At 40.9% G+C, this 144,179-nt stretch overlaps 2 protein-coding genes and 1 long non-coding RNA gene across 3 annotated transcripts; 1 reads left to right on the top strand and 2 right to left on the bottom strand.

Annotated features, from left to right (window-relative positions):
• Nucleotides 1–47,406: 47,406 nt before the first annotated feature.
• Nucleotides 47,407–88,488, bottom strand: LOC309845586. The gene is made up of 3 exons (XR_014301356.1): nt 88,405–88,488; nt 70,548–70,642; nt 47,407–47,547 (listed from the first exon to the last, which is right to left on the bottom strand). It is a non-coding gene; the product is annotated as an uncharacterized lncRNA (long non-coding RNA).
• On the top strand, nt 57,777–63,377 carry IL6 (interleukin 6). Its single transcript, XM_082693769.1, has 5 exons — nt 57,777–59,067; nt 59,233–59,423; nt 60,498–60,611; nt 61,552–61,698; nt 62,937–63,377. Exons 1-5 carry the CDS (start codon nt 59,049–59,051, stop codon nt 63,096–63,098), a joined length of 633 nt encoding a protein of 210 aa, XP_082549895.1. The 5' UTR covers nt 57,777–59,048; the 3' UTR covers nt 63,099–63,377.
• A 19,109-nt stretch (nt 88,489–107,597) lies between the features above and the next one.
• TOMM7 (translocase of outer mitochondrial membrane 7) lies at nt 107,598–117,391 on the bottom strand. The gene is made up of 3 exons (XM_082693786.1): nt 117,171–117,391; nt 113,869–113,917; nt 107,598–107,817 (listed from the first exon to the last, which is right to left on the bottom strand). The coding sequence occupies exons 1-3, from the start codon at nt 117,271–117,273 to the stop codon at nt 107,802–107,804; spliced, it is 168 nt and encodes a 55-aa protein (XP_082549912.1). The 5' UTR covers nt 117,274–117,391; the 3' UTR covers nt 107,598–107,801.
• Between the last annotated feature and the right edge of the window lie 26,788 nt (nt 117,392–144,179).

Below are 144,179 nucleotides of genomic sequence, written 5' to 3'. Positions count from 1 at the left end.
AACACAGATAAGTAAAACACTGAAAATGAATTCTGTAATTGTCATTGCCACACCCAAAAATATCCACTGAACATTTACAAAGTTAATAACAAGGCATAGCATGCTAGCAGATAATCATGGGGGTGAAACTACACTGGTTTCTTAGGAACTGTTATAAAAACTCCACATCCCACCTACACAACTTCGGGTCACAAGTGTTCTACTCCCAGCTGAAAACCGTTCTCTCAGCACATGTTTTTAATACACCCCAGGCCAGGACAAATTGGCATTCCCTTCACAGCCCTGTGCATATAGACAAACAGACACATGAAAGAGGCGGGGCAGAGAACTGAGGACTCCAAGCCAACTCTCCCCAGATCACAATCCCCATCCCACTCCACAACACCCCAGCTTGGTCCTGACATCAAACCAGCTTCCTGGGCTCTGGGTGAGAGCAGAAAACAAATTTCCTCATGCTCCATTAAAACATCCACTAGTTATTCAAAAGAAAACCCTAGAATCTGCTTGATAATATGGATCATTTTGAACTAACCAGATGATCATGGCCAGTCTGAACTAGCAAAAGCCTCCTTTATGCTTTAATGTAATGTAGAGGACAATTTTTGAAGACTTTTATTTATTTGTCAGAGAGACAGAAAGAGTGAGAGAGCACAAGCAAGGGGAGCAGCAGGCAGAGGGTAAAGACTCTGCCCCTGAGCAGGGAGCCTAATGCAGGACTCAATCCCAGGACCCTGGGATCATGACCTGAGCTGAAGGCAGCTGCTTAAGTGACTGAGCCATCCAGGCGTCCCTAGAGGACAATTTTTAAAAGTAGTTTTATTACATTGATAATCTTGGTGTAGGCTAACATGTAAGGTAGGCTAACAAAGGACTGTTTTATAGGCATCTCTTGCTTGGCGACTCAGTAAGAAAGACTTTCAATGCAGTCATTTCTTAAATTCTAAGATGTCCAGATAGCGCTCAGTAACCGTGTGGGGTTTTTTTAAGCTTTTTGTTTGTCTGTTTTTAAGCTTTCTTTTTTGTTTTGTTTTTGTTGTTGTTGTTGTTTTTAAGCTTTCTTAAAAAATTCTACTCTTATTCCAGTGTAATACCAATGCCTTTTGCTCAGTTTACCTTCTCATATCTATTATTTGTCTACTTTATCTTAGCTGGGTTATGACCTCTTCTTAAATCATTAGTTGAATGCGAGATTTTAAGAAGAAAAAGCTGCAAAACCAGGTCTTCTTAAGAATCCTTGCTCCCAGACAAAGGGGCAACAAGCAATCTGCAAGACCAAATAGAGAGAAGGGCATCCACACAGCTTCCCAAAGGTGCACGAGCAGTGCCAGGGCCCCAGGCTGAAGATGAGCGTGTGCTGTGTGACTCTGGGACGGACATCCATGGTGCCTGCACACACACAGTGTGTAGGCTTATTCTAGACGTCAGTCTCCTTCCTCTTACCCACAGCTATCCTGTAGAAATTGGTACACTAACCCCTATTCCAGAATCCTCTGGGAACCTCACCCCACACCTAAGTACTCTCACTTATATTAAAGGGCAGATTCAAAATCCCAATATTCTCTTTCAGTTTAAACAAGACTTCGGAGAGTAAGCTTCCATGTAAACAATAATACAAGGCCAGGGAAAAGATGTGACTTAGCCAGAGGAGGTAAGAATTAATATACAGGCAGAGCTTCTAGGTCCACTTAAAGAATTTAAAGTTTGCATTCATTTATCCCAAACCCATCAAAATGGCATTGCAAAAAAAAAAAAAAAAAAAAAAAAAAAGCTGTTAAGGAGAAAAAAACTAAGCAGCCAAGCAATTCTGTGTATGGGACTTCAGCCACAGGTGTGGGTAGAGTGAAATACCAACAGAAATAGAGTGAAATACCAACCAACCCCAGTGGTTGAAAGAGTGAAATACCAATAGAGTGAAATGCCAACAGAAAACAGGGAGATTAACTAAAAGATTCACAATGGATAAAGAGACACACAGGTGCACATGCACACAGCCACCAACATCACCCCTTTTACTAACCTTTGTGAGACAGAGCTATCAGAATACTTGCAAGGCAAGTTTACACCCTCCCAAAAAGAGACTAGACAACTCTTCTCTGGGGCAACTGAATATTCCAGGAGAAACCAGCCCCCACCTTCTGCATATACTAATATTTAAATCTTCCTATGGAAAAATCAAGAGCCCTTCCAGATCTCTCTTCAGAAAAGCCCACCAACTAATAAGCCCTACCTACATCAAACTTCCAATCCCCATTTTAGTATATCTCCCTTACAAATAAGTAACCAAGACATTTGGAAAAAACCACACCCTTCTTCTGAAAGAAAGAGACCAAACACAAAGAAAAACTCAGGAGAAATACAAAAAATAAGAATTAGAAGAAAAATGTTTTAAGGCAATGCTAATTTCCTCAGAAAGCTAAAAGCAGATATATTCATGGCACAATAATAGACATATAGATCAATGGAACAGAACAGAGAACTCAGAAATGGACACTCAACTCTACGGTCAACTACTCTTCAACAAAACAGGAAAGAATATCTACTGGAAAAAAGACAGTCTCTTCAACAAATGGTGTTGGAAAACTGGACAGCAAACATGCAGAACAATGAAACTGGACCATTTCCTTACACCACACACAAAAACAGACTCAAAATGGATGAAAGACCTAAATGTGACACAGGAATCCATCAAAATCCTAGAGGAGAACACAGTCAGCAACCTCTATGACCTGGCTCCAAAAGCAAGGGAACCAAAGGCAAAAATTCAACTATTAGGCCTTCATCAAGATGAAAAGCTTTTTCACAGCAAAGGAAATTAGTCAACAAAACCAAAAGACAACTGACAGAATGGGAGAAGATATTTGCAAAAGTCTTATCAGATAAAGGACTAGTATCTAAAATCTATAAAGAACCTATCAAACTCAACACCCAAACAACAAATAATCCAATCAAGAAATGAGCACAATACATCCCAATGGCCAAAAGACACATGAAAAAAACACTCGACATCACTTGGCATCAGGGAAATACAAATCAAAACCACAATGAGATCCCACCTCACACCAGTCAGAATGGCTCAAATGAACAAGTCAGGAAACAACAGATGTTGGTGAGGATGTGCAGAAAGGGGAACCCTCTTACACTGTTGGTGGGACTGCAACTGGTGCAGCTACTCTGGAAAACAGTATGGAGGTTCCTCAGAAAGTTGAAAATAGAGCTACCCTATGATCTAGCAATTGCACTACTAGGGATTTACCCCAAAGATACAAGTGGAGTGATCCAAAAGGGCAACTGCACCTCAATGTTTATAGTAGCAATGTCCACAATAGCCGAACTATGGAAAGAGACCAGATGTCCATTGATAGATGAATGTATAAAGAAAATGTGATGTACATATATTCAATGGAATACTACCCAACCATCAAAAAAAGGTGAAATCTTGCCTTTTACAATGACAGAGATGAAACTAGAGAATATTGGGCTCAGCGAAATAAGTCAGTCAGAAAGATAATTACCATATGACCTCACTCATATGTGGAATTTAAGAAACAAAACAGAGGATCATAGGAGAAAAGAGTTAAAAATAAAATAAAATAAAATCACAAAAAGAGACAAACCATGAGAGACTCGTAATCATAGCAAACAAACTGAGGATTGCTGGAGGGGAGTGCGTAGAGGGATGCAGTAACTGGGTGATGGACATTAAGGAGGGCACATGATGTAATGGGCACTGGATATTATATAAGACTGAAGAGGGATGCTTTTTTGACTCAGTCAATTGAGCACCTTCTTTTGGCTCAGGTCATGATCCCAGGGTCCTGGGCCTGAGTCCCTCATGGGGCTCCCTACTCAGTGGGGAGCCTGCTTCTCCTTCTCCCTCTGCTTGCCACTCTGCCTACTTGTGCTCTTTATCTGTCAAATAAATAAATAAAATCTTAAAAAAAAAAGACTGATGAATCACTGACCTCTACCTCTGAAATTAATAATACATCCTATGTTAGTAATTAACTAACAATTAGAATTTAAATTTTAAAAAAATTTTTAAATGAACTCTCATTTTCCCAAGTTAAAAAAAAAAAAAAAGATATATCCATGAAATAAGACACTATTTTTAAAAAGAGAACTCTTGGGAATTCTAAATATGACAGCAAAGATGAAAAGTTCAATGCACTAAATAATAAAATGAGGATAATAATAATAAATAAGCTAATAATAATAAATAATAAGTAATAAGCTAAATAAATAATGAGCAAATTCCCAGAAAGAATAGGAAAAAGAGAAAGAAATAGAAAAGAGAAAAAGGGTTTTATTTGGTTATTTTTGTTTTTTAGATAGAAGATTAATCCAGAAAGGCCAATATCTAGAAAAAGAGTAGTGAAAACAGAAAAAGAGAGGGAGGGAGGGAAAACAGAAATAGGAAGGAAGAAAGAAATGTAATCTTTATGAATGATGCAGCACATATGTAGTTGGGGTTCAAGCAATTTAGCACACCATAGAACATTAAGCCAACAACGGCAAAAATGGAGAACCATCAAAATTTACAGTAATCCTCAAGACTCAGGAACTTGCAGTCCCAGATACTTGAGAGTTAAGGCAAAGAAAACCAAAGAAAGGCTATGTGAAGGCGGTTTGAAAAGCAATCGGAGCTTCTATTGCCTCCCAGCTCTGTATCATTGAGTCTGCACCCTGCTCTTCCCCACACCTGTTAGAAAATGGTAGGTTTATTCTTTGAAGAAATTCTTTGTGGATTGGTGGTCAAACCGCCCAGCCATTGGTTTTGGGAACAGAACCACAAACTAGGGCATAGAGTGACCATAAAATGCTGAGACTCCCAGCCCTATTTCCCCAGGTGGCTACCAGAACACTGGCAGCATAACCCTATGAACTTGACAAAAGAAAAGAAAAGTTTTTTTCTGGAGAATGCGACCAGCCCAAGAAAAAAGACCAGAAAATGGGGACCTGGGTGTCTCAGCTGGTTAAGTGTCTGCCTTCAGCTCTGACTCAGGGTCCTGGGATCCAGCCCTGGTCGGGCTCTCTATTCAACAGGGAATCTGCTTCTCCCTCTCCCTGTGGGATCTCTCTCACCCTTGCTTTCTCTCAAATATGGAAATAAAATCTTTTTTTAAAAAAAGACAAACTAAATCCTTTAATTTTAGAAAAATCTAAATCATGTTTCCTACAATAATCAGTGCTTCATGCTACGGTGAAGCTCAGTCAACAAGCCCCAAGTACAAGCCCAGAGATTCCAATTAGTTAATCTTCTACTCTAATACAAAGCAGACATCCAAGGATTACCAGATTCCTAAGGAAAGCTGAAAACAAGAAAACTAGATAATAAAACAAGTAGATAAAAACAACTTGAAGAAGAAAAAAAAACAACTTGAAGGAAGCAAAATAAATAAGGATTAAAGAAATTAAACAGTGCAATTAAGGGGAGCCTAGGTGACTCAGTCAGTTGAGTGTACAACTCTTGGTTTCAGCTCAGGCCATGATCTCCTGGTTCTGGGACTGTGCTCACATCTGGCTCCATGCTCAGTGGGAAGTCTACTTGAGATTCTCTCTCTCTCTCTCTCCCACCTGCCCCTCCTCCACAAGCATGTTTTTTCTCTCTCTCTAAAATTAAAAAAAAAAGTCATTAGTACTCTCAGTAAAATAAGATACAGTATTATACCCTTCAAACAATGATAGGAAAGTATGAAAAAGAACATCCAGGTTACGAAAAAGAACATCCAGGTTACGAAAAAGAGAAATATTAATGTAAGGGCCTGGTTAGCCAGAGGAATTAAGTTGCAAATCCCAGATACAGGGGTGGGCCAGGCCAGATGGAGACATCCAATCAGTGGGGTGTGCATATATTTACTGTGGTAAATTGAAATCCCATTGGCGACCTGTGTATGGGTTGGGCTTAACCACCTATATAAAGGTTAGTCTGTGAGGCTAGGGAGTAGTAGGAGGAGTTAAAATAGCCATTGCAGGGCGCCTGGGTGTCTCAGTGGGTTAAAGCCTCTGCCTTCCACTCGGGTCATGGTCCCAGGGTCCTGGGATCGAGCCCCACATCGGGCTTCTCTGCTCGGCGGGGACCTGCTTCCCCCTCTCTTTCTGCCTGCCTCTCTGTCTACTTGTGATCTCTATCTGTCAAATAAAACATAAAAAATCTTTAAAAAAAAAAAAAAAGATTAGCCATTGGGATAGCCGTTAGGGTAGTCTTCGTGAGAGTCTGAGCATCATGGTCATCATGGTCGTCAGGAGCATGGTGGCTGTCCTGGTCATCCTAGTTGTAGGCAGCGGCGCCAAGGCGAACAGCCTCGCCATGGAGCAGCCATGGAGCAGCCTCGCTGTGGAACCACCACGAGCTGCGGAGCCGCCACAGCCTTGCCAGAGTGGAATCATTCTGGGGAGTGGCCCTGTCCAGGGAGCGACCTCAGCAGCAGCGGCCTTGTCCTGGGAGCAGCCTCGTCCAGAGTGGCCTCTTCTTGGGAGCAGCCCCGTCAGGGGAGCAGCCTCATTCCGGGGAGCGGCCTCCTCCAGGCAGCGGCCTCATCTGGAGTGGCCTCATCCTGGGAGCAGCCTCCTCCAGAGCGGCCTCATTGGAAGCAGCGTCATGGGGAGCAGAGTCTGCGTCATCAGGGTTGTCGTCCTCGTCATCATCGCCTCTTCATCGTCAGGAGCGGCTTCGTCCACAGCAGCCTCGTTGGCAAGCAGCCTCATCCAGAGTGGCCTTGTTGGGGTCATCGTCGCCTCCTCGAGTGGCCTCGTCTGCGGAGCGGCCTCGTCCAGAGCGGCCTTCTTGGGAGTGACCTTGTCAGGGTCATCGTCGTCATCTCTTAGTAAGAGATGGCCCCTACCAGTCTGATTTTCAATGCTTGGCACGAAATAAAGCTTTGTTTGATTTTTGCTTTGTTTTAGTCTCATTCCTTTGATCACGGACCCTAACAATTAGAAATTAATAAACATTAAAGCTTTGTTTGATTTTTGCTTTGTTTTAGTCTCATTCCTTTGATCACGGACCCTAACAATTAGAAATTAATAAACATTATGGTAATAATGAGAAACTGAAAAGAAGGATCAGAAAAAAAAGTGGAGGTATTCTCCTAAAAAGGAGAGTAAGACACAGAGGGAACAATAGAAAAGAAAAAATAAAGACATTAGAGGACCAACTGCAGGATTTCCAATATCTAACTAACAAGAGTTTCAGAAACAGGGAACAGAAAACCAAGGGGAGGAAATCATCAATAAAGTAATTCAAACAAATTTCTCAGAAGTGAAAGATGGGAGTTTCCGGATTTCCTGAAAGGGCCCTGAGGGCCCAGCATAATAAGTGAAAATAGGCCCATGCCCAGGAACATTTACTGTGTTTCAGAACACTGGAGACAAAGGGAAGATCCTTTCTGTCTTGACTACTACAGGATATTCTCCACCAAAACAAGAGAGTAAACCAAGAAAGAGGAAGAGATAAGGAATCCAACTCGGAAGAAAAACAGGAAATTCCAAGGTTGCTAAGGAAAGGAATGTCCTAAAATGACAGCTCTGCAACAGCACGGAGAGCACTCAACCCAGACAAAATTGGATTGGGGTGGGGATGGGGAGGCTCTATTTAAGAGAAAGAGACTGGTAGATTACCAAATTTTGGTTGATCTGTGTCAATCTGAAGGTAGATACAAAGAACATTATGTAAATAGAGTGGGAGTAGGAGTAAAGGGGCAACAGTTAATTTCAGGAAAAAACAAAAAGAAAAGAAACAACCACAGTCTACAATGTTCAACTGTAAATTGTAATTGCCTAGACAAGTTATGTAAGTACAGAAGTTGATTTAATCAACACGTGTATTATCATGGGAGCATGTGACACAGGAACAGAGAAGAAGATGATGTAAGAAAATTGGATGCTTATTTACCATAACAGGTGATAGAAAATGTCTAGAAGTCACAAATCAAAGCAGTCTAATCTAGGCATATTATTTGGAAGTGACAAGATATACACTCCAGAAGAAATGGCTGAGAGAATCAAAAGTGGTTGTCTCTATGAAGGGGTACTGGAAGTAGTGTAAAGAACAATGCAGGAGACCACTGTATTTTGTTATAAACTTTTTAATACTATTTAACTTTCTAAATGATGTACATGTATACTTTTAATAAAGCAATTGATATTTAAAAATATGTTCTATTTTTTCAAAATGAGAAAATAAAACAAGTGTAAAGGATTTTAGTTCATAATTAGATCAATGAGTCAACAGGGGGATGGACTACTGACTCCTCCAGATAAGAACTGGTCTTACTCCCCTCTTTTCCAGCACCAGCATGAAGTAGGAACTCAGTAAATTACTTCTTTAATTGATCATTCTATGGATAAGTATTTTAGGCTACATCAAGAGAATGATAGGGGAAAAGTTAATAGATAACACTCACTGAACACTCACTATGTATCAGTCTTTGGTCTAAGTCCTGGGCATATATTGCATCATTTAACTTTTACAATCCCGTGAGAAAAATGCTGACATTGTCCCATTTTAGTGACAAGGGAACTGAAGGACAGAGTATGTCATATAGTTCATTCTAAGTTACACAGCTACAAAGTATCAAAGCTGAATCTACACCTCCTCTGGCTGGCTCTGGAGTCTCCACTCTTTGCTAAACTTCACAGCCAAGGAGGAGTTGTCCTAGGGGCATACCACAGTTGGAATAATCTGTTCTGTTTTGAACACACTCTCTCTCCCTTTCTTTAGTAGTGGACTGTAATAGGATGTGAGAAGACCAAAAACCACCCAAGCGGGTGTGGGAATAGAAATAGTTTGTCAATGATGAAAATCATGTCTAATGTCTAATCATCTTTCAAGGAGGCTGATAAAGAAGAGGCAATAACTTATTCCTTGTGCCCCAAGCAGTAATGTTAGAACCAATGACAGAGATTATCTGAAGCTATATTTCAGTTTCAGGAAGAACTTATCCACTGCTCAATGGGAAGTCAATTGCTTTAGAAACTAGATGGTTCCATTACTGAAAATCATTAGCTCATCACACTCCAGGCTTAGAAGAAAATCTAGACATTTCATCAATCAACCTCAGAATGCTTAAATCACCTTTACATTATCCTCAAAGGTATTCTTAAACATTTCAGAGATAAAGAACACAGAAAGGGAAGTACACTCTTAAAAAATATTTAAATCAAAGTTTAAACATGCACACAATTTAAGGAGTTTAATAGTTCTACAATATTTTTTAATTAATTTATTTTTTTCAGCGTAACAGTATTCATTGTTTTTGCACCACACCCAGTGCTCCATGCAATCCGTGCCCTCTCTAATACCCACCACCTGGTTCCCCCAACCTCCCACCCCCCGCCCCTTCAAAACCCTTAGATTGTTTTTCAGAGTCCATAGTCTCTCATGGTTCACCTCCCCTTCCAATTTCCCTCAACTCCCTTCTCCTTCTACAAGATTTGTTACAAAAAGTTCCTCACTGGAGGCAACCACTTTCAATTTTTTTTTTAGGCAATTTTTCTGGAAATTTTTATCTCTATATTTCTAAATATCTCCTTATATTGCCACTTCTTGATTTTTCAGGATTAGGCATTCTCCAATTACTTTCCACAATGTTATGATTTTATTCTCTTTCACTCCCCACCCACAATATACCCTCTCCATCTCTTTACTATTTAAACATAGTTTATGTAATTTTGGTTATTCACTTTGGTTATTTAGTGTTTATATTATTATAACTAAACACTACTCAGAATCGAATCATGATGCAAACCATGACTATTTTCCTTTCCTAAACATCTTCGTGATGCCTCTGAAATTAATAAACATCTCCCTTTTTTGCCTTTGCTTATTTTTTTAGTGTACTTAGTAATACAAATCCTCCATTTTCTATTCAATATATGAATTTCTTCTTGAGACAGTCATACACATCAGGTTTCTAGCCATTTTACCCCTAAAGAAGCCTGTCTCAGAGCCTCCCAGCTTTTCCTAATGTGGACTGGCTACTCTCCATGCTTAGTGCACAGTTGCTATCTGGGAACTGCCCTTACCATCACCTGGAGATTCCCATCACCTTTCTCCTGTTTCCTGTATCTCTTGTATCACTCTTAATTTGGTTTTCTCCATTGTTTTAGTGGTGTTCATCCCACAGCAGCTTCTTAAGAAAGGTTGTGTGGGAGGTAAAAGAATTTTAATATTTCAAGACTAAATATATCTTTATTCTACCTCACACTTGATTCTAAATTGCATTCTAGCTTCTACTATTACTATTGAAATGTCATTCTGATAGCTGTTCTTTGCATGACCAGTTTTGTCTCCCTTGAAGTTTTTAAGATTGTCCCCTTGTCTTGAGTGTCCTGAAATTTCACAATACTGTGCCCTGGGTGTGGGTCTATTTTCTTGCATTGTGCTGGGCACTCAATAGGCAATTTCAGACAGGAAACTCATGTCTTCCAGTTCTGGGAAATGTACTTGAATTACTTTGTTGATGACTTCCTCCCCTTGGTTTGTTCTGTTCCCTCTTTTGGACACTTTTATTCAGAAACTGCACTTCCCAGGCTGATCCTCTTATTATTCTATCTTTAATTTATCACCGATGTTTCTATCTTATTTCTTTCTAATTTCTGGGGTAGTTCCTCAACAGCATCTTCCAAACCTTCTGTTGAAATATTCACTTTTTGTGCCATTTTGTTAATTTCTGAGAGCATTTTTTGTTCTATTGATTGCCTTTTCTAAAAGCATCTTATTTTCATTTTATGATTAAAATATTTTTTATATTTCTAAAGACATTAATAGTAGCTTTTTTCCTTGAAGTGTTTTTCTCTTTCCATAAATCTCCTTTTTTCTCTCTCTTTGCATTGGCTTTTCTAGTTGTTTATTTCATTATTTTGGTCTCTTTCATTTGAGGCTGTTCTTGGGGGTCTTGTATTCCTTGGTTATCTGCTCATATTAAATAGGGACTTAAAAACTGGCTGGAAGCTCTGGCCTTTCAATGGAGTTTGGCCAATTTTGGTTTCCCTATAGTGGAACCTAGCTGGGTTGTTTGGTGGGGAACCTCCAACATCAGAAACATCAGGTATTTCTTCTTGGATTGGTCAGATACACCAGAGTACACTCTTCTGTTCTGTTTGGAAGTTGGAGTCCCAGCTCACAGAATTCTAAGAGCCCATGGGTGTGTTTGGATAATATTTCTGCCATGGTCCTCAACTATGCTGTAGAAGCAAACAAGTAGAGTGAGTAAAAGCATGAGCTCTGAAGCCAGGATTGATATACAGCTTTGCCACTGCATGACCTCAGGCAAATTATTTAGCTCCTCTGTGCCTCTGTTACCTTATCTGTAAAATAGGGTTGGACTAGTTTTCTAGGCTCTATAACAAATCACTACAATATAGAAACTTAAGACAATATGCATTTATTATCTCACAACTTCCATGGAGTCAAGACATGACTTAGGTGGGGATTCTGCTCAGAAACCCATACAGCTGCAATCCCGGTATTAGCTGGGCTTCACGTGATCTTATCTGGAAGCTTACTGCTTTTAATTTCATTCAAGTTGTTTGTAGAATTCATTTTCTTGTGTCTGTAAGACTGAGAACCCTGATTCTTACTGGTTGTCAGCTGAAGGCCACCCTCAGATCCTAGAGGTTTTCCTCAGCTACTAAAAGTAGCTTCAGGTCCATGCAACATAGCTGCTTACTCCATCAAGCCAGCAAAGAGAGTGACCAAAGCTAGTCTGCTACCAAAATGGAACTTTATATAATATTACATAATCATGAGAGTGACATCTATCATCTTTACCATATTCTAGTTAGAAGCAAGTCCCAGATCCCATTCACACTCAAGGGAAAGCAATTATACAAGGGATGTGAACACCAATTATATATATATATTTTTATATAAGTCTATGCATGTAATTATATACAAATATATAAATTTTATATATAAAATAAATTCTATTTATATTATAATATATAATTATATAAACTTATTTATATAAGTTTTTATAAAATAAATTATATATAAAAATAAATTATCTATAAACATATATTTATATATTTGTATATAATATACAATAACTTATTCTTTTATAATTATATATTTATGATAAATACATAATTATATAATGTATATTTGTATATGTATATATTATATGTTTATTATAATTATATAGTATATATTTATATCTTACATATTGTGATTATATATTGATATTAATATAACAAATATATAATTATAAAAGAATATGTTATTTTTATATGATATATATTTATGTATAATATATAATATATATAAGATACTTTTATACTTAAGTATAAGTATTTAAGTATGTAATTATAATTACATATAAGTATATACTTCTTTGAGGTAAAATGGCTAGAAACCTGATGTGTATGAATGCCTCAAGAAGAAATTCAGATATTGAACAGAAAATGGAGGATTTGTGTATATACACATATATATAATTTATATATTATTATATAATTGTCATAATTATATAATAAGTATAAAAAATTTCAATCAGTCAATGCCTGGTTTATTGTTAGCATTGAATAAATATTAGCAGTTTTTTTCATTATTATTCTATTGGAAGATATTTGATGATATAGAAATATATCAAAGAAATACTATAAAGTAAAAAACCAAGTTGCTGAGTGAGGGACAATATATTACCTTTTTTTAAAAAAATTTAAAACATACAAATATATATACTCATACATAGATAGGGAATTTTTAAATTAACCGTTAATATTTGGGGGTGTGAGTTAAGGCTACTGCAGCACAGGTGAGAATGTTGGGAGTCACATGATCTTTAAGGACCCTTTGAACCCTAGAGTCTAAGAAATTATTGATCTAGTCCAACTATACCTTAGCTGACCTCAGACTAGCAGTGCCAGTAAAAACTTGAAACTTTCTTCTAAATCCATACTTCTGGCTAGATATTTTTTAAGATTTTATTTATTTATTTGAGAGAGAGAGACAGTGTGAGAGAGAGAAGAGTGAGCGGCAGCTGGAGGTGGGGAGGGCAGAGGGAGAGGGAAAAGCAGGTTCCCCACTGAGCAGGGACCCCCCCCTCCCCAATGCAGGGCTTGACCCCAGGACCCTCAGAACATGACCTGAGCTGAAGGCAGATGGTTAACCAACTGAGCAACCCATTCAGTCCTAGGCTAGATCTTAGTCCCCAAACAATACAATTGAACTCAGCAACAATTGACTGAGAATACTTTATACATAAAGCATTGACTTTGATGCTATAAGAAATAAAAGAGTATTGAAAGAGGTGGTCTTGGAGTGAATCAGATGAAACCACAAGAAACAGTAGGAAAAAATACAAGGCAGGTATGATTAAAAGCTAAACCTCTACCATCAATAACACCACTTGTTAATGTTTCTATATATCTGTTCTTCTGGCTCCTTCACAGTTTTTCATCTTGGAAGGCAATCCCTTAAGTGTACATCCATCTCATTGTGGCCAAGGGGAAGGCTCATCCTGATTGACTCTAACCCATCAGAATTCTGTCTATGGTCAGGAGTGGGTCTATCCCACTAAATGTCAGTAGTGTCTCCTTCTAGTCATAATGATCAAGAATATCCCCCCACACATTTTCAACTACATTTGGGAATAACTACTCAAAGCTGACAACCACACCTCTCTCTTCTCCTTTTTTTTTTTTTTTTTTCAAGTAGTCTCCATGTTCAAGCTCTCCAACATAGAGCTTAAACTCACAACAACACTGAGATCAAGACCTGAGCAGTGATCAAGAGTTGGATATTTGGACACTTAAAGACTGAGCCACCCAGGGGACCCTACGCTCTCTTTTTAAAAAGGTAACTGCTTGCCACACAATGGAGGAGCAGCAGAATGGAATTTGGGGCAATAACTACGATAGTACAGTATCATCATCCCCATTATAGAATTAAGAAAACTCAGGCTCAGAAAGTTGTAACATGTCCAAAGTTACTCTGTGATCAAAGGCAAGCCACTTAACTTCTCCGATACCTAATTACTTCTTCTATTATAGGAAGCTAATAATGCCATCAGAAAGTTTGCAAACTTGGTGCTTACACAAGTTGAACACACATACACGCAAACATGTGGTACAATGACACATTAACCTGCCTCCACTCCAGAAGAGAACAATGAAAATCTTAGAGATGACATCAAATGGCCTCTCCCAAAACTGTCTCAAATAGTATGATCTCACATTCTTTCTCAGTTGAAATACTGTGAGTTTGTAAAGGGGAACTCACTCTTGTGTGTATGTGTACATATGTGGGTGGGAAAATAGGCAGAGTAAGCTTTTTCTGACTTAATTTCTGTCCTCAGCAGCCCTGCGGAAAAAACACTACTCAGTTGGCAACTATGATAGATCAGCCCTTAAGACTGACAATTCTCAGAGGAATTTTATGTGATCCCCAGGGGTGGGCTATCTGAGCACACTTGAAAGGAACAAGACCCAAGCAATTAGGATCCAGGGTCTTAGCGTGCCCTGAGTTAGTTCACCATCCCATTGTTTATCTCACTCCTGCGCTGCAGACCCTGTTACTACTCAGACACAACTGCTCTAAGTGCCTTCCTAGCAACATCCTACTCATGCACAGGAGCCTCTTCCAAAAACACACCCAGTGCCTGGAAAATCCTTCCCTGCCCTCTGAACAGCCTTCTTCATTCCCACCCCAGTCTCAGGTCCTGAAGTCCCAGCCTCCCCAGTTGTCAAGGCTCCACTGATTAACCAGAAAAAGAAGGTAATTTCCTAGAGTCTCTACCATTACACACTCACCTAAAAGGCCTTTCACCTGTTGTTCAAAAACCCAAGATAAGTATTTCCCAAAGAATAGCTGTTTATTGGTTGGTCTTTTACCTCACCAGTCTTCCTCATTCTTTCCACAGATAAGTCTGAAGAGGGTAGAAATGGTGTCCAACTTATTTGCAAAGTATCTAACACAATGCTATGCTACTCATTCATTCATTCATTCATTCATTCATTCAACAGGTGATAGCATCATCTCTGTACGAGGCTGAATAAGACTCTGCCCTCTTATAGATGAACAGGAGATAGAGAATATAGACATTTACAATACAGAACGATGCTTGCCCCCATGGGGCTGCTTTCAAAGCCCCCTCAAGTTGTATGCAGAATTCATCCCCTTGTGTCTGTAGAACTCATGACCCTATGATTAAGAAATAGGGAATTAAGGAAGACTACACAAACAGGGTAGCATGAGGTTGCCCTATTCTTCCCAGGTAGAGAGTAGAAAGACGGCATTTCAGAAAAAGTGAACAGTAGATTTGGGGGGAACATCATCAAGAAGACATGACCACCAGATGACCTGTGAGCTGGACACTGGGCATTCGGAGACTCCTCATCCTTTCCCCATTCCTTAGCATGTAGATTCTGCTTGCCTTTGCTGCGCTCAGAGGCTGCTCCAAGGGCCTACTCTTGAGATAGTAATGTGATGTTAAGAATGCCTGTACAGGGGTATTTGGGTGGCTGGTTAAGCCTCTGCCTTCAGCTCAGGTCGTGGTCTCAGGGTCCTGGGATGGAGCCCCGTATTGGGCTCCCTGCTCAATGGGGAGCCTGCTTTCCCCCTCTCTGCCTGCCTGTCTGCCTACTTGTGATATCTCTCTCTGTGTCAAATAAATAAGTAAAATATTAAAAAAAAATGCCTGCACAGCATATGTGACTAAACCCTGTTAAGGTCTCTGTAAACTTTTAAGGCTTGGCAGGTAAGTATGGGGATCAATTCACCTTGCTGCCACCCAAAACAAACCTCCCTTTGCTTATTAAAACTACCACCTACCGACCTGGAGTGGCCTGTCTCTTCAGGCTCTCTCTGAGCTGTGAGTACAGGGGCCAGTTTCAAGTTACACTAAGAAAGCTCTTGAGAGTGTTATTAACCAACAGCAGCACAAAAGCATAGCATAAAGTCTATTCAAACAATAGTCAAAGTTTGAAGGGAGAGTAGCAAGGTGATAAGTTTGGGCAAGTAGGCAGGGGCTTTATTAAGAAAGGCTTGCATGCCTAATGAAGAGGTTGAAATGTGAAGTCACTGAAGCATTTTGAATCAGAGAACGATAAGATCAGTTACTGTGTCAGAAAGAAGCCCCTGCCCCCGGCACCCGGCAGAAGGAGCAGAACAGGTGAAGGGAACAGAACAGAGAGGCTTTAGGAAAGATCTGGCAGGAGATGATGGCCCTGAACTAGGGTAATGATGGTACAAGTAGAAAGAAAGGGACAGATCAAGGAGAAGTTGATGAGGTATAACTCACAAGAGAGAGTATGGGGAGACTCACCTCATCAATACCAAGACTGCGGGAGGGTGAGCAGATATGGAGAAGAGCCTAGTTCGGGACCTATTGGCTTAGAGATGCCTGTGGGACTTGCATGTGAAGATATTCAGGAAGGGTGGAAGGGTCAAGGGCTCAGTCCAAGGTTGGGTTGAGATGAACATATGTGAGAGTCACACCCATAGAGATGGTGGCTGAGGCCATGGCAGGTGATGAGGAAATTCCCCAAGGAGAGGATATGGAGGGAGGAGAAAAGAGGATCCAAAGTGGACTTCTAGGAACACATACAAAGTCATCTAGAGACCACACAGAAACTGAGACAAACTAATTGTGGTTGATTCCTTTGGATCCTGACACCGTATCTTCTCTTTCATACAACACAGGTCCTGGACAAATTAGATCAATAATACCTTGCACAATATTATATTGGAAGGCTTAAAGGGATATGTACAGTCAAAATTATAACAAATTGTGTCTCCTTCCCTGCTCAAATCAAGGCATAACATGCTTGCCCTACAGCTATGTGGCCCTATTTGCATAGGAGCATGACTCCCCAAAAGCATCTTTTGTTCCCATGCAAAGTCGTCTTTGCTTGAGCCCAACTGCATTCCTCTATAAGTAAAGGTAGAATTAGAGGAAGAAAGACAGCCTGGAGCTGTATTTGTATTTCCTGAGCATTAAGACACTAAGTTAAATGACACAAGATATCCAGATTGATAGAGGTGGGTCTCCAACGACCAACACTCTGAGGAATGGATAAAAATTTCAATAACATATGAGATAAAAGATTTTTTTCCTCTTTATTGTAATAGCTGTGTGTGTGTGTGTGTGTGCGCGTGCACGCACACGTGAAGCTAATGGAACACATATTAAACTCCAATTTCCACCATGTGATGACCAGTAACAATTTATTTAAATCTTGATTTCCATGAAGCAGAGACTTTTCCACTTATAGAAAACTCAAGAATAGGCAAAACTGCTCTTTGCTGATTAGCAGTCATGATAGTGGGTATATCTAGAGGGTGGTTATTAACTGGAAGGGAATTGTACAGAATTCTATGGGGTAATGGAAATATTCTATATCTTGATCTGGGTGGTAGTTACATAGGTGATACATACATAAAAATTCTTCATGTCCTGCAACTAAGACCTTTGTATCTTACTACATGTAAATTCTATATCAGTAAAAATAGATAATCTGAAACAAAATAGATATAGCATACATTCCTACACACACACACAACAGACACCCAACAAGGTCTATGTTGTCCAGGAAAGAAAACAAATTAAAAGCAGACTGACATGATCTGATGAGCACTGGGTGTTACACGCAACTGATGAAACATTGAACACTACATCAAAAACTAATGATGTACTGTATGTCGAATTAATTGAACTTAATTTAAAAAAAGAAAGAAAGAAAAAAAGACTGGTCCACTTGAAGTGGAATGAACTGAAGGCCCTGGTGAGATCCAAGAGCTGACATAATGAGAAAGGGAGTGACAGAGCAGGGAGGTCAGGAACCATGATCAGGGTGGGCTGCTGGCCTCTAGGACCACATGGGTGAAGCAACCCCACTAGACAGCAAAATCCAAGATGAGGCTATATTGTGAAAAGCTACAATGGAAAAGAAGTGATGATCTTTGGAACAGAGGAGATCTCCAAGAGAAGGAACATCAGAGGGATCAGCTATGTGGTCACTAATGCTCACCAAAAAGCATGGCTGGAGTAGGAATTCCAAGTGTCAAAGATCTCAAAGCATTTGAGGAAGTAGCCAAGGAGACAGGAGATGATAGCTTGAGATAACAGCAAATCACTCAAGTGACTCATGAATGGTTTTGATTATGAGAGTAAAGAGGGAAAAAACTGGTTTAGGGTAAGGAACTCTGAAAAATTAGGTTTTTAAGCGAGAATGAAGTTAAAGGTCAGTGTTAAATCCCTGGAGGGAGGAAAAAACTGATGCTAGGTCACCTTCTCTTTGCTTCAACAGCCGTCTGTGCCATGCAACTGTAACAAAGCATCCCAGGTCAGAGTTCCTTAAGGACAGTACCTTCACAATGCCTGGGGGTCAATGAGTGTTGCAATATAAAAAGAGAAAGGAAAGAAGGGAGGGATGAAAGGAAGGATCTATTATAAAGAAAACCTCAGTTGTAATTTTTTTTTAATCTTTAATTTTTAAATTTCTTTTCAGTGTACCAAAATTCATTGTTTATGCACCACACCCAGTGCTCCATGCAATATGTGCCCTCCTTAATACCCACCACCAGGCTCACCCAACTTCCCAGCCCTCTCCCTTCCAAAACCCTCAGTTTGTTTCTCAGAGTCCATAGTCTCTCATAGTTCATCTCCCCAATTTCCCCCAACTCCATTCTCCTCTCCATCTCCCCATGTCCTCCATGTTATTTCTTATGATGCACAAATAAGTGAAACCATGTGATAATTGACTCTCTCTGCTTGACTTATTTCACTCAGCATAGTCTCTTCCAGTCCCGTTCATGTTGATACAAAAGTCAGGTTGTAATTTTTTAAAGTGCGTTAACTACAGCATGGTGGGATAAGCAGGGTTTAAAGTTTTACAGGCTGTGAATTACAGAGTTCTGATACTAAAAGGTTACAGAAAAATGATATTTTAAAATGTAAAAATATTTTAAACATTTAAAAACATTTGCATTTATTTGATGTATAGATGACTGGCTAATTAATGAATAGACCAAGTGTCAAATGATCAGGAGGCTGTCACTTGCTATAGTACTTACCTTCCCAAAAGGTAAGTACTATAATGAGCCCATTCCCCAAGAAGCAGGGTGGAAAGAAGGGAGGGAGCTGATTGGCAATTCCTTTATACACCAGTCATGTTACAAGGGGTGGACTACCCTCGAGTTACTGTAACAGAGTATGATCCAAAAAGCAGCAGCAACAGTATCATCATTGTGCTCACTCCCCTGCAAAGAATAATCCTCAAAGTTTCCTAAGGCAACCCTCCTAAGGTTTCCTCAAGGTAAGCCTAGATGGAATCAAAGTCCTCACACACCCAAGAAGGAAACAGAAGTTTAAGGATTTCTTCTAGGACTTCAGAGGACCTCTCAGAAGTGACCATCTGGTTCAAGGGACACACAATGGCTGAGTCAAGTCAAGAAAGCAGAGGAGGCAGCAGTTCCCAAGAGACTGGCTGGCAGGAATGAGCTGGGCTGCCTCAGAGTCTTGTCATACTTTCCCCAGGCTCTGTCCCCTCTTCAGCTCTTCATCTTTCCCTGCCTTTCTTCCTGGTGGTCTCATCAGAACAAAAATCATTCTGAGGGGGGCACCTGGGTGGCTCAGTGGGTTAAAGCCTCTGCCTTCGGCTCAGGTCATGGTCCCAAGGTCCTGGGATCAAGCCCCACATCAGGCTCTGCTCAGTGGGAAGCCTGCTTCCTCCTCTCTCTCTTCCTGTCTCTCTGCCTGCTTGTGATTTCTGTCAAATAAATAAATAAAATCTTAAAAAAAAAAAGATTAAAAAAGTCATTCTGAGAAATCAAAGAATTAGAGCCTAATTAAACCATCTCACCAGGGCATTGTGAAAAGAGGACTATCTAAGCAGGAAAAGTAATCTACAGTGGTGAATTTCTTTGGGAACCTGGAATTGCACCGTCCAGGCACCTACACGTTCAAGTACCTGGGTCAATTCATTAGTATCTGAGAGGCTTGCAGAAAAGCTCAGTCACTGTTGTTCTGGCCCTTGGACGGCTGGCAACTGTGCTAGGGCTTGATTTCACAGTTTCCTTTTCTAGCAGGTGCATTCTGTTTTCCAACTCCTGTACATCAAGATACATTGTATCTGGAGATTTTTCTTTTATATGTAAGATATCCTCTGAAGTAAATGAAAACACCCTTTCATGAAGCCCCACCAGGTGAAAAATTGTTGCTGTCAGCATCTCTTCAGGCTGCTTTCCCAAAACTATAATAAAATCAGTTCTCACCCCTAAACTTAGAAATTGTCAGAGCTTTTATTTAATGTTTGAAAATATGGGATATGTATGGGGAAGATAAACCTGACCTAACACTTAATGAAAGATCTATTCTCTAATAGGAAACTTAAAGTCCAAAATAGCACAAGTAGGATCAAGTAATTAATTAAGATCAAGTAGTTAATAACTTTCACATGCCTGTCTGTGTCTTTTTAATGCCACCAGAGTAAATGTGTCCTAGATATAAATGCAAAGAATTTCCTCCTGGTTAAACTGAAGATGTAGTGGCTAATCTTTTTTTTTTTTTTATTAAAGATTTTATTTATTTTTCTTGACAGACAGAAATCACAAGTAGGCAGAGAGGCAGGCAGAGAGAGAGGGGGAAGCAGGCTCCCACTGAGCAGAGAGCCCGATGCGGGGCTCGATCCCAGGACCCTGGGATCATGACCTGAGCCGAAGGCAGAGGCTTTAACCCACTGAGCCACCCAGGCGCCCCTGTAGTGGCTAATCTTGATAATATAATCCAATGATAAAAAATTACTTAATTTCTTTTAAAGTCTCCCAAATTTATAGGCTTAGGCCATGTGTGAAAGAATTTCAGACATGAACTCAGTCAAAGTGGCAATAGACAAAGAACAAATAAATTGGAGAAACTCCCTAATTACTTTTGGGGAAAATGAGAGCCCTCACAACAGATTTTCTTTTTTTAAGATTTTATTCATCTATCTGACAGAGATCACAAGTAGGCAGAACATCAGGCAGAGAGAGAGAGAGAGAGGAGGAAGTAGGCTCCCCACCGAGCAGAGAGCCCCATGCAGCACTCGATCCCAGGACCCCAACACCATGACCTGAGCCAAAGGCAGAGGCTTAACCCACTGAGCCACCCCACTGCCCTGACAACAGATTTTTAAAAAATCATTCTCAACAAGGGCCATCTGGGTGGTTTAGTCAGTTAAGCCAGGGACTCTTGATTTTGATGCAGGTCATGATCTCTGGGTCCTGAGATCAAGCCCACCTCTGCCTCTGGGTGGGCATGGAGTCTGCTTGGGGTTCTCTTTCTCCCTCTCCCTCTTGGTGCCCTCCCCTCCCCCCCAATCATGTACTCTCTAAGATACATGGAAGGAAGGCAGGAAGGCAGGAAGGACGGGAGATGATAGATAAATATCATTCTCAATAAGGTAGATGCTATCAGAAAAATCTTAATCAATAAAATATTTACTTAACAATAGGCTTGGTGATTGATCTAGGAGAACTGCACTGTGTAAGAATACCGCCTTAGAAGAGCTAGCAGGGAGTGCCAGGTTGTATTAACTCTGGGCAGAATTTCTATATCCAACTAGTTACACGATGTCATTGACTAATGTAATACCCCAAGGTAGACAGTTAAAATGTTGTTTCTTAAAGTGGGGGAGGAGGTTGTGGACTTCCTCTTTCAAAGCTACTGATCCCTGGTCCCCAGCCCAGCCCAGCCTACTTGCTAGGATTGGGATTCCTGAAAGTAGGACCCAGAATCTATACTGTAAACATTCCCCAGGTGATTCTGATACACATTAAAAATTGAGAGCTACTAAGTTAAGACTGTATATATTTCTTTATATTCTTTTTGGGTTTCCCAGAACAGTGGAATTTGTAACTTCCACTATTCCCATCACTTTATAACCCGCCAGGGAAAAAAACCAAGCAGGATTAGCTCAATTGTCTCTGTTGTCATATGGTGGCTGTGTGACTAGGGATTAGGCAACTCACATATTCTTCTGAATTTTGGCTTCCTCATCTGAAAATAGGGATAGCAGTATCTACTTTTTAGGGCTGTTAGGAAAATTAAATCGTATAATACATGCAGATTAAGTCATGCTGAACACAAGACGGTAAATGGTTCCACCCTTGTGCAATTGCAATCACAAGGGATATGAAATGATTTTACCACGGACGTGACAAGGCCTTCGTAACTTTGCTCAGTGAAAAATCTGTTCTTAGTTATGACACCAACATGGAATATCTACTTCCAACAAGTTACCTCCAACAAGTAAAAACTGAAACCAGACGAGGAATATTCAGAAGCTTTGCAAGCTTTTAACATTTTAGAAATTTGAGTAGTAATGAGACAAGAAAAAAAATAGGTATAAATCTCACAAAAGATGACACAAAATTATTATTTGAGGTATATGATTACTAGTAAAAACCCTATCAGGTAACAATATCTACTAGTATAAATAGGCCAGTTTGGATAGAGAACCAGTTACAAAAAACACAAAAAGAGAAAATTTTCTCCCGTACATGATGTAAACTTTAATAACAGCAAGTTTATATGTGATGGAAAAATTTTCTATTCCTAAAGAACAATAAAAACCAAAATACATAGGAATTAATCAAATGAAATACATAGGACCGATATACTTAAAAAAATTTTTTTATGTGTTTTTACCATGATTTTTTTGAGAAAATCAGCCTTGATGGAAAAAAAAAACAAAATTTTATTGAAATATGTTAAATATTTTAAGAATAGACATAAACTAGCTTATTAAATGAGAAAAGCCAGCAATGTAATGATATCAATTCATTTCACAGTAATTTATACACAATTCAATTTCAATAAAAAAGATTATTTGGAATTTAAAAATTAAATTTAATTTACTATAATTAATTTAATTTAAATTTTGGAATTAAAAAAATTAAATTCTGAAGTTAACAAAATGTGATAGCTAAGAAAATAATAAGAGTAATAACAAAGGAGGCACCTTCACTGCCAGAAAGTAGGATATATTTTAAAGCTAAAATAATTTGAGTAATGTGGCATCAGTGATAGAAGGATAGTGAACCCTGTGAAATGGAATAGGAAGTCTGGAAACTTTAAGAAGTATATATAATTATTCACCATACAATAAACATGAGAGATTATTCAATAAATAGTACTGAGATTTCAAAAAGCAATAATATTAATATCTTATCTCATTCTGTTTACCAAAATTAATCCCATATAAGCTAAGTAATTAAAATTTTTTAATGAACAAATGAGAAAGCAAACAAAACCTTGGATGAAAATATGGTGACTGTTTACATAAGCCTAGAATAAGAAAGGAGTTTATATGCATTACACCATGGTAGAAGCTACAAAAAATATAATAAATGTGATTTTGTAGTAAAAGGCAATATACAAAATTGAGAAAATAGGGGAAAGTATTTGCAACTTATATAATAAAGGGTCCCTGTCCTTACTATAATAGAGAGTAGCTTAAGTATTTATAATAATCACATTTATTTAGCAATTGCTATATGCCCAACAATGTTTCAAATGTTTTACGTATACTGACTTATTTACTTCTCACAATACTCTTAGATAGGCATGATTGTTCGTTCTATAGATGATGAAACTGAGGCACAAAGAGGCTAAGTAATTCACCCAGGATTACACAGCCAGTAAGAGAGTGGGATTTGGGTTTAGGCAGTTGGGCTCCATATTAATCACCCCTCTACTATTAATACAAAGAAATAAGATATCTCATTGGTGATTGATCTAGGAGAATTATCAACACAAAGCTATCAACACAAAGAAATAAGAAAAAGATGACCCAGACAAAGGACCAATGACCTAAAGAAGCAAATCACACAAAAAAGTTTATCTGAACATGAAACACATGTAAATATATTCAGACTCATAATCAAAGAAATGCCATATTAAATACCGAGATACCATTTTATACCTATCAAAATGAAAAAGATTAAAAAGTCAGTGCCCACTATTAACCACAGTCCTGAAATTCCCATACACTGCTGGTGTAAGCAAACTGGTATCACCTTTCATTATAAAGGGTAACATGACAACATTTACCAGAACACTTAAAATGTATATGCCTTTGACTTTACAGTTTCACTTCAAGGATCTTATTCTGAAAAAAATGTCAAATGAGTGCAGAGACATCTGTGCAACAATGTGCCCTGCAATATTATATATGATAGAAAAATGGAAATGATTCATCTATCCCCATAAAATTGAACTAATAAAATCTATTCAGAAAAATGTTGCAAAATACATTTTTATATGAATACTATGGGAAAATGAATATAACATATTGCCAAATTTTAAAATATTATAACACAGGAAGCACAATATGATAGTTCTTTTGTAATATAAATTAAAATGCATGTGTGTTTGTGTATACATATATATATGCACACTAAAATATTAATAGTGATGACTTCTGGGTAGTAGAATCATAAATAGTTTTTCCCTTGTGCTTTTTGGTGTTTTCCACATTTCTCTATTGATCATGTTCTGTAAATAGGGTTGGTAACACTCATTCTTAAGGAGGGGAAAAGCAGGAAATAATTTTTCCAGCCAAGGGGAATGGACAAAACACAGTGTGAGATCACTAGAGGAAAAGAGAACAGAGGAGAACAAGAGAAGAGAGTAGAGGAAGGGTAGTAGAGGAAGGGTAGAAAGACAAGCTATTTCTTAGTAATACGTGACAAGAAACAGGCTTACCACATATCCTTTTGATGGGAGGATAAGCCTCCTTAGCCATGAAGTTTGCAAAAACTCCAGAAATAACTGAAAAACCACAAAAACAGAAGATGAGAATAAGATTCATTCAAGAATTTAACCGCCCCCACTCTTGACTAGCTTAGCACAGGAACACAAATGAGAGATCTAAGCCAGAATGGAAGGAAGGCAATCCTTAAATAAGGACTTGATTCACCAATGCCTTAGGTAGGAGGCTCTGAAGTTAGTAATCAGTACCCTACTGCAAATCAGTGATAAAGTATTGAACATAATTATGCTGGAGTTAATTGCATAGTAAATTACATCAAGCTCCAATTCCATGGTCTATGCTTCTTCATTCCCAAGTGACTTCTCTCGTTTGTCTTCAGAAGTTAGAGATGGAGGTTCCTCCCTGTGTCTGGATGAGCTCTCCCAGACATCACATCACAACTTTGGTGCCTGTTATTGGCAGACCTACACAGACTGCTGTTGTAACAATGGATTATTCTATATTGGACTGTTCTTTAAGGAAGAAAACCTCTGGTACTGCCAGCAGTTTATGTTCTGTTTAATTTATACAGTGAGCCCTGGAAACAGGTTGTTGCTACTAGTAGCTGGAGCTGCAATTGGAGGTTGGAGGTTGGAAGCATGAAAGAAAATGGTGAAATCTTTCAGAAATGACAAAACCAGACAATCATTTTTAATTTCTGCCACCATTTACATCAAAATAATTAAATGCTCAGGTGCAAGTTTCAACTCTAAGGAAGAATTGTTTCAATGTCATATGGAAAGACAAGTCAGAAAGGAGCTTTGAAATTATTCAAGTACATGATGTAGAGCGGGGGAAAATGTATCATTGAGGAGAATCTTTTAACTTGAGAAGCCAGAATAGAAATGTTACAAGAAGATCATGGAAGATTATTAAGTTTTGAATAGTGGCCTGGTCTCTTTCCATGAAGGATAGAAGAGGAAATGATCTCAATTAAGTAAAGCAAGACCCTCTGACTTACAGAAGGGTTTGAGGCACAATATTTTGTGGATAGTCTTGGAGCCCTCCCTCCTCCAGAGATGTTTAAAGAGCAGAAGGATGCAAACCCACTGTCCGGGGGCTGAGGGAAACCTCCCTAGGGATAAAAACACAGACTCTCTGACATTGTATGGTGCTTTCCAGTCCTGGGTTTCTATGAGCAATGAAAAGATGCTTATTTTTAGATTCTAAGCTATTACTTCTCCATGCTGACCTTCGTCTTACACACCTCCATCACATACTTCTCTCCCACCCTGACGTATTTTTCTTCTTTATTTTCATGCAGACATTTGCTATTAAAAAAATTAGAGGGGGGCGCCTGAGTGGCTCAGTGGGTTAAGCTGCTGCCTTCGGCTCGGGTCATGATCTCAGGGTCCTGGGATCGAGTCCCACATCGGGCTCTCTGCTCAGCAGGGAGCCTGCTTCTCTCTCTCTCTGCCTGCCTCTCCGTCTACTTGTGATTTCTCTCTGTCAAATAAATAAATAAAATCTTTAATTAATAAAAAAAATTAGAGGAAAGAGAAGTTATTTAGGTAAGTTATCCCTGGCAGCTGCTATATCAAAAACAACTATTTCTTCTGACAGAATGAGAATACTAACAACCTGCAGGTGTCCTTTACTTTAAGTCAACAGACCATCATATTGTCAAGTGTTCCAACCCTATTTTCACAGTAGCTCCTGCTAGGGAGTAAAGGGAAAGATGAGTGTTGAGGATGTGAACTCTTTCATAGCTTTTTATAAAAGCAACAGTATGTGGGTGTGTAAATATTCATACTAGATAAGACAGTATTTTTATAAGGTTAGGGATGAAGACAAATTATAAAAATTATAATGAAAAAAAAAAAACCCAAACTGGTCAGGAAGGGGGTGACACAGATCTAAGAACTAAAAATCAATCTTTTTTCTTGCCTCACAATTACTTTCCCCCCAAGACAATCTTTTATTACCCTAATAATTAGTCACTGTTTTAAAAGGATTGATTGACTGTTTTATTTCTGGGACAGATGTTGTTATATTTATTTAAATGACTTTTTTTGGCCAATTACAAACTGTCACCCACACAAACATTCTCACCTGTTCCCTCATCAGGCACTTCTGGATTGGTCCTCTTTTAGGAGGATAAACGTCCGTCCCATCTATCACAGCTCCCAGAATCCATCAAAAAAGTACCCACTCTTATAAATCATGTAAAAAAATAAACACAGCAACCCAAAATAAAAGTAAGCAAAAGATATGAATAGAGTGAGGATACAAGCCAATAAAACATACATGATGCTCAACATCATGAATAATAACAAAAGAGTGAGGGCTAAAAAAAATAAAACAGATAATTTCTGTTTTGATCAAAATGTAGAGAAGCTGGTATTGTTGGTCAAAGTGTAAACTAGTGTAATTTCTCAAAAGAGAAATTTTACAGGCCAATGAAAACTTCAAATGCACATACCCTTTGTCCCGGAAGACTACTTCTGAATATTTGACTTACAGATAAAATATGGCAAAGATCTATGTTCAGAGGTATTAGCAAAAAAAAAAAAAAAAAAAAAAAAAAAAAAAAAAAATTTTGGAAACAATTTCAGTATCCACGAAAAAGAGGAACTAATTATAGCAATTATGGTAATTTCATATAGTAGAGTATTATACAGTTCCTAAAAGATCAGGTAAATCTAAAGGGACTAAGGAAGAAACTGTCCAAATAAATATATTCTAAATTGTATTTAACAGTCACATATGCACTCATCTTAAAAATCAAATGATCAAATGGCTTAAAACAAAATACAGTAATTCCCTATTCTACCCCTTCCCAATCCTGCAATTCTTTCCTCAGAGACAACCACTTCTTACTATTTTCCCTCTTTCCTTTGGCATTTATACATCACCTTATTTCTAAATCAGTACTGTCCAACAGAAATATAATGCAAGCCACATACAAAATTTTAAGCTCTCTGGTGGCCACATTTTTACAAAAGGTAAGAGAAACAAGTGAAATGAATTTAATATCTCTTACTTAACCCAATATATTCAAATATTATCTTTGCAATATATAATCTATATCAAATTCCTAATGAGATACTTTACATTCTCTTTTTGTTCTAAGTCTTCAAAATTCAGTGTGTAGCTCACACTAACAGCATATCTCAATATGGACCAGTCACATTTTCAGTGCTAAATAGCTACTCACTATCATGTTGGATAGCATGGCACTAAACAAACTATTTGCTATCTTGGTACATGCAAAAGAATGAAACTGAACCACTCTCTTACACCATGTACAAAAGTAAACTCAAAATTGATGAAAGAACCTAACTATGAGATCTGAAACCATGAAACTGTTTAAAATGCCTCAGCAACATTTTTCAAAATACCTCAAGCAAAGAAAACAAAAGCAAAAATAAACTATTGAGACTATACCAAAAGAAAAAGCTTTTGCACAGTGAAGGAAACTCTCAGCAAAATGGAAAGGCAACCTACTGAATGGGAAAAGATATTTACAAATGACATATCTGTTAAGGGTTTAGTATCTAAAATCTAAAGAGAACTTATACAACTCAACACCCAAATAATAATAATAATCTGACTAAAAGTGAGTAGAGGACCCAAATAAACATTTTTCCAAAGACATAGAGATGGCCAATGGACACATGAAAAGATGCTCAACATCACTTATCATCAGGGAAATGCAAATCAACACAATAAGATATCACCTTACACCTATCAGGTTGGCTAATATCAAAAGGACAAGAAATAACAAGTGTTGACAAGGATGTGGAGAAAAGGGAACCTTAATGCACTATTGGGGAGCAATGGAAATTGGTGAAACCACTATGGGAAACAATATGGAGTTTCTTCAAAAAAATAAAAAATAAAAATATTGTACAATCCACTAATTCCACTACTGGATATTTACCCAAAGAAAATGAAAACACTAATTCAAGAAGCTACATGCACCCCTATGTTTATTACAGCAAAATTTATAATAACCAATATATGGAAAAAACCTAAGTTCCATCAATAGAGGTATGAATGGATGAAGGAGATGTGTTGTACATATATAATGGAATATTACTCAGACATAATCAAGAATGAAATCTCACCCTTTGTGATAACATGGATAGACCTAGAGGGTATTATGCTAGGTGAAATTCTCTCAGACAGAGAGAAACAAATACCACAAGATTTCACTTATATGTAGAACCAAAAAAAAAACAAAACAAAACAAAACAAATGAACAAACAAACAAAAAACAGCAAGAGAATCACAAATACAGAGAAAAAAATGGGGGTTGCCTGAGGAGAAAAGTGGAGGGATGAGTAAAATAGGTGAAGGGGATTAAGAGTGCAAACTCCTACTTATAAAACAAGGAAATCATAGGGGTGCAAAGTACAGCATGGGGAATATAATCAACAATATTGTAATAACATTGTATGGTGACAGACAGTAACTACATCACTCTATGTTCACCGTGACTGGTGAACATAGAGTAATGTACAGAACTGTTGAGTCACTATGCTGTATGCCTGAAACTAAAATAGCACTGTATGCTAACTATGCTTCAAAAAGTTTTTTTGATTAAAAAAATAGAATACTGGGTGGGCACCTGGATGGTTCAGTGGGTTAAGCATCTGCCTTTTGCTCAGGTCATGATCCCAGGATCCTGGGATCAAATCCCACATCAGGCTCCCTGTTCAGTGGGGGGCCTGCTTCTCCCTCTCCCTCTTCTCCTCCCCCTGCTCGTGTTCTCCCTCTCTCTCTCACCCTTGTTCTCTCTTAAATAAGTAAGTAAATAATAAATAAATAAATACTATCTTAAAAAATAGAATACTGCTTTTCATTCATTAATGAATTCCTATTATGAGCAAACAAAGGTCTAGCTCTACTTACACTTTTTTGCTTTCTTTCTCACAACTTTATATACATTATACTTTTTGGTTAACTATTCAATATTTACATTATATACCCATGCAAATGTTAATGACAACCAAGCACTATAATGTGCTATAATAGTGTTTCCCTTCCTCTTTTGTTTTTCCTTAATTTAATAATCACCTTGTTTTTTATTAACTTGAATATAATAGGTATACTATTATAGTAAGTCTTCCACATTGTCCAATGGTCTTTCCACTGGTCAATCCCATCAGGGAACGTATCAGTTCTCAGTAGTCTCTCATATTCTTTCTTCCTTTATATACATACTTTTATCAAACTCATATTCTAGTAGTTCTACACAGTTAAGAAGACTAGTTCTATGTTCCAACTACCAAAGGAAATCTACAGATTCCATGCAATCCCTATCATATCCCAGCAGCATTTTTTGGAGAAATAGAAAAATTCATCCTAAAATTCATGGAATCTCAAGGGACCCGTAATAGCCAAAACAATTTTAAATAAAAAATTTGGAGAACTCACACTTCCTGATTTCAAAACATATTGTGAAGCTACAGTAATCCAAGAAATATGATGCTGGCATAAAGACAGACATGTAGATCAATGAAATAGAATGGACAGCCCAGAAGTAAACTCACATTATTGTCAAACAATCTTCAACAAGGCACCAAGACCACTCAATGAAAAAGGGACAGTCTCTTCCACAAATGGTGCTAGGTAAACCAAATATCCACCTGCAAAACAGTGGCTGGACCTTTATATATATATACACACTGTGTACATGGGCAAAGGACATGAATAAAGGTTTTCCAAAGATGATCTACAAACGGCCAAGAAGCATATAAAAAAAAGTTCAATGTCACTAGTTGTCAGAGAAATGCAAATCAAAACTACAACGAAATATCACCTCCCACCTATTAGGATGGGTACTATAAAAAACAAAAACAAAATCAACAACAACAACAACAACAAAAACAGAAAATAACAAGCATTAGCAAAGATGTGGAGAAATTAGGACACTTGTGCACTGTTGATGAGATTGTAAACTGCAACTGCTGTGAAAATAGTATAGCAGTTTCTCAAAAAATTAAAAATACAGCTACCATATGATCCAGCAACCCCACTTCTGAGTATATATCCAAAAGAATTGAAAGCAGGGTCTTGAAGAGATTATTTGTACACCCATCCTTATAGCAACACTATTCATAATAGCCAAGAGGTGTTACCAACCCAAATGTCCATCAACGGATCAATGAATAAACCAGATGTGGTATATACATACAATGGAATATTATTCGGCCTTAAAAAGGAAGGAAATCCTGTTGCATACTACAACATGGATGAAACTTGTGGACATTGTGCTAAGTGACCTAAGTCAGAGACAAAACACAAATACTGTGTGATTCCACTTATATGAGGTATCTAAAGTAGTTGACTTCACTGGAACAGAAAGTAGAATAGTAGGGAAATGGGAGGGGGAGTTGGTATTTAATGGCTGTAGAATCTCACTCTCAGTTTTGTAAGATGGAAAGGTTCTAGAGATCTATTTCACAACAATGTGAAATACTAACACTACTAAACTGTATACTTAAAATGGTCAAGGGGCACCTGGGTGGCTCAGTGGGTTAAAGCCTCTGCCTTCAGCTCAGGTCATGATCCCAGGGTCCTGGGATCAAGTCCCACATCTGGCTCTTTGAAGGGAGCCTGCTTCCCCCCTTCTCTCTCTGCCTGCCTCTCCACCTACTTGTGATCTCTGTCTGTCAAATAAATAAATAGAATCTTTAGAAAAAAATAAATAAGATGGTCAATTTTATGTTATGTGTTTTTATTACAATATATTTTTTTGAAAGACTGATACAGTGGCAAAAGACTTAGTGATGCCAGCTTTCAACCAAATTCCTGAATCATGCTATTCCAATCAGTACTGCTTGCCCTCTACATTTGATGGGCAACTGTTGTCCTGGGATCTCCTTCCACCGCTCTCTGGGAGATTCCCTTCCCTGAACTATATTCCATACTTTCCTCTTTCTTGGCTTCTTCACTCATCTATATGGAGTGTATCCTCCCGGAGCTTCCTGAAAAGGGGGACTTTCTGCAAGATTTTTAGATTTGCCTGTCTGAAAGTATCTCCTTTTCACCTGATTTGACTCAAGGTTCTGCTCATTATAGACATCCACGTTGGAAATAAACATCCTTCATGGTTTTGGAAGTATTGCCCAAGGCCTTCTAGCTTCCAGTGCTGCTGTTGAGAAGTTCAGAGACCTTTTAATTGATGATCACTTATATGTGACCTGTTTTTATATCTGGGATCTTGTGAAATCTTCCTTATCCTGAAGGTAATGAAATTTCACAATTATGGTGGAGCCATCTTTTCCTTCACTGTTTTCGGCAATCACTGAGCCTCTTGAACCTCAAAATTCATGTCCTCGCAGTTCTGAAAAATGTTCTCCCCTCCATGTTCTCTGCACTCTATTTCTGAACCTTGTACTGTTGGATCGTTGGGTTTCCTGGACTTATCCTCTAATTTTCTTCTCTTTATTCCATTTTCAACTCTTTCCTTTTTGCTCTACTTTTAAGGGATTTCCTCACCTTTTCATGTAACCCTTCTTTTGGGTTTTTCCTCTGGTGATATGTTTCCATTATCCAAGGATTATTTCTGTTTCCAAGCACTACTTTTTACAGCACCTCATTCTTCTTTCATGGAAGAAATATTTTCTCTGAGGATATTAATGTCAGTTTTTTTTCTAACTGTACAATCTGTTTCTTCTGTTGCTTTTCTGTTTATTTTGGACTTTCTCATGTAAGATGCTATCCTCACACAGCTGGTTGTCTACTCACATTCAAAAGAAGGTGAAGAAAGGACTAATTGGAAGCTTTAAGCTTGAGGATAGGGCTTAGTGACTTGGAGCTTCACTATAGAGTGATCTAGCTAATATGGTGTCCATATCGTTATGTCTTTTTGCTTGCACGGGTCAAATTTCCTATAGTGTACTCTTCTGGTCCTTACCTGGAAGATGAAGAAGGCCTGACAGCTGAGCTTAGGGAGCCAAATGGGAAATAATCTTCAGTATGTGCGGTATCATGCACACAATCCCTCCATTTTCAGCATAGAATCCATGCCATGCCTTCACCTGTGTCTTGCATTCCAAGCCCAGACACCCTGATCCCCACATCCCTTACTCCCCCCTCCTCACCACTTTAATACTCCTGTTCCAGCTGTCAGCTGCTGAGTTCGAGCAGAAGGCTCTCAGCTTTCTCTGGGGCCAGATTAGGGTTCAGTTTTCCTGGGTCTATATCATTTGCTACTCTTCCACCTACCTTTCTGCTTCCAAAATGTTAACAACTTCTGGCTCTTCTTTTATTTATCCCATCTTTATAAGTTTTCATCTTAAAAGAAATCCTCTTTCTATTGTTGTAGTGGTTTTGGAAGGCAGAGAAAATATATGTTCAAGCTACCATATTAACCCAGAAGTTGCCAAAATAAATCTATTTTTAAAAAGAAAAAAATTTGGAACACATAATACGTATATTCCCATTTATATATATAAAAAAAAAAACTTTGTACTGCTGATGAGATAAAAAAAAGATGAGAGATAAAAAAAAGATGAGACTCTAGGTAGGCTGATAAATGCATGAAAGACTTCTGGATAAGGATACACTCACTTTTCACTTTGTGCCCCTCTAGACTGGTTAGTTTCTTTAAAAAAAAAAAAAATGAGTATAATTAGTGAAGAACTTATTTAAGATTACATTTTAAAGACCTAGCTCTATGAAACAAATTATCCTAACCAAAGAGAGCATGCCATAGGCCAGCATGAACCTCCCTGAACCCATTACCTGCTCTAGCTTGTCAATGGTCTCAGAGAGGGTTAAAACAGGTTGTGTGTCTAGAAAGCCACAAGTGCAATGTTTGGCCTCAGGAACCTTAGAATATACAATAGGCCATTCTGATTCCAAGTAGAGAAACAACCCAGATCTTGACTTCCAATCCAGAAAAAGAGCAGTGTTATGAAACAGACCAGGCCAGACCACCGTAGGTCCTGGAGTATTCTGCCAGACTTGCCTACCCCACCTACCGTACCCTCATCTGTCCCCTTGAGCACACACTGTAGTTCCCAATTAACTGCATCCTCAACATGTCTGTCTGAGTGATTCATATATCACATATGCAAAGCTGCTCTAAGTCTATTCCCAGGGAGCTTTCATTCTTTAAAAACAAAACAAAATAAAACAAAACATTTATCTGTGGCAGCAGATCATAACGATTAACTCATCCAAACTGATTTAGTTCTACTACAGTTTCCACTGTCAACGAGGACATTACTCTCTGTGCCATAGCTTCCTCGCTTACAAAACGAAGATGATAAGTAGCTGCTTCTGAGGCTCCTGGGGGGCAGGGACTAAGTGAGTTGATACTGGTAAATGGTTATTGAGTACCCATCCTATACCAGAGGTGGAGACACACAGAAGTCATCAAAATAGAGATTCCTGCTCCCATGGAGCTTAAGTTCTAGTAAGAATGGCACAATTTGGTTAGAGAAAAGGAAAAAAGACGCAAATAACCAATCATAACACCTGGTGCTAGGATTTATAATGGAAGAGTAAAAATGTGGTAGAAGTTGCAACAGGGGGCCAGTTTCTCAATTAATTCTCATAGTTAGGCAGGAATTCGGTGGTTGCACAACAAAAGATATTCAGAAAAACCTTCCTCTTAGCCAACACTTGAAGCTTATTATATAGTTTCTTCTATTTAAGATTACCTTTTAAAAGAAAGGTCCTATTTTTTAAACATTGGAGTGTCTCAATAAAAAAGAAGACAGATTCCAATGTATGTGTGCCTTGGAGAAAAGGAGAGTTAGCATGTTACTTCCTCCCTCCACTAAAGCAAAAACGTGCCTATTTGTTCTCTGCAGCAGTAATAGAATTGCTGGCATTAACTAAGCGCTAAGTATAAAGGCACTGCATGTCTGGTCTTGGATAGTCCCTAGTTTCACTTTCTGGTTCTTGGGGACACTCCCAGATGCCCCAGGGAAGATCTCAGAGCCTCCCCACCCTATCACCGCCTCAAGCCAGCTCAAGCCAGTAGTTTGTTTGGCTGGTTGAACACTCACTTGATGAAGTGCCCTACACCATGGAACCCCACCATCTACCAATCTTAGATTGGCTAGGTATAAGTTATGGTTGAAAGCAATTAGGAATAATGATTTATAATAGTATAAAATCCCTGACACGATCAACTAAAAAGTCTCAGAGAGTAGCCTAACATTTTTATTCCCACAGGTAAAGGAATTCAATGGACGAGAAATAGCTATAGATTTCCATCTTTTTTCCCCCGAGTTATCTAGTGTTCAAGCCTTGATGCAAACCATTGATACTCTGTGGCCTCCAACCTAACTCTTGTCTCTTGCTTTCATGGTCAAAGGGATTTCCCCAGTAGTTCAGTAAAAAAGAGAGAGGAAGGGTAATTTACTAAGTACTTCCCTTCCTTACAGTCACAAGGCCCACGCTATTTCCTATCTGAGACACTCAACTTAGAAAGTATTGATGAAGATGGCTGAGATGGAATGTAGAAGTTATCTTATGATAAAGAGAATATAAAAGACAAACCCATATATACACATGCCCAGCTAAATGTAAATATATGAAAGATAGGCTTTGGGCGATTAGAGTTAGATGAGGTAGATCAGGGGAAGGCTTAAGAAAGAATTGACTATAAGTTTCATTCATTCATTAAACAAGTATTTACTAAGGACCTACTATATTCCAGGCACTGTGCTAGACATTAGGGGAACAGTGAGCAAAATAATTTTATCTATTCTCATGGAACATACGACGGGGTGGGAAAGACAGAAATTAATCGAGTATTTATACAAATGAGTGTACGAATTACAGACTGTGATAAACATACATACGGGGGATGGGGAATGCCTGTAATAGGAATGTGACAATCTGGAAGCAGTTAGGAAAGGTTTTTGTAGGAAGTGAAGCCTTGAGCTAAGATCTTGAAGGATGAGTAGGAGATGACTCAGCAAAGGAAGAAGGGAGAAAAAGAGTGTTCCACATCAGAGAGCAATGTGGACAAAGGCCCCATGGCAAGGAGAAGCTGTCACATTCAAGTAACTGGAAGAAGGAGTACAAAGAAGAGAAGAATGCCACAAGGTAAGACTAAAGAGCCAGACCTTGCAGGGCACTGGAGGTCACGTCATGTTGTGTCTCCAACCTAATCACCACAGGTTGTCCTTACAGGTTTTTAAACCAGATGGGAGACAGAGAGACAGCAGAATCACCTTGTGACAAGTTCAGTCTGAGACCAGACAAGAAAGTTACAGTCCAGGTGAGAGGTGTTGGAAAATTGGACTAGAGTGGTAGCTGTGAAGACAAACAGAAGTAGATAAATTTGAACATAATTTACAAGGGAAAATTGATAGGACCTCCAGACGATTACATATGGGATGAGGGAATGGAAGGTACCTGCAGTGACTCCTCTGTTTTTCCCTGAAGCTTGAAGAAGAGGGAAGTAGCACTGGGAAAACCAGGAGGAAGGAGAGGCAAGTAAGCTGGTACACCTTGGAACTGAATGGGTGGGCCTGTCTAGGGTCTGTCTTTCTACCTTGAGCTGCTTTATGTTTGGAGAACATACTAGAGGATTCTTCTACTACCTCAAACCCTGATAGGACACTACTTTTTTTTTTTTTCTTAACTTCATTCATTTTTTAAAAGATTTTATTTATTTATTCGAGAGGGAGAGAATGAGAGAGAGAGAGAGAGAACATGAGAAGGGTGAGGGTATGAGGGAGAAGCAGACTCCCTGCTGAGCAGGGAACCTGGTGAGGACTCATCCAGGGACTCCAGGAACATGACCTGAGCCAAAGGCAGTCGCTTAACCAGCTTAGCCACCAAGGTACCCTAGGCCACTGCTTTAATTGGCAAAATGCTTGAACCTGGAAGCAGGAAACTCCAGATCAATTTCGGACTTTGCCACTGATTGGTTGCATGGTCTTAAGCAAGTCACCCCACGTCTCCAGAGTTTAGTTTCCCAAAAGGTCCTCACTGCTTCCTCCCATATCAGAATCTCCTGAGGCACTTATTAAAATGCACACTTGTGGATATCTGTCTCCATTGGACTATGAGAAAGCATAAACTGAAAAGAGTTCCCTTAGGTCATACAGGTAGTAAGAGCCAGAATAAGGGCTTGACTCCAGGTCTGACTCACCCTAAAACTGTAAGAGATGAGTAATAGAGGAGAGAATGAAGAAGATCCCAAACAATGTATCCACAGCATTGCCAGTGAAGGTCATGATGTAATATGGCCAGGTTTGGGGCTGTGGCTGCTCTTCCAGCCCCTGGTTGAGCAGAGCCACAGTTAAGTTTCATCATTTCATCATTTCCTCTGTTGACCCAGGCAGGCACCACCGCACCCTTAACCAGAGAAACACATAAGACTCTGACATTTCACAAAATATTCCTAAAAAGAAGCCTAAAATTTCCCTTTGAAACCAACTGGAAGAACCAAATCTACCTCAACTCTACTCTGAAACTACTTTTCAACGCAGATACCAATAACATTTTTAAAAGAATTTCAGGATGCTGACTCTATAGAAACCATGACAAACACGTAATCAAACTTTTGAAAAATGAGGCTGACATATCAGCCTGTCATATGATTTATGAGATGCTTTCAAGAAAATCATGGGAAATTAAAGCGGACTCTTTAAAAGCATCAGACTCCCAAGAAGAAATTATCTCACTGGCATAGATTTTTTTTTTTAGTTATCCACATAAATAATCTCCAACGTAGATCTTAATTTCTAGGGCACTTAGAGCTTTTGAAGGTCTTCATTGTTTCCTAATGGTTTCTGACAGGTTTGGTGTGTTTTTCCAACTAATTTGGAATAAAGCCCAGTGCTTCCTTTTGCATTCCCTTCATTGTCTGTACACGTTAAACATCTAACATAGTATACCAGGCACATAATAGTAGCTCTGAGAATAAACATTTATCAAATACTAAATACTGCACATGTATTATCTGATTTGATTTTCACGACAACCCATATAAATGGGGAAACTGAGGTCACAGAGTTAATAAATGGCAGAGCTGGAATTCTCACCCAAGTCTGTATGAATCCATCCATGAACCTTACACTTGGTTCCACATTATAGTGGTGCTTGCCAAATGATTCATCTCTTTCCTTCTTGTTTCTTCTTCTCTTTCTTCCAAATGCATTCTCATGCTCTCTTAATCACTAACATACTTATAAAAATCCATTATCTTAAGGAAAAACTATGACTTTCTTATCAGTAGATGAGATTGAAGAATGCCACAGCTTTCTTAGATAATCTTAAATTCACAGACCAGTTGGTTCTGCAATTCCATTGCTAGAAATAGAGCCAAAAGATATACTCATACAAACATGCAAGAAAACCAAAACTATGTATAATAATAATCACTATTGTAATATTTGTATTAAAAATGACTGGAAATGACCTAACCATCCTTTAGGAGGAGATTGGCTAAATAAACTATGTTAGTTTTTATGACCTGTTATGTAGCTCTTTTTTTTTTTTTTAATTTTTTTATTTGACAGAGGGAGAGAGATCACAAGTAAGCAGAGCAGCAAGCAGAGAGAGGGAGAAGCAGGCTCTCCACTGAGCAGAGAGCCCGATGCGGAACTCAATCCCAGGACCCTGAGATCATGACCTGGGCTGAAGGCAGAGGCTTAACCCACTGAGCCACCCAGGCTGAGCCACCTGGCGCCCCCCTGTTAAGAAGCTCTTTAAAAAGAATATGATAGGTTGGTGTCTGTGTGTGAATATGAATGAAAAGATCTTCAAGAAATATTAAATTGAAAAAGAACAGAACATTATATGTAGTATGACCTCATCTTTGAGTAGTTTAAACTAAGATATGCATATGTAACAGGACCGTTTTTTTAAGAATCTCCAAATGTATGTATGTTCCCTTATCAACAAGCTTATTCCTCTCCCTGAATTCTCAGTTAGTGTTTAATCTAAGGTATAGCACTAGAGTTGGCATGCAGAGGAATATGCCATAGGAGAAGTCCCTCGTAGACACAAAGAAGACAGGAAGTAAAAGCCCAACCTTCAGGCTCAGTGGGCTCTGGGAAGGAGAGAGAGAGAGAGAGAGAGGAGAGGCAGAGGGTCAGACTTGTGTGTTATGGAAATCCTGCCTCTCAAGCCAAACCCCCAGATGGTAAGTGTTAGGTTGAAGGGAAAGTCAAAAGCAGAGGGTCTCTTGTTCCTTTTCCACTTGATAGGCCAGAAAGATACTGCTTCATTACAGTTTTCCATGTATCCCATCAGAGACAAAAATCCTTCTGATGTGATAAGGCAGAAAAAGCACCTGGATCTAGCCGCCCAGGATGCTCCTAGCCCCATGTATAGTGAGAGTGTATGCAAGTTCCTCTGTCCCCTGGAAGGGGCACAGAAGGTACCTGGTAGTGTTGGCTGACCAACTTACAAAGGAGGGCTTCGGGGAAGAGGTAAGTTGGGGAGGGTGACAGTGAGGGGCCGCCATGCTAACAGCCCCCAGATCAGTGGAGTCTGAGGCCAATGTGAGGGGCACAGGCCTCACAGCTGCCAGCTATAGGCTTCAAGAGCAGATTCTAGCAGGTGAACCACGCGGACAAAGTATGACCTACGCTCCCACCACAGAACCAGTAAGTTCCTGGATAAATTCCCCAAGGTGTCATCTTGGACAGGAGAAGGCAGGGGAATGGAGTACCAAAAGACCAAGCATTTCTTTGAAAGGAGCCATATCAAAGCAACAGGAGACTATTTAAAGCAGAAGAGACTGAGCTCCCATTATTGACAGAATTAGGCTTCTGTTCTGCCCAATGGGAAAGGACTTAGAAGGGAAAAAAGATAACCTACCAGAGCAACGCAAAGGTGTTGTCTTTTGTAAATCCAAGTGTGGGGACTAAGTTAATCTGTGACCAACCACACAAAAATTTTATATTTTGCACAAAACTTCCAGAACTCTTGGAAGAAGTTACCTCTAGGGAGTGGGTAAAGGGTCAATGGGTATACAGAGAGGGAAACTTTATTGCTTTTATAATAGAAAACTTTAAAACTTTTTAGATAGTTATCACCAGAAGCACTTCTGGTGATAGAAAATTAAATAGTCCACTTTCATTTATACTCTATTTCTAGATTAAAAGAATTAAAATAGTGCTTTGCTGGTTTCTTCTATTTCATTGGTCACTGATGAGCTCTCTAGCCCCGTATCCTAACCAAAAGCGACTATAAGACTATATCACGGGCGCCTGGGTGGCTCAGTGGGTTAAGCCGCTGCCTTCGGCTCGGGTCATGATCTCAGGATCCTGGAATCGAGTCCCGCATCGGGATCTCTGCTCAGCGGGAAGCCTGCTTCCCTCTCTCTCTCTCTGCCTGCCTATCTGTCTACTGTGAACTCTCTCTGTCAAATAAATAAATAAAATCTTTAAAAAAAAAAAAAGACTATATCACATTTAAATTTCATTGAAGGGGCACAGTTAGGTGGCTCAGTTGGTTAAGCATCTGCCTTGGGCTCAGGTCATGATCCCAGGGTCTGGGATGGAGCCCCACATGGAGTCCCTCATCAAGCCCCACATGGAGCCCACATCAGGCTCCCTGCTCAATGAGGAGCCTGCTTCTCCTTCTGCCCCTCCCCCAGCCCATGCTGGCTCTCTCTCCCTCTCAAATAAATAAATAAATAATCTTTTTAAAAATGCCATTGAAATAGCAATTATCAGATTAACTCTTATATATCAGAAATAATTCCCCAAATGGGAGGCTTATAGTTAAAAAAGTTTTGTGTGTTCATTTATTCATTCAATAAATATTTTTGAGAGCTTATTATGTACTGAATACTTTCATAGGGACTGGGATACAGTGATAAAACAAAGCCCCTGCCTTCCAGAAGCTTCCATTTTGGTGGGGGAGATGAACAATGAACATGGATGTCAATAAATAAGTATTATATCTCAACTAATGCTGTATGTTAGGATAAAAATAAACCAGGGCTGAGCTATCAACCCCTGAAAAGACATATAGGAAAAGCAACAGCATATTACTATGAAAGAAGCCAATCTGAAAAGGTCATCTCATTCTAATAATAATGACATTCTGGGAAAGACAAAGCTGGAGAAACAGTAAAAGGATCAGTAGTTGCCAGGGGATGGGGGAAGGGATGAATAGGTGGAACGAGAGAATTCTGGGGGCAGTGAAACTTCTCAGAGTATTCTAATGGTGGGTACACGTCATTATACCTTTGTCAAAAACCACAGAATGTACAAGAGTGAACCCTAATGGAAACTACTGATTTGGGATAAATAATGTATCAGTGTGGGTTTACTGGTTGTAACAAATGTACCTACTCTGGCAGATACCGCTAAGACTGGAGGCTGTGCATGTGTGAGGGTAAGGCCTCTATGGAAAACCTCTGTACCTTCCACTCAATTTTATTGTGAATCAAAAACCGCTCTAAACATGGAGGTCTACTTTTTGTTTTTAAGTTAAAAAAAAAAAGTAAATTAATCAAGGTAAGGGAAAACAGTGAAAATTGGTGGGGATTATTTTGAAGTGAATTCTCACTGGACCCTTAGTAAATAATTTTCACTTAAAATCGTTTTTAGAAGGTAAAATTACTCTACTTCTAGTGCTTTGCCTTACAATGCTTTTTAAACACAAAATAGCAACATAGAAAGAATGCAAGCATGAATCTTTACATTAACAAATAATGCAAATTATGGGACATAAGGAAGGTTAGGTGTGACAGTTAATTTTGTGTTAACTTGAGTGAGCCGTGGGATGCCCAGATATTTGATTAAATGTTATTCTCAGTGTGTCAGCGAGGGTGTCTTGGACTAAATCAATGTTTGAATATGTCAACTGAATAAAGCAAATTGTCCTCTCCAGTGTGCATAAGCCTCATCCAATCCATTGAGGGCCTGAATACAACAAAAAGGTTGGGTAAGGCAGAATTCACCCTCTCTCTGCCTGAATGCTTGAGCTGGAACACTGGTCTTCTCCTACTTTCAGATGGAGACTTACTGTCAGCCTGGGTCACAGGTCTTCAGATTCTGGAACTCCATCACTGGCTCTCTTGGGCCTCTACTTTGCTAACTGCAGATCTTGGGATCTCTAAACCTCTCCAGTGTGAGCCAATTCCAAACACACACACACACACACACACACACACACACATATATGTATGTGTGTGTGTGTATATATATGTATATATATATATATATAGAGAGAGAGAGAGAGAGAGAGAGAGATAATCTCTTGTTGGTTCTGCTTCTCCAGAGAACCATGATATAGTAGGATACTTACCTGAGGTTCTATTGGAACTTTGAGTGAATGGAGCACAAAGTTGAGGTGAGTTGTTTTTTTTTTTTTTTTTTCCTTTTTAAGACTTTATTTGAGAGAGAGAGAGAGAGAGATTGCATGTGAGAGAGTGAGCACAAGTGGGTGGGAGGCAGAAGGAGAGGGAGAAGCAGACTCCCCACTGAGAAGGCAGCCCACCATAGGCTCTATGCCAGGACCCCGGGGTCATGACCTGAGCCAAAGGCAGACACTGAGCCACCCAGGCGCCCCTGAGGTGAGAATTCTTATAGTCAGTGTTACTTAGTAAAATAAGGAAAGGGAGGCTCAGAAGTCCCACATGGGGTAAGGATGTGGCAGAACTGGGGCTCAAAGTCAATTTCAAGCCCCAATTCTACAGCACTCTGTTGCCACACACATTATAGGAAAGTGGGGGTTTTATTTAAATTCAAATATATTAAGTGAGGACAGAGGAGTATCAGGGCTGATAGTGGCTTAAATGTCCTTCAGTTTGGCTGGGGACTGGTTTTTCATACCTTGTTTTAAGTACATACCTGGGAGATCTGGGGTCATAAAGGGCTGCTTAATTTTTCAACACCAACTCCCAGAACACAAAGAGGAAGTCCCTTGGTTCGATGCATCCCAGACTTGGTACACTAAAGAAGCTATTAGGTTCTTAGGTCTCTAAAACTGAATTCATCCCCAGTAAGTGAACTGCTCAATGTCCCATAGCACGCCTGGGAATCTTAACTTCTAGGAACCTTTCCTAAAAGCACAAGTTTTGGAATCTGACAGACTTGGGTTTAAATTCAGCTTTGCTAGCTGTGTGATCATAGGGGAGTTAACTGACCTCTCTGAACTTCAGTGTCTCATCTGTAACATGCGATTGTTGATTTGTATGAATGTATTTGGTCAACACAAGTTTCTCAGCCCTTTCCTATGTGCCAGACAATGATATAAAAGTGAACAAGGTAAAATCTTCTCTACTCTCCAAAATTGCCTGCTCTGGTAGAGAAGACATAGATAAATTATTCTCATGCTACATAATAATTTCAATAGACATATAGAGGGTGACAGCATCTCATCTGTAGTAGAAGCTTCTAGTGCTCATTTATGTCCAATTCTCCTTTCCTTCCAGCCTCATGAGGGGACTACATTTCTTCCCCCTTGCACTTAAGCAGGGCAGTGTAATAGGGCTGGCCAGCAGCCCAAGAATGGGAGTTAACAGTACATTTAACTGCCAGCATGACACTCAGTATTCTCTTCATCTGCCACATGGACCAGGAGAGCCAAGGGTTCTGGATAATACGATTACAGGATGGTGAAGCTTTCGTCAGCCCCTCCATGCAGGTCTGCAAGGAGAGCTGCCAGAGAGAATGATGACCCACACCTGAAAGCAGACTTTGACCACCCAAACAATAAGTATGTGTGAGGCCACTGAGATCTGTGGGTCAGAGTCACTACAGCATGATCCAGCTTTACTAACTCCTAAACCAGCCTGCAAAAGCCATTCTGAAGGAGCCAGAGACCGAGTGCTAACTGGTGAGTGAGAACAGAGCCAGGGGATGAGGTGAGGAGGGACCATCAGAACGGAGAGGAAGGCAGAGCAAAGGCGGAGAGGGCTGCAGCGACCTGGTAAGGTGGGTAACAGCAAATAATGGGCGTGCTGGAATGTGAAGTGAGCAGGAAAGGGTCACGAGAGAGACTGAGGAGGCAGAGGAGATCAAACTGTGGAGAGCCTTGAGGGCTGTCGTAGTAGCTTGGCCTTTACCCTGGAGGGGGTGGGAACCACAGTGCTTCCAAGCTCAGGGGTGACATGCTTATCTGGGTTATGTAGAGGAGGGGCTGGGGCGCGACCACAGGCAGGAGACCAAGATGAAATTAAACAACTTATGGAAAGTACCTACAGTACTACCTGACAGACAGAATACATCACTTCCCTTTTCCCCTCCCCTGCTCATGTATGAATGTTGTTCTAGAAACCAGCCAACTCTGTAGTTTGGCAATCTTACTTTGAGAGCTGTTTAGTAATAAATGCTTCATTATATAAGAATTTATATCTAAGGATGTCTCCTGTAGCCTTGCCTGTAGAGATGGCAAACTGGAAACAACCTGGGTGTTCATCAAAAGGAAATTGGCCAAAGAAATCATGGACCATGCTATACTATGCACCATTAAAAACAGTAAAAACTACATTAGCTGACCTGGATGGTTATTCATGATATAGAGTTAAGTGAGAAAAACTCGTTGCAGAGTAATATGCATTATATGATTTCACGACTTGAAAAATAAATAATAACCCAACCCTGTAGGTGTAATTAGGGTGCCTGTTTGTATCCATTCGTGTGAGCCTGTGGCAGGGTTTGCGTGGTGATCCGGCTGTTAACAGTGGTCATCTTAAGGGGCTGGCAGTCTTGCCACAGTTAAATTAGTATGTGTTACTTTTATAATTTTTTAAAAATTAATAGAGAAATGAAAAGAAAACATCCTGGAGAACTGGAATTAGTAATGCCCTTCCTATGGTGATTATCATCAATTGCAAAAGCATAAATACCAATCTTTCTGCCAGAAGATCCCTTTTCTGGTTGAAGTTTCCTCCTCCCACTGGAAAGTTTTTGAGTCAAATACCCTACCTCCAAGTTCGCCGTGATTACTAATTCCAGTGGATTGGACCTAGACTCTCAGAGGATTTGAACGGATCCAGGCCTTCAATCTAATTATTCCATGAGAGGAAGCCTGTTCATTTTTAGGAAATGAATGGGCCTTCCCATCAGGATAAGCAAAATACTTTGGGCTGTGGGGAAAAAGCAACCAAGCTTCCAAATGGATTTATTGGCATTAAAAGACCAAGGACATGAATCATGGATCATTGAAAGCTCTTTGAGGGCTGGGACCACAGTCTTAGCAGGTGTTGATGAATTGATTTGAGCCTAACACCAAATGCAACCTGAGATACAGGATAATTAAGTTCAAGTCTCCCAGGTTCTAATTTGCCAGGCTTTACCACTGGGCACTATGAAAATAATATCCCCCATTTTTCCAGATACACCATCTTAGAGACACTGACATGCTGAATCAAAGGTGTCTGTGGGAGTTCCAAGTGGAAATGTCCACCAAACACTGAAAATATCTAGACTGTCAGTCTAAAATGTAAGAGAGATCTGAGTCACAGACGTACACTTGGCAGTCATATGTGTAGGAGAGAAAGGTTAAGTAAAGCCACACAGGGATGAGCTGGCCCATGGAAAGCATAGGAGTGCCTGCAATGGTTTAGCATGATCATAAATTATGCAGTTTAGAGGGATGATTAAGAGCAAGGAGTCCCTGGGTTCTAATCTCCACTCTACCCTAGCTGGGCACTCTTGACCTTGTTACTCGACTTTTCTAATTCTCCATTTTCTCATCTGAAAAATACAGTTGGCAATCAGCTCCGTTAGAAAACTGTGGTGAGAACTAAATGACATAATCTATGCAAAGTAGCGAGAGCACCTGGTGCCCAGGGAGCCCTTCCAAATGTTACCAAATTGAGGGGGGTCAGTTAGGACAGCAGACTGAAAAGCAGCCACAAAAAGGAGTGAGGACCAACAGGGAGGCCCAGCAGGAAGGTGTGGTGGGAGCTTCAGATCTGACACTGGAAAAGTAAGATTAGCTCTAAAATGCTCCCTATGGATTTAACAACAAAGAAGTCACTAGGACCAGGCCAAAGCTGTTCAGGGTGGAAGCCGGACAGACTGTTTCCAAAGCAAAATAGGCAGCATTACTAGCATTCCTAAAGATCCAGGAATGAAGGGCTATCTTTAAAAAAGTTTAAAGGAGGTAGAGGTACACTTTCTAAGGATCAAAGTAATACATGATCAAGGAAGAAAACCTGCAAAATCAAGTACAAAGAGAGGGGAAAGTTTATTCCCTCGTCCAGCAAGACCTGCATTTTCTCCTGGGTGTGCGCATTTATAGCAGGATGATAGACAAGACTAGTTCATCTTGTCATGTGACAATCATAGTCTGTATTTGCTCAATACTTTGAAAACCTATTATTTAAGAATACTCAAGGAAAACTTGAAAGAATATTCTCCTGATGTCAGAGTATATTAAGACTTTTCATGTGTGGGCGCCTGGGTGGCTCAGTTGGTTGAGCAACTGCCTTCGGCTCAGGTCATGATCCCAGACTTCCAGGATCGAGTTCTGCATAGGGCTCCCAGCTCCTTGGGGAGTCTGCTTCTCCCTCTCTCATGCTCTTTCTCACTCATTCTCTCTCAAATACATAAATAAAATCTTTAAAAAAAAAAAAAAGATTTTTCATGTGTATCACAAAATCCAGAAGTCATAAAAGAAAGGATACAAGTCTACTTCATCAAAATCTAAACTTTCTGCATGGGAAAAAAAAAAAGCCACTATAAACTAATAGAAACATGAATGATAAACCAAAAACACAGATGAAGAACAAAAGTTTACCCTTTGAAGTATATCAAGAGCTCCTTCAACTCAGTGTGAAAAGGATAAATACAGGGCGCCTGGGTGGCTCAATCAGTTAAGCCTCTGCCTTGGACTCAGGTCATGATCTCAGGGTCATGAGATCGAGCCCCCACTAGGCTCCCTGCTCAGCAGGGAGTCTGCTTCTCCTCTCCCTCTTCTCCTCCCCCACCCACTCATACTCTCCTTCTCTCTCTCAAATAAATAAATAAAATCTTAAAAGAAAAAAAGGATCAATAACCAATAAAAACTCAAACTCTACGACACAGAGTTCATGGAAAGTGAAATAAAAATTGTTCTCAGATAGCTGACCAGATACTCTACCTTAATTGTAATGAGAGATGCGAATTAAAACGACACAGAGATATGTTTTCTCCCTCATCAGTCAGGCAAAGATCAAAACCGATAACGGTGACGTGCTGACAAGAGTAGGAGGAACAAGAGTTCTCGCTCCTTGCCAGGAGGGCTCACTTAGTATAACCTCAGTCTGCCTGTCCTCGTTGCTGGGATCCTTTGAGTAAGCAACTCATTTCTAGAAAACTATCCCACTGATACACTCACATGTGTGAAATCACAGATGAACATATTCATTGTAGTTTTATCTGTAATAACAAAAGATTGGAAACAACCTAAAATTCCATCAGTGGGGGATGGGTTAATAAATGGAATACAAGGGCTAAAAGGAAGGAGACATTGCTGTATCTCCTGAAAAGACACGATCACTACAACACATGCAACATAGGAAGCAAGACGCAGTGTTAATCCACCACCACTTGTGTAAAAGAGTAAAACTAAATCGTGGGAAGTAGGAATATTTTGCTTATCAATGTATAGAGTATTTCTGGAAGGAATCACAAGGGGAAAAAACTTGTAGAAGTACTTGTCCCTAAAGATATCAACTGGTTGGCTCAGGCAGGGTGGAAGTAATTAATTTTCCATGGAGTATCCTTTGGTACCTTGTGAATTTTGTGCCATGGGTATGTGTCACCTATGCAAAAAGTAAAAAATAAAAATACAGTATTTTAAACAAAATGAATCTATAGACCATTTTATTTGTCTTTATTTTTTTGGTGGCTCTTGCTCTTTTTTAGTGGTCTTTCTCTGTCACACCTTCATCCTCTTCTATTTCCCTTCTTTCCCTCCTCTTGTCCCTTGCCCCACCTGTAATAAAACAACTTAAAAAATTAGCATCTGCTGACATTTTTGTCTATACCAATAACTGTTTTATGGTGATGATTTCATTCAATTTTCACAACCACCCCAGAAGGAAAGTTTTCTTTGCCATAGTTTGCAAATGAGGAAACTCAGGCACAGGGGATTGAAGACTTGCCCAAAGCCCTACCAGCAGTAAATGATGCGGCTGGCATTTAAACTAAGTCTGTCTCTGAATTCCATGCTTCTTTTAGTAAACTGTACTGCCTGCAGCACAGAGTAAATACACATACATACATATTTTTAAATTTATTAAATAAAGTGGGATACCTGGGTGGTTCAGTGGGTTAAGCCTCTGCCTTAAGCTCAGGTCATGGTCTCAGGGTCCTGGGATCCAGCCCCATATTGGGCTCTGCTCAGCAGGGAGCCTGCTTCCCCCTCCCTCTCTACTTTCCCCTCTGCCTACTTGTGATCTCTCTCTCTGTCAAATAAATAAATAAAATCTTGAAAAAAATATTAAATAAAGCATTACAGTCTTTGTAATTTGAAAACTTGAAAATCAAGAGAGCTTAATATTTTATATGACCTATAAAAACATGTACACGGAGAAAATTTTTTATATTAAACTATTTTCTATTTCTAAATTCTTGATTATTTGTGATAGGTCAATTGAAAGGATACCCCACCTTTCATTCATTCATCAGCCCCAAGCATCTGGTAAGGGTTCAAAACTGTGCTTCCTATTCATTAGCATTGGAAGATGGAGCCCTCAAGAAACTTTCAGTCCACTGCAGAGAGAGCAATATTAATGTTTATTGGGCTTCTCCTATGTGCCAGGCAGGGTGCTAAGCATTTTACATAGGTTTCAACAACTGTATGATATAAGGTATAATTGCTTCCCCTTCGTTTTACGAAGGAGAGAAATGAAGCTGGGATGTTCAGTAACTTCAAAGCTGACTATAGCCTGAAATGACAGAACAGGGATTTGAACCCAGGCAGTCCAGCTCGAGAGCCTGCGACATCACGATACTGCCTGGAAACTAATTAGTACAGTACATGATGCTACAGGAGAGCCCAGAGGGGAACCTTCACTATTCCTGGAAATGGGTCAGCGAAGGCTTCCGGGAGGATCAAGGCACGCAGTCTGCGTCTTGATGGAAGTTCAGAACCAAGAGATGTCGTGGCATCCGCAAGATGTCATTCTATCCTGTGATGAAACTGTTAGGAGAAAACTTACATCCTTTGGCAAGGGGGGGAACAAAAGCAGAGAACCTCATGTGGTCTGCCTGGGAGCTGTGCCATGTAAATGGAATCAAGTTCCTAATAGGGAGTTTTACATTTTACTCAATATTCTGAAGTTTAGCTATGACGCAGTCAAGTATGAACCAGGTTCCTGTCATCATGCGGGTGCCCTTAGAAGGAGGCAGGGGGTGGATTTAATGGCACTGTTTGTTTTCCTAATGAAATGTCCTAGAAATATGCAACAGAACTGTAACGGAGATGAATCAAAAGGAGGATGCAGTACACTAAGACACAATGCCAAGAATAACAGCAGGATAAGTCATTCCTCGTGATTTGGGTACAGTTAATTGCTAAACTTGTGATCCAAGAGGCAATCCTTTGGGGACCCTAAGAATGCTTCAGGGCTCCTCTCATTCTGTCCACTAAGGACCCCAAAGCTGGACTCCTGATTCATCAGTCTGGTTGGAATGGCACAGTGACAACACAGAAATCTACTAAGCCTGTGGGCTGCCACCTTGCCATGTCTAATTCTCTCACAGAGACAAGTCTCCTGCCCCTAATTCGCCCATGGCTCAAGAGCTGGGCCTCCCCTCTGCCCTGATCTACTATGGTATGAACCAGTATCTGGGGAAACTGGAAGGACATCCAATTCTGTAGAACAGAAATTTTCCCCTGTGCACATCCTGATTCCCCCAAAGTCAGCTGGTGGCCTGTTTATACAAACTGCAGACTTCATTCTACAATACAGCAGCGGCATGCTTTGACCAGAATAATTTCTTTCCTTAAAAAAAACCTTGTGCCCGGGGCGCCTGGGTGGCTCAGTGGTTAAAGCTTCTGCCTTCGGCTCAGGTCATGATCTCAGGGTCCTGGGATCGAGTCCCCCATCGGGCTTTCTGCTCAGCAGTGAGCCTGCTTCCTCCTCCTGTCTCTCTCTGCCTGCCTCTCTGCCTACTTGTGATCTGTCTGTCAAATAAATTAAAAAAAAAAATCTTAAAAAAAATAAAAAACCTTCCTAGGAACATCACCAAGGGCAAGGGAAGCAAGGGCAAAAATGAACTATTGGGATTTTATCAAGATCAAAAGCTTTTGCACAGCAAAGGAAACAGTTAACAAAACCAAAAGACAACTGACAGAATGGGAGAAGATACCTGCAAACAAAATATCAGATAAAGGGCTAGCATCCAAAATTTATAAATTTATAAATTTAGCAAACTCGGCACCCAAAGAACAAATAATCCAATCAAGAAATGGGCAGAAGACATGAACAGACATTTCTGCAAAGAAGACATCCAGATGGCCAACAGACACATGAAAAAGTGCTCCATATCACTCAGCATCAGGGAAATACAAATCAAAACCACAATGAGATATCACCTCACACCAGTCAGAATGGCTAAAATTAACAAGTCAGGAAATGACAGATGCTGGCAAGGATGCGGAGAAAGGGGAACTCTCCTACACTGTTGGTGGGAATGCAAGCTGGTGCAACCACTCTGGAAAACAGCATGGAGGTTCCTCAAAATGTTGAAAATAGAACTATCCTATGACCCAGCAATTGCACTACTGGGTATTTACCCTAAAGATACAAACGTAGTGATCCGAAAGGGCACATGGACCCAAATGTTTATAGCAGCCAAACTATGGAAAGAACCTAGATGTCCATCAACAGATGAATGGATAAAGAAGATGTGGTGTATATATACACAATGGAATATTATGCAGCCATCAAAAGAAATGAAATCTTGCCATTTGCGACGATGTGGATGGAACTAGAGGGTATCATGCTTAATGAAATAAGTCAATCGGAAAAAGACAAGTATCATATGATCTCCCTGATATGAGGAAGTGGAGATGCACCATGGGGGGTTAAGGGGGTAGAAGAAAAATAAATGAAACAATATGGGATTGGGAGGGAGACAAACCATAAGTGACTCTTAATCTCACAAAACAAACTGAGGGTTGCTGGGGGGAGGGGGTTTGGAAGAAGGGGGGTGGGGTTATGGACATTGGGGAGGGTATGTGTTATGGTGAGTGCTGTGAAGTGTGTAAACCTGGAGATTCACAGACCTGTACCCCTGGGGATAAAAATATATTATATGTTTATAAAAAATTAAAAAAAATTTTTAAAAAAACCTTATGCCCAACTGCCTTTGAAGTGTAAGAGCAAATAATGCCTTTGATACATGCTTTTCCTGCATTCCTTAAATAGTACCTCTATGACCACCAATCTCTGATTGCATTATTTTTGCCTCCAAAATATCCCTTTATTCCCTTGAGCCCACTGGTATCCCTTCCCCTTCATAGGAAAGCTGGTTGGTAGCATTTGCCAATTTCCATAGTGTAAACACTCCCACCTTGTCTACTGTGAAGCTACCGGTGGAAATCATTCAATGCAGAGTTGGGAAGAAATGAGCACATTGGCTCTCTTGAGCTGAACCAGCCAGCCCCACCACACCTCTGCCTGGGCTCCATCCTAGTCTTATGCTGAGACGGTTGCTCAGCAGCCATTATTTATCTCACCTCTACTCAGGGAGGTGAGCACATTTATATGCAGAAAGTAGTATCGAAAGGAAAAGCAGAAAACACACTATGTATGATATTTTTCTATTTCCCGTACTTTTAGTTATGTATAGGTACATAGAAAGGTAACAAGGATGATTACAACCTCGTGATAACAATGATTATCACTCAGTGATCAGATTATTTTGCAATTTTTTTCCTTTTTGCCTTTCTCTATTTTCTGTTTTCTACACTGAATATGCATTACTTGTGTAATTCTTTTTGAAGTTAAAAATAATTAAAATTTTGAATACTGATCTGTTCCTGCTTGTATGATGACTAATAAACCTGCTATTTCCTTGCATTGAAATGTCTGAGCTTCAACATCTTCTATATCGGTTTATTCTGCCTGTGGCGACCATGATCCCAGGCATGTCAAAATGGGAGGGTCCCCAAGCACCCACACTCAGATGTGAACTAGAAGACAACATTAGACTTTCAGATTTCCAAGAACTATTTCCCATAGAGTCCATGAAGAGTAGGCTCTGGATTATTAGGCATGGTTAGTGAAGAGCCACAGAATACTGAATACTGGAGCAGGGAGGAAATTTGGAGAGTATCTCTCTAATGGATCCCTGAGATCAGAGAGCATTTCCCCCCAAATCCTCTCGTTATTCATCATGACGGTGCTCATCTCTACCAGAAGCCGACACTGAAGAAACACAAGAAACCAAAGGTTCAGCAATGCAATGAAAAGACAAGCCTAATTCATAGAAATATTACATTCAGCCAAAAGTTCTTGCTGGTAGCAAAAAGCCCAAACCTCCTTCTGAATCCTGCAATCCAAGACAAGTCAGGAAGGCTGAAAGGGGCCTTCACAAACCTGGCCAACAGAGTGGCCACATGACATCAGATGGAAAAAGCCCAGAATCCAAATTTCTTCTCACACCTGACCTGCCCCAGACTATTTTACATACCTGCTGTCTTCAATGGCTTTACTGGGGCCTCAGTCAACAAACCTGCCACAGAGAAAGGAGTATATATTACAGCCTCTTTGCTGATTGTCCTGAAGGACAAGAGAATCTGAGGCAGTTAGCAGCAACTGCTTAGGTATGAAGGCCCCAAACAAACCTATGGAAATGCAGTCTCTCCTTTCAAAGGCTCATTGGCTCCCAAGAAAAGTATGACCAGAAGACAATTTCAAATGCCAGAGTGGAGGAAACCACTTTGTGCATCCTGTTCACTTGCCAAGCTGACTAGTGCAGCAGGCCGTGCCTTCCCTCCTGCCACTACCTGTCACCTGTAGCAAAGTAGCACAAAGCAACATGTCTTCCAAGATGGGAGACAAAGGGCCGTAATCCCACAGAGCCCTTTGGGGGATACAATACTGTTGCTCAAACCCAGACCACTGTGGAGACCCCACAACACAGTAGGAGCTACAGGTCCAACAGACCAAAGGGACAGCAGACCACCAGCCCAGCTTCCTGGGAACCCAGGCCACTAAGGCCACCCCTACACAGTGAGGGCAGCACCCCCTAGAGCCATGGCTATGGTCAAGGATTCTGCTCTGCATTGCCTACAACCACACCCATACATAGGTATACAGAACTCACTAGCTCAGCAGAAATTACTTATGATTCTTTGATCTGCTTACCTGGATCTGAATTCTTCTATAATAGTTTTAAGTAATCCAGGTGGACCCTTCTTCAGGAATAAGCCCCAACATTCAGAACACTCTGAATTACAGAGTGTTCAAAATGTCCAAAGTGTATCATGGAAATTATTCCACCATGAGAACTACAGAGACCTTCCCTACCCTCATAGATGCAGCTTGTGAAGTAGAACATATATGAGGTTTGGTTCAGAAAGACAAAGACACTCTCTTTTCAGCAAATAAGTAGCCAAAAGGGCAGGGAAAGGGGGTGAAATACGTCATAGCCAGCCCAGCAGAATCCCCTGGTCTTACCATTACATGTGATGCTTTCAAATGGGTTCTTAGTACCTTAATTTTGAGGGAAAGAGTGGAAGGAACCAGCCATTGCTTTTGCATGTTTAGTTTCTGCCTATGACACTGAACTCAAGAGAACTGAGACCTTTGGAGAAACCAAAGATGGTTCAAATGACTCGTGAGAATAAATTAACTCAGTGCTCCTTGCTGACAAGTTGACGTTTCCTTACTGTAAAGCAGAACCAGCAGCCACTGACACAGAAGGCCTGCCCCACAGATAGAGAAGAGATGAAGCACTGAAACTGAGCCTGAATGACCTCCCCTGTCCCAGGGCGCAGGGCCAGTGAGACTCCTTCAGTATCAGAAAACCAAATTCTCATCACCAAACCAGCTTCAGAGAAGCTGGCTTATTAACATCAGGAAATTCAAGCATTCTCTTCCAGGCCTAGAGACCAGAGGAAAGGGGACGTGAGGAGGGGGGGGGGCGGTCCCCAAGGCAAGGGGAGTCTACACTGTGGCCCCAAGAGAGGCCACTTCCCTCCTAAAATGCCTGGGATTTTCCACCTCAGTAGGGGAAGGTATCAAGGCAAAACACTGATAGCAAAACAATGAGGGCCTCCTCACTGACCTCCACGTATAGTGTGGGATCAGGCACCCAGCAGGCCGATATGCCCCTTTCCTGGGTTAGGGAGAGCGAGGCACAACCCCAGCACACCTTTGCCCTCAGAAAAGCTGAAGCCAAATCAAGAAGTTACCAGGAGTGACAACTGGGCATCAGAGTTCAAACTGGGCTGGCCAGGACTGGGATTGGGCCAGGCTGGGAACTGTCCAGAGCTCTGGTCTCTAGGTAGGGCTGTCCTCCAAGATCAGCCAGCCCTTTCCAAGTAGACATACCAAATATCCTTCATATTCTCTCTCTCAGTAAATACCACCGCTTTTCCCAAAGCAGACATTTTCTAGAGCCTTACTGACCTGGTGTCCGCTTAGCGGGAGCCAACCCCAGAAGGAGCTGTTAAATAACCCACTGTTTCAGTCTTTTTATGACTTAGTGACAAGTGAAACCATATTCTGACAGCAATTGCAAGTTCCCTAGTACCCAATGACTTCTCTTTTGTTCTTGGGATACTCCCTCTCACTAGATCACAGACCCACCCATCCCCAGTCCCTGGAATAAAGACAGAGACACTCTCTATCTTTATTGGATGAATGGATGGGTTCCATTCCAGGGGTACCCCAGGTGGCTCAGTCAGTTAAGTATCTGCCTTTGGCTCTGGTCATGATCACAGGGTCCTGGGATCTAGCCCCATGTCAGGCTCCCTGCTCAGTGGAAAGCTTGCTTCTTCCTCTCCCTCTGCCTGCCACTCCCCCTGCTTGTGTTCTCTCTGTCAAGTAAATTTAAAAATCTTTAGAAAAATAATAATAATAAAGACAGAGAGAACAACACCACATTCTAACCTGAGATGTGGAGAACACCTCTTCTCCTGAGAGCCTAAGGCCAAATGGAAGTTACTTTTTCTCCTTCACCTTGAATGCAGTGATGAACTCTCTGAAGTGGACCCCACAAACATGTAGGAAAGCAGTCATGGGCAGTATTCTGAGGGGCACAGACAGGACCAGCCAGCCTAGATAAGGTGGTAAAGGATGCAAAGCTACTTGGGTTCTCATCTTCCTGCCCACAGGTTCCCATCGTCCTGCCTTTCTTAGTCTCAGCTGCCCATCACTTCAAATCAGCTATGGTGCAATCCAAAAACTGAGGCTATTAATAAATAAAGTGCTGACAGCATGGCCTTTCCTGGTCATTTTTTACATATTAAAATATGATGCATGAGTTCTCCAAGTAGAAGATCCGCTGAGATCCAAAGAAAAGAAGCTACCGTGGTGGAGTTACAGATGTTATGTTAGTGCTTTGGAGCAAAAAAGAGCCCATTTTTCCCACAAGCAAATGCCAGCCCAAAGCACTGATACTAATATAAATCCTAAAGGTTTGCAATGTGCAAGGTGGCAGACAGTATCCTCCAGCCTCCCCATACACATGCATTCCCATCTCCACACCATTTGCTCTGATGCACAGAAGCATTAGGTTGCCAGAAGTATAAGGTCTGATGAAGTCATACTGCCTCACCCTAAAGGGCCACTTTCAAGACTATGAACAATGATGATGACCATGGACAGGGAAGGCTGGGGGTTTCTGTCATAAAAACACTTGGCAGAAAGCCTTGGAAATGGTGTAGGAGAAAAACACAAGCAGGCTCAATATCCAAATTGAGAGACCAGCCTTGGGGACCTTAATGTTCTCAAAAAGGGGAGAAACCACTTTTTTCCTTCATTCTTCACTTTTGCCAAAAGGCGTTTTCAACAAAACATAGAATCTCATTTCTTCAGAGGAAGAATAACTGGGAGACCCCAGCTGATCACTGGCACTGAGGCCTGGCTCATTCACAGCAGGCAGGACCGCACGGGGGACGACAGAGCTGAGCTAAAGGACCTCTCCAAGGCAGGGACCCTGTGCACAGAATGTTACGGAGATCAAATGTTTCCTCCGGCATTGCTGATGAAGGAGAGTTAGAAAACAGGCAAGCAGGGACAAGGGGCCCATCCCTAAGAGGAAACCACCCTTAAAAGGATCGTACACCACCCTGGAAGGAGCCCTCCACCCTCTCCCATGTGATAGGTAGATAAAAACCTGATTGGATGATGGGCACAGGGAGGGTTAATCAGATTAAAATAGCCCACTAACAAGTCCATAAAAACCTCTAGACTTAAAAACTTCCAGGACAACCCTCTCAGTTCCCCTCCCTCTTTGGGACTTTGTACTACCACTCCATAAACCTTGTTTTGCTGCCCATCATGCTACCTGGTCTACCTCTTCATTCTTTAAGCAGCATGACCAAGAAACAACAGGCACTGAAGGAGAAAATCCTGTAACATTACTACATACCAGGCATTTTTCACACTTCATCTTTCAGTCTTCACAACAGCGATATGGGAAGCACTGCTATTATCTCAGTTTTATTAGATGAGCAAACAAGAGCACAGATCCTTGGGGGAACTTAGCCAAGGTCATACAGTAAGTGTCATAGAGCTGGGCTTTAAATCCATGCTGTACAACTCAAAATCCTGTGCTCCATGCAGTAGAGAACTGCCTAGGTGGCATCCACACAACAGGAAATCATAGTGTGTGTATATTTACGTACAAATGTGCATGCATGTGTGTACAATATATAACAATCATGTAAATCCAGAGTGTTCCAGAGGTTTTCCAGAAGTATGTACCTAGGTTGCTAAGAAAACCTCACCCAGCTTAGGGTAACAGAGGATTTAGTTGAAAATGCTATGGGTCATGGATGCTTGGGTGGCACAGTTGGTTAGTTGGTTGTGTCTGACTCTTGATTTCGGCTCAGGTCATGATCTCAGGGTTCTGAGATGAAGCTCTATGTGGGGCTTCCCACTCAGTGGGGAGTCTGCTTAAGATTCTCTCTCTCCCTCTGCCCCTCCCCTTGCTCTCTCTCACTCACATGAGCATGCGCACACGCTCTTGCTCTCTTAAAAATCTAAAAAGAAAACATGTGGGTCAGGGGCTACCTCTGAGGAGAGGACCTGGAAAGGAAGGAGATTTACTTTTCCCTGTATGTCTTGATGTCATGTTTGAACATTTTATCATGATACATGTACTTCCTACTTTAAAACCTTGTATTTTTTAAAGATTGCATTTATATATTTATTTGAAAGAGAAAGAGCACAAACAGGGAGAGCTAGAGATGGAGAAGCAGCTCCCCACTGAGCAGTGAGCCCAGCATGGGACTCAATCCCGGGACCCTAGATCATGACCTGAGCAGAAGGCAGATGCTTAATCAACTGAGCCACCCACATGCCCCTTTAAGAACATTTAACTGAAAAGAAAAATCTGTATGTGGTTGAGTCACTAAGTATTTGAAATTTACCGAGTCATACTTTCTAAAACATAGATATCTGAGAAAAAGCAATCCCACATTACAGAGGCCTACTGCATGCATCACAGCGGGGGCCAGGAGAGATGGCTTCATTCAGTGCAGGAGAGAGGACTCGGCTGGGGGTGTCTGAGTTGCTCAAGACCCAAGAACAGTAAAAGCGAAAACATTCAACCATCCTCTCCCATTTTCATTTTCAAACAAAAAACCCCACTACCGCCACAGGACCTGTCTCTGTTTAGAAAGTCAGTGAAAGAATGGATGACCTCACTTTCCCCAACAGGCGAGTCCTAAAGTGTTGTTCACAAAACAAAACTTGAGTAAATCGGTTCATATTTTAAATACCCTAGCAGAGGTCCTTGTTTTCGCAATCCTGATGAGATCTTTGCAAAGCAAAGAAGCTGATCAGTGATAATACAATGTTTTGTAAATCTTTCTTTCTTTCTTTCTTTCTTTTTTTTTTGATGCTGTACAAGGGTCCTAGTTGCAGCTTGGAACCAATCTTGTGAGCTGCCTGGGTGTCTGAGAGACTGGTAGGGCAGCTTGGTCTAGAGCCCATTTGCATGAGACCAAGGACCCTCCTGCAAGAGACGTCATTATAAGGGCAGAGGGAACCTGTACAAGCTGTACAGGTTCAACCCAATAAGAAAACCTAGGGCAAGCGTGATTCAGAACCTTAGATCCTTGTCTGCATTAGGAAATTTCTGCCCAGCTGCCTCTGAACTCAAGACAAGTCATACAGCAGAAGAAAGTTATGAATACAAGCTCTAGAAAATGTCACAAGGTCCTTCTTTGACATCCCATCAAAGAGGTAAGTGGTATTCTCTCTACTTCTGCCTTGAACCAAGTGGGTGTCGCTAACTTGAGGGCCCCAGCAGAGACAAAAACCACCTGGGCTCCTCAGACCTCCATCTCAGGAGTAGGGCAACCCTGTTGCCAGCAGTGGGGACAGTGCCAGCAGCCCAAGGCAAACCCCTTGGCACAGAGATCCAAGTCTTCACCCGGGGCCCCAGGGAGAGAGGGCTGAGGCTGACCCGGCTCAAGTGGTCTGGAAAAGGTGAGAAAGAAACTGGTAGATGCCACATGGTGGCACAAAGGAGTCAGGTACATGAGCACGGACGGCACACTATGCCTGGAGGTACCTGTAGAGATAGTGAGATCTGGGGGCAGGCAGGCAGTCTGCAACAGCTGGTCACGGAGACAGCCAGGAAAGGGAAGTCCTACAGATGGCTCCTGGTGGCACCTTACTTGAAACCCCAGGCTAGTGGGCTGTGTCGTGGTCTGAGGAAGCTCAAGTCAAAACATCTTAGGTTTTTACAAATATGAGTTAGCTGGAATACAAAATCCTAGCCTGTTAATCTGGTAATTGAAGTATTTTTTTAATCATAGCCAGGCTTAGCTTCTCACCCTGCCCGCACCCCCCCCCACCCCGCCCCAAACTTCATGCAAGACTTCAGCTTTACTTTCCCTCTTAAGCCATGCCAAAATGCTGAGTCACTAAAAATAAATAAATAAATAAATAAATTTAAAAAAAATAAAAAAGCAGAAAAGAAAGTAAAGGAAGTGTGATCCTGCTTCTTAGTTCTAGCCTTCCTAATGACCTAAGCAGCACTTTTTCCCCGAGTTGTGATTCCTGTGATGCTAAAGGACGTCACATTGCACAATCTTAATAAGGTTTCCAATCAGCCCCACCCGCGCTGGCCCCACCCCCACCTCCAACAAAGATTTATCAAATGTGGGATTTTCCCATGAGTCTCAATATTAGAGTCTCAAGCCCCAATAAATATGAGACTGGGGATGTCTGAGGTTCATTCTGCCCTGGAGCCCACCAGGAACGAAAGAGAGAGATCCATCTGCCCTCCAGGACCTCAGCTATGAACTCCCTCTCCACAAGTAAGTGAAGGCAGTCCCTAGCCCTGGGACCGCCCGGCTGCCTGGCCAAGCGGAGGGAGGGGTGTGTGTCCGCTGGGAGGGCTGGCAGGGCGCCAGCAGCCAGAAGCACAGCTCCCCCAGCGGTGCGCTCTGCTCACTGGCTGCTCTCCCTTGCCTCCGGCACAGGCGCCTTCAGTCCAGTGGCCTTCTCTCTGGGGCTGCTCCTGGTGATGGCTACTGCTTTCCCTACCCCGGGACCCCTGGGAGGAGATTCCAAAGATGATGCCACCTCAAACAGACCACCACTCACCTCTGCAGACAAAATGGAAGACTTCATTAGGTTCATCCTTGGCAAAATCTCTGCATTGAAAAAGGAGGTGGGTAGGCTCAACTGAGGGTGATAAAGGGCCTGTGTGGGCATTCGTCTCCTGGCCCCTGGATGTGGACAAGGGCTTCTGCACTGGGAGGTCTGAGCTGGGTTCTGGGGCAGTACAGATTTCAGGCCAGAGGGGCAGACTGTCTGCTGTACTTCTTTTCTGCCGCTGGTCTGAGGGAGCTCCTTTCCCTCCTGGAAAACATACAGTGGGGCTGAAATCCATGCCCTCTGGCCCTATTCCCAGTCCCATACTTAGCAGGAGCTGGGCATCACTGTCTCCCAGGACTTCCTTATCCCTAACCAAAAAAATAAGGTCTTTCAATTTTCTTGTGTCTCTTGGACTTTGGAAGGATTAGCAAAGTGCCACCTGAAAGCAATGTTGAGCTTCTCAGGACAATCATAGGACTTTTAGGTTATGGGAGTTCAGTGGTTAGGGACTCCCTACAGTAATTCCAGCATAGAAGATGCAAGTGGCAAAATCATAGGTAGGTTAGAGCATATAAGATCCAAGTGGCAAGATCATAGGTAGGTTAAAGCAGCTCCAAAGCTTCAAAGGTAAGGGGTAATTTGGCTCTGTTTAGTGGAACGGAAAGAACTGAGGAGAGTAATGGGAGCCCTGAAATAAATCTAGTTCTGGTTCTGCTGAACCAGCTTTGTGATCTTTGGTGAATTCCCTACCACCTCTGGGCCCCCTCTGTAAAATTATGGAATTGGACTAGATGATTTCATAGGTCCTTCTAGCTGGAACGTGATACAGCTCAAATCATTTTCACCCAATTATCATCAAAATTGCTGTCACATACACACACCTTACAGGGGAGGAGTTTCATTATCCCCAGTTTGAAGAGATAGGGATGCAGAGACTCAGGATAGGTGACAGGTGTGAAGTCCTAGGTGAGCTCAGCATTGAACCCAAGCATGCCCATCTTCACTAGACCTCACTTGCCTGGAGGCTAATGGTCTATAATTTCATTTTCTTAGAGAACTTCCTGCAGTGGTAAAACATGAATCGGCCCTCTAGTGGTGTTTGTTTTAGAGGCACTTAAATGATCACAGTTCTGGTATTCCTTCCCAGATGTGTGAAAAGTATAACAAATGTGAAGACAGCAAGGAGGCACTGGCAGAGAACAACCTAAATCTTCCAAAACTGGCAGGAGAGGACAAATGCTTCCAGTCTCAATTCAATCAGGTATGAACACATCACGTTCACTTTTAGCTACTCCTTAGTCAAAAGTTCTCCCTCTTACATGCAGCGTCTGTATACATACAGTCCAGGCAGAAAACAAAGAAGGGGATCAATGTAAAGAATGTCATGTAAATTTCAGGAGGAGGCCAACTTAAATCTTCCTAAAGGCGAGTTATTTTTGAATGGCATGGTTAGAGACAGCCCTTCTGTGCTGGAATTTTCACAGCTGTCAAATGTTAGAAACCCCAGCAGGTTTAGCTAATACATTCTGGATAAGTTGGAAAGGAAAGAACTGAGGAGAGTAATGGGAGCCCTGAAATAAATCTAGTTCTGGTTCTGCTGAACCAGCTTTGTTCAGATCTGCCCTTCCTGTAGAGGTCATTCTCTACCCGCTTCTCCTTCCAGACAGTGGGATCCGCTAAAGGCTTCAGCCCATATTGACAACAGCAGGAGTAAAGCCACGAGGGAGGATATTAAGGGGAGAATCAGAGAAGGACCCCCTTGCACCTATCAGGCATTGGGTAAAACTGATAAAGTAATGTCTCTGTCCAGATATTTTAAAAGGGGCCATCTGAGGCTGTCTGATGTCTCAAAATACAATGCTCAGAAGTATTTGAAGTCCCCTGGAAGGGCAGAGGAAGAAGTTGATGACTTGTAGCAACTTAACTTTTTTTTTTTTTAAGATTTTATTTATTTATTTGACAGAGAGAAATCACAAGTAGATGGAGAGGCAGGCAGAGAGAGAGAGAGAGAGAGAGAGGGAAGCAGGCTCCCTGCCGAGCAGAGAGCCCGATGCGGGACTCGATCCCAGGACCCTGAGATCATGACCTGAGCCGAAGGCAGCGGCTTAACCCACTGAGCCACCCAGGTGCCCCACAACTTAACTTTTTAAAATTGATTATATCTTTCTAGTAATAACCAATTTTCCCATCTTTCCTCTTAGGAGACCTGTCTGACAAGAATCACTACCGGTCTTCAGGAGTTTCAGATACACCTGAAATATCTAGAGGCCAACTATGAGGGTAATAAGAACAATGCCCACTCTGTGTACATCAGCACCAAACACCTGCTCCAGAAGCTGAGGCACATGGTGAGCATTCCGTCATCCCCTTCCTTGGTGTGAGGAAGACAGGCTCAAAGAAAGGGACCTAGGCAACTTGGGAGTGCAAAGCCAATTCAAAAGAGATAGCTACATGTAAAGGAAAGGATCTAAGAAATATTTCCTGATAGTTGAAACCGTTTTTTTTTTTCTTTTGGCTCTCTTCTGTAAAAGACATCACTAACCATATTTAAAACTATATTAAATTAGGTGGATTTTAACATCAAATTCTACTAGGACATCTTAAGAAATATTAAAAAAAAAATCTGTAGAGGCAGAAGGAAGCACACATCCAATCCTGCTCAGTGATCCATGATAAAAAAGAACAGAGAGCACAAAAATTATTTTAATATGTTAATTATTGTCAAATGATATCCTTGTCATTGTGGTATTTTCAACTCTTTCCCTCTACTTTTTGCCAGAAGAGTTAGAGAAAATGTAGAGAAATGGAGAAAGGCTAGAAGAGCAAGTACCAAAGGCTTTGGTCATTACAAAGCCGTTCAAATGTCACCGAATGGAGGCTTGAGGGCACAGCATAGGGATGAGCTTCTGAACAAAGCACAGTGGGAAGGTCTCCAGAGAAGCAGGCACATTGGTGTTGATACTGCTACTACCTTTCCTGGCTGTTTGCCTTAAACCAGGGCTTTTCCCACTTTCAATTGCACACCAAACCTGTGGGGATCTTGTCACAGTGCAGACTTGGATCCAGCAGGTCTCGGGTGAGACCCGAGACTCTCATCATCCCTAATAAGGCCCAGGTGATGCCAACACTGCAGTGCCCTAGAAGCACACTTTGGAGATGCAAGGCCTCCCACAATTACCTAGACTCTTGTTAGTGGGTCTGTGAAAGGTGTCTCTTGGTCATCCCTACACCCCATTAGATGAGTGGACCCTCAGAAGATGCCAGCTGGATGAGGCTATGTGCCAGGCACTGTCTAGCTTAAGAGAAGACAAGATACAATGGTTGCCCTCGAGATGCTCATGGTTTAACAGAGAAAGAGCAGTGAAGGGATGACTAGAATTCAGTTGCTGTGAAAGGCCTTCATGCTGGGTGGGCTCAGGTGGGCTTGGAGGAGGGGCACCTCACCCTACCTGGGGCAGGCAGCGCCAAGTAGTCTCCTTCACCCCAAATTTGAATGTCTTTTAACAGTCCAGAGCATCCCTCCACTCAAAAGGATTTGTTCAATATTTAAATAGTTCTTTTCACTTTCTTTTCCCCTCATGTGAAGAATCGGGTTGAAGTGACCACCCCCGACCCTACCACAGATTCCAGCCTGCAGGCTCTCTTCAAGTCACAAGACAAGTGGCTGAAACACGTAACAATTCACCTCATCCTACGGAGCCTTGAGGATTTCCTGCAGTTCAGCCTGAGGGCCATTCGGATCATGTAGCCTGGGCATCTAAGATTGCTGTAGTTCATGGGCATTCCTTTCTCTGGTTAGAAACCTGTCCATTGGGCACATAACTTATGTCGTTCTCTGTGAAGAACTAAAAGTATGAGCGTTAGGACACTATTTTAATTATTTTTAATTTATTGATATTTAAATATGTTGAGTTAATTTATATAAGTAATAGATATTTATATTTTTTATGAAGTGCCACTTGAAATATCTTATGTATTCATCTTGAAAAAGTTAACATAAAATGCTATGCAGCTTGAATATCCTCAATGTTTTGGAGTCAGGTCATTTCTTGGAATATGTAGGTTTACCTCAAATATATGGCTAACTTATGCATATTTTTTAAAAGAGATATTTATATTGTATTTATATAATGTTTAAGTTGTTTTTATACCAATAAACATCTTTCTAAAAAAATCAGCCAACTAAGCCTCTGTGTGTCCTGTGAAGATATTAACATAAACAAGTTTCTGTTACCAGCACCACTAAGAGCCAAAAAGAGCTCCAATCACCCAGGGAAAGATAGAATGGACACCTACTCTACAGCAGGCACGTGCCATACGTGTTGTATCTATGATATTTAATCCCCACCCTTGTGTGTTTTTTTATGGAGATGGGAGAGTAAGGGATTTCCCCAAGTCACCTCACTGGAAGGTCAGGCACAGGCCCAGATTTTAAATCCAGGTCTAATTGCCTTCGGGCCCCCTACTCCTAACCTTTAGGTCCCGCTGCTTCCCAGGAAACCTTTTCAAAGATGTAGAAAAATCCCAATATGTTAATACAGATTTGATCAAAAGCCTTTGAAATGACATAACCACTTGTACAGACCAAGCAATGTGCACTTCCAAACAATAACTAGAAGTTCTGCCTCCCCACTCTGAGTCCCTTCAACATTACACATACCTCTCTATCATAGCACCTACCACACTGCCCCAGATGGCGTATCTTTCCAGTCAGGCTTCTTTCTTCAAGGAGGCAGACTCTATTGTACTCATCTTTGTATCCTGAGCCCATGGCCCGGAACTTGGACATAAGAGGCCCCAGTAAACATTTGTTAAATGAAGAAACCATATACATAGAAACAGAAGACACTTCAATTTGGAGGGACATATACTGTTGGTCAATGAGTGGAGAAATTACAAATAATGTGTCCTTATGTATCTTCATCTTTTAAAAAAAATAGCAAGAGTTAGGAAGAAACAGTCTAAGATGTAGAGGAGGCAATGAATAGTCTGTGTGTGTTTGTGTGTGTGTGTATACACATATACATGTATATATATACATGTATATATTTCCTCTCCTACCAGCAATATTCTTCATGGTAAGAGAGGCAATTTGAGTAACCACACATAGCCCACTATCTCACCTCAACACTGTGCTGGGAATTTGGTAAAGATTTCCCCCTTTCAGCCCAATAAATATGAAATTTCTACCTTCTATTAAAGCTTTCCCCACTTTGGTCATCACAGACTTCTTCCACCATGGGAAGAATTCTACTGAGCAAAACAAGGTCCACAGAAGCAAGGACTGAAAGGAGCCAAGCAAGATAAAAGCCACATACTCTGATTTCTACGAGCCAGGCATCACAAGTGGGTTTCCCAAAGTGGGAGCCAAATCAAAGAACAAAGAGAAATAGCGGTTGACCAATGCATCAATTCCTCAAACAAAAATTTTTTGAGCCCATATATAAGTCGGGCAATGCTGGGGATGCAGAGATGAACAAGCTAGACACATCCCCAGCCCTACGTGGCATGGAAGACAGACAATGAACAAAGAATGTAAAGTGTGAGGAGGTTTACAAAAGAGAAATGTGAGGTCTGCTGAGAACGTATTTGGGGGGCACCAATAGCAGGGAAACATAAGCCTGGGGAGGGCACTCATGGAGTCTTAACTGAGGGAGATATTTGGACTGAGATATAAAAGATATGTTGGAGTTAGGCTAAAATAGGTGGGAAGAGCACTCCCGAAAAAGGGAACAGCATGTGCAAAAGTCTGAATCAACAGAGAACTGGCTAAGACAATGAGAATTATGTTATGTCCAATACATAATGAACAAGGAGGGTGGCTGAGAGGTTGGGGAGGGAGGCTGGGAGCATATGGACAGTCATATGTGAGAAGAAGGTACTGACAGATTTTAAGGAGTAGAAGGACATATTAGATTTACATTTTAATATGATCCCTCAAGTTGCAATATGGAGAATGGATAGGAAAGGATCTGAAAGAGGATATTGGAGGAACATCATTAGCCCAGGGGAGAGAAATGACAATATCCTGGAAGGCAGCTATGCTCACCACTATACCACCAACGCAGATGACAATATCCTGAATTAGGTTGGTGGTAATTGCTAGAAAAGACAAGGTGATAGCAGCCATCTGCAAAAGATATGTAGCAGTTAGTTCAGTAGGATCTGGTGACTACTGACCAAGATTCAGGAATCACAGAGGCCACCAAGGCTTTGAGAGAGGTTAGAAGTTGGGATTAGATGGAGGAATAAAATACAAAGAATTTTATATTTCAGAGTTTTCATTTATTCATTTGTTCAAATGCTCTCTGAGCATCTGTAATATGCCAGATTCTTTGCCGGGCCCTGGGGCTATATTGATGAGTAAAACAGACTAGGTCTCTGTTCTCAAGGAGCTTACAGTCTAGAGAAAACAATTCAAAGAAATAACTGCTGTATGCTAAGTGTGTGTGCTATTGTTATGAGATGAATTATGTCCCCTAAAAGGATTTGTTGAAGTCTTAACCCCCAGTACCTGCTAATGTGAGCTTACTTGGAAATAAGATCTCTGCAGATGTTATCAAGATACGATGAGGTCAGTAGGGTGGACCTTATAAGAGAAGAGACACACAGGGCACAAGTCCATGCAAAGGGAAGCAGATACTGGAGAGATGATCCGCAAACCAAGGACGGTCAGAATCAGCAGAAGGTGGGACAAGACAAGGATCTCTCCTAAAGCCTTTAGAAAGAGCATGGCCTGCTCAGACCTTGATTTTGGACACCTGGCCTCCGGACTGGTGAAAGAATAAATTCCATAGGAAACTAACACAACTACCAAGAACAGCACACAGTCAATAGGAGGGCCAAAAGTAGAGGGTTCAGGAAAGGCTTCCCAGAAGAAAATGACATTTAAGCTTTATTCACGAACATAAAGCAAATACAGCAACCTTGGGCTAGCCCAGCGCTGAAGAATGCAGGGAGGTTCCTGTTCACCACTGGGGAAAATGGACAACGGGAGGTTGAAAATATAAGGAGATTCAGAGAAGTGATGAAGGAGAAACCCAAGGTAAGATTTCAAAGCAAGAAGGGATAGCAACAATCTGTAATAGAGAGCGCCAAAAGGAAGGCCGTGGTCCAGATTCAACTTCTAATAAAACTTCCAAGTTTCTGGTGGGTTAAGAATGGAAAGGAAGGGATGAACCAGCCCAAATGCTCTAAGAATAGACTATTAATAATGATAATAGAAGTGGAAGTGTCACTGAGCACTTACTGCGTGCCCTATATGGTTCATTATATGTATTACTTCAGAGACACATGTCTTAACCAAAGGAGCAGGGAGTCTAAGCAACTTAGTTAAGCAACTTAACTTTGTTAAGTCGCAAAGGGTATAAATTCCATTAACCATTATCCTTTCAAATCAATTCTCCACTTCTTCAGAGTAATAGTTTGAAATGGACCTGTGGCTCCCCATCAAGAGACTACATTTCCTATTCTCCTTTGCAGATAGGTGTTGCTATGCTGGGAAAGCACATGGCTCATTAGAAAAGACTGCTTGTAAGCTTGGTCCCTGGCTGGCATCTGGAAACTTGACTGGTAAACACTCCCTTACATCAATCCAAAACTTTCCCTATGATAAGAGTGCCAAAACTGTACAAACCATATGGTTTATACTAATTACCTGCTTTCCTCCTGAGAATACGAGATTTTAATATGTGCAAAGCAGAGGATACCCCAATAAAAACTACGGGCACCAAGTTGTTAATGAATATCCCTGGCAGACATGTGTTGTCACAAGTCATTGCTAGAGGAATTAAGCACATCCTGTGTGGCTCCCCTGGGATAAGACTCTTGGAAGTTTGTGCCTGATTTCCTCCAAAATTCACCCCGTGTGTCTCTTTCCTTTGCTGAGTTTGCATTGCACGCTTTTGCTGTAATAAATCACAGCCATGAGTATGAATCCTGTGACTCATTCACACTGAGTTCTGTGAGTTCTCCCTAGTAAATCACTGAACCCGAGGGTGGTGCTGGGAAACCCCGACAGAGTGGCTAAGTTTTCAACAAGGAAACGTGAGTAGAACTGATGTTGTAATTTTACTTTCACTTGCCAAAAAAGATATTACTTGCCCCCCATTTCTAGTGTTTCACCTTTCTGTGGATTAGAAACAAATGTTGTAGTGAATCAGCTTCAATCTTGCTGAACAGAGTAATATCCATAGCTGTAATGTCTAATGTGGTAGACAGTAACCACCAGTGTGCATTTAATTTTAATTTTAAATTCACTAAAATTATATAAAATTAAAAACTATGGCCTCTGACTTCAAACATGCTAATGGCTATGATATTGGACAGTGAAAATACATTTCCATCATTGCAGACATATCTACTGGACAGTCCTGCCAAAGAGATTAATGGAAACTTGATCACTAAATGATCTCAAGGAGCTACGCAGACTCACCTACCTGGACCAACAATTACTGAACTGTAAGATGATAAGGAAATATACATCTGTTTTAAGCAACTATATTTTAGGATATTCTGTTACAGCAGCTTACCCTGTATCTAATGTAGTTCCTGATTTATTCTTAACCAAGGATGAAAAACATTCATGAAGCAAGGTAACTGTATAGGACAAGAGCAGATTCAGAATATCTAAGTAGCACACCTTCCCTTGGTACCCAGGTCGTTAATCAGGGAGCATGCCAGGTGGTAACATTGTCCATATAAGATAGAGTCATAATCCCAAAAGCTCAATTCTTGCTCTATCATTGCACTTTTGTATTGTCATTCAGGAAGAACTTAGACAATCAATCTATGAACTTCCTTCTAATTCAAGCATTTAGTGTTATAAATTTCCTTGTTAGTACTGCTTGAACTTGGTCCCACAAAGTTTCATATGCTGTATTTCCATTTTCATTCAGTTCAGTGTATTTTTTTTTATTTCTCTTGAGACTTCTTTGACCCATGGATTATTCAAAAGTGTGTTGTTTAGTTCCTAGGGCTTGAAATTTTTAGATCATCTTTGTGATACCCATTTCTTGATTACACTGTGGTCAGAGAACATACTTTATATGATTTCAATTCTTTAAAATTTGTTGAGGTTTGTTTTATGGCTTAGGATATGGTCTATCTTGGTATATGTTCCATGGGTTCTTGAAAAGAATATATATTCTGTTGCTATTAGGTGAAGTGTTTTATATGTCAATTAGCGCCTATTAGTTGAAATCGTCTGTATCTTTGATGATTTTCTCTGTAGTTGTTCTATTGATTGTTGAAAGGAATATTGATGTTGCCAAATAGAATTGTGAATTTGTCTATTTTTCCTTTTAGTTCTCTAAGTTTTTGCTTCATGTATTTCACAGTTCTGTCATAGGGTGAACAAAGAGTTGGGCTTACTAGGTTTTACTGGTAGTTTGACTCTTTTATCATTATGTAACAACTCTCTCTGTCCTTGGTCATTTTCTCTGCTCTAAGTCTACTTTATCTGATATCAATACCCCTACTTCTGCTCTCTTTTGCTTAAGATCTGCATGGTATATATTTTTCCATCCTTTTAACTCACATATATCATTTGAATTATTTGAAGTGAGTTTCTTGTACAACACATAGTTGGGTCATGTTTTTAAATATACAGTGTGAATCTCTGTCTTTAATTGGTATGTTTAAATTGTTTATATTGAATATAATCATTGATTTGTTAAGCCTCAAATACGCCATTTTTCTTACTTTGTGTTTGATCTCTATTTTGTTTTTCCTGCCTTCCAGTAAGTTACTTGAACATTTTTAGAATTCCATTTTGATTTACCTGTAATGTTTTTGAGTGTATCTCTTTGTAGAGCTCTTCTAGTGTTTGCTCTAGGCATTCATCATTCATTACATTATTTACATCTAATTGATCAGAGTCACTGGTGTCAACATTTTACCAGTTCAAGTGAAACACAAAAACTTTATTTCTCTTTATACCCTTTTATTCACCCTCATTTATAATTGCCTTAATTATTTTCTCTCCATATACTGAGGACCACATAGACAGTTAACATTTTTGCTTCAATAATCCAAGATAATTTTTAAAAACTCTAGAGGTATAAAGTCTTAAAAAAAAAAAAAAAAACCTCCAGAGGGGAAATCTATTATACTCAATCATTTCATTTTTCTTCCTTTGGCTTTTCCCAGATTCTTTCTTCCTTTTTTATATTCTAAGATTCTTTCTTTTTTTGTTTAGCCATTCTTTTAGGGTACACATACTGGCAACAAATTTTCTTAGCTTTCTGTTATCTGAGAAGTCTTCACTTCCCCTTCATTCCTAAGGATATTTTCACTGAATATAAGTTCTTTTCTTTTAGCACTTGAAAAATGTCTGTCACTCCCTTCCAGTGTTTTATGGTTTCTAATGAAAAACCTGCTTGTCATTTAAATTGTTTGTTTTTTTGTTTTGTTTTTCCTATAGGCAAATGTAATGTGTCACTTCTTTCTGGCTGCTTTCAAGAACTTTTCCTTGTCTTTAGTTTTCATGTGGGAAAAGAAGTCCAAGTCCCTCATTTGTCCTTGATTGACAATAAGGGTGGAAGTTACCCTCTGTTACTACTAGGCAGGGATGGAAGTTTAGCCTTCCCACTAGGTCTTCCCTGATGCCACGCTGGCTGAAGAGGGGTGCCTCACTACTACTTCCACTAACATGGTGAGGGGAGAAGATGGCCTCATTACCACTGAAGGCGGGGAAAGTTCTGACTCTCCATTAAGCCCCTCTTACATCATGCTAATGGGGCAGAGAAGGGTTATCTCCTTACCAGCTGGTGGGAGAAGCAGCCCAAGCTTTGGGTGTAATCCACTCACACTGCAAGGGCTGGGAGGGGTGTTCATTACTGCCTAGCAGGGATGGAGGTCCCAGATCCCTACTCCGCCTTCTCTGACACCTTCCCTGTGGGCGTGTTGTGGGCCTCATTACAGTCTCATGAGGGCGGAAGCCTAGGCTCCTCACTTGCTCTCAGCTAGAGAAGGTGTAGTGGGACCATAGATATTTCTGTGAAATTTGACTGAAGTCTAATGCCATTATCTAGAAGTTTTCTGTCTTGTGAGACTGTCCATTTCCTAGTCCTTTGGCTAGAAAGATCAAACTTTTCTCAAAACATTTTTTTTAAAAATATGCACCCACTGGCATTTTCTGAGTTGCTATTTTCTTTAGTGTTGAGTCTGAAATCTATGAGACAGAAAGAAAACCCACCATCATGTCATTCCTCAGGTCCTAGTCCCTGCCTCTTGTCTCTACAGAGTCTTCTTATATTTGTTTTATACATAATATCCAGGTTTTAGTTATACCTAGTGGGAGGAACAGGGGAGAGTAGGTTTATTCCATCTTCCCGGAGGCAGAATATGTGTAGTAATGTCAGGTACTCCCAGTTCTTTTTTTCTTTTTTTTTAAAGATTTTATTTATTTATTTGAAAGACGGAGATCACAAGTAGGCAGAGAGGCAGGCAGAGAGAGAGAGAGAGGGAAGCAGGCTTCCTGCGGAGCAGGGAGCCCGATGCGGGGCTCGATCCCAGGACCCCGAGATCATGACCCGAGCCAAAGGCAGCAGCCCAAACCACTGAGCCACCCAGGCGCCCCAAGGTACTCCCAGTTCTTAACCCAAAATCAAATTTCCAAGGCCACATCTTCATCATGCAGAATCCATGCCAGTGAGCCATCTCTCACTGATGAAGAATGCCTCCTATTTCTTCACTGGGACACATAGAAATAATATTAATAAAGTAGAAAAACAATATCAAACTAAAATTAAAAATCTATACTGTACAATAGGTATTCATCATACATTACAAGTTTCAATATAATGATTGTGAATAATATTTCATATATTAAGCTGGTGTTCTTTTCATTCCTAATAATTCCTTTCTGTCCCATGATCTTTCCCCACCTCAAACTGAAGATTAAGGCATCTACTACTTCCAAAGAGAAGAAGAGATGTGTAGAAAAGCAGATCTTTTCTTTTTTAGTTGTAATAGCCTGATCTTTTGAGGATATGGCAAAAAAGGATGCATTACCAAATGGACTGGAGAAAATGCATGATTATGATTATATAAAATCCAGTTTTTCCTATCCTAAAGGAGAAACAGACTCCCTTGCTGTGGGAGATAGGGAGTGATAAGATGGAGAAAAACACGAAAGTTACTTGTTAATAAATATCTCTGAGAAGGGCATCCAAGTGTTGTTGTGCGTCTGAAGGTCACAAATAAGAATAGCCTGGAGAGCCCTTGAGACAGGACAGAGCAGAAATAAGGATAATGTGTCTGATGAATGAAGACCAATTTATATTAAATACCTTGGAAACAGAGGACAACCACCTGGGGGTAGATGGCTTATCCCCACCCCCATCTTACCCATTGGGAAGTCTTGGCACTCCTGGGACTGACTTTCAATCCTAAAGGTACACGGGGAAGTAGGGGAAGAAAGGGCCTGAACTGACTGAAGAAATGTTGATTTGGCCTTATAAACTTCTATAAAATGAGGGCTTGGCATAAAACTTATGTTCAATTTTAAAAAAAATAAAAGATAGGGCTTACATACCTGTGTTAAGAGCATAAGATTCATGCCCATTACAGAATAATGAAATAACAAAGAAATGTTGGCAAATTATCAGAAATATTCAAGTAAGAGAGGGTGGTTTTCTAGTAGAGTTGGTAGATGAAGTACTTTTTAATAAATAAGTTAATGAGGGGCGCCTGGGTGGCTCAGTGGGTTAAAGCCTCTGCTTTCAGCTCAGGTCATGATCCCAGGGTCCTGGGATCGAGCTCCGCATCGGGCTCTCTGCTCAGCAGGGAGCCTGCTTCCTCCTCTCTCTCTGTCTGCCTCTCTGCCTACTTGTGATCTCTGTCAAATAAATAAATAAATAAATAAATAAATAAATAAATAAGTTAATGAAACTTTTGCTTAGTATATCCACAAATGTTTCAATTGTTGATGAAGCTCTATGCCAGTGTAATAACAATTAACTACAAAATGCCATAAAGACTAAGACATAGTTCTGACATTGCAATAAATCAGGTTTTAGAAATCTCCATCCTTTGAAAAAGAGCCACAAAAAAAAAAATGAAAATTAAGAGTTTTATAGCAACAGTCAAATACTCTGTTTAGAAAAGAGCCGTAATAACTGGCAAGGGCCCAACACATGATTTGCTTCATGCTCAAAGGCACTGATTAATTTTAATTAGGTAGTAGCTGAACCACGGCAGATAAAGAGGTTACAGGAATTTTTACATTTCTCTGAAATGCTACAGACCAAAGAAAGGAACTACAGACATACCTTGTCTTATTGCACTACATAGACACTGAATTTTTTTCAAATTTAGGATTCATGGCAACCCTGCACAGAGCAAGTCTATTGGCACTATTTTTCCAACAGCATTTGCTCACTTCACGTCTCTGTGTCCTCTCGATAAATGTTGTGTGTGTTCTGATTGCTCCACAGATGAGCCATTTCCCTGGTTCTCTCCCTCTCCTTGAGCCTCCCTACTCCCTGAGATACAACAATATTGAAATTAGGTCAATTAATAACCCTATAATGGTCTCTTAAGTGTTCAAGGGAAAGGAAATGTTGCATGTCTCTCATGTTAAATCAAAAGCTGGGACTTGATTACGTTTAGTGAGGAAGGCATGTCAAAAGCAAGAGAAGTTCAATCTAAGCCTCTTGTGTCAAACTGTTGGCCAAGTTGTGAATGCAAAGGAAAAGTTTCTGAAGGAAATTTAAAGTGGTACTCCAGTGAACACACAAGTGATAAAAAAGTAAAACAGCCTGCTTCCAGCATGGAGGAAGTTTTAATGGTCTACACGGAAGCCACAACATTCCCTCAAACCAACGCCTAATCGAGAGCAAGGCGCTAACACTCTTCAGTTCTGTGAAGGCTGACAGAGAGGTGGATGCTGCAGAAGAGGAGTGTGAAGCAAGCAGAGGGTTGGTTCATGAGGTTTAAGGAGAAAGCCGGTCTCCATGACGTGACGGTGCGAGATGGAGCAGCAGGTGCTGATGTGGAAGCTGCAGCAAGTGATCCAGAAGATCTGGCGGAGTTCATCAGAGAAGGTGGCTGCCCTAAACAACAGATTTTTCTCTGGTGTTTTTTTTCCCCCTTTTTTAAAAGATTTTATTTATTTGACACAGAGAGAGAAAGCATACAAGCAGGGGGAGAGGCAGAAGGAGAGGGAGAAGCAGGCTCCCCACTGAACAGGGAGCCAAATGCAGGGCCCCATTCCAGGACCCTGGGATCATGACCTGAGCTAACAGCAGACACTTAACCGACTGAGCCATCCAAGTGCCCCAAAAGATTTTCAACACAGATGAAACAGCTTTATATTGGGAGAAGATGCCTTTTAGGACTTTCATAGCTGTAGAGAAGTCAATGCCTGGTCTCAAAGCTTCAGAGGAGAGGCTGAGCCTCTTTTTAGGGGTCAACACACCAGTGACTTCAAGCTGAAGCCAATGTTCATTCCAAAAATCCAATGGCCCTTAAGAATTATGCTAAATACTCTGCCTGAGTTCTCAAAATGGTATAACAAACCCTGGCAGACAGCACATCTGTCTATAACATAGTTTACTGAATATTTTAAGCCACTGTTGAGACCTCCTGCTCAAAAAAACCATATTCCTTTCAAAATATGACTACTTATGGGGCACCCAGGTGGGTCAGTTGGTTGAGCAACCAACTCTTGATTTGGGCTAGGTCATGATCTCAGGGTCGTTGAGATCTAGTCCCTAGTCTGGCTCAGCACTCAGCGAGGGGATCTGCCTGAGATTCTCTCTCTTTCTCCCTCTGTTCAACATCCTGATTTCTCTCTTTTTATAAAATAAATAAATCTTCAGAAAAATATGACTGCTCATTGACAGCGCACCTGGTCACCTAAGAGCTCTGATGGAGATGGATAATGAGATGAATTGTTTTCATGGCTGTTAATGGATTCATTCTGTGGTCCATGGATCAAAAAGTATTTTTTACTTTCAAGTCTTATTACTAAAGAAATAATTTTTTTGGTGCACCTGAGTGCCTCAGTGGGTTAGGCCTCTGCCTTCAGCTTGGGTCAATGATCTCAGGGTCCCCTCCCTCTCTGCCTGCCTCTCTGCCTACTTGTGATCTCTCTCTCTCTCTCTGTTAAATAAATAATAATAATTTAAAAAAAAGAAATAAATTTTGTAAGGCTGAGGCTACCATAGACAGTGATTTCTCTGATGGATCTCCGCAGTGTAAATTGAAAACCTCCTGGAAAGGTTGTGCCACTCTAGATGCCATTGAGAACATTGTGATTCATGGTAAAAGGTCAAAATATCACCACTCACAGGAGTTTGGAAGAAGTTGATTCCAGTCTTCATGGAGGACCATGAGGGGTTCAAGACTTCAGTGGAGGAAGTTACTACAGATGTGGTGGAAACAGCAAAAGAAATAGAACCAGATGTGGATCCTGAAGGTGAGACTGACTTGCTGCAACCTCATAATCAAACTTAAATGGATGTGGAGTTGCTTCTTAAGGATGCACAAAGAGGGGCACTTGGGTGGCTCAGTGGGTTAAGCCTCTCCTTTCAGCTTAGGCCATGACCTCAGGGTCCTGGGATTGAGCCCCACATCAGGCTCTCTGCTCAGCAAAGGAGCCTGCTGCCCCATCTCTCTCTCTGCCTGCCTCTCTGCCTACTTGTGATCTCAATCTCTCTGTCAAATAAATAAATAAAATCTTTAAAAAAAAAAAAAAGGATGCACAAAGAAAGTGGTTTCTTTTTTTTAAGAATATTTTATATTTATTTACTTATTTGTCAGAAAGAGCAAGTGAGAGAGCAGTGAGTGAAAGAGTGGGCACATACAAGCAGGCTCCCTGCTGAGCAAGAAGCCTGACACGAGACTTGATCCCAGGACTTTGGGATCATGACCCAAGCTGAATACAGACACTTAACTGACTAAGCCACCCAGGTGTCCCAAGAAAGTGGTTTCTTGACGTGGAATCTACTAGTGAAGAAGCTGTGAAGACTGTTGAAAGGACAGCAAAGGATTTAGAATATTCCACAAATTTAGCTGATAAAGCAGGAGCAGGGTTTGAAAGGACTAACTCTAATTCTGAAAGAAGTTCTACTGTGGGTAAAACGCTCTCAAAGAGCTTTGCATGCCACAGAGAAATGGTCCATGAAAAGACAAATCCACTGATGAAGCAAACCTCATACTTGTCTTGTTTTAAGAAACTGCCCCAGCCACCGCAACCTTCAGCAACCACCACCCTGTCAGCAGCCACCGATGTCCAGGCAGCACCCTCCACCAGCAAAAAGATTACAAAAAAAAATCACTGAAAGGTCAGATGTAGTTAGCATTTTTTAGCAATAAGTATTTTTTTAATTGAAGTATATACATTGTTTTATATACTGGGAAGCCAAAAAATTCATTTAATTTCCTTTATTGACATACTCACTTTGTTGCAGCAGTCTAGAACCAAACCTGCAGGATCTCTGAGGCATACCCGTATCTATGTGTGAAATGTCACATTACAATCATGCACTAGCTTGCTTTTCCCTTCTTTTCCCAGCCAGCATTTGCCAGAGTGGGTCCTCCTGAATGATGCCCAGGAATATGCTTTTTCACAAGTTTGTAGGGGATTCTGATGATTCAAAGTTTGGAAAACAGAAGAGTACTCAAAACAGACCCTAAATCAGGCTCAGTTAAACGAGATGAAGAGCCACAGCCCCTGCTGTTTCTGGGAATGCTTCCTTCCTTCCTCCTCCTTCTAAGTCACCCTGCCCTACTAGCTTCTATTTCCTCACAAGTCTCTGGGGCCAAAGCAAACTCTCAACCTGTAACATTCCAGCCAATTTTGACTTCACCTTCCTTGAAAACTATTTCTGTGGAACCTCTGGGTAAAGAAGGTACAGTAATATATTCTATTCCATGGCCCTCTCTCAAATTTTCCTGAAAACAACAAAGATGAAAAAATGAGGGGCGCCTGGGTGGCTCAGAGGGTTAAGCCTCTGCCTTCGGCTCAGGTCATGATCTCAGGGTCCTGGGATCAAGTCCCGCATCCGGCTCTCTGCTCAGCAGAGAGCCTGCTTCCTCCTCTCTCTCTCTCTGCCTGCCTCTCTGCCTGCTTGTGATCTCTGTCAAATAAATAAATAAAACCTTCAAAAAAAAAAAAAGATGAAAAATGATGGGGGAAAAAAAATAAAACAGTATCATCAGTGAAGCAGAGAAACAAACACAGGCCCAGGCTACAGGTACATTGCCCCAAATCTGGGGAGTTTGGGTGGAGATGCCAGAGGAATCGATCTCCTGCACAGTACATATTCTCCTAAAGGAATTGCCAGCATTCTGAAGGGCCTATCCAAGGGCTCTAGGTCAGAGCAAGTCCTGGGGATAGACACGGCCCACAGAAGTGAGGTATACAGTCTGTTCAGACATAAGTATGAGTTTCTTTCCTGAGAATGAATTCAAACACAACTGGTAATTAGGGAGGTGCAGAAATTATATGGGTTCATATATGACCTTTCCCAGTTGTTTTGAAGTTACCATGAGCAGGATTTCTCACAATTAAAGAGAAAGACTTAACAGCATAAAAAATCCTAAGCAGTATATAAAATCCTAAAATTTTATATAAAATATAAAAGGGGGAGCTCAAATCCTTTACAAGTTTAGTGACTGGTGTAGGGACTTAAAAACCTCTACTCCATTTTCTACTCCATTAAGTTTCTAAAAGATTCAGAGTGCTGATGTCAAAACTGCAAAGGCATGTGCCTTGTGTTAAAACAACCAACCAAACAAACAAACAAACAAATCAGGGGCCCTGGGTGGCTCAGTCGGTTAAGGATCTGCCTTCAGCTCAGGTCGTGACCTCAGGGTTCTGGGATCAAGCCCCACATCAGGCTCCCTGCTCCGTGGGAAGCCTAGTTCTCCCTCTCCCACTTCCCCTGTTTCTGTTCCCTCCCTCACTGTCTCTCTCTCTGTCAAATAAATAAATAAAATCTTAAAAAAAAAAAAAGAAAGAATTGGAAGCTATAAAAAAGGAAACATTCCAAAAACAAAAAGGAGCCAAAACACATACAAAAACCTTAAAGGGCAACCAGCCTACGAGATACAACTTCTAAAACAAATAAATAAACAGAAATTACAGAAATAGAGACAGAGAAAATGGAAAGAAGAGAATTGACAAAAATAATTCGAGGTAATTTCTCTGGATGAAAAGGTACAGACACAATGGAATACTATGCAGCCATCAAAAGAAATGAAATCTTGGGGCGCCTGGGTGGCTCAGTGGGTTGGGCCGCCGCCTTCGGCTCAGGTCATGGTCTCGGGGTCCTGGGATTGAGTCCCGCGTCGGGCTCTCTGCTTGGCGGGGAGCCTGCTTCCTCCTCTCTCTCTGCCTGCCTCTCTGCCTACTTGATCTCTCTCTGTCAAATGGATGGATAAAATCTTTAAAAAAAAAAAAAAAGAAAAGAAAAGAAATGAAATCTTGCCATTTGCGACAACATGGATGGAACTAGAGCGTATCATGCTTAGCGAAATAAGTCAAGCAGAGAAAGACAACTATCATATGATCTCCCTGATATGAGGAAGTGGTGATGCAACATGGGGGCTTAAGTGGGTAGGAGAAGAATCAATGAAACAAGATGGGATTGGGAGGGAGACAAACCATAAGTGACTGTTAATCTCACAAAAGAAACTGAGGGTTGCTGGGGGGAGGGGCGTTGGGAGAAGGGGGGTGGGGTTATGGACATTGGGGAGGGTATGTGCTTTGGTGAGTGCTGTGAAGTGTGTAAACCTGGCGATTCACAGACCTGTACCCTGGGGATAAAAATATATGTTTATAAAAAATAAAAAAATTTAAAAAAATACACTGTATTAAAAAAAACTGATATCAAGGCATATTCTTGTGAAATTTCAGAACTGTGGGGACAAATAGAAGATTCTGCATGCTTCAGAGGAGAAAGAACAGAGCCCAGTAAATAAACAAATAAACAAACAAACAAAACAGGTATCAGGGGTGCCAGAGTGGCTTGGTTAAGTATCTGACTTTTGATTTCAGCTCAGGTCCTGATTTTAGGTTTTGGGATCCTGCCACGGGCTCTGCATTCAGCTCTTTCTCTCTCTCTCTCAAATAAGTAAATAAATAAAATCTAAAGAAGAAGAAGAATTAGTAGTAGTAGTAGTAGTAGTAATAGTAGTAGTAGTAGTAGTAGTAGTAGTAGTAGTAGTAATAGTAATTGTTTGGGCTCCTGGGTGGCTCAGGAGGTTAAACGTCTGCCTTTGGCTCAGGTCATGATCCCCAAGTTCTGGGACTGAGTCCCACACTGGGATCCCTGCTTAGCGGGCAGTCTGCTTCTCTGCCCCTCCCCAGGCTCGTGCCTTCTCTCTCTCTCAAATAAATAAAATTTTAAAAACAAACAAACAAACAAAAAACAGCTATCAGACTGCCTTAGTCTTCTTTTATTTATTTATCTATTTATTTATTTTCAGCGTAACAGTATTCATTGTTTTTGCACCACACCCAGTGCTCCATGCAATCCGTGCCCTCTCTAATACCCACCATCTGGTTCCCCCAGCCTCCCATCCCCCACCTCTTTAAAGCACTCAGATTGTTTTTCAGAGTCCATAGTCTCTCATAGTTCACCTCCCCTTCCAATTTCCTTCAACTCCCTTCTCCTCTCTAACTCCCCTTGTCCTCCATGTTATTTGTTATGCTCCACAAATAAGTGAAACCATCTGATAATTGACTCTCTCTGCTTGACTTATTTCACTCAGCATAATCTCTTCCAGTCCCGTCCATGTTGATACAAAAGTTGGGTATTCATCCTTTCTGATGGAGGCATAATATTCCATAGTGTATATGGACCACATCTTCCTTATCCATTTGTCCGTTGAAGAGCATCTTGGTTCTTTCCACAGTTTGGTGACCGTGGCCATTGCTGCTATAAACATTGGGGTACAGATGGCCCTTCTTTTCACTCCATCTGTATCTTTGGGGTAAATACCCAGTAATGCAATTGCAGGGTCATAGGGAAGCTCTATTTTTAATTTCTTAAGGAATCGCCACACTGTTCTCCAAAGTGGCTGCACCAACTTGCATTCCCACCAACAGTGTAAGAGGGTTCCCCTTTCTCCACATCCCCTCCAACACATGTTGTTTCCTGACTTGCTAATTTTGGCCATTCTAACTGGTGTAAAGGTGGTATCTCAATGTGGTTTTAATTTGAATCTCCCTGATGGCTAGTGATGATAAGCATTTTTTCATGTGTCTGATAGCCATTTGTATGTCTTCATTGGAGAAGTGTCTGTTCATATCTTCTGTCCATTTTTTTATATGATTGCCTGTTTTGTGTGTGTTGAGTTTGAGGAGTTCATTATAGATCCTGGATATCAACCTTTTGTCTGTACTGTCATTTACAAATATCTTCTCCCATTCCGTGTGTTGTTGACTGTTTGTTGTTGACTGTTTCCTTTGCTGTGCAGAAGCTTTTGATCTTGAAGTCCCAAAAGTTCATTTTCGCTGTTGTTTCCCTTGCTTTTGGAGACATACCTTGAAAGAAGTTGCTGTGGCTGATATCGAAGAGGTTACTGCCTATCTTCTCCTCTAGATTTCTGATGGATTCCTGTCTCATGTTGAAGTCTTTTATCCATTTTGAGTTTATCTTTGTGTACAGTGTAAGAGAATGGTCGAGTTTCATTCTTCTGCATACAGCTGTCCAGTTTTCCCAACACCATTTATTGAAGAGACTGTCTTTTTTCCACTGTATATTTTTTCCTATTTTGTCAAAGATTAATTGACCATAGATTTGAGGGACCTTATCTGGGCTCTCTACTCTGTTCCACTGGTCTATTTGTCTGTTTTTATGCCAGTACCATGTTGTCTTGGTGATCACAGCTTTGTAGTAAAGCTTGAAATCAGGTAATGTGATGCCCCCAGTTTTATTTTTGTTTTTCAACATTTCCTTAGCAATTTGGGGTCTCTTCTGATTCCATAGAAATTTTTGGATTATTTGCTCCAGCTCTTTGAAGAATACCAGTGGAATTTTGATCGGAATGGCATTAAAAGTATAGATTGCTGTCGCGGCTGGCGTGACAAATCAACCAGAAAACGTAAGGGTAAGAAGATGGTGAAAAGAAATTAAGAGACAAAGAGATGGGGGCAGGAGGAGCACTGAGGATGATGTCCAACAGTACCGATTTTATTCCACATTTACAAGCATTTATAAGGCAGACCACAATAGAAGGAGTAACACATCAGTATCTAGTCAGATGACCGCAAGTTCCTATAACAAGTTTACACTAACTACAAGCAAACCTTGTGATGCCAGGTAGTCACAGCTAATGCCATTAGCTACTATTGATGCAAGGCAATCAACCAGGGATTGGGTTATGGGAAGTACAGGAACAAGAAGGACCAACTAAGAATTCATGACCCTGACCACATTATTCCCTTCTGTAGGGAGAGCGTGTGGGAAGTCACGTAAGCGAGCGTACGACACATAGCACAGACCCTTTCCCAGTGTTACTCAACCTTCCTGTCCTTACCCCTATCAAGGTGTCCAGACTTTAAAGGAGACACAAGTCAGGGCCTCATTTGATCCACGACTCCAACCATGACCTCCAACAGATTGCTCTAGGCAGTATAGACATTTTAACAATGTTTATTCTTCTGATCCAAGAGCATGGAATGGTCTTCCATCTTTTTGTGTCTTCTTCAATTTCTTTCATGAGTGTTAGTCTCCTTAACAGCAACACCAGAAGCAAGAAGACTGAAGATTAAGAAGCAATGAAGCAATGTCTTCATCATTCCTCTAAATTCAGCCAAATACTCAAGTATGATAAAGAATGAAGACATTTTTAGATACTCCAGGACTCCAAAAATTTACATCCCAAACACTCTTTTGGAAGAAACTACTGAATGATGAGCTTCATTAAAGCAAGAGTAAACCAAGAAGAAGATACGGAACACAGGAAAGAGGACAGAATTGAAGGGAATCTCAAGGTAGATTGATGAAGGAAGAGCCTGGGTTAAAAAATGTGCACCAGGTTTACAGGATAGCAGTCAGGATTGAAGCAGTGTCACCAAAAGAAGCCGAACTGAGGACTGTCATCTCATAAATAGCAGCTGCCTTGTATTATCCTTTTTTTATTGTTGTTTTTTAAGATTTTATTTATTTATTTGATGGAGAGAGAGATCACAGGCAGGCAGAGAGGGTGGGGGAGAAGCAGACTCCCTACTGAGCAGAGAGCCTCATGCAAGGCTTGATCCCAGGACCCTGAGACCATGACCTGAGCCGAAGGCAGAGGCTTAACCCACTGAGCCACCCAGGCACCCCTGTATTATCTTTTTGATCCATGATAGAATACCTGTGAGCCTGGATCCTATTGTTATCTGTACTCAGCCTATTTTGACCATATGCTAATTAACTGAGTTTCTTCTTTCCTTCCCATGCCCTAAAACCTGGATCTACTGAAGATATAAGCAGAGTACCAACTCCTATCTATTGCATCTCAGCCTTTGGCATGTATTGAGTCACTGATGGAACACAGATTATTGGCTCCAACTCCAGAGACATCTCTTCCATAGGTCTGCCCTGGGACCTAGGAATTTCTAACAAGTTCTCAGATAATACTGAGAACCACCGCTTTTTATCCTACCCTTGAGTGCTGGGGTTGATCATGGTGAACTGGGAAGCAACAAACACAAGAATCTCACTCTCTCTACCCATTTTTCCTCTGGACACCCCTGGCCCACACTCCTGGCCTGCCAGGTGTTTTGACTTTCTAGGACTCCTTCAAGCCTTTTCCCAAAGACTTCTCAAGAAGGGTCTCTTGGAACCTAGTCTAAGAAACTCTGTTCAGCTTATTTTCTCCCAGGAGACTTTTTCTAACAATAGCAATATAGCACTTTCCCTATTCAGCTAGGTTGCTACTGACTAATCGTCTTTTCATGTATGCTTAGGCACACATACATACAAAGGTGATTTTAAAAACTGTTTTCAAGAGAGGAAATAATGAATATAAAAGTCAGCAAATGGTTACCACCAGGGGAAGAATAGTGTGATCAGGGCAGGGCACTCAGATTTCTAAGACACTGGAACCTTCTATTTATATGTGAATGTACATTTTATTATTAGCCTTTAGAGACTAATAATCATATTTCTTATTTATTCTTCTGTATACAGTCCATAATTTTTAAAAAGAGGAAATAATACCTTCCCACTGAAGAGCATCTCTCAATAAAAAGATCGGGGGGAGAGAAGGCAACTGAGGGAAAATGTTCCTCTAAGGAGGACAGTAACCAATTTGATGAGAGGATGTTAGAGACAACAAACCTAAACTGGAGTACAGACCACCACAGTTCACTGCTGCACCCACTCCCTTCATCTGGGGGCCAACCCATGCAAAGATGTATAATAATCAGATATCAATCAACATAGAACTATATACATTAAAAACTGCAAAAACATCCATATACGAAAAAAAAAATGTAAGCCAAGAATTGATGAAAAGCACATGTCACAAAGGGAACTATCCTCCTTATATAACCTGCCTGGCCCTGTGGGCGTTTTAGTTTCAAACTCTTTTACAAGAGTGGGTCAAAAATTAGAAATGACTAAATTAATCTATAAAGCTGCTGGCAATGTAATAATGCTAAGATACCTGTTTTTAACATCCCATTTTTCATTCATGCAAATAAATAGGGGTTGCTACATTTAAGATACATTGAGAAAGATGAGTAAGGATTTCATTTTCTCTAAAATGACATTTTACAAAAGTGACACATAATTTATTTTCCTAATAGAATCTCAGAATAATAAATTTAGAGAACAAAATTAACTCTAGAACTTTTTATAGGATCACAAATAGAATCAATTCAAATCTACTTAGAAAATGAATCACCAAAAGAGACTCTTCATCCACCCAGGACCAAGTTGTCACAGCAAATAGCTAGCTGGGAAAAAGTAGTAATAGTACATATTACTTAGGTACTTAGGTATTATGTAGATATTTAGGAATTGTAGATGAGAGAGCACAATGGACAGCAGGGTCTGAATATCTGGGGGTTTTTAAGACCCTACTGCCTACTGCCACTGTCTAGGTATGGGAGTTTGACAGCAGATGTGAATGAGAAGACAGTGCATGTGACAATCTCTGCAGGCTGCAATGTATTATTCGAATGGGAGCTATAGTTCTATCGCTTCCTTCAGTCCAGTGCTACTCAAAGTGTGGCCTATGAAATGATGCCAGGTCATGAACTCTTTGTTGCAGGTATACAATAAGAAAAATACCAAAGTTAGTTGAGTAAACCTTGGGAAACAGTAAATTGGTATTGCTGCATCATCCAAGCATGTAATCAATGGCTCCTCCAAGAAAGATATGGGCCAGTCAGTGAATTCATGAGATGAGGTACCTGTCTCACGAGCTATACAGATCACTCAAATTATCTGATGAATGTACATCAAAAAAAGGTAGGACCAATTATTTTAAAATTAATTTGTCAACTGAAACTGCAAAGTATATAAAAACCTGAAAAATGTAAGCATCACTAGTAATTTATTTTTATAATTAATTTAAATGTTAGTCAAGCCTTTTTATAAATCTATGGCTAAATAAGCTCCACTAAACATTTACACCCCTCAAATAACATACTTTTTCTGAATGTGGCAATAGTCATTAACCAAATGATGACTGCAGAAGGGATTCCAAAAAGAGAAAGGTTGAAAGTTTGTATCTCTTTTATTTGGAATATGTTCCCTCATATAATGGGTTTGTAGCCATAAATGATGGTCAAGGACTAAAACCACAGTACATTATTTGTAGAAACATAGCTAATAAACCAGTAGAACCACGTATTTAAGTGGTATTTGCATTAAAAAAATAAGTTCAAAGCCAAAAAAATAATCTATGGAAAAAGTACTGGATTAAAAAGACGACACAGACAAATGATTAATATTTCATGCACAAACATTTGTGCTTTGACAACTTCTTATAAAACAGCACTTCAGGTCACTAAAACCAAGAAACTATATACAATTGACATTGGCCAAGGACTTAAGTGAAAAATTGAATCAAAGACAATTGGTTCAAACTGTTTGATGAATGTGCAGCCAAAAATGCATCTCTGGTACCACTTTTTTGAGTGGTACCATAGAATGATATTTTCAGAAACAGACTTCATAGATTATGACATCTCACCTTTCTGAACTGATACGCTAGGAAGGTCACAACATCACTTCTGTGGTATTTTTGCCCAATTGCAAACCTGAATTTAATTATGAGAAAATGTCAGACAAACCCAAATTGAAGTTTGATGAATGTGCAGCCAAAAATGCATCTCTGGTACCACTTTTTTGAGTGGTACCATAGAATGATATTTTCAGAAACAGACTTCATAGATTATGACATCTCACCTTTCTGAACTGATACGCTAGGAAGGTCACAACATCACTTCTGTGGTATTTTTGCCCAATTGCAAACCTGAATTTAATTATGAGAAAATGTCAGACAAACCCAAATTGAAGGACATTCTACAAAGTAAGTCAAAGCAATGAAAGCCAGAGAAAGATAGAAGAACTATCCAAAATTAAAGGAGATTAAATTAAATGCAACGCATGACCCTCAACATTAGCAGAACACTTGGTAAAACCGGATAAGGTCTGGAAATCAATTAATAGTACTGTATCATAGTTAGTTTTCTGATTTAGACCACTGTATATGATTATGTAAGATCTTAACATTTGCAAAGCCAGGGGGAAAAGTATAACAAAAACCTTCATACAATTTTGCAACTTTGGTAAGACAAGTTATTTCAAGATGAACAATTCTAAAATAAAAAATTAAATAATGGTATATTCATACAGTATTATGCAACCATCAAAATGTTTATAAATCTTAATGACATTCAAAACTCTTCACCATATAGCATTGTAGGGGGGAAAACAAAGATCAGAATATGAATTGGTTTATAAAGTACAAATCCAGCTATGTAAATTATGCAGTACATGCATTACACTAAAGCCCAAAAGAATCCACTAATAGCAGATCATCTCTCATGATACTCTATGTGGAAAACCTAAAAGACTCCAACCCAAAATTGCTAGAACTCACATAGGGGTTCAGCAAAGTGGCAGGACATAAAATCAATGCACAGAAATCAACTGTATGTCTATACACTAACAATGAGACAGAAGAAAGAGAAATTGAGGAGCCAATCCCATTTACAATTGCTCCAAAAACCATAGAATACCTTGGAATAAACCTAACCAGAGGGGCAAAGGATCTGTATTCAGAAAACTATAGAACACTCATGAAAGAAATTGAGGAAGACACAAAGAAATGGAAAAATGTTCCATGTTCATGGATCGGAAGAACAAATATTGTTAAAATGTCTGTCCTACCTAGAACAATCTATACACTCAATGCAATCCCTGTCAAAATACCACCAACTTTTTTCAGAGTTGGAACAAATAATCCTAAAATCCACTTGTACAGAATGAGGAAAGATCCTGAAAAGCCAAAGGAATGTTGAAAAAGAAAATCAAAGCTGGTGGCAACGCAATTCCAGACTTCAAGCTGTATTACAAAGCTGTAATCATCAAGATGATACTGCCACAAAAACAGACACATACATCAATGGAACAGAATAGAAAACCCAGAAATGCACACTCAACTCTATGGTCAACTAATCTTCGACAAAGCAGGAAAGAATATCCACTGGAAAAAAAGAAAAACAGTCTCTTCAACAAATGGTTTTGGAAAATTGGACAGCCACATGCAGAACAATGAAACTAGACCATTTCCTTACACCATACACAAAAACAGACTCAAAATGGATGAAAGACCTAAATGTGACACAGGAATCCATCAAAATCCTAGAGGAGATCACAGTCAGCAACCTCCAAGACCTCAGCCGCAGCAACTTCTCCCTTCCCAAAGGCAAGGGAAACAAAGGCAATAATGAACTATTGGGACTTCATCAAGATAAAAAGCTTTTTCACGGCAAAGGAAACAGTTGACAAAACCAAAAGACAACCAACAGAATGGGAGAAGATATTTGCAAATGTCTTATCATATAAAGGACTAGTATCCAAAATCTATAAAGAACTTATCAAACTCAACACCCAAAGAACAAATAATCCATTCAAGAAATGAGCAGAGGACATGAACAGACATTTCTCCAAAGAAGATGTAAAAATGGCCAACAGACACATGAAAAAAAATGCTCAATATCACTTGGCATAAGGGAAATACAAATCAAAACCACAATGAGATACCACCTCACACCCATCAGAATGGCTGAAATTAACAAGTCAGGAAATGATAGATGTTGGCAAGGATGCAGAAAAAGGGGAACCCTCCTACACTGTTGGTGGGAATGCAAGCTGATGCAGCCATTCTGGAAAACAGTATGGAGGGTCCTCAAAAAGTTGAAAACAAATCTACCTTATGACCCAGCAATTGTACTAGGGATGTACCCCAAAGATAAAAATGGAGTAATCTGAAGGGGCACGTGCACCCCTGTGTTTATAGAAGCAATATCCACCGTAGCCAACCTATGGAAAGAGCCCAGATGTCCATCAACAGATGAAGGGTTAATGAATATGTAGATACACACACACACACACACACACACACACACACACACTTACACACACACACTAGAATATTGCTCAGCCATCAAAAACAGAAATCTTGCCATCTGCAATGACATGGATGGAACTAGAGGATATTATGCTAAGCAAAATAAGTCAATCAGAGAAAGACAATTATCATATGATCTCACTCATATGTGGAATTTAAGAAACAAAACAGGCTCATAGGGGAAGTGAGGGAAAAATAAGATGAAATTAGAGAGGGAGACAAACCATGAGAGACTCTTAATCACAGGAAACAAACTGAGGGTTGCTGGAGGGGAGTGGGAAGGGGAATGGGATAACTGGGTGATGGACATTAAGGAGGGCACATGATGTAATGACCACTGGGTGTTAAATAAGACTGATGAATCACTGACCTCTACCTCTGAAACTAATACATTATATGTTAATTTATAATTGTTTGATTGATTTTAAAAAGTGGTCATCTCCATGGAGAGGATTATACGTAATATTTTCTTTATTCTTTTTGTACTTTGATGTTTCCCAATTTTTTTCTTCAATAAGCATCTACCACTTTCAAAATGAGAAAAACATTATTTTTAAAAACACACCATGAATTTTGTACCACAAAAATTCATTTAGACATATCTCTTCAGCTTTATTTTAACAAAAAAATTTTTTCACTACTTTGAATTTCTAAACTATAATTTTGATGAGCCAATAATGATGAATCTTGGCTTATGTGAGTTCTGAATTTAATATCAGTAGCCAAAAGGGCTTAATGGTTTCACCAGCTATTTGGAGATAAATTCTTGGCACTATGCACAAACCGTGCTCCCACCACCCTGCCTTAAATCCTGTAGAACTCATAAGTTGAAATGGTTGTTCCATTTTCACTAAATAACTGGAACCATTCCCCAGGTCATCAGAGAGCTCTACATTTGTGCCTGAATGGAACAGAAGATGAATTCTTGGCACTATGCACTAGGCACTATGTCCTATCCCTAACCCTAACCCTAACCTAATCATCTCTCTTCAGCCTGCTTCAAGTTAAGAATGTATTTATGCCAAACACTGGAGGGGAAAAAAAAAAAGAAAAGAAAAAGAAAAAAAAAGATCTTGCTGGGAGACAATTCAAGGAGGCCACCAGATATCTGGGCTGCCTTTGCTTCATGTGACAGCCTTCTATAAGTAATCAAGATACTTAGCAGTGTACTGTTGAGGGAGTATAAAGCATGGCTTTATACAATGTTTGTGCATTGTGCATAGTGCCATAGTGTCTGTTCATGTCCTATCCCCAAATACCTCCTAGTGAGATAATATATATGACTGCTCCTTCCATCCAGGCACAGCACATTCCATAAATAACCCATTACAATCCCTAAATCTATTCCATAAATATTCCTCCATCCTTACTCTGGCAAGTTTAAGACTCAGTTCATCTCTTCAGACTTCACATTTCCTACCTCACAGCCAACTGTAACCACAATTTTGAGCTTGGCTCACCTCTGCATCCTTACCCAGGTACTCTTAGCTTTCAACGGCAACCATATCCCTATGATCTCTGTTCCAACCTCATCTCTGCAGACCAAACTTGATCTACCAGCAGCCAGAGCATGCAGTACAAATGCTTGGTCATTCAGCCCATTGTGACCCTCTTGGACCCTCTTGGCTTCATCAGCCTGCCTCCTAACCCTCCAGTGCTGTAGCCCTGGCCTATCTCCACCATCTGCTTTCTACACTCTGCCTCAGAGGGAAATCATTCTTTTATACTATCTCCTATTTTCTGTTTTTATTTATTTATTATTTGTCTTGTTCTAAAAATGACTTAAGATAACATATACTCTGATCCTACCAGGTTTTGTCAGATGGATTCTTAACCCATGTGGCTTTTCCTTGGGCTTCTATCTGCCCCATGAAGCATATAATGGGGTCCAAAGACACTTTGTGTTCTCTATGACATCAATTCTTACTCCCTTCTTAGACAAGCCAACAACAGCGACAGAGGCAATTCTCTCACCAAAAGGCAAAGCAGTGATCATGAACTACACACTAGCTGCCAAGTAAAATACTAGAACAGGAAAAGGCAGCAACACTGTGTGATCTTGTATCTATAGCTCAGACCTTTTCACCAAGCAGATGTTGCTCTCCCACTCCCTCTGCTGGACAACCTGGTCCTGCAGCAACTTACCGGAAGTCCACAGCCGTAGGCTGATCTGACACCGTTTACGCCTCGAATTGTAAAAGAATTTATTTTAAAGCCATACTTGCTAATCATGTTTCATTAACCTCAATGCCATATAAGAGAAAGGGAGTACTTCCAATGGAAAAAGGCATGAACCATTTGTTAGACAAAAGGTCTTTCTAGTTTTATCTGATACTAAATTATTCTGAGTTTCCCTAGGCTTCGGTTTCCTCATCTCTAAAATGTCTGATAATACACATCCTATACAGTTGCTTTAAGGATTATATGAGATAGTATTTGCAATATTCCCTGGCCTATCGCAGGCATCCAGTTGTCTTTCTCTCCCATGACCTTTGAATCGCACCTAACTTCTTGGCACCCCAGAGACTTTATCTATGAAATGATGATAATACTTGCTCAGTCTACTGATGAGGGTTGGCTGGGCCAAATGAAAGAACAGATATATGTCAAAGAACTTTGTAAACCATGTGGTGATATACTAATTAATTCATCAGTGACACCACCACCTTCTGGCATTTTGAAGAGATGAAGTTGAGGATCTAGTTTCGATCTTGTGGAGTTTTATACATTTGTGGATGGAAAGGAGCCTTTACAAGGATAACTATGCTTCAAAGCAGAGACTGAGTGACATATTTGTTTCACAGAAAAAGAACAATAGGATGGGCGGTTTGATTTTTGTGTAAGGTAGAGGGTGGGACAAGAATCACAGATGGCTTCATGACTGTGTTCACACTGGACCAAGTTCTAGAGACAAGTTTGGGAGCAGCAGAAATGAGGAGAGGGTCTCCCAGACTCATGATGGAGTGAGTGCAAAGGTGCAGAGGAATGGAGAATTCTAGGCACACTAAGAACTACAATTCAGCTGCAGCATGGGATGAGGCACCACAGCAGAAAACAAGGTTACAGAGACAGCTTGGAACAATACAGGGTTCTGTTGGATTAAACTTTGTAGCCCAGGCAATGAGGAGCCATTTAGGGTTTGTGAGCAGCATGTCTCAGGAAGTTTACTGAAGACAAAGGATGGATGAGATGGAAAGAATGAAAGAAAAGAATCATGATGGACAAGGAAAGATGAGGAACTGAAATAATTCAGCAAGGGCAAAGGGAAAGAAGGGATTAAAAGGAATGGACAAATATAAACGGAAGACATAACAATCACAGTATTGAAGACAGAGCCACATATTATCACTCAGTTTTACCAAAACAGTGATCAGAAGAAAAGAAAATACCAAAGAAAAAAATCAGAAAGATCTCATGAGCTCAAATTATTATCCTGTCTACAAAAGACAGGAGTGAGATGAAGTTATAAAGTGCTTCTTTACAGGTTTCTAGAATTAATAGGACACAAGTAGGGAGTGTGGTAGAATTATTTAACATGTGTGTAGGTGAGTTTCACAAATAAATCTCAGCAATATGCATGACTTTGATACCTGCTTTTGACTAAAATTTCCATAGGGTCCTAAAATTATGTCATCTTAAAACAGGCTTACATGAGAGAAGCTGCATATCTGCCTTGTAGCTCTCATGATCATCCTACACAATGAGTTTACCTTGCTTTTTCCAAGTGACTGGAAAACAACCAATGCAAGCCAAACCTTCTCACTGCATCAAATATTCTTCACCCCACTGACTAAATTCCAAAAACAAAGACAAACACTATATGAAATGGCCACCTTATAACAGCAAGAGGTTCTTACTTCTTCAGCACAGTGTCTAACATGGTAGCAATAATTAACAGGTATTAAAGTAAGCCATCTCATTAAGCATATGGCTCAAATTAAGATGGCTGGTTGCTTATTCCATAGCAACTCCACAGGAAATCACACTCTTCAATTTTTTGCAATTTCTTCTTTAAAGTCATATGTGCTCAATGTAGAAAATAAGGGGAAAAAAAACAACAAGCATCATTCCATATACCATGATCAATATGCATTCATCACTAATATTTGGTACACTTCCTTTTAGTCTTTTTCCTGTCCTTTTTAAAGAAGCATGTTAAGATCAGATTTTATACATGTATATACACATATATACGTATATGTGGCATACCAATAAGAAGCTCAGGTTAAAGATAATAAACACAGGGGTGCCTGCATGGCTTAGTCGGTTAAGTGTCCAACTTAATTTTGGCTCAGGTCGTGATCTCAGGATTGTGAGATGGAGCCTCGCTGGGTTTGGACCCTGCTTAAGATTCTCTCTCCTTCTCCCTCTGTCTCTCCCCAACTCCCACTTTCCCACTCAAAAAAAAAAAAAAAAAAAAAAGTCAAACACAGTCTAACTCCCAGCAAGATAAACAAACCTAACACTAAAATCCTGTTAACCCCAGTTCCCTTTATCAGATACATCATGTCCAACTATCAACTAATTAGAAGACATGCTAAAAGGCAAAACACGCAGTCTTAAGAGATAAAGCAAACATCAGGATCTGACTCAGATATGGCAGATTTTGTGGGTAAATTTAGAATTTTAGAATTGTCAGGAAATTTTAAATAACTATGATTAATATGCTAAGGGCACTAATGGAAAAAGTAGACAACATGCAAGAACCAATGGATGATGTAAGAAGAGAGATGGAGACTTTAGGACAGAAGTTATAAATCAAATACATTGTTACAGGGATGCCTGGGTGGCTCAGTTGGTTAAGAGGCTGCCTTTGGCTCTGATCATGATCCCAGCTTCCTGGGATCAAGTCCCGAATCTGGCTCCTTGCTCAGCAGGGAGCCTGCTTCTCCCTCTGCCTCTGCTGCCACTCTGCCTGCCTGTGCTTGCTCACTCTCTCTCTGACAAATAAATAAATAAAATCTTAAAAAAAAAAAAAACCAACTTCAAAAACACTGTAACAGAAATGAAGAATGCTTTTGATGGGCTCATCGATGAACTGGACATGCATGAAGAAAGAATCACTGAGCCTGAAGATGTCAATAGAAACCCCTCACACTGAAAATTTATGAGAAAAAAGAAATGAAACAAAGGGAACAGATTACCTAAGGACTGTGGGACAATTACAAAAGGTATAACATATATGTAACAGGAATACCAGGAGAAGAAAGAGTGTGGAAGAAATATCTGAACCAATAATGGCTGAGATATTTTTCAAACTGAAAGACACCAAACCCAAATCCAGGAAGCTCAGAGAACCACAGGGTGAATTTAAAAACCCTGCACACAGGCATATCATATTCAGACTACAGAAAATCAGACAAAGAGAAAATCTTGAAAGAAGTCAGAGGAAAAGAACACATACAAGCAAGTAATAAAAAACTCAATAGAATGACTCATAGAATGCAGAAAAGCAATTATACTAATGGTTATGGTTTATTACAGTAAAAGTATAGTGATTAAAGTCAACAGACTCTATTGGCAGAGTCCAATAGAAACCAATACAAACTTCCAGATGTTCTCTCCCAGTGGAGTGGGACAGTGCTTGATTCTCTCAGAAATAATGTGTGACATGTATGAAGTGTTGCCTACCAGGGAAGCTCACCCAAGAGTTGATATACAGAATTTTGATGGAGCACCCACATGACTGACCTTAGCTACTCAGTTTCCAGTCCCCTCCAGAGGTCAAACTGATACAGTGAGGCCCAGGGTCCCAGGTGAAAAAAAACAGATACTAAATCACATTGCTAGTATAAATTATCTGACCTGGCCCCAAACTCCAAGTATACAAATACAATCTTATCAGGTAGGATAATCCAAGGGCTTAGAGATTCTCTCTCAGGTGAAGGGTCAGTCCTAAAAACCTTTGGCCTGTATGGATGGGGTTTGGACAACTCAGACCTGAGGAGTTAACCCTTTACCAAACAAGAAGACATCAAGGAAACAGTTGCCTAGTTAGTAAGAAGCTCATCAGATACTACTTGAATTAGGCACAGAACTCCCTGGTTGTGTGTGCCCCCTTCCCATTGAGGCAATATGTCCCCAGTAGAACATATATGAGAATATGGCCAGTCAAGCAGGAATGGCATTAGTGTTTCTGTCATCCTTGCTGAAGAATCCTTCCGTGTTAAGAGAACTTCACAGAAGCTTCAAAGCCCAGGTAAGGTGTTGGGTAGAACATGAGATTACTGCCCTAAGAAGACAATGTGATGTGAAAACGGGAACTGTAGGCTCAGAATTGTGGATACCTGATCCTATGTCATTTTGTCTAACTGGCTTCAATGTGCTTATCTAGAATATTTTCCTACTGAGAGGTGGAATCAATATTGCATACTAGGTAAGAGTGTTAGCTAGGGCAGGCTTCATGGGCAAGACACCTGTGTAGTCACACAGAACCCTACATTCAAAAAATCCCTGAACTTGCTTTCATGCTCTGCAGTTACCATCTTAAAGTTCCTAACAATTTTTAAACAGGAACGCCACATTTTTGTTTTTCACAGAGCCACACAAATTATAGAGCCTGTATTGGTGCCAGGTCTGGAGTGGGCCTATTGGTTCGGATCCCCACTTACCTACCACCTTTTAGGAGTATGACAAGGTTTTAAACCTTGTTTCTTTCCTATAGAATGAGGTTATTCTGATCATTTAAAAAGGTTATTTTTTTAAAAAAGGATATTCTGATAATTAAAGAAGATGATACATGGAAAGAAACAGCATTGTACCACACACGGCTAGTCCAGAAGTGGTAGTTTATTTATTCTCAACTTGAGAGTGTATTAGCTTCTCTCATTGTATAGAGTTTATAGAGAATATAACAAAATACATGTATAATTTTGAGTATAACAAAACTCAGTGGCTTAAAACAACATTTATTCTCTCACAGTTTCTTTCTTTTTTTTCTTTTAGACTTTTTTTTTTTAATTTATTCATTTGACAGAGAGAGACACAGAGAGAGAGGGAACACAAGTAGAGGGAGTGGAAAAGGGAGAAGCTGGCTTCCCATAAGCAGGGAGCCTGATGCAGGGTCAATCCCAGGACCCTGGGATCATGACCTGAGCCAAAGGCAGATACCCAACAACTGAGCCACCCAGGTGCCCCTGTCTCACAGTTTCTGAGTCACAAATTCAGTGCAGTTAAGCTGGGTCCCCTGGCTCAGTCTTTCACCAAAGTGCAGTCAAGTTGTTACCGAGTCATCTCAAGCTCAACTGGGAAAGAATCTGCTTCCCAGCTAACTCATATGACTATTGGCAGGATACTGTTCCTACTGGGTTACAGGACAGAGGGCCTCAATTCCTTGCTGGCTGCTAGCCATAAGATACCCTCCACTCCTTGCCAAGTGGGCCTCTCCACAGGGCAGCTCTCAATTTGGCAGCTTGCTTCCACCAGAACAAGCAAGCAAACAGAGCCAGAGAGAGAGACTGAGCAAGATAGAAGCAGTAGTCTTTTGTACCCAAATGCAAAAATGACATATCAATTTTGCCACATTTGATTTGTTAGAACCAAGCCACTAGGTCTTTCCAACACTCAAGAGGAAGGAATTATACAAGGGCACTGTTACAGACTGAATTGAGTCACCTGAAAATTGGATCCTAACCCTCATTAGAATGTGACTGTATTAAGGAGACAGAGCCTTTAGAGAGGTAATAAGGTTAAATGTTATGGGTGGGGCCCTAATCCAATATGACTTGTATCCTCATAAAAAGAGGAAAAGACACCAAGGAAAAATGGGTCGAGAACATACCCTATGAAAACCCGGAGAAGACAGATAGCATCGATAAGGCAAGGAGAAGGCCATAGGAGAAAAAAACCTGTCAAGACCTTGATCTTGGACTTCTAGCCTCCATAACTGTAAGCAAATACATTTTTATGTTTAAGTTATCCAGTCAGTGGTATTTTGTTATGGCACTCCCAAGCAAACTAATATAGGCATGAATACCATGAGACCAGGATCATTGGAAGCCATTTCAGAACCTGCCACAGAGGATATTGAACTAGTTTATAGTCAAGGCCCTTTTATGCAATAATCTTTCAGGAGGATCTTCTGCTTTTGCAGAAAAGTACCCATTTGACATTCTCCAGTATGTAATAGGAGTCTGACAGCCATTAAAGCAATCTTAACCTGTACTCAGGAAATTGTAAGCTCTGTGATTTACACAGTCATTTGCAGAGATGTCAATTGCTAGAATTAACATTCTTAAACATTCAGAACCTCCGTCATCTCAGAGAACAGAACGTGAAAAAGACTTTTAGCTTCACCCCCGTGTGTCCTGATTTGTTATATTTCAAAAAGTCGTTTTGAGATTAGACCTATTTCATTTGCCATCATTCTTAGATACACGTACCCTAGGCATTCTCTGATCTAATCAGTAATATGCTTGCTTCCAGCTGAGTTTTTAAAAAGGACTGACATATGCTGAATATCCTACAGCTACAATCTTTCAGAGAGGAGTCTTGCTCTGTAAGAAAAAGAAATTAACAGTTCTATGGAAACCTTTTCAATGTAAAATAACTTGTGGGAGTACTCTTCAAAGCATTTGAAAATTGTAATAATCCAGCTACCCACCCACATCAACACTGTTAATTAGAGCCTCTTTATACTTGAAAGGAAGTATAACTTTAAAAAAATCATAAGAAAAATAAGATTCAGCCAAGCATACGTACCAACTCCACCTCTCATTGACAACTGTATCAACCGAAATTTAAGTTGTCTTGGACTTTTGGTTACAGCTATGACAGAACGGCTGGTATTAGCCTTCCTGACATAAAATAGACTAAATACACAACTATAATAACCATTCTCAGGATTGGATAGCAACCAAAACAGAGCCATGATACATGAAAGAAACAAACACAGTGAGTTTTACATTCACCCTGCTTGAGAAGTGGAGTCCAAGAATAAAGTTACATCCTCATCAGGCAGAGGAAACAGACTGCAGTTTGAGATTGCCACAGTGGCTGGGATCAGGAGTTCAGATAATAGAGAGTACTGAGGTACACAGGAGAGGACTTCAGAAGAGGAACTCCTGAAATTTTACAGAAATCTCCTGTCCTTGGTTCCAAGCTGTGTGACCAAAGGGGGAGACTCCAGAGGCCTAGCAGAGAATAGCTGCTCAGAGCCTGGATTGCTAAGCAGAAATTTCAGAAGCTGCACAGTGCTGGGAAGATGATGGAGTTCAAATCCAGCCAGAGTAGAGGGATAGTGATTCCTAGACTTTCAGATGAGTCACAAAAAATGTCATACCCTAGAAACAGAGATCATGTTCTAGGAGGAAGGGCTATACCCTACAAATAAAGTCGAAGCTGAAATAAACCATCTAGAACAGTCTAAATTCACTCTCCATCAGAATTTAAGTGAACTGCCAGTAATTTAACGGGCCACTTGAACAAAATTCAACACCTTTTTAGAAGAAGAGAACATTATCCAGAACTTCTACAAAGTATCACCCACAATATCTACCATGAAAAAAAATACTTACCAGGTGAGAATTGTCAGGGTAAAGTTACTAATAGCCAAGAGCTAGAAAAAGGTACAGAGATGATCCAGACGTTGTTAGCAGAAAAGATTTCAAAATAACTATAATGAATGTTAAAGAAAATTGAAGTAAAGACTGACAATGAGGATGACAAGATGGAATCCCTCAAAGAGAATTAGAATTTTTTTTGAGAGAGAGGATGTGTATATGTGTGGAGGGAGGGGGGCAAAGAAAAGAGAATGAGGGAGAGAGAGAATCTTAAGAAGAGACCCAGAGCTCAATCTCATAACCCTGAGTTCATGACCTGAGCCAAAACTAAGAGTCAGATGCTGAACCAACTGGGTCACCCAGGCATCCCTAGAATATTTTTTAAAGAAACCAAGTACACATCCAATAATTGAAAAATAAATATCAGAAGTTAAGAACTTATCAGATGGGTTGGCAGTACAACAGAAAACATAATTAACAGATTTGAAAACAGGCAATAAAATATATCCACACTGAACCAAAGAGAGAAAAAAAGTAATAGAAAAAAAACAAGTCATCTTAAATCCATTACTGGGGAAATACTCTCTTATTTACCTTTCTTTTTCTTACGCTTGCTCCCAAACCAGTTACTCTTCTAATAAAAGAAAAAGTACAGTTAGGAGTGGATTTAAAATAATACTTACCTAGTAAGAGAAATACCTAACATAATAATTAAGAATTAGCCTTGATTCTGCACAGTGAAGGAAACAACAAATTAAAAGGTAGCCTGCAGAATGGGAGAAGAACATTTGCAAACCTGATAAAGGTTTAGTAGCCAAAATATATAAAGAACTGATACAATTCAACACCCAAAAAACAAATAATCCAATTAAAAATGGGCAAAGACATGAATAAACATTTCTCCAAAGAAGACATATGTGGCAGGGTGCTTGGGTGGCTCAGTGGGTTAAGCCTCTGCCTTCAGCTCAGGTCATGATCTCAGGGTCCTGGGATCAAGCCCCAAATCGGGCTCTCTCTCAGCAGGGAGACTCTCTCTGCCTGCTTCTCTGCCTACTTGTGATCTCTGTCTGTCAAATAAATAAATAAAATCTTAAAAAAAAAAAAAAAGACATACAGGGCAAACAGACACATAAAAAAGATACTCACCATCACCATTAGGGAAATGCAAATGAAAACTACAATGAGTAACACCTCATTAGAATGGCTAAAATAAAAAATACAAAAAATTATTAGCAAGGGTGTGGAGAAAAAGGAACCTTCTTGCAGCATTGGTGGGAATGCAAAGTGGTGCAGTCCCTCTGGAAAACAGTATGGAGGTTCCTCAAAAAATTAAAAACAGAACTACCCTTCAATCCAGTAATTGCATAACTGGGTATTTATTAAAAACAAAACAAAACAAAACACTAATTCAAAGGGATATTTGCACCCTGTTTAAAGATTTTTTTTTTTAATTTATTTGACACACAGATCACAAGTAGGCAGAGAGGCAGGCAGAGAGACAGGAGGAGGAGGCAGGCTCCCCACTGAGCAGAGAGCCCGACACGGGACTCGATCCCAGGACCCTGAGATCATGACCCGAGCCGAAGGCAGAGGCTTTAACCACTGAGCCATCCAGGCGCCCCCCTGTTTATTGCAGCATTCTTTACAATAACCAAACTATGGAAGCAGCGCAAGTGTCCATGGATAGGTAAATGGTTAAAGAAGATGTGGTATATATAAATGGAATATTATTCAGCCATAAAAAAGAATGAAATCTTGCCATTTGCAGTAACATTCATAGAGCTAGAGAGTATTATGCTAAGCAGAGCAAGTCAGTCAAAGACAAATACCATGTGATCGCACTCATATGTCAAATTTAAAAAATAAAACAAGCAAAGAAGAAAAAGGGACAAAGCAAGAAATAGATTCTTAACTGTTGAGAACAAACCAGTGGTTACCAGAGAGGTGGTGGGTGGAAAAATGGGTGAAATACGTAATGGGTAATAAAGAATACACTAATCATGATGGGGAAAAAATGGCGGGGGAGGAAAAAGAAAAGAATTAGGCTTGGGCACAGAATTAAACTGGAAGAGTGCCTGGACAATTCAAATCTCCCTCTTTCCACCCTTTCCACATCCAGAAGCCAAACCATTCCCTCTTCTTCAGCAGGCTCAGGTCCTTTACTGGGCTGCCTGCTCTCCCAAAATTGGGTCTCAGACCGTCCATCAAAAAGGTGCCCATCCAGGGGCACCTGGGTGGCTCAGTGGTTAAAGCCTCTGCCTTCAGCTCAGATCATGATCCCAGAGTCCTGGGATTGAGCCCCGCATTGGGCTCTCTGCTCAGTGGAAAGCCTGCTTCCCCACCGCCCCTCTGCCCTCTCTGTCTCTCTGCCTACTTGTGATCTCTGTCTGTGAAATAAATAAGATCTTTTAAAAATTAAAAAAAAAAAAGTTAAAATAAAAAGGTGCCCATCCAGTATCACATTCCTTCAAGTTTTGGATATTTAGCAAATGGCTATTCTAATTAGCGTAACACAATTAGCCTGTTAGCCCCTATAGATTATTATTTAACATGACAAACCTGAAAACACAGTACATAACCTAGAGGAGTAAATTACTGAGGTTGGAATTTGATACTCTGAGACATGCCAGTAAAGGATGGTAAAACTTTAATATAGAAATCTTATTTTAAATAATAATGATAATGAGGATGAGAATGATAATAAAAGTAGTAACAATACTTTCTTTTTCACTGTGCTAAATCCATATAAAATCTTGATCCATGTGGCATTTGAACTAATATCAGAAAAAATGTAAATGGCATAATCTTAGGTGTTTCATTTTCCTTCCTTCAATCTAATATTCAGAAGACCCAAGTAATAAAAAAATAACTAAATAAACTCTGGAAACTGGTCCTATTAAAGATGTTGAATATTAATGTCCTATCACAGTGAGGGAGTTCTACAAAGACAATAAATACTTTTAATCTGTTGAACAAAGCATTTCATGGATAGTTACTCTAGTTCTAACAAAACACCCTTGCAGCTTTTTAAAATTTGTAACAGATAATAGCTCTCCAATGCCTTTCAGAAGACATCCAGACTCTTCCACACTCCTAGATTCCCCATTTTCCACTTCCATCTAACTCACCCAGGTGTCTCTAACTACAGACCCCCATAAACAGTTCTCCTCACGTTAGCACTGCACCTGTTTCTTGCATATACTACTCATTTAAAAAAATGTATTAAATGATGAATCTTTATAGAGACTTCAATCCTTGGTCTCGAGCTGTATGAGACTCCCAGATGCCCATCACAGAACAGTTGCCGGGATACCAGAGAACTGAGCTGAGCAAAGATTTCAGAGACTACACAAAAATGGATTTTCAGTAGGCAACTATATTCCATGCCGTGTCTACTTCTTTGCCTACCAAAGATTAAGACCGTACTATGTGCTATGCACTATTCTAGGTGTTAGGGATACAGCAGTAAACAAAATTGACTAGGTCTGGCCATTATGGTTAGAAATCTAAGCAAATGGGTAGGGTTGGGAGAGGGATAAGGAATAGTGAGAAAGAATTAATTAATGGGCATTTGTTGAGGCCCAAAGGTAAGAGACAGTATGATGTCCACAAGAAACTGATTCTTCTGAAATTTATTACTAAAACCTGTTCTCACTTCACTATGCCTACCACCTTCTCTAATTGATCCTATCTATGCTAGATGATCTATTTGATCTTATGTCCTCCCTGGAACCAGGAGTCAAGGTAGTAAATAAAGATCATTAAGGGGAGTTATGGTGAAATGAGAAACTGTCTTAGTTATAAATTAAAAATGCAAAAATGAGGTGCCTGGGTGGCTCAGTTGGTTAAGCATCTGCCTTCAGCTCAGGTCATGATCCCAGTTTCCTGGTCCTTGCTCAGTGGGGAGCCTGCTTCTCCCTCTGCCCGCTGCTCCCTCTCTTGTGCTCTCTCTCTGACAAATAAATAATAAAATCTTTTTTTAATGCAAAAAAAGAAAAATAGAAATGGAAACCAAAATACAGCAAAATTTGGGAAAATATCTTTTCTAATTTCAAGATAGAAAAAGACTTTATAAGTATGATATAAAGTTCTTGAGGCAATTAAAAAAGTCAAAAATCTGATTAACAGAATTCAAAAACTTCTATGTTTGATGAGAATGGTCATATGTAAATTTAAATGACAAACTGGGGAAAATATCTACAACTCATACTACAGATACATATTCCCTGAAATATAAAGTACCTATAAGCCAGTATGTAAAAGATGAATCAATATTCCAACAGGAAAACGGGCTAAAGGAAACACAAATGGTCCTTACATATATGAAAATATGTTCTACCCAACTCATAAGAAAAATGCTAATTAAACCTACAAAACACCGTGTTTCATTTGTTTGGAAAGACCAGGATATCTGGTGACACATGAATCAGAGAAAGTGTGAAAATACATCTTCAGAGACCTAGACCCCTAACAGTACACACTCTGCCATTTCTAGGGCCTGGCCTTTATCTTCATAGTCCAGAGTAGCTGTAAGCCTGTCTTTTCACATCCATTCCAAGAAACATACCTCACTAAGGAGACTTCTCAAAAGTACCACACAACACTTCTGCTTACATCTCAAAGATCAAATATTAGTTATGGAGTCACAACTAACTGCAAAGAAGTCTGAGACCCTTTCAGCTTGACTGCATGAGCAGCTATATGTGACAATTTGAAACATAAAGTGGATCTTTGATAGACAACTAACATTCTCTGATACATTTCTTTGCTGACCAAATATTTATACATACTAATTCTCACATATAAAACCCAGTAAATCCTCTCATCTCATCTAGACCTTGTGTCCAAGTCAAAGTTCAGAAAATGTGGGAAATGTGCACCTCCCATCTGCTCCAGCTGGCTCTCCACAGTACAGCAATCTAAGAACTTAAAGGCAAGTTAACTTGTCCAACTTACCCAACATACAAAAAGATGGCATAGGACCAAGATAACCACATTAAAATTGTGATTCAGAAAAAGGGAGAAAGGAAAATCTGTTGTGGTCACTGGTCTGCAGCAATATGAAATTCCACCAGACAGAAATAGAAACTTCCTTTCCTGGTAGTTTCTGGGGGCCTCAGTTCTGCTTTCTAGGAAACTCCTTCTGGAGCCTCTAGTTTAACTCCCCAGGGTGAGGTTTGCTAGAGACTAGAAATTTGCTAGAGACTAGAAATTCTTTCTAGTCTCTGGTCTCACCCTCAAAATGTACTAGGGAATACCAGGGAGCTGCTGACATTTCATAGCTTATTTCTGTTAACAGTACAAGTCTGTTTTCCTTAGGAAAAAAATGTTTTTTCCCTGGTTCCATATCCTCTTCCTTACTTCCTCTTTTGGACTGTCCTTGACACAACGGGAAAGAAAATGCTGCAGACCTTTCTTTTCCATCATTCCAGTTTTGAATAAACCTCTGATTATTATTTATCTTTTAATATCTTTGCTTCTTACAGGAAAGAAAGGGAACATCAATTCAGACTATCCTATTACAATTCATCTGTCAGTCTCGAAAAATCTTTATACATTTTACTTAAAAACATTTGTTGAGCACCTACCACATCTGATACACTAAGGATCCCAGGTTCAAAGAGGTCTTGGTCCCCACCTTGGTGTGGTAGTTACAGGGTATATATATATAATTGACAACACTTATCAAAATATACATTTAAGACCTGTTTATTTTATTGTATGTAAAATCTACGTCAATAAAAATGACCATTCAAGGAAAGATAATACAAAGAAATGTTTAAGGTTTGTTATAGCTGAAATGGTAATTTTGAATAAAGTTAAATTTAGGATGTGAATGTGACTACTCCATGTGCTGTTGTGTACAGGGCCCGGGATATTAGGAAACTGAAATGTTAACATTTTATAGTTGTTGCAATTATCTATTGTAGCATTTCATCAGTTGCAAAAATTATTTTTGAATGTGGCATCTATCAGTACTAAAATCATAAGCTTTTAGTTAGCATATCTGGGTTCAAATCCAAACTCTCTCTGTGATTTAGGGGAAACAACCCAAGCCCATTTCATCTGCAAAATGCAAAGAATGCCCTACTTCACAGGATTATTGTGGCAGCTGAGTAAGTGCCAAGGCATAGCAAACATTCCCTTTCCCAAGTTACCTCCTCCCAACATCTTTTGATGTCAAGTCCTTGGCCAGGACAGTATTACCAATTATGGCTAACACAGAGAAAAACAATGGTTCTTTACAATGATCCGTGTAATGCAGGCTTCCACTTCTCAAGGCATTTTAAACTTCATACATACAACCCTACAATTCATTCATCATTCTTATTGAATAGCTACTATTATTAGGACCTGTGCTAGCTTTTAAAGATAAAAACACAGCCCTGCATTTACAAAGTTTACATTCTAAAAGTTAAGATTATTTACATGCACACACATATAAAAACAGGTGGGATAGGGGTGCCTGGGTGGCTCAGTGGGTTAAGCCGCTCCCTTCGGCTCAGGTCATGATCTCAGGGTCCTGGGATCGAGTCCCGCATCGGGCTCTCTGCTCAGCAGGGAGCCTGCTTCCCTCTCTCTCTCTCTCTCTCTCTGCCTGCCTCTCTGCCTACTTGTGATCTCTGTCTGTCAAATAAATAAATAAAATCTTAAAAAAAAAAAAAAACAGGTGGGATAAAGGTTCTCTAAAAAAAAGTTCAATGAAAAGACGCCTGGGTGGCTCAGATGGTTGAGCGGCTTCCTTTGGCTCAGGTCATGATCCCAGGGTCCTGGGATCTCCCACATCGGGCTCCTTGCTCGGCAGGGAGTCTGCTTCTCCCTCTGCCTCTGCCTGCCATTCTGTCTGCCTGTGTTCGCTCTCTCTCCCTCTCTCTCTGACAAATAAATAAAAAAATATTAAAAAAAAAAAGTTAAATGAAGATAAGGAAGAAAATGATGGGGAAATGAAACATGTGTAGAGTTTGCTGTTTTACATAAGGGCGAAAGCAGCCCTATCAAGGTGACATCTGGGCAGAGATTAAAGAGGGGAAAGCCAAGCACGTGGACATTTGGGAGAAAAGTTCCAACTGAGAGCAACTCAGATACCAAGGTTAGATAGGTGTCTGGCCTCACTGAGGAACAAGAGATCAAAACAGCAAGAGTGCAAGTAAACATGGAAGGAAGAATCCTAGGCAACCATAAAGATCATAAAACCAGATTAGTCTCATAGGTCACGAGAAGTAAAAATTCAGAATCTTATTCCCAGTGATAGGAAGCCACTGGAAAGTTCTGATGTGGGTGTGATGTGGCGTTTTAAAACAATCATTCTGGGCGCCTGGGTGGCTCAGTGGTTTGGGCCGCTGCCTTTGGCTCAGGTCATGATCTCAGGGTACTGGGATCGAGTCCCGCGTCGGGCTCTCTGCTCAGCGGGGAGCCTGCTTCCCTCTGTCTCTCTCTGTCTGCCTCTCCGTCTACTTGTGATTTCTCTCTGTCGAATAAATAAATAAATAAATAAATAAATAAATAAATAAAATCTTTAAAACAATCATTCCTAGGATGCAAGGGTGGCTCAGTCAGTTAAGTGGCTGTCTTTGGCTCAGGTCATGATTCAGGGTCCTGGGATCGAGTCCCATCTTGGGCTCCCTGCTCTGCGGGAGTCTACTTCTCTCTCTCCTCCCCACTCATGCTTTCTCTCACTATCTCTGTCTCAATCTCACAAATAAATAAAATCTTCCCAAAAAAAATTTTTTTAATTGAAAAAAAATGATCACTCCTGGGTGGTTCAGTTGGTTAAACATCCCACTGTTGGTATCAGCTTGGGTCTTGATCTCAGGGTTGAGTTTAAGCCCTGTGTTGGGCTCCACGCTGAATGTGAAGTCTACATAATATAAAACATTTTTTAAAATTTGAAAAATAAAAGGGTCATTCTGAATATGAAGTGGTAAACAGACTTTAAAGATGTAGGGAAAGGTGGAAGACTTCGAGTCTAGGGCAGGAGCTCTCAAACCTAACTTTCGTCAGTCTTCTGGTGAGCTTGCTAAAACACATACTGAGGTGTGCCGGGGTGGCTCAGTGGGTTAAAGCCTCTGCCTTCGGCTCAGGTCATGATCCCAGAGTCCTGGGATGGAGTCCCACATCGGGTTCTCTGCTTGGCGAGGAGCCTGCTTCTCTTCCTCTCTACCTGCCTCTCTGCCTACTTGTGATCTCTACCTGTCAAATAAATAAATAAAATCTTTAAAAAAATAAAAATAAAAATAAACACATACTGATCACACAAAGAGCTGTACACAAATATTTGTAGTCACTTTAATCCTAACTGCTAAAAACTGAGAATCTAGATGCCCTCCATGTACATCCATACCATGGAATACCACTTAGCAATAAAAAAGAATAACCTGATACACACAACCTAAATTACTCAACAAATAAATATGCTGAGTGAAAAAAGCCAATCCCAAAGTTATTTATTGTGTAATTCCATTCCTATAACTTTCTTGAAATGACCAACTTATAGCTATGGACAACCAGTTGCCAAGGGTTGAGGGGGCGAGCTGTGGATGAAGGTTAGCTATAAAAGGGCAACATGAAGCATACTTGGGGTGGAAAAATTGACTCATCAATAATCAATACCCTGATACCGCACTATAGTTTTACATGTCCTCATTGAGGGAAACTACATAAACGGTACAGGGATCTTTCTGTAACATTTCTAACACAGCATGCAACTCCACGACTATCTGGAAATAACAGGTTAACAATTCAAAACAATGGCTTAAGTACTTAAATCAGAGACATTGCCAGGCCTCACCGTTTCCAGGCCTGAAAATGTATACTTAGAACAAGTTTCTAGGTGATCTTAGTCTGGGAACCACTTTGAGAACCACCAATTTAGAAAATAACACCTTAGGGCAAGTACTGTTATTCTTATTTTGTGGAAGAAACTGAGGCCTCAATAATAAGTGACTTCACCAAGACCTAGGAATTAAGTGGCAGGACCAGGAATCAAACCAGATCCTATCAGCTCAGTGTTTTTGCCTAAGCAAATCAAGGTCAGAAATAATCTTAATTATTGGATTGCACTGCCCTAAAAACAAAAACTGTATAAAATGTAGCTTAGTTGTAAACATCTCACAAACTTTAAGATATACACACACATTCAGGTGTGTACTAGTCTTAGCTCTTACCTGTACTTTGAACAAGTGCTTCAACTCTGTTCCTTAGCTTCCCCAGATAGAAGATCAAGGAACTAATAGTCCCTTCCTACTTAACTCTGGACTCCTCGCTTTAAAATCCACTGGGACTTTTAAAAAAAAAAAAATTTTTTTTTTAGGATTTTATTTATTTGACAGGCAGAGATCACAAGTAATCAGAGGCAGGCAGAGGTGGGGCAGGGGTGGGGGAGCACTGGGATCATGACCTGAGCTGAAGGCAGAGGCTTTAACCTTAACACTGAGCCACCCAGGCACCCCTCTACTGGGATTTTAAAGACAGCTACAAGTTAACCCTCAATGAACACAAAATCAGTTGTTTGCTATCCCAGTAACTATTTTATCAAAATGGACACCTGACATAGTTTTAATTTCTCAATCTCAATTTCTGAAACTCTTGAGCAACAAAGAGAAGTTAATGTGCACCACAATTCTAACAGAAGTTCACAAACAACACTAAAATTTAGCCAGGGTTGCGGCAGGGGGTAACGTCTTAAGTAATTCTATGGGATTTAAAAATGCTAAGAGTTTTTAGCAAAATCATTAAGTGCCTAAATTCAGAGATGTTGAAACAATTACATCAAGTGCTTGCCAAAAATGACTTTCCTGCAGTTAGCTCTCAGGAATTTCACTTTAAAATCCCCTTATGCAATAAGCCTCCATAATTGTCTCCTATGTCTCCATGGTCAAAGTTAACAAACCTTGAGGAAATAGGCTTAAATTGTTCTGAGGGTTTACATCAGAAATAAGGACGAATTTTCTAGGAATGACCGCTCTAGTCACCTGAGATTACATTGATGATCATTCTCTACTTAAACACTGGATGTTTAAAACATTCAAGCCAACTGGCTCCTTCCCAAACCTATCATATCTTACTTTAGGCCTACTTTCCTCCATTAATTATAATTCTCAAAACAAGGGATGTCTGAGTGGCTCAATCATTAAGTGTCTGCCCTCAGCTCAGGTCGTGATCCCAGGGTCCTGGAATTGAGCCTCACACCAGGCTCCCTGCTCAGCGGGAAGCCTGCTTCTCCCTCTCACACTCCTGTTGCTTGTGTCCCCTCTCTCGCTGTCAAATAAATAAATAAAATCTTAAAAAAAAATTCTCAAAACTAAGCAAATAGAGTTACTTTGTTAGATTTATGGAAAAAGCTAAATTAAAATAGGATTCAGATATATACTGGTAGAGAGGAGCACCTAGCTGGCTGAGTTCCTGCAGCATGCAAATACAGATACAGGTCCCAGCAAACCAAGATCTGGTACTGAAAACTAACTCTCATTATTGAATTCAGTAGAAAGTACTAATATTCTGGGGTGCCTGGGTGGCTCAGTGGGTTAAAAGCCTCTGCCTTCTGCTCAGGTCATGATCCCAGGGTCCTGGGATTGAGCCCTGCATCGGGCTCTCTGCTCGGCGGGCAGCCTGCTTCCTCCTCTCTCTCCGCCTGCCTCTCTGCCTACTTAGTGATCTCTGTCAAATAAATAAATAAAATCTTTAAAAAAAAAAAAAAAAGTACTAATATTCTGTGTAACTATCCATGAGCTCTTGCCCAGACCACTCTAGATTCCAAACACCAGTGAGGAGAATCTTGGGACTCAGTTAACTGACAGATAAGTCAGGCACACAACTCCCCAAAGCCATCCCTAGCCCCTACCAAGAGAGCCACAGAATGCATTTCTTTCAGTAGCAACTTTACTCCAATGACTTGCAGAAAGGGCCAGTTCACCACAAATTAAGAACTGTCTCTACTTTTACTACCTTCGAAAATCCCAGGGGGAGTTATTAATTCAATGCAAAAGTAAGTGGAATCCACTTGTTAAGTAAATGGCCAGGAATTAACTTCTACTTTTTAAGGTAGCATCTAGGCATATATATATATAAATTCACTGTTTTTTTTTGAAAACCTATAGAAGGCTAAATTTTAACCTAATAGACCACTATGTTTGATTCAAAAAGGACACAAGACATAACATTGTTAAAAACATTTATTTTGATACAGTCTATGATAAATAAGTCAGTAGAGGTTCCACTCTGCCACAGATTCATCTGAGAAGAACCTTGTGTCATTCAACTGGTGAACGTCTGAACGCCGTCCCATCTCTTATCCCAGCCAGAGCGCACACTTTCCATGTTGTTCCTGTCCATTGACTGCTTCCAAATCCAGAAGACCTTTATCCCCAAAGTAAGCTAAAATGTTTGTGAAGAGGAGAAATAAATTAAACCCCAAAGTAAAAACTTAAATATAGTTTAAGAACTAGAAGATTTTATACATTTATGTTTGTGTTTATACTCATCAAATTCAGAGACACTATAAGACAAGGATCATTCTCATGGAGAAAAAAAAAAAAAAAAAAAACAAAAAAAAAACCAAAAAACAAAAACCAACAACCAAAAAACAAAAAACCCAAGAGATATGTATTTAAGGAAATACAGGTTTGTTACTTTTGAGTGTGGTTACCTATTACAAACAAAAAGGAAAATATAAGTTGAGGTCTGCCAAAAAGGTAAATGATTAATGATTTTCATTAACATGAAAGGACTGATGAAGCCACAATATAAAACTCTATCATTATTAGATACCACATCAGTAAAGCTGAAAACAACATTTACTGAATGCTTTCAATGGGTCAGTATCATGCAGAACGTTCCCAACTCCCAATTATGACCTTTATTTTAAATACACAGAAACCAAGACATTGTGATGGTTACCCATCTTAAGTGGCAGTGTGATGTGACCCAGGTGCTCTTTTTTTTTTTTTTTTTTTTAAGTAGGGTCTATGCCCAATGTTGGACATGAACTCATGACCCTGAGATGAAGACCTGAGATGAGATCCAGAGTTGAGGCTGAACTGACTGAGACACCCAGGCGCCCCTGACCCAGGTGCTCTAACCATTACAACACACACATCCCAGGAACAATTATTAATCTTCATTTCAGCCTCAACTCTTACCTCAAACATTCCAGCCACTAACTAGGCCCCAATTCCTAAACCATTTCCTGACTAAGTAACAGGATTCTGGAAGAAGACAAGAGGTGTTTCATTTCTGTCTTGCTGATTACAAATGTGGTTTCCAAACAAACAAACAAAAACCAAAAAACAAATGTGGTTTCTAGTAATATATCACATAAAATAAAACTGCATTACAAAATGATAACCTGAACATTCTATGCAGGTTTTTAAAAGTATTTGCCTTTGCCTGGGAAAAAGCCCAGAATCCACCTATTTCCAATTTTCAAAAATGTATTAAAATCTCCCATTAAAAAAAAAACAAAAAAAAAAAACAAAAACAAACCTCCCATTAAGTGCCAAGTAATTTTTGCATAGAGTTAAGAAATAAAAATGAACTATTCATCTATTAAGGTCTCCTCCTCAGAGGTAATGAGCATCCAAAATAAAAAGATCTTCCTTGGCCTTACACAATGTGAACAAAGATTCTCTAAGCTTAACCTCCGTGTTCATATATTTTGCCTAAATAATGTTTTACTAATTACTGTTCTGTGTTCATTAAAGTACTGCATTTTGTATATGGACTCATATCAACCAACATTTGTTGACCATGGATAATGCATTACCTGGTTGAAAGAGGACACTAAGACCAATATGGTCCTAATCCCCAGGAACCCAACAATTTAGCAAGGGAAGCAGACCAGTAAATCATGAATGATATTTAGATACCAGTAAATCATGAACTATACTTAGGTAAATATCATATAAATAAATTTATATATAAACAATAGGGGCGCCTGGGTGGCTCAGTGGGTTAAATAAATGTATATATAAACAATAAACTTGGCATTAATGAACAATAAATTTTATATTAACAAAACACTCACATTAATAAAAATCCTATCAGATATCATTCTCTTTTAGGGTTCAGTACAAGCAACCCAGGAAGGCCTCTCCAGTCAGCCTCCACAGCACAAGCAGTATGGTATATGAAACACTAGAGCTGAATAACCCTTTCCAGGCACTCAATCAGTAATTCCCTAAATTGCAAATACCTCTGGAAGCAAACTAGAAGATGCCCCTAATGACAGGAAAGAATGAAGAAGAACCAGAGAGGAGAGCACCACTAAGGCATACGATAAAGACATGAAAAAGCAGGAGGGGGCCGTTCCATCCAAACAGCAACTTTGAAGGGTCAACTCTTGGAAAAAGTGAAGCCCAAAAGAAGTACAACAGAAAGGCAAATTCTACCCCTGCCTCTGGATCCTGAATCACCTGGGGCACAAAAAATGTGCCCAGCTTGCAGATCCAGCCTAGAAGTCCTACCATAAGATGCAATGCTGCATTAATTCCTGTCCAAAAAATCCACCAAGAGGTCAGAGTCATTTAATTAAGTTAATTCAATTCTTGGCAGCTACTTTAGGTGCTTACAAGATATAATGTTATGTAAATAAGCAACAAGCACAATATAAGGCAGAGAACAATGCACACAAATGGGTATTATGAGCACACAAAAACTGGAGAGGTTTCAGCTAGGGGAAGGGGGAAAAGATTTAAGGAAGGGATGACATTTGAGATTGAGTTTTCATCAAATGGAAACAAGGTAAAGAGCATTCCAGGCTAAGGGAGCACAAGCATTGGGACAAAGGCACGAAAATATACAATTTATTCTGGGATTAACATGCAGTATCTTGGGGCACCTGGATGGCTCAGTGGGTTAAAGCCTCTGCCTTCGGCTCAGGTCATGATCCCAGGGTCCTGGGATCAAGCCCCACATTGGGCTCTCTGCTTAGTGGGGAGCCTGCTTCCTCCTCTCTCTCTGCCTGCCTGCCTCTTGGTCTACTTGTGATCTGTCTGTCAAATAAATAAATAAAAATCTTTAAAAAAACAAAACAAAACAAAACAAAACATGCAGTATCTTGTAGCTGGAGCAAGTTCTCACAGGAGAAAGAAGTGAGCTAAAGAAGATGACACAGAAAAAGATTAAAAATTACTATTAACAGGTTATTGCTCACATATTACTTGTCACCTACTCATTTTACTTCATATACAATGTTCTTCCTCAATCCTCATGAAAACTTTATGAAGCAGATATTATACCCTACTTATAAAAGAGGAAACTTCACTCTAGAAAGAGGTATTTGATGATAATTTCCAGTACTTGGAAAATGTTCACATTGCTTGACCAGACAGTCCCTTCTCCGATGTTTTCTAACGACTTCCCTATGAAAATAACTGCTCTGAGGTCAATCAGCTAGTAAACAACAGATATATTACCTCAAGTCCCCATTTTACAGTTCAAAAGGGAGAGGCTAAGAAAAAAGGAACTTTAACTGGAGATCTCTGAAAGCAGTTTTGAGAAGCCACACCATAAATGTTTAAAGGGAAAGGAAAGTGAAGAAAGCAGTGAGCAAAGATCACTTACTAAAGAACTTTATCGGGGGAAAAGAGTGATTTCAGAAATGGACAAACTGAAGGGCACCTGGTTGGCTCAGTCGGTACAGTGTGCAACTCTTCATCTTGGGGTTGTACTCTCGAGTCCAGGCTGGGTGTGGACACTACTTAAAAATAAAGTTTAGAAAGATACACAAAGATAAACTCGAAATGGATAAAAGACCTCAACGTGAGACAGGAATCCATCAGAATCCTAGAGGAGGGCGCCTGGGTGGCTCAGTGGGTTAAGCCGCTGCCTTCGGCTCAGGTCATGATCTCAGGGTCCTGGGATTGAGGCCCGCATCGGGCTCTCTGCTCAGCAGGGAGCCTGCTTCCCTATCTCTCTCTCTGCCTGCCTCTCCATCTACTTGTGATTTGTCTCTGTCAAATAAATAAATAAAATCTTTAAAAAAAAAAAAAAAAAGAATCCTAGAGGAGAACATAGGCAGTAACCTCTTCGGTATCAGCCACAGCAACTTCTTTCAAGGTATTTCTCCAAAGGCAAAGGAAACAAAAGCGAAAATGAACTTTTGGGACTTCATCAAGATCAAAAGCTTCTCCACAGCAAAGGAAACAGTCAACAAAACAAAGAGGCAACACACGGAATGGGAGAAGATATTTGCAAATGACAGTACAGACAAAAGGTTGATATCCAGAATCTATAATGAACTCCTCAAACTCAACACACACAAAACAGATAATCATATAAAAAAATGGACAGAAGATATGAAGACACTTCTCCAATGAAGACATACAAATGGCTATCAGACACATGAAAAAATGCTTATCATCACTAGCCATCAGGGAGATTCAAATTAAAACCACATTGAGATACCACCTTTACACCAGTTAGAATGGCCAAAATTAGCAAGTCAGGAAACAAGTGTTGGAGGGGATGTGGAGAAAGGGGAACCCTCTTACACTGTTGGTGGGAATGCAAGTTGGTGCAGCCACTTTGGAGAACAGTGTGGCGATTCCTTAAGAAATTAAAATAGAGCTTCCCTATGACCCTGCAATTGCATTACTGGGTATTTACCCCAAAGATACAGATGTAGTGAAAAGAAGGGCCATTTGTACCCCAATGTTTATAGCAGCAATGGCCACAGTCCCCAAACTGTGGAAAGAACCAAGATGCCCTTCAATGGACGAATGGATAAGGAAGATGTGGTCCATATACACTATGAAGTATTATGCCTCCATCAGAAAGGATGAATACCCAACTTTTCTATCAACATGGACGGGACTGGAAGAGATTATGCTGAGTGAAGTCAGTCAAGCAGAGAGAGTCAATTATCATATGGTTTCACTTATTTGTAGAGCATAAGGAATAACATGAAGGACATAGGGAGATGGAGAGGAGAAGGGAGTTGAGGGAAATTGGAAGGGGAGGTGATCCATGAGAGACTATGGACTCTGAAAAACAACCTGAGGGTTTTGGGAGGTTGGGGGAGCCAGGTGGTGGGTATTAAGGAGGGCACTATTGCATGGAGCTCTGGGTGTGGTGCAAAAACAATGAATTCCGTTACCCTGAAAAGAAATTTTTAAAAATGAAAATAAAAATTAAAAAATGAAGTTTAGAAATGGACAAATCAAGGGCACACACAGTGGAAACTTACAAGAGGAAAAAACCCCTTCCTGTGAGAAAGGAGAGGCCGATAAGGCAGAGGGGGTGAAGGAAATTTCGTATCGGATGGCACTGTGCTAAGAAAAAAGATAGGATTAGCTGGGGGAGGCCACATGACCCAGTGGAAAAAGTGTAGGCTTTGGAGACAGACATACTTCACCACCCTGCTCCATGGTATGGAAGTGACAATTAGAGATACTGGATATAAAGCACCCAAAACAGTTGCTAACCTATCATAGGTTAACTGTTACAGATATTACTATTACTTTCTGCCCATTCTAGAAGAAAGTGGCTTCGAGTAGGAGTTGGAAGAAACAAAACCTAGAAGAGCCAGTACCAAGTCTATTAGGGCAATCCACAAGGACTGTAAGACAGAGGATCAAGATGAAATCGCAAAGCACCCATGCAGGTCCTGGTCATCACTGTGCCTCAAATAATCAGTCCTTCTAAAGAGCAACCCTGCCTGCTCAGATTTTGCCTTTATATATATGTATGTGCACACAGGTACACATACAGCTTTCACAAGTACACATATATACATATAATTGTGAGTACAGGACTATGTATAGTGTGTGTACCTGTGTGCGTGTGTGAAGTTTTCACAAGTGTTTATCTAACACTGGCAAGACTGCTTCTGAGAAAGAAATTCAACAGTGCATTTTCATGGTCATAAATGTTCACATACTTTGACTTATTATTCCCATGAGAATTTCTCATAAGGAAATAAATCAAAACCTATAAAAACTATCTAAAAATGTTCACTATATTATAATGTAAACTACTGAAAAACCTAAGTGATCAACAAGTTAAAAATATATGGGATATCAACTGTAATTTTAGGTGAAGAAAATAAAATCCTACATATTCTTGTTAAAAACATCTAAAAGGCTGTACTTAGCTGGATGAAGATAAAACAGAAATATGGGTAATTAAAAAGAATTCATTCACCTTTCAATGTGGTAGGATAATAAATGTGTTGTTCTTCTTGTAAGTATGTTTCATTATGGTTATAATATGGTACAGCAAATGCAAACTAGGAAGGGGAGAGAAAGCAATTACGTGCTAACACAAGCTAGACTAGTGTGCAATGACTGCAGTTCCCCAAAAGCCCAAAACCATACTGACTAGTATAGCTCCATTACAATAAATACCACTACGACTCTTTTGCTTCCCAGTGATTCAGCACCAAGAGATGAACATTTGCCCTGAAATGTTTATTTGTAAGAGCAGTACCTCAAAACAGTTGGTTCAGGCATTCCAGGATCTGCACCCCTCTTGAATCCTGGGGGAGAAAGGGAAGGAGGAAAAAGAGAATAAATAGCAATTAAAACCCTAGCAGACAAAACATTTATCACCAAAACTTTTCAAATCAACCTAGGGTAGCTAGAATGATCTACTAGCACTGTCTAAATATACTTGTGTGCTAGAGAACAGTACTGAATTTTAACTAGAATATGAGATTATGTCCAGGATTAATCAGTAGGGAGGACAAATAACCTTACTCTGATTACATACACAATTAGCACTATAGCCCTTAGCATGCACTGTCACTCTTATTTATCACCCAGAAAAAACATGACTCAACTGCTAAATCACACTGGATAAAAGACTACAAAGAGCAAAAAGATTTTTTTTAAGAAGTACATTTTTAAAAAACAACTGAGAATATTTTATTGCCTACAAACCTCTTTTTATAAAGCAATCAAAGACTGGAAGAAAAAGAGTGGGGGAAAAAAACAAGTTATTGTTTAATAACCTAATTAAATCAATACTTCTATTACAGGTATGATTAAATAAGCCTTTTATCACTAACTGGATAACATATATGCTAATTTGCTGATTAAAATTAGCATCAAGAACTGTGGGGATATGATATTTTACTCCATTCTCAAGACACCAAAGTAGGCTGCCAGTTTCACAGATGCTGGTAGGAGACACAACATCCTGTGTCAGAAACAAAGGAAAGTTTATCACTCCCAGCAGTAACTATAGTCAGAATATCATCATTTTTAGAAGAACCCTGAGTTCAGAGAACCAGTCTTTTGTAATGGGCAGTGAGCACTGTCTCCCCTTCTCCCCTTTGCTCTAAAAGGAAATACTATTTTTCAAAGTTGTTCACTCCACAAACATCCTTAAAAAGATAATACAGAAGGAGTGTTTGGGTGCCTCCGTCGTTGCGTGTCTGCCTTTGGCTCAGGTCATGATGCCAGGGTCCTGGGATCAAGCCCCAAATCACACTCCCTGTTCAGCAGGAAGCCTACTTCTCCCTTTTCCACTCTCCATGCTTGTGTTCCCTCTCTTGCTGTCTCTCTCTGTCAAACAAATGTTTAAAAAAGAGCGGGGTGCCTGGGTGGCTCAGTGGGTTAAGCCTCTGCCTTCAGCTCAGGTCATGATCTCAGGGTCCTGGGATCAAGCCCTACATCGGGCTCTCTGCTCTGCGGGGAGACTGCTTCCCCCTCTCTCTTCCTGCCTCTTTGCCTACTTGTGATCTCTCTCTCTGTCAAATAAAAAAGTTTAAAAAAAAAAAGAATATGGAACAAAGGGTGGTCAGAACCTCTGCTCACAAGATTCACAGACATTCAAGACACCACAGAGAATGGTCTTCCAAGAGGTCATTAAAATCTTGTGTTAGTCAATGTCCAAACATTTTTTAAATTATGTTACCATCTGTTCAGCTTTACACCACTATATTTCCACAGACTCCCTGAAGCCCTAGAAGTTATGTATAAACCTAAATTACCCCAGAAATTCAATCCAGTTGTAGGTTTTTGTGAGCATTGAGGTGGGAAGAAAAAGAAACTACCTGGGAACTAGACATGAAATTAAATTTCTATGACGTGAAAAGAAAAAGACAATGATTAACAAGGAAGAAGTACTAAAAAGATAGCTCTAACATTACTCTCAACCTGAATTGGAAGCTTGGATGAAAATCACCATAATGGCAGTCCTAAGAAAGAGAATATAGCCAGCGTGTACAAAAAGAAAAACTCTAGGGTGGAAGGAAAAAAACCCATTCTCTTCAAACCAAAGCCCTTGATACACAGAATGCAGCAAATAGCTACACCTTTCTACTTTCTGGCTGTAGAAAAGGAATCACAAAAAAAGGAGAAGGAAGGAAAGGTAGATGTAAAAAAATTATAGAGCAGCAAAGAAACCAAAGGGACCAAAAAGGCAAGATTAGACTAAAAAAAGACCTCTTCCCCTCCCGCAACACACAACAGTGGGGGAAAAAAAGCACAAAGATGAGGCAGTTATCAAAGTCCCTTAACTTTCTTGGCTCAAAGGAGAACTAGACCTGGTGTTTGACTAGCTAAAACAGGCCCTTCTACCATTATGTGAAAGCTTGGGGGAGGGGAGAAGGGGAAACAGAGCCTGTAAGTGCCGGGCATCATAATTATGTGCTCTAATCTTGGACACCTAAACAAGATTGCTAAAATCTCAGAGAATATGCTTTAAAAAAAAAAAAAAAAAGCATATGAAAGAGATAGGAAAAAAGATCTTTTTAAGTCCTTATACTCAAGTATCCCCAGGTTACCAGTTGGCTTGCATTTCATGGAGAAATTGGAGCCATAGCTACCTGGAAAGCATCCAGCAAAATCAAAGGCTCTGTCAAGACTAAGAGGGACTATACTTTATCTTGAACATGACACCTAAAATAAATAGGAAGCAGCGCCTTGTTAAAATCAAAGGGTTTTACAGCATGAAACTGAGTTTTAAAAAATTTCAAACTTGATGCCCAAATGACAGAGCTGGCGTTTTCCCTTTCCTCTGTACACCTAAAACACTGTGTGTCAACTATACTTCAACTTAAAAAAATTACAACGAAAAAACTATTCTGGCAAGGAATGCGATAAATGCGATAAAGTTCCAGTGTGTAGGCTTAGTTGAAAATATCTGCCGGAACACTTAACAAATATCTGCGGTAGGGCATGGCATAGTGCTTAGGAGTAGGGACCATTACTTGACACATTACTCCCCACTTAACAGCTGTGTGGCCTTCAGCAATAAACAATATTTCTCTATGACTCGATTTCCTCACCTATAAAATAGGATCTATAAAAAAAAAATCATTCAAACCCTCCTTCATCGTAAAGCTGGAGCAGCAGAAACTAATGTCAAAATCATACTTCAAGGGAGTGGCATACTGAAGAGATTTACAAACCTCTTTCCACTTAGGACCACCTGAAAAGGTGGTAACAAATATACCCGAAAACCCACCTAGTGACAGAGTGAATGAGTCGCTTTCAAATACATCATGTCATCTAACTCTCCCAACAATCGCCAAAGGTCACCTCCATTTTTAAAGATGGAAAAACAGAACAGGATTATGTGATTTGCTAAAGAACATAAAACACAGTAAATAAAAGACCAAGAGCTCTAACTCGGGTTAGACCGACCCCACTGACTAAACATCATCAAACGACGTGCACGGCGTGGTCGGGTCTAGCTCTCCCGCCCTAGAAAGCCAAATATGGGAGACGAGGCCTCCGCACACCCTTCCCTCCCGGCTCCTCCCAGCTTCTTCTCCTACTGACCCAGGTAAATCACGAGAGGAATAAAGCCCCAGCGGATAGCAAACTGGCCGCCCTTAAAAAGCTGCTGCAGCCTCTGCTTGGCCTCTTTGCTCAACTTCACCATGGCGACAGCCGGGGCGGCGTAGCGAGAACCCTCAGCACCAACCGCAGCGTAGGGAATCCGAAAAAGAAAGGAGATGCGCACGCGCCGAACACGGCATTTACGGCAGGAGTCGTGAGCGTCGCCAGCAGAGGTCGTAATTCACCGCTGGTCCTGACCTACCTCTCCCCTCTACGGCGCCACCTACGGATGGCGCATGCGTGTCTGGTTCTCCCGGCTCGGAGTCTCGTCCTTACTTTCCTTCGTTTTAGGAATCCCGTTTTTAATGACTGTGGGATACCGAAGGCAGTGTTCTTGAGCTTCCCTCAGCCTGAAACGCTCTTTCTCCTCCCACAGTCTTACCCATTTGTTAAAGTCCACCTCCAAGTGTTCCTCGCCTGATACAGGAGGAATATTAAATTCAAAAGGAGTATATTTTAGTCCTGACTCTACGCTGTCTTGCTGTGTAGTCTTGGACAAGTTACTTAACCTCTCTCAGTATCAGTTTTTTCAGGCTAATACTGAACTTCAAGGAAGGTTACGAACTGGTGTCCAGTAGGGCCCCTATCCATGTTTTCTTTGACTCCCGCGCTGTTTGGTTGTTTTTCTCATTTTTTTGTTTAAACATTATAAATTACTAGACAACATTTTAAAGTTTGAGAAATTACACATGGAAATCTGCACTTTTACAAAGAAACTGGGGGATCCCATTGCAACAATCAACAGGAGTAAGTGGGAAATGACAAACCTGCTCAACCATCTTGTCCTCATTGGTTTAGAATTGCAGGGGTTCTCACCCCTGGCTTCACATTAGACTCACCTGAGGAGATTTAAAGACATACTAGGGCTGGGACAAACTCCTAGAAATTCTGATTATTTAGGGATAGGACCTGGCCATTGGCTTGCCATTGAAGTTTCCCAGGTATTCTAATGTGAAGCCAGCGTTCCCAAATTGAGATTCAGTAACTGACTGACCACTGTTGTTATTTGAGCTGTTGATCCTAGATACGACTTCTCGATTTCTAAGGCTTTAAGAGATTTCTAAGGCCTTGTCCCTGAAGCTTTTTTTGGATTATCCCCAAAGATATGTTATAACATTTTCTGTCAAATTCGTAAGGTGCCCAGTGGCACCTGAAAATTTCCCTGGCTTTATGGCTATTCCTGTACTTGATTTCATCTTCATGATAATAACCTACGACTCCTGTTACATACATTTTACAGTTAAGGAAACTGTTTCTAATCTTTTTATCCGAATGCCTGATACATAGTAAGGACACATTTCTGTCAGTTGAGCTGAACAAAACTAGTCATTTGCCTTCATCAAACATACATTGAGTCTTACTATATGCTAGAAACTAGAGATATAAGATTTTGTTTAAAGGCATTGCACTTAAGAATTTCATGTTTGAGTGGAAAAGTCAAGAGTCAATATGATTCCAATGCAATGTGAATGTTCTAAGTTCCATAATAAAGTCATGCACAACATATGATGAGAAAGCAGATGAATCTGGGGAGGGGAGAGATAGCACTGTGAGCTGAGATGATCAGAAAAAACTTCATAGAGAGCATGGAACTTAGCTGGCTTTGATGAGTGTTTACAGGTCCAGAAACTCTACTTTGTAATCTATTGAGGGAGAGATTGACTCCTTTTCTTTAGCCTTGGCCCCTCCAGTTTGCCTTCCAAACTTAATATCCTGCTGCAGAACTTCAGTACTAAATCATTAAAAGATATATAAAAAGAACACATAAGATATTTCTCTCCTATTATAATAATAGTCACCATCTATTTTTTATGATGTGCATAGAGGGAAAGAAAAATAGAAAAATATATTCCAAACTCTTCGTAGGGGTCAGGGGACAGGGAAGAAATTGGAAATCTGCAGTTTCCATGTATATATCTTTTTATGTGTTAATTGCTCTTCATAATGTATACATACAACTTTTATCAAAAAAAAAATAAAGGTATATTTTAAAACAAAATAAAGCCCCCCAAGGACTCCCCACTGCCTTTAGGCTAAAAGATTAAAGATCCATTGCACAGGGTATATGGTCCTTAAAAGTATCATATTATCTTTCATCTCTGCTGTTACCTCTGCCAGACATACTTTCTCACACCCTTTTCTTAATTAAAAGCCAGTCAAGTATCTCCTCCAAGATGTAATCTTTGACTTGTTCCTGCTCCTGTCTAGGGCAAGTTCAACACTGTTTCTCTGTGCTGCCACTTTTGAACTGATTTATTATTATTTAAATTCCTACCTCCCCAAGCAGATTACAGGCAGAAACTCTGTCTCATTAATCTTATATTCCCAATGACTGTATTTATAAATACTTGTAGAATTGGTGAATTAATTTCATCAGGAACTAAAAGTCTTAATCACGCTGCTTAATTGCCACAGAGCACGTATCTAAAAGGCTTATTTGTAAATTTACAATTAGAGATATCCTTAACAAAAGAACTCACATTCTCCTTGCTAGTGAGCAAGAATACTCAATCAATTAGAAGTGATAACTTGGGCATTTGGGTAGCTCAGTTGGTTAAGCATCTGACTCTTGATCTCAGCTCAAGTTTCAATCTCAGGGTCATGAGTTTCAAGTCAAACAGTGAGCTCTACGCTGGGTGTGGTGCTTACTTAAAAAAGAATGATAACTAATACTTACCAGGCACTTACTATACGCATGCACTGTGCTAAGTGCTCACATGTCTTATTCATTGAATCCTCACAGCTCTGTGAGGCTGTATTTTCATTCTCATTTTATAGATGAGGCAATTGAGACAGAGAGAAGTGAAGTAAATTTCACCAAGTCCAGATACCTGGTAAGTGGTAGAAGTAGGATCTAAACCCAGACACTCTAAATCCAGAACTTGAATGTCAACCACACACTGGACTGCCTTATAGAAGAGACATAAATACAATACTAGAAGGAAGAGCCATTGTATATTCACAAAGAATATTTTCATCAAGCTGTGACAGATGAAAGAATTCTTTCCATTGTACTGGAGCAACACATATGATTAGACCAAAACCTAAAGGGATGACCAGTATCCTAAAGGAATGCTGACTGGCTGAACCAGATCAGATCCTCTTTAAGTGAGATTTGACTCAGATGGAAAGAAATAACATTCTCATTGAAGCTGGTAAGACATAGAGAATGGATTACATGAAGCAGAAGGCATGACAAGCCATGAAGTAGAGAATGTTGAATTATAACAATATCACAGCCCTCGGTTTAAGAAGAACATGATTTCTGGTGAGAGGGAAACAAGATAATGCCACCTAGAGTTTGTTGTATGCCAAACAACCTTCCATTCCCAGCTTTGCTTCAAAGTTGGTAAACCTGGCTATGTCATGGTTCCTGTTCTATGATGTAGAGGAAAATGGAACTAATCAATTACATTGTAACCCTGTGGCCTCAGCTAAGTATAAAATAACAGAAGAGAGGTGAAGCTATAAAGGTAAGAAAATAAGGGGAGAAAACTGTCAGGGTTTCACCAGCGCCATCCAAAGAAAAGATTCTGCTGACTTTTCTTAGGGGGAAACAAACAAAAAACCTCTAAAAAGGACTAGTTGGTTAAGGTTTTTTTTGGTTGCAAGGATGGAGAAACCTATGGAAATATGGGTCATCAAAAAACATCAGACAGCACAACCAGGCATTCTAGAAGAACAGTACCATTCCTTTGAATATCTATCTGCACATTAGTAAAAATGGGAAGAGTAATTATCATTATGGACCGAACTGTATACCCACTTCACCCCAGCAAATTCCTATGTTGAAGCCTCAGCCCTAGTGAAGGGGTTTGGAGGTAAGGCTTTTAACGATGTACTTAAAGTCTGGGCTCCTCATCTGATAGGGCTGGTGTCCTTCTAAGAGGAAAAGATGCCAGAGCGCTCCCTCCACATGCAAGTGTAGTGGAAAGGCCACATGAGGACATAGAGAGAAAGGAGCTACTGGTAAACCGGGAAGAAAGGCCTCGCCTATTTGACCCTTGATCTGGGATGTGGAGCCTCCAGAACTATGAGAAAATAAATCTCTGTTGTTTTAGCTGCCCAGTCTGTGCAAATGGTATGGCAGCCTGAACGGATTAATACACTACCTAATTGGGTTGTGTATGAGAAAAATTAAATCAGATAGTATAAATGTATTAATTAAGTACCATGTATTGGGTTCCTCCCCGTGCCAGGCATTTCACAGACCTCCTTTGTAGTCTTGCAAAACTCCCCCTCCCATACTGCCTGGTACATAGTTGGTTTGTGGAATTTCAAATCTTAATATCAAAGTCTTATTCACATCACGTTTATAAGCCATAATTGTTTTTTATATATTTTCCATATTTTTTTCCATATATTTTTCTGGCCTATTGAGTACAGACAGTGTATAGTAACCTCTGCTATGGATAATTATGTGTGGAGAAAGAGGAAAATAAGGTATAGCCCTCCACTTAAGACTTTATGATCTAGTTAGACTAAGACGAAAATATTAACAAGTTACTTGTCCATGTGGCTAATTTTTGGAAAAAGAATAACATTGAGTCAAGATTAAATATAAGGACCCAGGGATCACAGCTCTGCACTTGAATCCTGGCTCTATCCCCTGGCTGTGTGATCACCTCTTGTCTCTTATCTCATTTGCAAAAGAGGGTCGCAAGAGTGCCCACCTTAGTCAGTTATTGCAAAGATAATATGAGAGACAAGATAGCTGAAATATAGTGTCTAGTGAAGATGTCATTAAAAAATAAGCTACTGAGGAGGCTGGGTGGCTCAGTTGGTTAAACATCTGCCTTTGGCTCAAATCATGATCCCAGGGTCCTGGGATCAAGCCCAGCATTGGGCTCCCTGCTCAGCAGGGAGTCTGCTTCTCCCTCTGCCTCTGCCTGCTGCTCTGCCTATTTGTACTCGCTCTTTCTCTCTCTCTCTCTCTCTGTCAAATGAATAAGAATAAAAACTTTAAAAATAAAATATAAGCTATTACTTTTTTTGTTTGTTTGCTTCCTCATTCATACTAGCTTCATATTCAAAGATCCATCTTCTCTAGAAGCTTTTTTTCTCCAACTCTAAGGCCTCCTATGAGGAGCCTCATGAGAACTTGCTGCACCTACAACATGGGCAGCCCTAAAGTGGGCAAGGGACACATGGATGCAACACGCCGTAGAGCGCAAGCTCCTGGAGGAATATGTTGTACACTGCATCTCCATTAAATCTAAATACAGTGCTTTGTAATGAAGGGAAGCTAACAAACATCTCTTGCTATGAAGAGAAGAATGTAGGCGAGAAGTCACGCAGCTCTGAGCTGCGACCTGCCAGGATTTGAATCCAACTCTGTCACTAACTCATGAGAACCTCAAGAACCAGTTGACAACATATCAGAAAAGCTAATTAATTCACCATGGTTACCAGGAAAATAGGGCCTGTTTTCCAAAATGCAGCCAAATATATGAGCCAACATGAAAAAGAAAAACCATTTTTTATCATGTATCTTGTCTTCCAGAAACGTTATATTTAAAAATATATCCATATTTGGGGCACCTGGGTGGCTCAGTCAATTAAGTCACTGACTCTTGATTTCAGCTCAGGTCATAAACTCAGGGTTGTGATATCCAGCCCCTGCAATGGGCTCCATGTTCAGCATGGAGTCTGCTTGAGATTCTCTCTCACTTCCTGAGTTCTCTCTCTCTCTCCCTAAAATAAATACATAAATCTTAAAAAAAAAAAACAAAAAAACAGAATTAAAAAAAAAAAAGAAGCATCACTGGGCCATCCCCTTAGTGTAAGACTCTGCCTGGAAAAGGGGATTTCAGAAAACTTACATACTTAGCCACTGTCCTCAAAGACTTTGTAATCTTATTTGCAAATGGAGTATGCATCCTCTTGATAAGACAAGAGAGTATGGGTTAAGAGCATAATGTGGGGGTGCCTGGGTGGCTCAATTGTTAAGCATCTGCCTTGGGCTCAGGTCATGATCCCAGGGTCCTGGGATTGAGCCCCACATAGGGCTCTCTGCTAAGTGGGAAGCCTGCTTCTCCCTCTCCCACTCCCCCTGCTTGTGCTCCTCTCTTGCTGTGTCTCTCTTTGTCAAATAAAAAAAATAAAATCTTAAAAAAAAAAAGGAAAATGTAGGGAAGACAAAACATTATTATAGGAATTTGGAAGAGAGAGAAATCCCAGAAGGCTGGACTACTGGGGGACAATGCACCAGAAGTGAGCCAGAGCTGATTTCTGATGGCTGGGGAGCAGGAAGAGAAGAATAAAGAAATGCCAGAAAGTGCATGATTATGAGGAGAGAAAATGAAACACAGTAGGTGAAACAGAAAGCTCTAGGCAGGAAATAATGAGACCAAGTTATAAAAAGAACCTAAATGTCAAGTTAAGAAATTTGGATTTTAGCCAAAGAGTAGCTGAAAAGCTGCTAAGCATTATAGAGGGGAAAAAATTACAAGGTTAAACCATTTTATTTTCAGGGTTTTTTTTTTCCAATTTCCTTTATTTTGTCGCAAAGGAAATAAATTCACACAGTCTAAATTTAAAAGGTACAAATTTGAAGGTACAAAAGGTCTCCCTCCCACTTCTGTCTGCCCATTTTAATCCCTGGAGGCAAACCAATGTTATACCAGTTTCATATATATCCTTCCAGAGAAATCTGTGCACTTGGAGGCAAAGGCACACAGCTCCTTCCCTCCCCTTTTTTGTAGAAGGGATGCATACACACTTATCTACCTTGTGTTTTTCTTTTATTTTTAAAATATTTTATTTATTTATTTGTCAGAGATAGAGAGAGAGCATAAGCAGGGACAGCAGCAGGCAGAGGGAGAAGCAGGCTCCCTGCTGAGCTAGGAGCCCAATGTGGGACTCGATCTCAGGACCCTGGGACCATGGCCTGAGCTGAAGGCAGATGCTTAACTGACTGAGCCACCCAGGCATCCTTACCTTGTGTTTATCATTTAAAAATGTAACTTAAAGATTATTTTGTATGAATATACAAAAAGATTTCTCAATCCCTTTTTAAAAATAGATGGATTGGTATCGAAGAACACACATTCAAATCCTCTACCTTTTGGGCATCTTACTACCTACCCAGTTCCTCCTGGAGGCAACACAATGTGTCTGATTTTACATATAACCCTTAAGAGATATTCTAGGTATTTGGAAGCAAATAAATACATACACATCCTTCCCCTCTCTTTTAAAATAAACAGAATACATACTATACACTTGCTATCTCAGATATTTAAAACTATTTCTTAGAGATCCAAATGAAGTATCTATATGAATTGATAGCATTGTTCCAATGTCAATTTATATAAAGCTATCATTTACAGTTATGTATAATGCTATCATTAGGGAAACTGGGTGAAGAGAGAGTTCCTGGCACACAGGAACTTTCTGTACAGTTTTTGAAACTTTTGTAGTCTTAAATTATGTCAAAATGAGAAGTATTAAGAATATTCCTGAGACACGTTCACTAGATAACTCCCTTCTGTCTGTGGACGCTGCCAAGTAAGCATGGTTAAACTCTCCACTCCCACTGCTATCATGTCTAAGTCAGAGTCTCCCAAAGAGCCTGAACAGATGCAGAAGCTCTTTCTCAGAGGTCTGAGCTTTGAAACAACCGAAGAGAGTCTGAGGAGTCATTCTGAGCAATGGGAAACATTTATGGACTGTGTGGTAATGAGAGATCCAAACACCAACCGCTCCAGCCACACAAGGTGGATGGAAGAGTTGTGGAACCAAAGAGGGCTGTCTCAAGAGAAGATTCTCAAAGACCTGGTGCCCACTTAACTGTGAAAAAGATTTTTGTTGGTGGCATGAAAGACATAGAAGACCACTACCTAAGAGATGATTTTGAACAGTATGGGAAAATGGAAGGGATTGCGATTATGACTGACAGAGGCAATGGCAAGAAGAGAGGCTTTACTTTTGTAACACTTGATGACCATGACTCTGTAGACAAGACTGTTATTCAAAAATACTTGGGTGGCTCAGTCAGTAGAGCTGCGGACTCTTGGTTTTTGGCTCAGTTCATGATCTCAGGATCTCATAGGCCTCCACCCTGAGTGTAGAGCCTGCTTAAGAATCTGTGTTTCCCTCTGCCCTTCTCCCTCCCCATTCCTGAGTGCTCTCTCTCCCTCTCTTTCTCTCTCTCAACAAAACAAACAAAACAAAACACCATACTGTGAGTGGTCACAACTGTGAAGTAAGGAAAGCCCTATTTACACAAGAGATGGCTAGTGCTTCATACAGCCAAAGAGGTCAAAGTGGTTGTGGAAATTTTGAGACATCTCTGCAGACAGTTTTTGGTGGGAATGACAACTTTGGTCATGGAGGATACTTCAGTGGATGGGGTGGCCCTGGGTAAGGTGGTGGTGGCTATGGCAGCTGTGGGGATGGCTACCATGGATTTGGTAATGATGGAAGCAACTCTGGAGGTGGCTTGACTTGGGCAGATACAACTATCAAACTTCAAATTTTGGACCCATGAGAGGAGGAAAGTTTGGAGGCAGGAGCTTGGGCCCCTGTGGTGGTGGAGTCCAATACCTTGTCACACCATGGAACCAGGATGGCTCAGGCAGTTCCAGCACAGCAGTAGTGACAGCAGTGACAGGTTTTCATTGCTGTCAGGAAGCAAAGCTGAGCAGGAGAAGAGAGCCAGAGAGTGACAGGGAAGCTCCAGGTTACAGCAGATTTGTGACCTCAGCCAAGCACAGTGCCAGCTGGGCCTCAATGCTGCAAAGAAGACATATTTCAGACAATACTCATGGGTACAGGCAAAAACCTCAAGGACTGGATTTGTGACTAATTGTATAACAGGTTATCCTAGTTCTGTGGAAAGTGTAAAGCATTCCAACAAAGGTTTTTTTTTTTTATTAAAGATTTTATTTATTTATTTGACAGAGATCACAAGTAGGCAGAGAGGCAGGCAGAGAGAGGAGGAAGCAGGCTCCCTGCCGAGCAGAGAGCCCAATGCGGGGCTCGATCCCAGGACACCGGGATCATGACCTGAGCCGAAGGCAGAGGCTTTAACCCACTGAGCCACCCAGGCGCCCCTCCAACAAAGGGTTTTAAGGTAAGTTTTTTTTTTTTTTTTGCACCCATGCTGTTGATTGCTAAATATAATAGTCTGATCATGAAGCTGAATAAATGTCTTAAAAAAAATATTTCATAGTGATCATTGCATATCAGTACACAAATAACTTTCCTTTTTATAGAGGCATAGTAGTATTTTAATAATTTATTTTACTTGTCTCTAGGAAGGCTAAATATTTCAGATAAAATTACTAAAAATTAATAGTGTCCATCTGAGTGTGTGCAGTCCTCGGCTCCATGGTTAAGAGTGATCTATATACCCTATGTAACCCTGATAAAGATTCAGTGGGAAAGGCCCAGCCAGCCAATGAGGAGGACCCAGCTCTCATCCTAGTCCTAGTGGTTTGACCTTGAGCAGGTCCCTTAATCCTCAGGTCTTGGCTCTCTTATCTGCAACATTGGGATTACCCGCCCCTGGTTACCTTCCAATTATCTTGAGGGTGAGATGAGATAATAGATGGGCCCCTAGTTACTTAAGTCGAACCCACTGTGCAGATAAAAGGTTTGGCAAGTGCAACAATTACTTACAGCCTATATCATAAGCCTTTGTCTACAGTCAGAAGGAATTCTCTCATGGCTGATTCAATCTCTGAGTATCAAACAGAGCTGTATCCTAAGTCACTTTATTTTTCATTTAAGACAGAATGACTTTCTGGGCCCTTCTGTTTTCTAATCCAGTCATTAATCACAGGCAGAAGGTGTACCACACAGGAATAGCAAGAAGGGACAGAATTCTAAGACAAGAACTGAGTGGGGAACACTCATTGTAAGCCCAGAGGAGAGCTGCAGCAGGTCCACGATGGTGGGAAAGGGCATAATGGAGAAAAAAAACAGTGCTCAAGAGCCATTCAGGGCCTAAGAAGCAACTTGGTTGCCTAGCAATACCAAATGGTCCTCTGGAGTTAGTGTCTTGGAGAGGATACTTGCTAAGAATTGTGCAGGTTCTGAAATTAGTTCTGAAGTTAGTCTTTCATGAATGCTGGCAAAAAGTCAGGAGGCCCTTGGGTCAGAAACCAAACTGTTATTTATTATATGTGGCAAAAGAAGTATCCAGAGACTTGTGTTGGTTTGCAGGGGTTCCCTATGCCCCCCAAACTTCATACTGATGACACAATAGACCCATCTAGGATGCCTGTACATGTTATGGGAGAGGGAGGCTGATCTGGGGAAATCACTGTTATTACATGAGCAGAAGCAAGCTTGGTCTTCATCTGGGAGGGGGCATTACATCCTTCCTCAAGGCTCCTTGCTATAAACATAGCCCTGAATGGCTGGGGTGAAGACCATTGGGGCCATGTATTCTTGGCGTACTCAGAGCATGCAGAGATGCTCAATGCTATGCAGTCTGTCTCTCTCAACAGCACTTTGAAAGTAGGAGGGAAACTTTAGACAAGGTTGATTCACAAATGAGGCTGAACTATATCAGAGGGAAAGCAATTCCAAGAAGTCCAAAAGTAAGGAGCTGGAAAGAGCAGGTAAGTCAAGGGCCAAAAAAAGATTGAAGACAGGGATGTGGGATGTATCTATGGTAGAAGTCTAAGAAAAGAGAAAACCTGTGAGGGAGACAAGATGGAAAGCTAATGTGCCCAGAAAAGCAGCTGGGAAAAGTGCCTGATCAATAGAGTAGGACAAGATGGTAGAGGCAGGCAGGTGGTGCCAAAAGTCAGGCAGGACAAAGACCAGCGCAGTGTGAAAGTAGAGTCAGCACGCTCGTACTCAGATGTCCAGGGAAGTTCTTCCAGCCCCAGCCCGACGTCAGGCGAGGAGCCCCTCCTGCACACTTCCGTAGCACCCTCGGCACCCCCAAAGGCCACCCCACCGTGGCACCTCTCCGTGGCTGGCATTCAGTGCAAGCACTTGGAAATAATGAGTGAGTTATTCATGGGCTAGTCTGTTTCCGGTGTCATTATGTGGCCCATTGTGACAGATTCTGCAGATAAATCAATTGAAGATGAGGACTAGGAACAAAGGCAAGTCACTAGAAAATTGGCAAGTCATGGGACAAATCTGAAGGTAGACTTGTCCAATTAAAGGTACACAGAGCACATCTCCAGCAACTTGCTGGGGGCCAGGAATAGCCAAGACAATGTGCTGTTATTCTCTGTGACCCCCTCTCCCACCTTCTCCCTTGTATGTGGCTACAGACCGCGAGGCAGAGGCATCCACACTGCCTCAAGGAGAAGCAGGATTGTTACAGCTGAAATGAAAAGACATGGAAACAATTTCATCTTTTAATAAAATGTCCACCAGTGACCTTATGAATTAAAATTTCGAGGGTGGAGAGGAGGGGGGAAGCAAGGTACAGAGCTCACACCAAAGCAGTGGCATCTGGGAGAGAGAAAAGGAGGAAGAGGCCCCTGCTTCCTTCTGGGGGAGTACGTGGAGTAGGAAAGGAGGTCAGAGATGGGGGCATAGAAACCTGATTTGGAGAGAAGAGGGCCTGCTCCAAGGCTCCAGGTTGCGGGAGTCATATCAGGATATCTCCAAGCTCCCACCTTCTCACCTCAGGGTCTTTGCATTTACATTGCCTCTGGCTGGTTTCCCACTGGCTCAGCCTCTCACTACCTTCTCATCTCCTCAGGAATATCAGCCTCTCATAGCTGACCATTCTACCTAAAATACTAACTCCATTCGCCAATCTCTCTGATTTTACTTACTTTCCTAAAGCATATAGTACACATCAGCGGATACTGACCACCAGAATTCCTATGATTTTCTTTTCCTGATGAAAATGGTAAGAGAAAGAAACAAAAAGGTTAAAAGTTCTGCCATATCTCTTACACCCTTTGCTCTCTTCTAAGGAATTTTGTGAGCTTGCTACAGGGTTATGTTTCCACTGGAAGGTAGAAGTTCCCCTTTCAGGACCTCAGATGAAGAAAGAAAAGCTGAAATTAGATGTCACTGCAGACAGTAACTTGGGTTTTAAAAGAGAAGGTTGGGTTACCTCGTCCTTTTGGAAACAGTGGCCAAATCACATCCACAGGCCTACCCCACGGAAGACCCCCTGTTTGCCGCTCCCGAGAAAGGGGTCTGATAGAGAGCAGTGATTCTCCACTGCCCAGACTTTTGAAACCAAAGTGACCTCAGCAAAGGGCAAAGAATAGGTGTGGTTAACATCTTATTAAATAACCATTACTCTGATTTCTAATGGAAGTAGTTCACAGTAGGAAGTATGTATAATCCCTCAGGGGAAAAAAAATAACCACTTTTTTAATTGCAGAAAATTTTAATTCATGAGGCCATTAGTGGAAATTTTTTTTTAAAAGATGAAATTTATTCTCTCCCGAGAGAATCCCTCTCTTTACTGCCTTTTAAAAAGAACCAATTAATGAATGATTTTTTTAAAAAATCTGGCAAGGAGAAGAGATGCTCTCTATCTCTGGCCACATGAACCTAAACACCAAGCCAGCATCTACAGATCAGCCTATGCCCTTGGGAGCACAGGGATGGAAAAATCAATGTAATCATTCTTTTCTGTGCTGTGGGGGTGAGAGCCTTCTGTCAACAGGGGCTTGATGGATGCCCATGGTTTTCCCAGCAGAAGAAAATCCACTTATACCTCAATAATTTGCTGAGCCATTCCAAATTTTCACATGGGAACACATCATTGGTGCCCCAGGTTCACTCCTGACCAGAATCAGGACCCTTAATACCCAAAGGGGTGGAGCCTAACACTTCACTCAGGTGGGATCAATAGTCAAAAACCCTCCCCTGACTTCTCTGCCCTGTGGGCTGATTACAAACTCCTACTTTATTTTTTAAAATATTTATTTACTTATTTATTTTGGGGGGGGGTGCAGAAGAAAGAGAGTCTTAAGCAGATGCCGCATTGAGCTCAGTGCCTGCACGTGGAGCCCCATGTAGGGCTGGATTTCACAACCCTAAAATTAAGTACGGGACAGGCAGGGCTAGGTAGGGAGAGACAGATAGAGGGCTATGAGTTCAGGCTCACAGAAATCCCAAAAATGCAGAGGTGTAAGGAAACCAGAGATAAGAGAACACACCAGACCACCCTGCCCCTAGGTGTCTGGGTGGGGTGCGGGAGGGTCTTATTTATGACAATCTCCTGTGGTCAACAGTACATAAACATACCCTAAAAAGAAGTAAGCCATTAAAGATGTTATCACCAGTCCTGCTTACACAAAGGAGCTGTCAGTCAACAAATTAAAAAGATTTAAGTTCTCTGGTTAGCTTTCAATAAAAGACCAACCCTAAAAGCCCTCAGTGGCAACCCTACTGGGACCCCTCTCACTCCTGATAGCTTTGTTTTCTGTACTCTTGCTTAGTAAAAATCCAATGGCTTTACTCACTCTCCTTTGTCTGGAAGATTCATTCTTCAACTCCATGAGACAAGAACCCAGCTCTCCTGCTCCAAAGTCATGTCCTGAGCCAAAACCAACCCTGCACCCAACTGCCTGTGCCACCCAGGAGCCCAAAAATTACATCCAAGTCATTGAGAACAAAGTCATGCAGAGGGGAGCACCAGGCCCTGAGGAAGCAGCCCGAAGAAAGCCTGCACAAAGAAGACTGAGGAATGATTAAAGGATTCGTCACAGTTCAAATTTGGTTCAAATTCAGTGATTGCTTTGGATTCTGAGCCTCTTAGCAAAAAGGAAGCTCATTTCCATAAGCAGCGACTCTTGCCACTAATGGGGTGACCTGGGGCAAATTTGGAACAAAGCCTCCAGCCCATAATGCGATAGCTAGGATGTTCTGAGGGCACAGAGGTCGGTGCCACCGAGCCCAGAGGGGAGAGAGCTAGCGCACCCAGAACCAAATCTCTCTCTAGTTCGACCCAGAAGATCCAGAAAGCAGCTAGAGACCATGGCAGGGAGGAAAGATGGCATGGTTGGGAAATGGCTGCTGATAAGCAGTGAGAGCTGCTCGTTGTCCTCTGCCTTCCCTCCCTAATATACAGGCACAGATGTGCACTAGCAAAATGTGACACTCTGAGTACTACGCACCCACCTCCCTCGCAGTAGGACAGAACAGTGCTCACACTGTGTGAGGAAATGTTAGGAGTTATTTGGACCATGAGATAGTCAGGGCCAGGGTGCCCAACAAGAGAACAGGGAGTCAGGACAGCTAAGATCAAAGAACACTGACATCCTGTTTTGCAGCTTAAACAAGCCCGCACTAGCATTCTGTTTTGCAGCCTTTGCAGAAATGACTTCTACAAAACGTCCTAAAATAAGACAACCACAAAGCATTTGTCCCTATCCGGGGCAAAAGGCAGTTAAGACATCAGCCCCCAGATGTCAGCAAAAAAGAATCATCAGCACATAGACATTAGCCCAAAAGGTAGACAGATACGTGACCAAAGCCCTGATTGGCACAACTCAGCACACCCTGACTGAAATGCCAATTGAATATTACCCCCACCTTAAAAGACCACCAGAGACGTGAGTCAAAGCCAATCAGCAAGGGGGCAAGGCGCCAGCTTTTGCTTTGTCCTCAGCCAGCCTCCTGCTCCTTCACTGACTGCTTAAGATAGTTCCGCAAAGGAGCTCATAGAAACCCCTAAACTTAGAAACTCCAGTGGTAGCCCTCTTAAGTGGTCCCCTGCCTCTCTGGAGCCGCTGCCTCTCTGAGAGCTTTGTACTATCACTCAATAAACTTTGCTCTGCTGCCCACCCCTCTTCGCCTGGTCTACCTCTTCATTCTTCCAAGTGGCATGACCAAGAACTGTGGGCACTAAAAGCTGAGAAATGCTGTAACAGAAAGAGTAGGGCTCAGCAGGAGGGGGTGGGACTTCCCCAACCCCAGGCTGCCCAGCCAGCTAGCAAGCCCCAGGGAAGGGTAATTTGGAGATAGAAAAAATCATTAACCTCTAAAACCTAGTTCTTGCCTTTCTAGGAGAACCATAAGCAGGGTAAATAATCTTGAGGGTGACATATATCTTAATGGAGAGAGTGTGATAGGGTGGTAATATTTGGGGGAATACATTGTGTTTTTCTCTTTTTTGTTTCTTTTTTTTTTTAAGATTTTATTTATGTATTTGACAGACGGAGATCATAAGTAGGCAGAGAGAGAGGAGGAAGCAGACTCCCTGCTGAGCAGAGAGCCCGACATGGGGCTCGATCCCGGAACCCTGAGATCATGACCTGAGCCGAAGACAGAGACTTCAACACACTGAGACACACAGGCGCCTCCTCTTTTTTGTTTCTTGATATGTTTGTTTATTCATTCATCCAAAAAAAGGTAATTAAGTGTCTCTCTGTTCCATGGGGATCTAGAGATAGAGAGATAAAAAAGACAGGCAAGTCTCTGGCCTGCCCAGACTTTACTTTCTAATAGGAAAGGCAGTTGGTAAAACAGCCGCGAATACTTCCTTGGTGCCTTCCGTGTGTCAGGCCCTCCATTTAGGAACTCATGTGTTTCTCACAATGTTCCCATTGTAGTATACGTAGTATAGATATAGTATGCTACTATTATCCTCCCCATTTTACAAATTAGGAGAGGGAGGCATCAGTGGGCTGAGTAACCTGCCGGGTGTGCACAGCTAAGAGTAACAAAACAAGGATTTGAACACAGGAAGGAAGATTTTAGAATCCATGATCTTAATCGATACAGAATGGCTGGGGGGTTAGAGACACAGACAGAACTAGAAAAGGCTGTAACCATTCACATTCCCAGGGGATGGGAGACTCCTAAGTAAGTAATCTGGAAAGGCACTTAATGTTTTAGTAGAGAAAGCCGGTCAGTCAAGAGCCAGGTAGAGGGGCACAAGAGTACATGCTATGAAGAAAGCAATGGGGCAGGCATGGGTTGGCAGGCTGCCCAGGGCAGGTGGCATTGGCATCACCCAGGGCAGGTTCCCAAGGCCTGCCCAAGCCAAAAGCAAGTGTGTTCATGAGTGACTAGGCCCCAGGTTTCAGCCACAAACCCCAGAGAAGAGCCAGGACTGGAGCAGTCACATTTCAGCGGTCACTGTCACAACACAGCTCCCACCATGGCAAAGACCAGCTGCACTGAGTCATCCTCAGTGCAGGATCAGCCTGTCTTCCGTCTGGTGCCCTAAGTACCTCCCATGTACCCTCACCAGATGCCATAGAGAAGGGAAGGAAAGGGGAGCAGGAACCCCAAAGACTGGGCCCTTTACAAAAACAGACTAAACATTTACCTCCAATGTCTATTTAAATGATGGAACCTGAATACATTTACCTGACTTACTAAGCATAAAGCCCTCTGGGCACGTTAGGCCCTATCTAGCAGCAAGCACAGACGTTGGTGACGTCACTGCTTGCCGTAAAGGCTACATCTGGTGCGGAGAGAAGAAAAGACGAAGGGTGATCACAAGAGAAGCTAAACAGATCCTGTCACTTCCCTTCAAGGCGGAACAGTTCCGGCTGCACAGATGGTTAGTTACATCGAGGGTTAGGAATAAAACGCATGTATTAGATGCATCTCTGGAGAGAACAAAAGGATTATTCATTGTTTCATTATCATTTTTTGGAAAGCTATAAACGTGATTTAGGAGAAGCCATTTGCGGTATTGCTGCATGCAATTACCCAGCACAAATTTGGACGAACCCGGCAGCTATTTCCAGACTTCCTAATGTGGGTCATGAACACACGTTCATCAAAATGGACAATGCGATTGAGTGGCTTCCCATATTCATCATTGTTTCTCTGAAAGGCATTTATTAGCAACTGCCTGCATGAGGTTCAGGCAGCCGGGGTTTTATATACAGAAATTAAGCAGTCATAGTCCCTACCCTCTCGAAATCTACGCTTGCCAATGCTAATTTGAGCAATCACCTAAAAATACAACGAAACAAGACTCATCTGCAATTATTCTCTGTCCCACATGCTTCTGTTCTGTGGCTCTTTCTCACTGTCCACTTGGGGATTCTGTACCCGCTGTTCTTGCTACCTAAAACTCCATCTGGGTTAAAGTAGGAACATGGAACATCAGGTTGGGGCTATATTCTTTTGGGACTGAATACTGGGAAGATTGCTTTTCTTGTGCAAAAGAGGCTCACACTGTTGAATACCTACACAGTTTCCATTATTCTGCCATACCCAGCTTTTTTTTTTTTTTTTTTAAACGCATTTCCTACTATCATTTGCAGCTAGAGGAGGGCATGTAACACATTTCTGGCCAATGAGATGTAAGTGGAAATCACCACAGAGGGCTTGTGGGAAAGTGCTTTTTTAAAGAGCTACTATGTTGGCCTTTGCCTTTGCCTTCTCCCCTTCCAGTCGTCTTGCCTGGAAAGGGGATGAAATGCTGGATGTGCAGGAGCCATCTTGTGACAACAAGGTGTCGTTCAGAAGGGCCAAAGTCACAGCCTAAGGATGCTAAACAGAAACATAGAAAGAAACAGGGTCCCTTTCCACCAGTTTGAATTGATATGTGAGGAAAATAAGACTGCCATAAAGTTGACCCCTAGAACCCTAACTGGTTCTAAGCGTTGTGCAGGTGAGGTTGTGTAAATTAGGGCATCACTGTGACTAAAGCTCCCTTTCTGATAGTATTTTCTTCCTTTTTTGAGCACTGGCCGTTCTCTGAGCAATGTTAGCATGGGCGGAGTTTTGCCCGAGTTCAATCTTGAGCATCAAACAACAATTTTATGAGGGTCTAAGATGCACATCTCAGAAGAACAACAAACAAGAAAGAAAAGGAGGCTAGAGTAGTGTAAAGAACAGACAGAGTAAGGAGAGGCTCGAAGGGTGGAGGAAGGCAGGGCAGCAGCACTCTGCCGGGTCGGGAAAGGCCTCCCTTCTAAGGGGTGCAGTCACTGGGAGGACCACCATAACCACCTACCACAGACTGGGGAACTTCAACAACAGAAATGTATTTTCTCACAGTTCTGGAAGGTCCTTGAAAGTCCAAGATCAAAGTGCCATCAGGGTTGATTTCCAGTAAGGCTATAGACAATGTCTTCTTGGTGTGTCCTCCCAAAGCCTTGCCTCTGTTCAAAGAGACTTAAAGAGAGAAAGGGAGACAGGGAGATCTGGTGACTTTCCCTCTTCTTATGAGGACACTAGTCCTTTTGGATTAGGGCCTCATCCTCATGGCTTCATTTAACTCATTTATCTCCCTAAAGGCGTTACCTGCAAATACAGTCACACTGAGGATCTGAGCTTCAACATGGATCTTAGCGGAACACAATTCAGCTATGACAAGCGGCTTATGAACAGAATCAGAAGGAAGATACAGTGAAGGCAAACTGAAGCCTGGAGGAAGAGCATTGGAGGCAGGGGAACAGCAAGCACTAAGCTGTGTGGCAGAGAATGCTGGCATGGCCGAGGCGCAGGAGGGAGATCAGCCCAACTGTGCAAGTGAACAAGGGGGAAATTGCCAGGGAGAAGGACGGGGGAGAAATGGAGGCCACATCTTGGATAGTCTTGTAGATCATTAAAAAACCCGGCCTTCACACTGAGAGAAAGGAGGAGCCACTCAAGAGGTCTGAGCAGAGGAGCAACATGATCTTACCAATGTTTTAAAGAGTTCTTTCTGGTCATTGTGTGGAAATGGACTCTAAGTGCTGAGCTGGAAGCAAAATGTCAGTTAGAAGGCTGTTAAAATAATCAGGAGAGAGATGATGGTGCTTGGACTTGTGTAGTTGAGAAGTGGGCAGATCTGGGATTTATAAAGGGAGAGATGATGGGATCTGCTATCCATCAACGAAGGTGCAAGAGAAGAGAGGAGTTTGGAACACCTCCAAGATTTTTGCCATATGCACTGGAAGAATAAAATTGCTATGTACTCAAGTGGATTAATGGTGAGAAACTCAATTTTGAGGGGTAAGATATCAAGAGTTGAGTTTCAGGTAAGTTAATTTCAAGACACCTTTTAGAAACCCAAGTGCGGGGCATCTGGATGGCTCAGTTGGCTGAGCACCTGACTCCTGATCTTGGCTCAGGTCATGGTCTCAGGACTGCAAGACTGAGCGTCATGGCAGGTTCCTGATTCTGTCTGGATGCCCTACAATTTATTTATCCATTCATCTGTTGAAAGACATCTCAGTTGCTTCCAGGCCTTGGCAATTAGGAATAAATTTATTCATATTCAAGTTTTTGTGAACATAAGTTTTCAACTCCTTTCAAGGATCATGATTGTATCATGTGGTAAGAGTATGTTTCATTTTATAAGGAGCTGCTAAACTGTCTTTCAAAATGGCTATGCTGTTTTGCATTCCTACCAGTAGTGAAGGAGAATTGCTGATGTTCTACATCCTCACCAACATTGGGCATTATCACCATCTGAAATTTAGCTATTCCAGTAGATATATAATGGCTTCTCATTGTATTAATTTGCAATTCCCTAATGACATATGCCACATGCCAACCCCTAATTTTTGCTGTATCCTATTCAATGGAAGAAATTCACTAGGTCCAGCCTATACTGAAGAGGAAGGTCATGGATAGCAGGAGATGGGGCCACTGGGGACCATCTCAGGGGCTGACCACCATAATTAAACTAAGAAATGAGGGGAGGAGAGGAATTAAAGACAAATATAGACACTTTGGAGGAGTTTTATTATTAAAGAGAAGAAAAGAACTGAGAGGTTATTTGTAGAAGTATGTGTAGTCAATGTTTTCCTTTTCTTTGTTTTGCAACAAACCAGATCATTATTACCAATAAAGGTGACACTTTGGATATATTGCTATATAACCAAATAAAATTCTATTTTATATCTTTATTCATATACTTCCTAGAAGTATGGTGAAAATAGCTAAAGTTTGTAAATAAGAACCCTGAAAGGGAATTTTTTTCTTTTCAAGATTTTATTTATTTATTTGAGAGACACAGAGTATGAGAGAGAGAAAGAGAGAGAGCATCAGAAGGGGGAGGGTCAGAGGGAAAAGCAGACTCCCTGCTGAGCAGGGAGCCAGATGCAGGGACTCTATCCTCGGACTCCAGGATCACGACCAACTGCGACACCCAGGCACCTGGGAATTTTTTTTTTTTAAGATTTTATGTATGGGATGCCTGGGTGGCTCAATCGGTTAAGCATCTACCTTTGGCTTGGGTCATGATCTTAGGGTCCTGGGATTGAGTCCTGCATTGGGCTCTTTGCTCAGCAGGGAGTCTGTTTCTCCTGCTGCCTGCCACTCCCCCTGCTTCTGCTTGCTCTTGCTCTCTCTCTCTCTCTCTTTCTCTCTGGCTCTGATAAATAAAGATTTTATTTGTCAGAGCAAATGAGAGGTGTCCCGAAAGAGGATTTTTAAAATCCTCTGTTTTGTACCCACATGGGGATCAGAAAGAAGCACATCCACACCCTAGTGCTCCCAGGACACATACAGGTTCACCTTCTAATTGCCAAAATCAGCCACACAAGTTTATTTAGGCAGATGAAACCAATAGACTTCAGCGTGGGCAGACATTCTCTCTTGGCTTGAAAACAAGTCTACAGCTGCTTGGAAAAGGCAGGCTGCTGGGCAGAGACCTGCATGTGCCAAATGGCCCAATGACCAATTAAATTGTTACGGAACTGGAGTGGTCATTTATTTTTATTTATTTTTTTTTTTTAAAGATTTTATTTATTTATTTGACAGACAGAGATCACAAGTAGGCAGAGAGGCAGGCAGAGAGAGAGGAGGAAGCACGCTCCCCACGGAGCAGAGAGCCCGATGTGGGACTTGATCCCAGGACCCTGGGATCATGACCTGAGCTGAAGGCAGAGGCTTTAACCCACTGAGCTACCCAGGCACCCTGGAGTGGTCATTTAAATCGTGACAAATGTCTGCAGTTCCTTTAGCTTCTGACTCTCCACTACAACAACACAATAAAATATGCACTCAACACAGAGACAAAGTAAATGAATGGGCCAATTAATTCATCAAAGCAAATGCCCTAGATCTGTGTCTGATGTCAGTTCATTGAAAACAAATGAGTCTTAGCATCTCCTGGGTATAGGGACTGGGCAACAGCAGGGTTTGGAGGAAGGTGATAAACAATGTTCTTTCTTTCCCTTCCACATCCAAAACCAACACAGAGGTAAAACACAAAATGGAAATTGAAGTGTTCCCTTTACTACTAGCAACACTGTATCCTGGGTGTTCAGTCTGTTCTAGTCCCATCCCAGTTTAGACCATGAGTCATCATAGCCTTACACTGAGCCTGTGCAGTGAGGGAAGCAAGAGAACAGGAGTCCTCAGTTTATAGCCTTCCAGTGGATTTGCTCTTCTTTGAGGAAGATGAGCCATTGGCTGATCATCTACATAACCCACCATGATGTACTTGGGGGCCAAAAATTTTAAATGAGTAAAATGCAGAATCATGTTTTTGCAGTTAATGAGAAATACTATTTCATTTAGCTAGGACTATGGGGAAACCACAAAGATAAAGGTAATGACACTTACAATGTACCCAACTGTGTACTGAACCTCTCAATGGCTTCCACGTGGTCCCTTCTTCCCTCCCATTCCCCTCTCATCAGAGAAGATAATCTTAGCCTCTTCTATTGAGAAGAGGGGGCAGGTGGAGAATGGACAGTCACAAGCCTACCTTGGATTGCATGCTCTCAAAATTCATGTTAGCATTGGATTTTATTGAAATTCTTTCCTCTTCTAGAAGGCCATGGGGAAATGGTGGGCAGAGGCATTATCTAGCAGAAGTTCCTTGACAGAGAAACGTGGGGGGGTGGGGCAGGGTAAAGTTCCCCACTAGCAGCAGCAAAACTAGCCAGAGAAATGACCAACACCTGCTGAGGCCCCAGAATGCCTTCTCTGCAAGTGTGTGAGAAGCAGACCAAGAAAGGAAATCAAGCAGGTTTTTTCAAGTCCTTACCGTGCCCCAAGGCCTCGGCCAGGTACTGCAGGGATAAATTCACACTCAAGGTGACCCAGGAGAGTTACAGCCTGGGATAAGTCCCCATCACTGCCACCATTATGAGCCTCTGAGACTTTGACAGCGTGAATAGCCAACTACGTTGGGGGGGTAAATGGTGAGTATCTTTTTCTGCAGTCATTTTATCCTTACCCAAACATATTTCAGGCACTATATTGAGTTCTGAGAGCCAGCAGAGAAGGAAACAGAGTCCTCATGGAGCTTATATTCCACCACTATGACAACTCTGCTTTTGGGGAACACCATAAGGCCAGTTCTACTCCACCAGAGAAAATTCTAGCTGATCTATAAAGTACCTTCTACTCTAGATCCACTTTAATTCTCTCCACCTCTGATTTTTACCTCTCCGCTACTTGATGTGCGGTGAGCTTCCTGCTGGTGATTCTAGATTCACTGCAGGTACCCCTCCTCCAAGGAGCCTTCCCTGACCATTTAGCTGGCTGGGCTCAGTGGTTCCTGCTGTGCCCTTGGCACTCTGTGTGGTCTTCCATCGCCCAGGAGGATGGCACTTTCCATTCCTTGAGGGCAGGTGCAGTTTCTCATACCACTTTATTCCCCCAGCACCAATCACATTGCCTGGGACAGTCGGCACTCAGAAAATACTTGTCACGCTAAACACTCCCTCCAACCAAAATAATCTCAAGTGTCCCAGTTTCTAGGAAGCTCCAAATCTCAAAATTCCAAAAGCAGGTTAAGGACAAGGCTGGAGAGAGCAGCTCCTGGGCAGCCGTGCTTCTGTGGCTTGCAGACCACCCTGAGGGAAGACATGGAATACTTTGGTGGTGGGAGGGGTGGTGTATGTACCTAACATTATCTGATGCCAGGAATTTCATCTAAAATGCCCTGAGGTAGATGCACACCACACCCAGAGAGGTGTTCCAGCAGGTGTGCCCGAGTCTGCAGGCTCCGAGCCCCGGGCGCCGGCAGGGGGGGTGCGAGAGCCACCGGGCGCCCCCAGCGGGGCGGGTACAGGGCCGGGAGGGGCGCTCGGGTAACTTTTTGGTTGGTTGCCACAGGGTGCCCCATCGCCCAGACTCCTTTTAAACTTGGTCTCTCCAACGCCCTCTCCTTTCCGCCGCGGCGCGCGACTCGGTAAGTACCTTAAGACCGGCTCGACGCCAAAACAGGCCACGTGGGGGGTCTCTGGTGGCACTTACTAGACGCTTCCCTCCTTGTCCCCGTGCTCGCCCCGTCCGGGTGTCCGTGACCCCGGTTTGGCCTCAACTAGGCGCCCCTTGGGAAAAGCCCCCCGATCCCGGGGAAGGAGCCCTCTTAGGTGGGCCCGTCCTCCGGGATCCGGGGACCCTAGTCCCCGGGAAGCACCCTCGTGGCGCCTAAATACCACCCCCCCCCCCCCCAGTCCCTGCACATCTCGTGCTTGTGGCCCCGACGCTCAAGGGCTCCAGGCCACAGAAGCTTCAACCTCCTATTTCAACGAAAAGAGAACTATCGGAGAACGCCCCTGGGGGCCGGGGGGCCGCCGAGCCTGCTGGGTATCCGCGTTGCCGCCGCACTCGGGACTCCAGTCTGCCGGCTCTTGGCAATGACCCCTGACATTGCCAGTTTGGAGAGTGAGGGAGATGGTGGATCTGAGCGCTTGAGGTTTCCGTGCAGAGCAGCGTGGTTACAGTGCCAGCCACAAACCGAGGGGACGCAGCCGCTTACTACAGACGCCTATGCCTTGCCACTTTGCAGGGCAGTTGGGCTTTTCCAAAGGTCTGGGATGAGTCTTGCCAAAGCTGGTAACTGCTGTGAGCCCTCTTCAAGGAGCCTGCAATGTTCTTCCCCAAAGTCATGGTTTTCTGTCCTGGGGGAAAAAAATCTGAACCATTGGGGTTCTGATCTGTGTCCACTAAGACATTGGCACACCTTGCTGTAGAAAGGGTTAGTCTCCGAATTTTATAGAGATCTAAATTTAGAGTGGAATGAATGAAGAACTCCTTGTAGATATCCTAGGTATCACTTAGGAATCTCCCCTTGAAATATGAGGCTTGTGAGGTTCACATGTTTGTCCTAGAGTTATGAAAGGCTTTAGCACTTATTAGAAAATAATTCAATTTTACTGATTAGGAAACCCAGTGGGACATCCATTTTATCCATTTTAGAGGGGGGTGGGTAGTTTTGCAAGCTGTGCTGTAGGGACCCTTTTGCTGCCATATATACGAGTCCAAAGCACATGGCCAGGGTTCCCTGCCCTGCATCCCCCCATCTGGTGACTAGCACTGCCACACCAGCAAATACAGTGGTCAGGCTTTGTTTTATAATTGCTTTATATGTTGGGGCTTCCTCTTGAGCCAACATTTCAACATTTCCATCTGAGACAGAAACATGGGCCCAGAGAGCCAGGCAGCATGACAAGGAAGCAGTAGCTTGAGCCAGTGTCTATTTAAGGATCGTGGAAACTGAACAGGACCTGGAAACTTCTCAACTTGCTAGCTCTCTGCCTCTGGGTAAACAAGTTCCAGGCTTCCTTTGGTTTTTAAATCTGTTTGGAGTTTGTTTCAATGTCTCCTAGGTACAAACTGTTGCCAGTAGTATTTACTTTTTTTCTAAAATTGCTACTATTCCAGGCTAATGTAACAAAGAGATCAAGCTGTCACTGACATGAATTCTGTGGAATCCCAGATGATAGGAACTTAATTCACTGCTCATTTTACTCCTGGCTGAATGTTACCAAGGAGGTTCTCAAGTGTGAGGAAATTTTGGAGGATGTCACCTTTTTACAGAAATTCTATTCAAAAGGAAGCTTTTTGCTTCATCAAATGTAGCAAGTAGATAACTACAATTAAAGACATTCTACAAAACAAAAAGCCCCAACCCATAAAAAGGGACATGATATTCCTAATGTTGTTGTTCTCACTTTTCTCCCAGGCTCAGTCCAGTTCAAGATGTTGACAAACTTCAGGTATGGACCAAATGGAGAGAATTTGGCTTGAGTTATTAAGTACTGAATGGAATTCTTGGCCAAGGATGAGAACCCTAATCTGATTAGATATGCTTCTCTGATGGGTTAAAGGATTTACCTGAGGCCAACAAAATAGGACTTGGTTACAGTTACAGGATCACATCCCTTCTCCCTGCTGAAAGTATGTTTTAATTAGAAAGGGGGAAGGCCTCTAGTATATAGGTAATACTTTATTATGCCAAGAAAGGTTATTTTTTTTTTTAAGATTTTATTTATTTTATTTGACAGAGAGATCACAAGTAGGCAGAGAGGCAGGCAGAGACAGAGGGGGAAGCAGGCTCCCTGCTGAGCAGAGGGCCCGATGCGAGGCTCGATCCCAGGACACTGAGATCATGACCTGAGCTGAAGGCAGCGGCTTAATCCACTGAGCCACCCAGGCGCCCCAAGAAAGGTTATTTTTTAAGTGGATTTTTAAGTATTTGACATTTAATCTTTGAAAGTATCTTTTCCAGTGGTGGCCATTTTGCATTTGAGTCTTCCAGAAGGTTGAGGTAGATTGTTAGCTTTAGTAAAATAGGGTTTGAGTTAAGCATGCACTTTTATATCAGAACATTGCTGACTGGACAACATATAGTATGTTGGGGAGTTCTATTTACTTACTTGAAAATTTTTCTAAACATGATCTAGAAACCACTGGTTATTTCTTACTAGCACATTTAGTACTTGCTGCTCTAACTACCTGCTGTGATACTTCTTTTACAGGGCTGCTGCCTGATGGAAGCTTTTCACGTAGATAATGTGTATTTGCACATGTGGTAATTTTTATACATATATATATATGTTTTTCCTTCCTTTGTCCCTTTCATGGTAGCAGCAGAGGTGAATTTTGAGCAGGTGCCAAATAGCTTTAAGAACATCTGGGGCGCCTGGGTGGCTCAGTGGGTTAAGGCCTCTGCCTTCGGATCAGGTCATGATCCCAGGGTCCTGGGATCGAGCCCTGCATCGGGCTGTCCGCTCCGCGGAGAGCCTGCTTCCTCCTCTCTTTCTACCTGCCTCTCTGCCTACTTGTGATCTCTGTCTGTCAAATAAATAAATAAATAAAATCTTTAAAAAAAAAAAAGAACATCTACCTGCCCCATAGAGAATTTCATAGACTATAGTTCCAGGTCTACCAGCCAACTATCCCCAGCCTAAAGCTTGACACCACTATCTTGACAAGTTTGTCAGTTGTGCTTTATAATTTGCAAAGCTTATTTTTAAATCTAATTCTTTTGACAGTCCTGAAGATACATTTCAAAGTAGCCTCTTAAAAACTTGGTTTTAGGGGTGCCTGGATGGTTCAGGCGCCCCTAAAACCAAGTGGTTCGGTGGGTTAAAGCCTCTGCCTTCGGCTCAGGTCACAATCTCAAGGTCCTGGGATTGAGCCCCTCATCGGGCTCTCTGCTCAGCAGGGAGCCTCTTTCTTCCTCTCTCTCTCTTTCTCTCTTTGCCTGCCTCTCTGCCTACTTGTGATCTCTGTCTACCAAATATATAAATAAAATCTTTTAAAAAAACTTGGTTTTATATGCTTATAAATTTTTCCATAATAGATCATTTTAATGATTACACTTGATTCCTTTGACAGGAGACATGGATTCTTAAGGATCAGTGAGGGTCTGGCTGTAAAGGAGCATGAGGGAGTTCTGAGGAAATGTTTTATATCTTGTTCATGGTGGTGATTACATTTGTCAAATTTCAGGGTGAGTTTTGCTAAATGTAAATTACACATCAATAAATGTGACTTTTTAAAAACTTCTCTGGATCTAAATGACCTTCCCAATGAAATCTATGGCAAAGCAGTTTTGGATCAGTGTTGAATGATTTCCTGAGGGGTTAAAAATGGCAAAACATCAAAATCATTTTGGGGATAGTCACGTAAGTAACTCGTGCACACAATAAATACCCAAGTAAAATGGAATCAAAAGGTTTATGTTGGCTTACTCATCGAGGATATAAAATTTCTCTATGGATATTTCAAGCAACAACACATACTCTGGTCTTGACAGCTGAATTTTAAGTCAGCTGCCAGGCACTTTGCCCTCAGTTTTGACAGTCCATTCTAGTGGCCACATGGTGGCAGAACACAAGAGTGTGTAATTTCTCTTAC

Source organism: Mustela nivalis (assembly GCF_964662115.1).
Source record: "Mustela nivalis genome assembly, chromosome: 12".
Taxonomy (NCBI): Eukaryota; Metazoa; Chordata; class Mammalia; order Carnivora; family Mustelidae; genus Mustela; species Mustela nivalis.
This window is presented reverse-complemented; position numbering and strand designations above follow the sequence as displayed.

What these genes read in the sequence shown, in the direction of transcription:
- IL6 (XM_082693769.1), top strand. An exon ending in TCTCTGCATTGAAAAAGGAG is followed by an intron (nt 59,424 to 60,497) that starts GTGGGTAGGCTC and finishes ATTCCTTCCCAG; the next exon opens with ATGTGTGAAAAGTATAACAA. An exon ending in TCCAGAAGCTGAGGCACATG is followed by an intron (nt 61,699 to 62,936) that starts GTGAGCATTCCG and finishes CCTCATGTGAAG; the next exon opens with AATCGGGTTGAAGTGACCAC.
- TOMM7 (XM_082693786.1), bottom strand. Translation starts at nt 117,273, where the DNA reads ATGGTGAAGTTGAGCAAAGAGGCCAAGCAGAGGCTGCAGCAGCTTTTT. An exon ending in TCCTCTCGTGATTTACCTGG is followed by an intron (nt 113,918 to 117,170) that starts GTCAGTAGGAGA and finishes TTTCTCCCCCAG; the next exon opens with GATTCAAGAGGGGTGCAGAT.